Source organism: Mirounga leonina, unplaced genomic scaffold (assembly GCF_011800145.1).
Source record: "Mirounga leonina isolate KUSES-001 unplaced genomic scaffold, KU_Mleo_1.0 Mir_200, whole genome shotgun sequence".
In the NCBI taxonomy this organism is placed as follows: domain Eukaryota; kingdom Metazoa; phylum Chordata; class Mammalia; order Carnivora; family Phocidae; genus Mirounga; species Mirounga leonina.
Genome location: NW_023270503.1, coordinates 6640343 through 6757259, shown reverse-complemented (window position 1 = coordinate 6757259; position 116917 = coordinate 6640343). Strand labels below are relative to the sequence as shown.

Here is a 116917-nt window from a genome sequence, read left to right as displayed (position 1 = left end):
ATAAATAAAATCTTTAAAAAAAAAAAAGAACATTTAGTAAATCCAGGGGCGCCTGGGTGGCTCAGTTGGTTAAAGGACTGCCTTCGACTCAGGTCATGATCCTGGAACCCCAGGATCAAGTTCCACGTCTGGGCTCCCTGCTCAGCGTGGGGAGTCTGCTTCTCCCTCTGACCCTCTCCCCTCTCATGTGCTCTCTCTCATTCTCTCTCAAATAAATAAATAAATAAAATCTTAAAAAAAAAAAGAACACTTAGTAAATCATTTTTTTACTGACTCAATCTGTGCCTAAACCCTCCTATTTCCTTGGACTATTTGACTATCTTTTCCTCTGCTTTACTGTCAAAACCTCTGTAAAGGTCAACATCCTAATTCAAGCCTCTATCATATCATAGCTGGACTAATGCCCATGGTTGTTCCTTATTTACCACTCCATCCAGCTATCCCATGTATTTTCATTTCACTGAACAAATATTTATTGAGAACTTACTATTGCCAACCCCTACTTTATTTTTAAGATTTTATTTATTTATTTGAGAGAGAGAGTGTGTGTGTGTGGGTAGGGGGAGCAGCAGAGGGAGAGGGACAAGCAGACTCCGTGCTGGGCATGGAGCCCATGTGAGGCTTGATCTCAAGACCCTGAGATCATGACCTGAGTGGAAACCAAGAGTCGGATGCTTAACCGACTGAGCCACCCAGGCACCCGTTTCCCTACTTTATCTTTAGACACACCAAAGTGTCATGCCTATCATTTATCTTCCTAAAACATTGCTTTGCAAATGTCACTGCACTTGCAAAAACCTTTAGTGTCTACTCATTAAAGTCAAAACTTCTTAACCTGAACTCCATGGCCCTTATTCTTCCTCAACTTCATCTCTCAGAATATTATTCAGTTCCACCTCTCCGAGTGGTTCTTTCTTTCTTTTTTTTTTTTTTTAAAGATTTTATTTATTTATTTGAGACAGAGAGAATGAGAGAGACAGAGAGCACATGAGAGGGGGGAGGGTCAGAGGGAGAAGCAGGCTCCCCGCCGAGCAGGGAGCCCGATGCGGGACTCGGGGACTCGAGCCACCCAGGCGTCCTTGAGTGGTTCTTTCTTAAAGAACCACTTACATTCCTACTTCCAAGACCTATCCCTTTCCTTAGTTTTGTCCTACCTAGGGTGCATTTCCACAGCCCTTTTGTTTAGCTAATACCTAGATTTATTCTACAGGTATTTGTTGAGTATTTACTAAGTGCCCAGCTACCTTACCTTCAAGATAAGCTAATTTCCCATTTTCTCCAGTAGGGCTTCCCTTTTCTAAATTTCTCCAGGTCCAAGTGTCATTTACTTAGCACAAAACAGGGTGGTCAAGATAGCTTTATTCCAGCCCAGGAAAACTGCAATCTAGCTTTTATTACAGACTGGTTGTGTAACCTTTAGCAAAACATGTTCCCTCTGCTTCCTGGCAGAGGCTACTTTCAGCTCTAATATCCTTGGCCAGGAGTCAGGAAACTACCACCCAAGCCAAATCTGACCCACCACCTATTTTTTTTTTTTTTAAGATTTTATTTATTAGAGAGAGAGCTAGAGAGACAGCACAAGTGGCGGGAGGGACAGAGGAAGTGAAAGAGGGAATCTCAAACGGACTCCCACTGAGCGCCCCTTGCAGGGCTCCATCTAATGATCATTACCTGAGCTGAAATCAAGAGTCTGGCGCTTGCTTAGCCGACTAAGCCACCCAGGAGCCCCAGACTCACCACCTATTTCTGAATGGCCCTTCAGGGAAGAACGATTTTTATTTTCATTTATTTATTTCTTTTAGAGAGGGAGAGAGAGCGCGCGCGCGCAGAGGAGGGAAGGGGTAGAGGAAGAGGGAGAGAGAAAATCTTAAGCAGGCTCCACGCTCAGCCCAAGGAGGACACCGGCCTGGATCTCACCACCTTGAGATCTTGACCAGAGCGAAATCAAGAGTCAGCCGCTTAACTGACTGGGCCACCCAGGCACCCAGATTTTTTATTTTTAAATAGCTTTAAAAGGATGCAAAGAACATTTTGTAACAGGTGAAAATTATGTGAAGTTCAAATCTGTAAACATAAGGTTTATTTGCACACGGTCACGCCCATTTACCTCCGACGTTGCAACTGAGACTTGATGGCCCACCAAGCTCCCAAGTTTTACTGCTTGCCCCTTACAGAGAAAGCTTGCTAACACCCACCTTGGACTTCTGCCTAGATTGCTGTACCTACCGCAGGTCATTGTCCTGGCTCCCTCATTAGACTGCGAGCTTCTGAGTGGTGTGCTCTCGTCTGACCCTCTGAGCGTGGTGCCTGCTTCACAGTAACCTTTTGAAACGCCTGCCGCAGCGGGGATTCTCCTTTGCTAGGGAGGTGGGACAGTGACGATTTAAGAGCCATCTGGGTTGAAATACCGACGGCTTGAGAAAGTTGATTCCCCTCTCTGCCCGTTTCCTCCTCCGTGAAATGGAACAGCAAGGGAGGCCGGTAGTGAGGCCCGAATGAGCAAGATGGGGGAAGCACTCCGCAAGGTGTAGTTACTAATCTTTCCCCGACCCCACGCGTCTCTGGAAGAAGCACTGAGATCGGGCGCTGCGCGGAAACCGGGCCACCGCCGCGTGGACGTGGGGGCGGGCGGCGCTGGGATCCGGAGGCGGGTCGTACCGGGTGCCGGTGCGGCTGTCAATCAAGGCGGCGTAGGGCGGGGCGGGGCGGTGCTTCCGCCTGCGCGTGGTCGAACCGGGCCGCTCGCCGGCGCCCGGGACTGTGGGGAAACCGCGCCCGCAGCCGCCGGCCGTGCGGCCGGACGAGAGGGCGATGGAGCTGGAGCCCGAGCTGCTGCTGCAGGAGGCCCGGGAGAACGTGGAGGCGGCGCAGAGCTACCGGCGGGAGCTGGGCCAGAGGCTGCAGGGGCTGCGGGAGGCGCGGAGGCAGGTCGGAGGGCCGCGCCCGCAGGGGCGCTGAGGGCCCCGGGGAGGGCGCGGGGTGCCCGGCGGGTGGGTGGAGGGCTCCGAGGGCTGCGAGGGGCGGAAGAAGGGAGGAGGCTCTGAAGGTGCAGGGAGACCCAGCAGGGTCTGGGAACTAAGGAGGTGGGTGCTGGCTGGGGGGAGTGGGGGTGGAGAGGTCTTAAGGCGAAGAGACAAGTTTGGGGGATCGAGGGAGAGTGTGAGGGGGCGTTCCCTAAACTGTGTGGGGCGGTGATCGGGATTGGGGTGGAGGTTGGGGAGAGCGAGCGAACAGAGCAAAAACCGAGGGCGTCGTCACAGAGGGCACTGAGGACTGGGGAGAGTTGGGGGAGGTGGAGATTCTTTGGGAAAACCTGCCTTGGGGATGGAGACTGATTTTAGAGAGCCTGAATGGGATATTGGAAGGGGAGGGCTAAAGAGACAGAGACAGGGTAATTGAGAAGCAATAGAGTTAACACTAAATGAATGGGATTAATGCCTGAGAGTAGTATTTAATATCTCATATAATCTTGAATGCATTAAAAAAAAACCATTTAACATAACCCTATTCTAGATGGCTTAGAATTTTTAAGGTGGAGTTGTGTTGGAAGGGCAAAAGAAGGAAATTGAAATACTTGAGGGATAGGATACAAAAGTGTGAGGAAATGGAAAAAGATTTAAAGAAAGGAGTGCTGAAAGGAAAAGCTAACTATACTTTCAAATGACAGCATTATCTGTCCTATGGGGACATGGTTATCAAAGATATAGGAACACCCTGGAACATATACAGAAAAAAGATATAACCCACTGCCAGTGTGTAATGGGACAGATAATCCTCAAGCAGTTATTAACACAGGATCTTCATAAATGCTTTTTGAGCGAGTTTGGTTTCGTCTGACTGGAATCATTGGAGTGAGTGGGATTTTTCTATATCACACTTAATCTTTTTTTTTTTTTAGATTTTATTTTTATGTAATCTCTATACCCAGTGTAGGGTTGGAACTCATGACACCGAGATCAAGAGTTGCATGCTCTTCCAACTGAGCCAGCCAAGCACCCACACTTGATAGTAATCTATATTGTCGTTCTAGTAACTCCCATGCAGCACAGAATCTGAAAATGTACAACTGGTAGAATAGTGCTGTGAAAACAGTACCTTTGGATATTTTCACCATTAAGAATACTTGACGGGCACCTCGGTGGCTCAGTTGGTTAAGCGACTGCCTTCGGCTCAGTTCATGATCCCAGAGACCTGGGATTGAGTCCCACATGGGGCTCCCAGCTCAGCGGGGAGCCTGCTTCTCCCTCTGACCCTCTCCCCTCTCATGCTGTTTCTCTCTCTCTCTCTCTCTCTCTCTCTCGCTCTCTTGCTCTTTAATAAATAAATATATAACATCTTAAAAAAAAAAAAAGAATACTTGGCATGCTCTGAGTTTTCTATATTTTGAAAACCTTGTAGAGCTCCTGTAGGCCAGGCATTATTCTGTAGTCTAGTAGCAAAACTGGGAGCAAAATCTAGATATGGTTATCCAGTTTGATGAATGCTTTTCATGGCCTTCCAATGCATTCATCTTGATTTCAATTTGAAAACCTCTGCATTATTCCTTCTGCTGTTTTGAAATAGAAGTTCTAAATCTAGGACATTGTTTCGAAAGAGATTAAACTATCTCTTATTATATGATTAATGTTTCAGCCAGTTAAGATATCTTCCATATGAGCAGGTTTATTTAACTGCATCTGCAACTAAGAAACAAAGTTGACACTAAATGAATGAGTTTAGCACCTGAGAGTAGTACTTACTAATTTCTTGTGTTAATTTTGAATTCACTTAACAAATTTAGTATGATTGCATTCTGAATGGCTTAGAATTCAGTTTCTAGACCTGTATTTTAAATTTTATATCCAATAATGTAAATACAGGACATACTTTCCTATAAGTTAGTGTAATTCAGTATGGGTTTTTGTTTTGCTTTTGAGGCCCATTGTCTCAGGCTTGAGACAGAAAACACCAAGAGAACATCCATCACAGTTAGGTCCCTGATGACATTGCCTTCTGATTAGACTAATAGCGTAGTTCTCTTTTGTGAACTGGATTGTGTTTTGTGCCAGTTACAAGGCGTCTCTCCTCAAAGCTAATTCTAGTGGATTTTATACATTTGGGTTTGTAGAATAAGTCCTCTGTCAGCTTGGATGCTAAGGAAGGTCCATGTTACAAGAATGTTATCAAAATAAGCAGCTGCTTTTGTTTGGTGGTTAGGATATTTTTAGGGTTCCAGTCATTTTCAGAATAACTACTATTTGGCTTTTTAGTCAAAGATTTTGCATGGGGGAAGGATGAGCAGAGAGGAGAGATGCTCCCCTTTGTGTATATTTTTTACTCGCTGATTTTATTTCCTTTTGGCATATGATTTTTTTATTGATATATAATTTACATACCATAAAATTCATGCCTTAAAATGTGCAATTCAGCATTTTTTAGTATATTCCTTTTTTTTAAGATTTTATTTATTTATTTGATAGAGAGAGACACAGTGAGAGAGGGGACACAGAAGTGGGAGAGGGAGAAGCAGGCTTCCCACTGAGCAGGGAGCCCGATGCGGGGCTCGATCCCAGAACCCTGGGATCATGACCTGAGCCGAAGGCAGATGCTTAACGACTGAGCCACCCAGGTGCCCCATATTTCAGTATATTCACAAAGTTGTGCAACCATCACTACTACCTAATTCCAGAACATTTCATCACCCCAAAAAGAAATCCCATACCGACAACCACTAAACTACTTTCTCTATTTGGATTTGTCTATTCTGGACATTTTGTATAAATAGAATCATATAATATGTGGTCCCTTGTGACTGGCTTCTTCGACTTAGCATGTTTTCAAGATTCATCCATGTGGTAGCATGTATCAGCACTTCAATTCTTTTTATGGCTGAGTAATATTTGTTGCATGGATATACCACATTTAATTTATACATTCATCAATTGATAGACACTTGGATTACTTTCATTTTTTGGCTCTTATAAATAATGTTGCTGTGAACATTCATTTACAAGTTTTTATGTGGATATGTTGTCAGTTCTTTTAGTATATACTTAGGAATTGCTGGGTTGTATGGAAACTGTTTAACTCTTTCAAGCACTTGGCATCCTTTTAGTCTTTGCTTTTGCTTCTTACACTTTAAAAGTCTCTCACGAAATTTGTCTCATGTTAAGAAACCATGCCTATGAAAATCTAGAAGGGAGAAGAGTAAAAATACTTTGTTATTCTGTCAAAAACAACTGCCATCATGTGGCAGTTTCTCTTCTTGTGGTTAAGTTTAGGCCCTACCCTCTGTCTTTACAGAAAAGGAAGTGCTGTGCAGGAATGCATGGGTAGTCTCTAACTCCAACTGTTTAAATAAGTTAAAGGCTAGAGAGATATGTTCATTGTCTTCAGGAAATCAGATCATGTTTACAGCCAGCCTGGCCTAAATGTTGTTGAAATAATTAAGAATAGCTCTCTCTAGTTCCCTGGAATCCTTGGTACTAAGATGTAAATACCAAAGAAATTAACACCCACTCTCCTTAAATACTCATTTGTTCATTCACCCAGTAAATATTTATTGGGTGGGTCAGAGATGCTTCTAGGTCTTAGAAATACCATGGTGAGGGAAATAGACTAGTGCTCTCATGGATTTATTCTTCCCTTGTTGGTGGGTCATTGGAGTATTGCTCTTAAAAACAAAACAAATAGGAAAAACCTAAATTCTTGTGTCCTCATTTTTAGATTTCACTTCCATTGTGTTTTCATTACTTGTTTATTTGTACGGGGTTGGCTTTCCGGCTCGTTGTAAGTAGAGATAGCTGATCGAGATGTCACATGGTGATGTCAGCTGGCCAGTCAGGTGCGCCTCATAGAGTGATACTGCCTGGATGATATTGCCATTGTCTGGGGCCTAATCCTTAAGCTTTGCAGGTCCAGAAACCCCATCTTTGTACATTATCAAAGGGGGATTAGTTTGAGGCACTGGAGGTGCCTACAATGAGAAATACCCATGTTCTAGTCTGTATACAGTTATAATTCATGCTCAAAAATGAACATGTTGGCCTTCATGTGCCTTTTAGTGTGATTCGGTGTCTCTCAGGGCATTGATGAGATCAAGCAAGTCTCTGCTCTTTCAGAGTAAAGGGCCAGATCCTGTTACCTAATTAAGATACTATTTGGTGAGGAGCCTGCCTAGCTCTGGCAGTAGTGTCCCTTTGATCCTTGCTACCACAAATGTGATCCATCACCTGAGAGCTTGCGAAGAATGCAAGAATCAGGCCAGACCTACTAAATCATAATCTGCACTTGAATAGGATTGTCAGGTGTGATATGTATGCACATTAAAAATTGAGGCACACTGTCTTAGAGTATACCGTTACCAATTTGTCAGTTCTCTACTGATTTCTGTAGTTTAATCTAACCATAAGTGTGTTGTTATAAATTGCCATTGTTTATCCTCAAGATTAAAACCTGGCTGGCTCAGTTGGTAGGGCTTGCAATCTTAATGTTGGGGTCATGAGTTTAAGCCCTGCATTGGGCATAGAGCCTCCTTTATTTATTTATTTTTTTAGAGCCTCCTTTAAACAAAACAAAATGTCATTTGAAATATCATAGGTTTGTTAGATAATTATACAGTGATATACAAGTGAATAATTGACATAAGCTAGCACTTGTTCTAGCATGTCTTAACATCTGTAATATGACCCTTTGTCTTCATAGTATTTTTTCAATTTTTAATAGTTGATTTCAGACAATTTTTTGAAGATTCAACTAGCAGTCTTGATATTCTTAATGTATAATACCATGTCTTCTATAGATCATTATTCCCACGGGGTTTGAAAACACATAGCATACTAGTTAAAGACTGGGACAGATCTAGAAGTCAGCAGGGGAAAAAAAATTATTTCAGAAAACCAAGGCAGGAAGTCTTAGTAGCTCAGCAAAGAAAAGAACGCTATTATTGCTTCTTTTATCTCCCACTTCCCCTTCTGCTACCCATTTTCAAAACAGTCCAAAAATCTGTCTGAAAATGATGTTACTGTAATAGTACTTATCATAGTGTCCTAAGGAAAGGTTAAATCTAGAGCTGGGAAAAACCAAGAACAGATGAAATAATTTTAAAATAACCTATAATTCTACTACTTACTGACAACCACTGTTAACATTTTGGTGTATCCTTCTAGACATATTATTTTGCAAAATTAAGGGACTACTATATATGCAACTTTGTATCCATTTTTTTTCTTTTGGTTAGTATTATATGGAGCATTTAGTAACTTATGGAGCATTTGTTGGCGGTAGGCTGAGATGTATTGACTTAGGTATGCCAAAATACTAGAAGCAATGCTCTAGAAGCAAAACTAAATAATCAACAGCCACGGGTGGGGAGAAAAAGCTGAACACATATTTGTGTGCAGAAGACCACATGTTTACATTGGCTTTTCAGTCATCTTTTCTCAAATAAGTCTTTTCACAAACATCTTTAAACATGGCACTCTGAAAGCTGCTTATTGAGTCCAACACTCACTTGAAATAGAGAAGGATATAGATGAGAATTAAAACATGTATTCTGAATCAATAATGTTAAAATCTGTGATGTTAGTTAAAAAGTGTGTGAATGTCACAGAGGTGCCCAGGTTTTCTCTGTGTAGATATTTTTTTCAATGTAATTGTAGTATAGATATGATTTTGATAGAGAAAGGGGCGCCTGGGTGGCTCAGTTGGTTAAGCCTCCAACTCTTGGTTTCGGCTCAGGTCATGATCTCAGGACTGTGAGATCCAGCCCCGTGTAGGGCTCTGTGCTCAGCACGGAGTCTGATAGAGATTCTATCCCTCTCCTTCCCCCTTGCCCCTCCTCTCTCTCTCCTCTCTCTCTCCCTCTCTCTCTCTCTTGCTCTCTCTAATAAAAATAAATAAAATCTTTAAAAAATTTTGATGGAGAAAAACTATTATCACTCTACATCTGATAAATAATGTGGCTAATTTATGATCTAAAAAGCCAAATGGACCACTTATGTTTTCAGTTATTTTACTTTGTTAGCATTTGCTCCTATTAGCCATGAGATCTTGAGAAACTTATCTTTTTTTGATCCTCAGCTTGCCTTATCTGTACAGTGAGGATAAGGATAGTACCTGCTTTGCTTGGCCAATGTGGGAATTAAGATGAGGAATATATTTAAATGCCTGGGACATACAAAGTGCTGAATAAATATTACCAATAATAATAATACCAATAAATATTGTTATTCAAAGTGACATCCCCTCCCCTACTTCTCCAAATGGTAACTTACTCTTTAAATGTCTTTCCCAGCAGAATGCCCTTTTTGAGCTCAGATGGCAGTTTGTGGCTCTCCCACTTAATGTAAGAACTTAATACATTTTATTGTAGTTACATGTGCATGCAACTAGCTCCTTTACCAGAATGACAGTTTTTTTGAGGTTAGGCCCATGCTTTATTCATCTTTATAACCCCAGCTCCTGGCATATACTAGATCTCAATAAATATTGAATGAATGCCGTTATGAATGTTGTGGGTGTAATTTTGCAGACATTCTTTTTAGATTGTCCGTGGTCTTGATTATATGTACCCTATTCATTAATGCAGATAATCAAGAATTAAACTTTTGTTTTATCATATGGTTTGGTTATTTGCTGCTACATAATAAACTGTACCAAAGCGTAACGGCTTAAAAAGCAATCTTATTTGCTTACTTTGCTGGGGATCGACTGGGGCTTGGTTGGGCAGTTCTTCTGATTTTGCTGGCAGCACTCATGTAATTGCAGTCAGATGGCAGCCAAGGCTGGAATGTTCAAGAAAGAACATTCACTTATCTGTTTGGAGACTTAGTGGCTGCAGGACTCCATTGGAATGCTGGCATGGCTGGACCTGGATGCCAGTCTTCTTCCCTTCCTCCCACCTTTCCCACTCGTCTACTCCTTGCACTCTCCAGAAAGGTAGCCAGACGTCTTACATGGTGGATCAGGACCCTCAAAAGTGCAAGAGTGGTGGTTGCCAGGCTGCTAGACCTAGAGCTGGCACAGCCTCCATTCCACTCTGAGCGATGCACTTAGGCCTGCAAGTACTCATCACAGCCCCGCTGTTTTCTCAGGGAGAGGACTGCACAATGATAGAGTATTAGGATGTGTGCTTCGTGGTTCACTGGGGGCCACTAACATAACAGACTGCCAAATCATATAATAAGGATTTTCTTTCTGAATGTTTTCAAATAGGCATTAAAAAAAAAAAAAAAGGCAAGATGGAAATGTGGCAGCACTTATGAGTCCATAAGGGTGTCATACAATTCAAATTCTCTGTCACTTTACTAGCTTTCTGATGTGGGCATGTTTATCTCTCTGACTCCAGTATGTTACTCATCTACAGATGCTTTCTTCATAGGGTTGTGGTAGCATTTAAATGAGACCATGGGTGTAAGTAGCTGGCACACAGTAGGTGTTCAGTAGATGATAGCTGTTGCTGTATTATTATTGCCATCGTCATCATTATCTATTATTTTTAGTGACTAATGTCTTAGTGTCAGTGTGAAGACAAGTAGCTAATGTAGTATATGTCACATGAACTGAGAAGAAACATTTTGGTTAGCTTTTTCAATTTCAGTTGACTATTTTATATGTTTACTTTGACTTTTATTTTTGATTATTATATTCTTGTTAGCTAAGTGTTTAAAGCCAGTGTCTAATTTTAAAATAGTTTTGGGGTGCCTGGCTGGCTCAGTGGGTGGAACATATGACTGTTGATCTCAGGATTGTGAGTTTGAGCCCCAAATGTTGGGTGTTGGGTGTAGAAATTACTTAAAAATAAAATCGTAAAAATAAAATGAAATCGTTTTAGTTTCCTATTACCAAATGGGAAAATAAATTCTTAAACTTGAAGGATAAAAATTATTTTCTTCTATAAAGTCATAAAAATGCATGTTTTAGAGGAGATTGTGGTTACTTAATTTTCTAAAATACGCTGTTATATTTATTGTATTATATTGATATAGCAACTTTATATTGCCACTGAAGACCACAGATGTTTTAAGTCAAATTCTACATAGGTTTTATGACTTTGTTAGTAGCTAAACTCTGGAGGAAAATATGTCAGTCACTGTTGTCTTGGAGGGCTATGAAGTATGTATTTACTAGACTTTTGCAAGCCTTAGTATTGATGTGTAAACTTGATGACTTTTTGGCATTTTGTGAACTCATCCTCATGTTAAAACTTCAAAATACAGTTGCTTAGGGATTAGATTAAACTGCAGTAAAGGTAACTTATTTTTTAAAAAGATTTATTTATTAGAGAGAGTGTGCGTGCGTGTGAGCGAGTGTGCGTGCATGCATGCGCTCAGGGGGAGGGGCCAAGGGAGAGGGAGGGAGAGTCCCAAACAGACTGCACAAAGTGCAGAGCCTGATGCAGGACTCGATCCCATGACCCTGAGATCATGACCTGAGCCTAAATAAGAGTCAGACGGTCAACTGACTGTGCCACCTAGGTGCCCCAGTAAGTAAGTTTTAATGGTCCATTACAGTAGACGCTTTAGTGGAAAATTGGTTTGAATATTATTAATCAGCATAAACAGTGTATATGACAGTTTCCTTTTTAAGACCTTGAGTTGTGTATCATTTGTATTCTACTTAAATCTGCTTTGTTACTATCTGTAGCAGTTGTTTTGCCCTAGAATGGCTAGATAGCATTTGGGGCTGTGTGGTTGTCTACCACATGATTCTTGATGCAAGGATAAGAAATACAAGTTACAGCAGGAAGTGTTTGCAGTCAGTACATAATTTCTAGGTTTTCCTGGGAACTCCTGAAAATGGGAAAAGTGGAAAGGCCATGGGCCTTGGAGTCAGACTATTTCTGGCACTGTGAAGCCTTGGGAAAGTTATTGACTTCTTCAAGCTTCACCCTCTTCAATGTAGACAGTAGAGACCACCTCTCAGAGTCATTGTGAAGTTAATGAGCTGACAGGGCACACATGGACCGTGGTACCACATCAAATAAGAAGAAACCACTCAGCAGTGAAGTCCGAGGTTTAGTTTCATCAAGCAAAGCAAATGAAACAGCAATGGTTGGTATTCTATGAACGAAAGGGACTACGTTTATAATGGAAGTGTAGGAGGTGCATTTGGAAATGGAGTCTCCCCTGCCCAGTCCTCTCACTGCTTTATGTGCACATACTTCCTCTTTTTCTTTCCTCTGAGGTTCTGAAACAAAAACAAAACATAGTTGAGCTCTGAAACTGTTGGAGCTTTTGAATTCTTTCTAAAGAGGAAATTGACTTTACCTAACCAATGCGCTTCCTGTGTATGCCGTATCCGTTAAAGAGTGAGACGGGACTTCATTGGTATACTTCTCAACTGCAGAATTGCCTCTTGGTGGTGGGGGTGTGAACTGTATTACGGTGCTTCAACATGTCTTCATTTATTTTGTTATCTGTAAGGTCTATCGTGATTCACCTGGGGATCTTGTTTAAAATGTAGATTCTGATTCAGTAGTTCTGGGTGCGGCCTAACAGTCTGCATTTCTAACAATATCCCAGGTGATGTATCAAAATCATAAAGCATGTAGGGGCACCTGGGTGGCTCTCATTAAGTGTCTGCCTTCAGCTCAGGTGATGGTCCCAGGGTCCTAGGATGGAGCCCCGCATCAGGCTCCCTGCTCTGCGGGAAGCCTACTTCTCCCTCTCCCACTCCCTCTGCTTGTGTTCCCTCTCTCTCTGTGTCTCTCTCTGTCAAATAAATAAATAAAATCTTTAAAAAAAAATCATAAGTCATGCTCTCCCTGGTTCTTTAAAAAGGTCTTAAACATGTACATGGTTAACTTCATTTTTATTCAACATTTATTTGCCAGGTGCTATGTATGTTAGGGCCTGAGTCTTAAGGACCCCACAGGTAAGTAATGAACCTGAAAGTTTTGAGTATGGCCCCCTCCCTTTTCTTTTTTAAATTTTGGTTTGGATTTATTTCATAGACGCTCCATAGTACAGAGACTAGTTAACAATTAAACTTATATTAGGGTCTCTCTGTTTCTTTCTTTCTTTTTTTTAAAGATTTTATTTATTTATTTGACAGAGAGAGACACAGTGAGAGAAGGAATACAAGCAGGGGGAGTGGGAGAGGGAGAAGCAGGCTTCCTGTGGAGCACTGAGCCCAATGCGGGGCTCGATCCTCATACCCCAGGATCAGGACCTGAGCCAAAGGCAGATGCCCAACGACTGAGCCACCCAGACGCCCCGGGTCTCTCTGTTTCTTTATGATTTAAGGAATTCCTCCATTTACTGCACACACACTATTGTAAGTTACATCACTGTCAAAAGGAGAACAAGTTATTTCCATGATCCATTTCAGCCAATCAAACTGTTCCTTTTTTTTTCCCCTGTATTTTTTTGTACTCCTTGAGCATTGACATCTTTTGTTTTTACATGGTTGTGACACAATCTCTGGATTCTGCTTTTTAAATTTAGTATTAGAGAATAGATGGAAAACTCTCTAAATTTCTCTATTAACTGTGGAAATCCTGTGCTTTGTGGATTTTCTTGGACTTCAAACACTCTTGGAAAGATAAAGTTAGCAAAAGGGTTAGAGTAGTAAATGTAATAATGTCATTATGAAACTAATATGATAAATATCTGCAAAGTAAAGTATGTGTTTGCTTTGATTCAGCTATTTGGCTTTTAGAATTTTCCTGTTAAGTGAGAGTGAATTGTGTTGTCTGTATCTTTAAAAATAAAAAAAAAAAGTGTTGTATCTGTGTAGACAGCTGGTTTGTTTCCAAAATAAGTGTGAGCTGTAAAGATTTCCCTGTCCTGTCTCCCAAAACAGCAGCTCTTAATCTGAGCTCTGTGGACCTGATGGCAGCGTTTCTCAAAGTGTGGGCTGCAGAATCACAGGTGTGCTTGTGAAACTCGAGAACTCCATCCATACACTCCAGCCCTCCTTGAAGGTTCTGGATCAGTATGTCTAGGATGGAGCCCTGCAATCTAAATTATATCAGGCAGTCTACATGATTCTTCTGCAAACCAAGTTTCAGAATTACTGCTGCAGGCAAGCCATGGTTGAGATTTGAGGGAATTTGTAAGTTCTGAAATTGAATTAATTTCTTTAGGGTATGGAGTATTCATTTTATTGGGAAGAGAGGGTCTGTAAACCTTTCATTGAGATTTGCAAAGAGGAACATGACTCAAAAAAGATTAAAGTATTGTCCCAGAGATGTGTTTTCATGAACACTTCTCTGCCTTCTATGAGCCTCTTTGAATTTTAAATAAATTCTTAGCTGTCTCCTAGTATAATGAGGGCATCTTATCCATTAGGTGATTTTTTTTTTTTTAGTATCATGGCTTTCTTTTATTTATTATTTATTTATTTATTTATTTTAGAGGGAAGCGTGGAGGAGTGGAGGGAGGAGGGGCAGGGGGAGAGGGAGAAGGAGAGACTCCACACTTAGCATGAGTATGACATGGGGATCAATCTCATAACCCTGAGATCATGACCCGATCTGAAACCAAGAGTCAGGCACTCAACTGACTGAGCCACCCAGGTGCCCCTATACTATGGCTTTCTTTTTTTTTTTTTTTTAAGATTTTATTTATTTATTTGACAGAGAGACACACAGCGAGAGAGGGAACACAAGCAGGGGGAGTGGGAGAGAGAGAAGCAGGCTCCCCGCTGAGGAGGGAGCCCGATGCGGGACTCGATCCCACGACCCTGGGATCATGACCTGAGCCGAAGGCAGACGCTTAACAACTGAGCCTCCCAGGCGCTCCTATACTATGGCTTTCTGATTTACCATTTATTTACTACTTTTCAGTAAAATGAATTTTAATCCCCTCCTAATTTAAATTTTTTTGTACTGAAACATACTGTTGCCAAGAATAACTTTGTGCGGATAATGATACTTTCTAATATTTTTTCATTGGGAACTACAATGTGCCAGTTATTTTACCAAGTATAATACAGATTATTTAATCCTATTAACAGCAATTCCATGAAGTAAGCATTATATTCATTTGACAAATAAGGAAATTGAGGTGTGGAGTGCTTAATTAACATGACCAAATTGACGTAGTTTGTGAATGGTGGAACCACGGTTTGAGCCCATTCTGTCTTCCCTGAAGGCCAGTACTATGCATTTCTGCTGGTTTATGCAAATGAATCACATTCGATTTGTCAACAAAATGGAAGATGACCACTGTGTAGTGCCTTGGGATTAGGGGTCATGCCTGTGGATTAGCCTTTTCTGGAGATTCTGATTCTGTGTTTTTATGTTCTTCCTTTTCAGATCAAAGAGAGTGCATCACAGACAAGAGATGTCCTCAAACAGCATTTTAATGATTTAAAGGGAACCCTTGGGAAGCTCCTGGATGAGCGATTGGTGACCCTTTTGCAAGAGGTGGACACGATTGAACAGGAAACTATTAAACCTCTAGATGACTGCCAGAAGCTCATAGAGCATGGAGTTAATACTGCAGAGGACTTAGTCCAAGAAGGTGGGAGTCCAGGGGGCCTGTGAAGTGGGGCACATTCAGATTGGCCCTTTGCTGATTTCTCAGGGTGCCAGCAGGCTTCTTGCCATCTGTGGGGCGCTTAGAATGTTCCTACTTCAGGATAGTTTGTAATATAGGATGACAGATACACAGTGAGGTATCCCAGGGTGAGTGCAGTTGAAGTGTTAATTATAATCATTTACAAAACGAGGCGTAAATGTTTTTTCTCAAATGGTTTTATGATAGTATCTTATTTACTGTTAACACTGTGACTTTAAAGTCCTTTTGAGTCTGTTCAGATATTTTTCAGAGTGTTCATAGAATTTAATTCCATTGTTAGTTTTAGAAGGTTAAAAATTATGATTGGTGTTTACTCCTGAAATCATAGTGATTATATACCTATGTGCAGCCAATTACTGTGCTTAAAGCATGCCCAGATCTTGCCTTGCTATCTTCCTGTCTTCACATCCACCTTCCTCCTTTCACACAGATCTTTGTCAAGTACATTAAATCAAAAGGTAACGGTTCTGCCCTTTGGGGTTCACAGCGCAGAGAGACGTATGTGCCGAGAGAGATCTAAGACTTACAAAGAAGGGAAAGCGCTTAGCTGTGGGAGAGTGTAGGATAGCTTTCTGTGGGAGGAGTTCCACAGAGGCTCGAAAGAATTCATTAAGTGGACAACGGAAGAAAAGAGGTAACAGCACGATTGGAAGCAGAAGTAACATCATGAGTGAAGTGAATGGCATATCAGGGCTCTATTGAAGTATTTTAGGCAGTGGAGTTACACAATCGGATTTGCATTTAAAAAAAAAATGATGCTGGGGCGCCTGGGTGGCTCAGTCATTAAGCATCTGCCTTCGGCTCAGGTCATGATCCCAGGATCCTGGGATCAAGCCCTATATCGGGCTCCCTGCTCAGTGGGAAGCCTGCTTCTCCCTCTCCCACTCCCCCTGCTTGTGTTCCTTCTCTCGCTGTGTCTCTCTGTCAAATAAATAAATAAAATCTTTTAAAAAAATAAAAATTAAAAAAATGATGCTGCTCACAGTTTGGAGACTGTAGTAGAGGTCCTAATACTGGAGGTCAGAGAGGCCAATTGGGAAGATATAGCACTAATCCAGACAGGAAATGATGAAGGCAGTGAGCTTCATCGTGGTGGAGATGAAGTGGAGCTGATTTTAAGACTTTTCAGAGAGGGGCGCCTGGGTGGCTCAGTCGTTAAGCGTCTGCCTTTGGCTCAGGTCATGATCTCAGGGTCCTGGGATCGAGCCCCGCATTGGGCTCCCTGCTCTGCGGGAAGCCTGCTTCTCCCACTCCCACTCCCCTTGCTTGTGTTCCCTCTCTCGCTGTGTCTCTCTCTGTCAAATAAATAAATAAATAAATCTTAAAAAAAAAAAAAAAAGACTTTTCAGAGAGAAAATTATTGACAATTTTACCTCTATCAGTGAGTGTTGATTATTGGTGATTGCCTGGAGATAGGTTGGAGAATAAAGGGAAGGATTTAGGATGACCAAAACCAGCCAGATTTTGGATGACCAGTTTGAATTGTGCTGTTTACTGACATAGGAAATAAACGAGAAGGGTGGGCTTCAGTGGGTAATAAGGCATTCAGTTTGGGTCTTTTGAGTTTGAGGTGCTGCAGATGCCCAGAAGGTAGTTGGGCATGTGGCATGTGGCTTAGGAGAGAGATCAGTATGGCAAGATGGCAATTGATGGTGTGTACATCAAGTCTGGATCCATGGGAGTAAGTAAATCTTCCAAAGCTGGTGTATGATATGAGAAGAGAGGGTGGCAGAGGCCGCCAGCATTGAAAGGATGACTGAGGAAAAAGGAGCCAGAGACTGAATACCGCCCATCCCACACTGCGTGCCGATGGTGGCATGGGGTGAAGAGGGTGCATGGCTCACAAGGCTGTCACTCTGACTGGAAATTCATCCCCTTTTAGTCCCATTTAGAATGTGGCACTGCTGTTATCTTTACATGCTAATGACATTTTGTCTCATCTTCAGTGAGAACTGCTTATCTGCCACTAACCGTAACAGTGCCTTCGAGAGAATTCTTTTTAGTGGGGCTACAGAGTGTCTTTCCCGGGAGACTTTGCATTTGGAAACAAACCCAGAAGCAGTTCACAGGGCAGAAGTGTACACCCATCACCCTGAGGACTGAGAAATGTTTTTATTTTAGAAAATAAATCCTTTGAGGCACAAACTTGTTTGTTACAGCATCTGATGCTTAAATGTTTTTATACTTCAGAAATATTCTGAATTTCAGTCTCTTTCCTCCCTCCCAAGGGATAAAAACTTATTTATGGAATTTTGAGGACTTTGAGGCAGTGTTCAATATGCCCTGTTTTCCTTTTGGTGATGGAGAATGTCATGTCATGTGGTCCCAAAAAACTTAAGTCACTCCAGGGCACATTCAGATGGAAAAGAGTTCTGGTAGTATTTCTTTGGGGCTGTGGAAGGACATAGAAGTTGGTCATTTTTTTTAATGTCTTTAGATAGCTTTTCCTTTTTATTTTTCTGTGGAATAATTTCTAATATGTGATATTCTTTTAGGAAAACAGCTGTATCATTTGACTTTATAAGACCCCTTGCCCATGGGGCGCCTGGGTGGCTCAGTCAGTTAAATGTCTACCTTAGGCTCAGGTCATGATCCCTGGGTCCTGGGATCAAGCCCTGCATCGGGCTCCCTGCTCAGCGGGGAGTCTGCCTCTCCCTCTCCCCCTCCCCCCTATTTTCTGTCTCTCTCAAAGAAATTAAAAAAAAAAAAAAAAAGACCCCGTGCCCTATTTTTCTATCAGGGTAACTCCTGTTGGAGTTCTGTAAATGAAGATTCTGTAGGAGCGATGGAAAAAAGGACCTGGACCTTCTCCTTTGTATAAAATTGGTCGACAAACCAGATTTCTTTGTGTAGAGCAGAATCTTCCATCTCTGGTAAAATGTTACCATTGTGTACCCCTTTTCTTTGTGAGCTTCACCTTAGAGTCACTTCTAAAATAGTTTCTACTTTTACTTTTTGGGAACTTGACTGTGGAATCACTTAAGAATTATTTGTGAGAAAACCAGAGACCCACCTAGACATGGGCTATAGTGATTACTTTATAATGTGACCGTTTTTTTGCTGTATTTATTCTCTCATTCTTGATTGTAGGGGAGATTGCCATTCTTGGTGGCGTAGGAGAACAGAATGAAAAACTGTGGAACTTTACCAAAAAGGCCTCACACATTCAGTTGGACAGGTAAAGGAGTTGGTGCCGTTCAGGCTTAGTTTTATGCATTTAAACTGCCTGCTTTTTTTTCCCCCCTTATTAAAGATTCTGAGTAAATGAGATAGAGAATATATATATCAAGGTTCATTGCCCAATACCAGTATTAGTGGTATGAAACAGTAGCGATTGTGAGTTTTGGCATAGTATTACTGTAGATTTTCTTCAATTCTAGTGTGTAAGAGAATTACTAAATTTTAGAAATTCTGAGCATACTGAAACTGATTTTTTGGTATAAACTTGACAGTGGTGATCCTACCAATTTTCTCTTTTCTTGCTTATATTTATTTGGGAAGAGAATCTGTCTTCCAAAGCCCCTACTGCCATTAGCATTATTTCCTGAGGGCTTTAGCATCTTTATGTCATATGTGACTGATCTAAACTATGATTCATATTTTTAATCCTCAGTTAAGAGCCTCATAAACACATAAGCTTTGTTTCCTCAGCTTACCAGAAGTGCCTTTACTGGTTGATGTGCCTTGTTTGTCTGCTCAGTTGGATGATTCAGTTCTGAACATAGTGAAAGACCACATTTTCAAGCATGGAACAGTAGCATCTCGCCCACCAGTACAGATCGAAGAGCTAATAGAGAAACCGGGAGGCATCATTGTTCGATGGTGTAAGGTGTGTAATTAAGACTTGTAGATGTGACTTCAGCGTTATGGATTTGAGGTCTGAGGGTCTTTTAGGTTTTTTTATTAACTACCTTTGAACGTTTTCTTCTCTTCACAAACAAAAGTCCCTTTTGCTTTACAATTAAAGTCACAGGGAACTTGAAAGCAGGTAGCTCTTCAGTTTGAGGTAAATAGTTGTGAAGGTACCTTTAAGAATCTCTGTATCACAGCAGTGTTTTCCATCACAGATTTCCCAAACTTAACCCTTAGTAAGTTGAAGATCTCTCCCATTTCTGTTGATTACAAAAGCCAAAAGATGATAACGAATATTGGGTCCCTGATATTTTCTGTTCCACACTGAACTAATGCTTCTGAAGTAAAATCCTAGGGACGCTTGGATGGCTCAGTCAGTTGAGCATCTGTCTTCGGCTCAGGTCATGATCCCAGAGTCCTGGGATGGAGCCCTGCATGGGGCTCCCTGCTCAGTGGGGAGCCTGCTTCTCCCTCTCCCTCTGCTCCTCCACCTGTTTGTGCTCTCTCTCTCTCACTCTCTCACTTTCTCAAATAAATAAATAAAATCTTTAAATTTTTTTTTTAAGGTTTTATTTATTTATTTGAGAGAGAGAGAGAATGAGAGACAGATAGCAAGAGAGGGAAGAGGGTCAGAGGGAGAAGCAAACCCCGCGCCGAGCAGGGAGCCCAACATGGGACTCGATCCCAGGACTCCAGGATCATCCTGAGCCAAAGGCAGTCACTCAACCAACTGAGCCACCCAGGCGCCCTAAATAAAATCTTAAAAAAAAAAAATCCTAAAATGTGGTTTCGTCACATTCTCAGCATTGCTGGGAATTTTCTGTATTAAATCATGTTATGTATATGAGTTACCATATTGTAGATAGAAACCATGTCCAAATGAATCATAAGTGTCTTGGCTGTTGACAAATACATCATTCAGAATGGGTGCTCAGCTTCTGGAAATGATTGATTTTTCTTAAATGGATTTTTTTTTAAAGATTGTATTTATTTATTTGAGAGAGATCATGAGCAGGGGGAGGGGCAGAGGGAGAAGGACAAGCACTCCCCACTGAGCAGCGAGCCCAACACAGGACTCGATCCCAGGACCCTGAGATCATGACCTGAGCCTAAGGCGGACATTTAACCAACTGAGCCACCCAAGTGCCCCTAAATGGATTTCTTCTTAAAGATTTATTTATTTCCTTGAGAGAGAGAAAAGGGGAGAGGGGCAGAAGGAGAGGGAGAGAGAAACTCAAGCAGACCCCCTGCCAAGCAGGGGAGAGGGGCCCAACATGGGGCTGCATCTCACCACCTTGAGATCAGACCTGAGCCGAAACCGAGAGTCGGAAGCTTAACCAACTGAGCCACCCAGGCACCCCTTAAATGGATTTTTTTGCTGAGGCCTTGTTATAGAAGAAAAAAATAGAGATTTTTTTTGTTGGTTTAAAACAAACACTCTTATTTCATTTTTATTCTTTTCCCTGTCAATGGATCTAGAGTTTCCTTTTTTTTTTGCTATAAACATTAGTATTCATGTTCCCTTGTGTACATGTATAAGAATTTTTCCTCAAGTATATATCCAGTAAAATTATGAGGTCCTAGAGTACTGGATCTATACTCTACTAGAAATACCAAATTTCGGGGGTGCCTGGGTGGCTTAGTCATTAAGCATCTGCCTTTGGCTCAGGTCATGATCCCAGAGTCCTGGGATCGAGCCCCGCATCGGGTTCCCTGCTCAGCGGAAAGCCTGCTTCTCCCTCTCCCACTCTCCCTGCTTGTGTTCCCTCTCTTGCTGTGTCTCTCTCTGTCAAATAAATAAATAAAATCTTAAAAAAAAAAAAAAATTCTCCACTCTAAAAAAAAAAAGGAAAGAAATACCAAATTATTTTCAATGTTTCCTTCTACCAGCAGTGTTCCCGGCACTCTGCATCCTGACCAAAACTTGGTATTGTCACACTTTACATTTTTGCCAGTATGGTATCTCATTCTGGTTTCAGATTGCATTGTCCATATTACAAATTTGGTTAAATACTTTTATGTATTTTTGGTTACGTATATTTCTAATTCCATGTTTATTTGTGCCTTTTGTACATTCTCTTATTGGGTGGTTCCTCCCCTATTAAGTTTTAAAGGAGTCCTATATATATTCTGGGTATTAATTATCTTGGTTTTGTGAATGATGTAGTTGTGGGATTCTTTTTTTTGTTTTCTAAAGATTTTATTTATTTATTTGACAGAGAGACAGTGAGAGAGGGAACACAAGCAGGGGAGCGGGAGAGGGAGAAGTGCTGAGAAGTGCTGAGCAGGGAGCCCGATGCGGGGCTTGATCCCAGGACCCTGGGATCATGACCTGAGCTGAAGGCAGACGCTTAACAACTGAGCCACCCAGGCACCCCAGTTGTGGGATTCTTATCTTTGAGTTTCCAATATTTTATCTTTGGCATTATGGTGTAGAAAACATGCCATTTCGGAGTGCTAGGGTGGCTCAGTCGGTTAAGTGGGCAGCTCTTGATTTTGGCTTAGGTTGTGATCTCAGGGTCCTGGGATCGAGCCCTGCAACAGGCTCCACACTCAGTGGGGACTCTTTTTGGGGATTTTCTCTCTGTCCTTCGCCCTCCGCCCCTCCCTGCTTGTGCTCGCTCCTCTCTTTTAGAATGAATAAATAAATCTTTAAAAAGAAAGAAAAAGAGAACATGCCATTTCTTCAAAGGAAGCCGAGTTCTGCAAATCAGACTGGGGGTATATAACACATGGTTCAATAAAGAAAAGGGCAGTAATGTTGACATATTTCCTATGACCTTCCTGAGAGTAGCCCAAATTCAGCACGTGGGCTTCTGTGCTCGGCCCCAGAATTCTTAAACCATGATGCTGAGAGAAACTGTTCCCTGATTTTTTTTTTTTTAAGATTTTATTTATTTATTTGAGACAGAGAGAATGAGAGAGAGAGAGAGCACATGAGAAGGGGGAGGGTCAGAGGGAGAAGCAGGCTCCCTGCTGAGCAGAGAGCCCGATGCGGGACTCGATCCAGGGACTCCAGGATCATGACCTGAGCCGAAAGCAGTCGCTTAACCAACTGAGCCACCCAGGCGCCCCTGATTTTTTTTTTTAAAGATTTTATTTTTTGATAGAGCAAGAGAGGGAACACAAGCAGGGGAGTTGTTCCCTGATTTTTATCTAACACAAAGCCTTTCTCCTTAGGTGGATGATGACTTTACAGCCCAGGATTACAGGCTCCAGTTCCGCAAATGCACTTCAAATCATTTTGAGGACGTATACGTAGGCTCTGAAACTGAGTTCATAGTGTTGCACATAGACCCCAACGTTGATTATCAGTTCAGAGTGTGTGCCCGAGGAGATGGCCGACAGGAGTGGAGTCCTTGGAGCGTCCCCCAAATGGGTCACTCCACGTTGGTGCCTCATGGTATGTTGCTTTCTCACTCCGAAGCCTAACGATGTCTCGGGACGCTGGTGCCTGCGCTCAAGTTCGCACACTGACAGCTGGGTTTTCTCTCGGTAAAACCTGCGTCGGTGAGAACAACATGAAACATCTTCTGTTCAAATTACTTCACGTGAATCTTGAGACATTTTCATCGGTTCTTATCTCGAGTCCAAAAATAGTGTCAGGCAGGATTGTTAGCATCCCCTAAATCCAAAGATTTTAAGTGTTGCAACAGGATACTGATTAAAAAAAAAAAAAAATGGGTACTGATTTTTCCAAACCTTCAATTACTTTCTGGATGGAGGTCTTATGATTTGAATTTGGTCTGTCCTGTATTACTATTTTAAAATATTCAGACTCATTTGTTAATTAGCTGTTAATCAGGTTGGAGTAAGCTCAAACAATTATGCTTTACCCTGATTTCATTAGACAGGAGATAATACTCATTGATCTTCCATCTATTCCTGCCAGAATTATGCAGGAATAGACTAACACATTTTTTGTGATTTTTAGGATTAACCAGGATACCCTGTCACTGAATCTCTTCTTTTATGGGACTTGTCCGTGACCCCTAAGAGTAGCCTCTTCTGCTTCCAAGTTTTATTTAATGTATCTGTGTTGAAGATATACCTCAAAAGGTTTTAATAATTTTCGATATCTTTGCTTCCTAAAAAGAGTGGACAGCTGGCTTTGAGGGGTACAGCCTGAGTAGTCGAAGAAATATAGCCCTCCGGAATGATTCTGAATCCTCGGGTGTGCTCTACTCCAGCGCTCCAACTTATTTCTGTGGGCAGACATTGACATTCAGGCAAGTAGATCTTACAGTATGTTTGTCATGGCTTAGGCAGTAAAGTGACGTGCATAGAACACATGTGAGCTTTGGATTCAAAGTAGACTTGAGTTTATTTCATCATTTATAGGCAGTGTTACTTTGGGGAGAGTTCCTCATTTCTCTTTGCTTTGGTTTTCTCAGATGTGTTCATAGAGCTATTATGAAAATGAACTGAGATAAAGTATATAAGATGTCTTGCTTATGCCTGATACATAGCACGTACTTATTATGTTTGTGTCTCTTTTCTTCTTGGGAGATAGAGGTAAGTAGACTACCTCTCAGAAGTCAGTCATAAAAAATCAGAGGCCAAGAATTTTTTTCCTTTGTGAATCAATGTGAGCAGGTGTCTGTGAGAGACAACCTGTCAGTGTAAACGTACTGAGAATTACATACATAATGTATATAATTCTCTATAAAATATATGTGTACATACATATATATATGTATGTAATTCTCTGTAAAATAAAACTGAAGGGCGCCTGGGTGGCTCAGTTGGTTAAGCAACTGCCTTCGGCTCAGGTCATGATCCTGGAGTCCCGGGATCGAGTCCCGCATCGGGCTCCCTGCTCGGCGGGGAGTCTGCTTCTCCCTCTGACCCTCCTCCCTCTCATGTTCTCTGTCTCTCATTCTCTCTGTCTCAAATAAATAAATAAAATCTTTAAAAAAAAAAAATAAAAAAATAAAAAAAAATAAAACTGAAAGCAAGCGCTCCTACCACCAATCAGTTTTCTATTTCTTTATCCATTTCTTCTTGTATTAGAATAATTTCCTTGTTTTCATGTTCTGAGATGGTCCTATTTCTGAATAGCTCTTCCTAGAAAGCAAAGCCCAGTTTTGTTTTTTCTGTTTTGTGTTGTTTTAAATATTTTATTTATTTGAGAGAGAGAGGAAGAGCACAGAGGGAGAATGAAAGGGAGAAACAGACTCCCCACTGAGCAGGGAGCCTGATGTGGGACTCGATCCCAGGACCCTGAGATCATGACCTGAGCTGAAGGCAGATGCTCACCCTACTGAGTACTCAGGCACCCACAAAGCCCAGTTTTGATGTGGAAAATCAGGGAAGCAAACTGTCCTCTAATTTTTAGGTCTTGAGATCATGAGGTTTTATGGTGAACGCTTGCTCCAAGTTCCTGTTGTTGTTCTCATCTCAGTCCCTTGTCATATGAAGCATGGAGAGTAACTGAAAGCTTTATGTAAGCTAATGTGGCCGTGTTCTCCACCAGCCAAGTCATTTGAACTGTCAACAGTTCTCAGAATGCACTAGTTTACACTTTGTCTCATTTTGACATCTCCTCTCACCCCTTATATTATGAAGAATGACTCAATGACCAGAAAAATACCAACAAAGAGAGGGAGAAATAAAGAGTCTAGTACCTGAAGTCCACTTAGTTATTCCCCAAAGGGGAATTCTTGAGTTTTGTATGCTGACAAACGCTTTTTCTGCTTATGTCCTTTGTTTATATACTGCCATTAGTGAGTCTCCTGAGAACAGTGTGCTCCCATGTGATGATAGGGCTTCCTGAGTTGATACATTCAGGTCAGATATCTCAGACAATAAGAATAGCAATCATAGTAATAATAATTGCAGTTAATAATTAAATAGCATTTATTACGCATGAGGTACTGTTTTAAGCACTTTACTTATATCAACTCATTTGATTCTTACAGTAGCCCAATGAAATAACCCATTTTAGGGATGAGGATACTGAGGCGCACAGAAGTTAAGTCACTTACCCAAAGTCACATAACTGGTAAATGGCAAAGCTACTCTATATCTTTTCATTTTGTCTTCTTCATGGGAGAGTAAATGTGATTCTGGTTGGTGTTGGAATCTACAGTTTCTCTACGTCAGTATCCTTTAGCTCTTTTCCTTTTCCCTCCTCTATGACCTTCCCCCCAGCTGGTGATGGCCTGATGCTCTCCTGCTTTTAAATCCTTCCTCTGTGAACATGGGAAGGTCTGATGGATGGCATACTTAGGTTTGTTTTTTCCTATTATTCAATAAATATTTAAGACATTGGAAATTACCCAAATTGATGTAAATCCACTTCCTATCCGTGGACCATGGTGTGACATTTAGTAGGCCTCAATAAACCTTTAGTTCTTCCTCTTCTCCCAGAGATGTCTGGCCGGGCCCCACTTGGGGTGATTAACAGAAACTTCGTTTGACTCACTATTATTGTAGCCAGACCTTTGCATTTTTGTCATTTTTCTTTTGAACGTGGAATGAAAACGTCTTCTGTCCCTGTTGGAAGGAATTGCAGGCATCAGCAATGAATTCAGAAGATTGGGGGGTGGAGGGCGGCCTGTATGGGGGAGGGGGCAGATGGGTCTACTTGAGTAAATGTAAACTTTATTCAGTTTTTTGGCGTGTCTGAAGGCCTCACAGTTAGAAAGAAGATTATGCTTCTGAAGGCAGTGCCCTGTTGCTCAGCCCAGTCTATTCCTGCTGAAGTTGCTGGAATGCTGAAGTTGCTGGAATGGGTAGAGCTGTGGAAACCAAGTAACCTGTTACTGGCAGGCTCTATCAGTCTCTAGAGCCCACTTTCATTTGGTAGCCAGGTCTGCTAAGCAACCCCCTCCTGCTAGGCCTCTCCTTGATTTTCTGTCTGAACATTCCTACTTTCCCTTTCCTTGCTTCCAAGATTTGCTGATCTTACCATTTTTTTTTTAAACCAAACTTTTACTTTCTCTTCTCTACCACCTCCTTTCTTTAAAACAGCATCCTTTCAAATAGCCTGCTTTAATCCTCATAGCCTAGGAGGTTATTGTCTTCCTTTTACATAGGAAGAAAAAGAAGCACAGGGACCATGGGACTTGCCAGTATTTGAATCCTGCCAGTCTAGCCCTGAAAGTCTGTGCTCTTAACCCTGTGCTGCCTGCCTCCCACAGGTCACCTGAGGTGGTAAATCAAAGGCCAATAGGCTATTTTTTATTAATAAACTTTTTCTTTAAAAGAACATAAAAAATTAATGTTACAGTTAAACATTTTTTTTTTTTAAGATTTTATTTATTTATTTGACAGAGACACAGCGAGAGAGGGAACACAAGGAGCGGGGAGTGGGAGAGGGAGAAGCGGGCTCCCTGCCGAGCAGGGCGCCCGATGTGGGGCTCTATCCCAGGGCCCTGGGATCATGACCTGAGCTGAAGGCAGTCGCTTAACCAACTGAGCCACCCAGGCGCCACACAGTTAAACAGTTATTGATTGCTGTGTAACAAACCACCCCAAAACTCAGATGCTTAAAACAATAGTCATTTATTTTGCTCAAGAAACTGCAGTTTGGGGCGCCTGGGTGGCTCAGTAGTTAAGTGTCTGCCTTCGGCTCGGGTCATGACCCCAGGGTCCTGGGATTGAGCCCCACATCGGGCTCCCTGCTCGGCGGGAAGCCTGCTTCTCCCTCTCCCTCTCCCCCTGCTTGTGTTCCCACTCTCCCTGTCTCTCTCTGTCAAATAAATAAACAAAATCTTTAAGAAAAAAAAAAAAGGAAACTGTAGTTTGCAGAGCTTGGCAAGGACAGCTCATCTCTTCTTCTGTGTCAGTAGCTGGAGTGGATCTACTTTCAAAATGGCCCACTCACATGGCTGGCAAATGGATTCTGGTTCTAGTTGTCTCTCGGTGTAGGCATCTCTGTGGGCTGCTTGGGCTTCCTCACAGCATGGTGGCTGGGTGCCAAGATTGAGCATCCGAAGAGATAGGAAGTGGAAGCTGCAGAAGCCGCCAGTTTTTTAAGGCCTGGGCCTAGAAAATGACATAATATCACTTCTACCACATTTTACCCTTCATTCAGAGCCTAGATCCCAGAGAAGGGACATAGGCCCCACTTTTTGATGGCAGAAGTGTCAAAGAATTGGGGGGCTTTATTTTAGAAATGCTATGATTGATAGCTGTTAGAAAGGGGTCACTTGGTTTAATGCTCACCTTTGTTTGGTTAAGTGTTAGCATGACCTTTTCTGAATACGTTTAAGCTTGAGGAGATCTTTCTTTTTCTGTATAAGACTGGTCTCTGTCATCACCAGGTATATCTTCAATTCTGTTAGCTCCTTATATTAAAAAAAAAAATCTTACTAATTAATCATTCCTGGGAAGATTAGGAATAGGGCATAGTCCCTACTAGGATTAAGAAGTTAATTTGTTTTGGGGTACCTGTCTGGCTCATTCAAAGGAGCATGCAACTCTTGACCCAGGATCATGAGTTCGAGCCCCACATTGGGTATAGAGATTACATCAATAAATAAACTTAAAAAAAAAAAAGTTAACTTAGGGTCTTTGAAATCTTGTTGGTTTCTCCTTATATTAAGACAGAATGCATTGTCCTGGGGAGAATCCAGCTTTGCTGGGTTTTACTTTTTGCCAAAGTTGTCCCCTCTAGAAATAGGGTATTAGTCCTTTAGGTTAGAGTTTGGCTCTTATGACAGACATGGGAATGCCAGACAGCAGAATTTTCCCCACAGACTCTTGATTATATAGACTTGGGTGAGGTAAGACAGCTGGTTTCCTAAGTAGATCTCCTTTCAGATTCTATACCCTAGCTTTTAGTTTGTCTGTGGATGGGGGGTTCCATGGTATCATGAAGGTGTATCTGCTTTAAAGTGGTCACATATAACAGTTCTTCCAAATAATCTAAGGAATGTTTCTTAGGCCTTTTTCCCATCCATACTTTATCTGTCTTAAACTACTTATTTTTAAATGTAAGGACAGATCTGATCAACTCCAGTCTCATTACGCTAATCATTTCATTCAACCTTTACTCCGTTCAGATGGTATCTATAGTATTTGGTATTGCCAGGAATGTGAAGTTTAAGAAAAAGAAAACAAAAACAAAAACAAAAACAGAATCTTTGACTCAATATAGAGTAGGACATTTATAAATTAGTATAAGAAAGATCCAGGGGCAGTGCCTGGGTGGCTCAGTGGATTAACTGCTGATTTCAGCTCAGGTCATGATCTCAGGGTCATGAGATTGAGCCCCGAGTCAGGCTCGGAGCTCAGCATGGAATCTGCTTATCCCTCTCCCTCTGTTCCTTCCCCTACTCGCATGTTCTCTCTCTCTCTCACACAAATAAGTGAATAAATAAAATCTTAAAAAAAAACATCCAGATGCTGTGCAATATGGAGGAAGGAAAAGTTACTTCTATTTTATTTTTTTTTTAAGATTTTATTTGAGAGAGAGAGCATGAGAGAGGGGGGTAGAGGGAGAAGTAGACTCCCTGCTGAGCAGGGAGCCCAGTGCGGGGCTTGATCCCAGGACTCTGGGATCATGGCCTGAGCTGAAGGCAGATGCTTAACCAACTGAGCCATCCAGGCGTCCCTGAATCTGGATATATTTTAAAGGAAGGACTGACAGGATTTACTGGTGGATTGTTTGTGGTAAGTGAGTCAAGTGTGACTGCAGGGTTTTTGGTGTAAGTAACAGTTGGGACAGAATTGTCATTTACTGAGGTCTATAAGACTGTAGGAGGAGCATATTTCTGGGTGAATAATCAGTTTGTTCTTTCACAAATTAAATTTGAGTCCCTTGTTGGACCTACAAATGAAGATGTGGAGTAGACAGTTGGATACACAAATCTGGAGTTCAGTGGAGAGAGCCAGGCTGGAGATACTAATTTGAGAGTTTTTAGATGAAAACATTTAGATTAAATGAATATCTAGGATTGTGATTTCTGGGTCATACTGTGTTTGTTTATCTGTCTAAGGAACTGTCAAACTATGTTCCAGAGTGACTGTGCCATTTTACATTCCCCCCAGCATGTATGAGATTTTCAGTTGTTCTTCATCCCTGCTCACATCTAGTATTGTCAGTTGTTTAGTTTTCACTTTTTTAAAAATTTATTTTATTTTATTTTATTTTTATAAGTAGTCTTTGCACCCAACGCGGGGCTTGAACTCACGAGCCAGCAAGGCCCCCTTGTTTTTGCTTTTTTTTAAAAAAGATTTTATTTATTTATTTGACAGAGAGGGACACAGTGAGAGAGGGAACACAAGCAGAGGGAGAGGGAGAGGGAGAAGCAGGCTTCCCGCGGAGCAGGGAGCCCGATGTGGGGCTCGATCCCAGGACCCTGGGATCATGACCTGAGCTGAAGGCAGATGCTTAACGACTGAGCCATCCAGGCGCCCCTTGTTTTTGCTTTTAATTTCAGCTATTCTATATACATGTAATTGTACCTTATCGTGGTTTTAATTTTCTTTTTAATAGCCAAAGATAGTATCTTTTCCTGTGCTCACTTATGGGCCATTTGTATGTCTTCGTTGGTGAAGTGTCTTTTCAAATCTATTGCCTATTTAAAGCAATTTTTTTATTATTGAAATTTGATTAATATAAGTCTGTTGTTAAGTATGTGTTTTGAAAGTGTTTTGTTTTGTTTTGTTTTTTTACCAGTCTGAGGCTTGTCTTTTCATTTTCTTAGCAATGTTTTTTGTAGAGTAGAGTTGTTAATTTTGACGAAATACAATTTATCCATTCATCCAGTGCTTTTGGTGTTGTATCTGAGAAATCTTTGCCCTAATGCAGGGTCACGAGATTTTTTCCTATGTTTTCTTCTAGATGCTTTATGTTTTTAAATTTTACATTCAGATCTATAAGCCATTTTGAGTTACTTTTATTTTATTTATTTATTTTTAAAAGATTTTATTTATTTATTTAACTGACAGAGGGAGACAGACAGCTAGAGAAAGAACATAAGCAGGGGGAGTGGGAGAGGGAGAAGCAGGCTTCCCGCCAAGCAGAGAGCCCGATGTGGGGCTCGATCCCAGGACCCTGGGATCATGACCTGAGCTGAAGGCAGCCGCTTAACCAACTGAGCCACCCAGGTGCCCCTTGACTTACTTTTAGTATAACATGTAAGATATGGGTTGAATAGGGCTTCGGTTAGGATCTGGTCCAATAGGCCTGCACTATTTGTTGAAAAGACTGTCCTCTCTCCATTGAATTGCCTTTTCACCTTTGTCAAAAATCAACTGACCGTATCTGTGGTGATCTGTTTCTGGACTCTGTTTCATTGATCTATGTGTTTCTCCTTTCCCAGAACTATAATCTTGATTGTAGCTTTATAGTAAATCTTGGTATCAAGTAGTAGGATTCTTCCAACTTATTCTCTTTTTGTTTTAGTTATCCTAGTTCCTCTTTCTTTCTATTTAACTTTAGATTCAGCTTGTCCATTTCTAAGAAAAGTTTTTTTACTGGGATTTTGATTGAGATTGACTTGAAGCTCTAGATCAATTTGGGAATAATTGGTATTTTAATATTTTGATTGTTCCAATCTGTGGATATGGTATATTTCTTAATTTAGTTTTTAAAAAAATGTCTCTCATCATTGTTTTGTCATTTCTCTTTTTCTTGTCTCATTACACTGGCTAAAGAAGTATGATTCTGAATAACAGTGTTGAAAGCTGACATGCTTATTCCACATCTTAGCAGGAAAGCATTCAGTCTTTCACATTAAGTATGATGCTAGCTGTAGGGTTTTTTTGTTTGTTTTATTTTCTTAAGGGTTTTACTTTTAAGTAATCTCTGCACCCAGTGTGGGGCTCGAACTTATAACCCTGAGATCAAACATCACATTCTCTACTGACTGAGCCAACCAGGCGCCCTAGCTGTAGGTTTTTTGTAGATACCTTCTATCAGGTTAAGAAAGTGCCCTTCTAGGGGTGCTTGGGTGGCTCAGTGGTTGGGCGTCTGCCTTCGGCTCAGGTCATGATCCTGGAGTCCCTGGATCAAGTCCCACATCAGGCTCCCTGCTCAATGGGGAGTCTCTTTCTCCCTCTCCCTCTGCTCCTCCCCCGACTGTGCACTCTCTCACTCACTCTCTCTCTCAAATAAATAAAATTTAAAAAGAAAGAAAGAAAGGAAGTTCCCTTCTAATTGTGCTTTGCTGAGAGTTTTATCCATAAGTGAATGTTTAATTTTGTCTCATCATTTTTATACATCTGTTAACATAATCATACTGTTTTTCTTCTGTTAATATGGTGAATTACAATGATAGATTTTTGAACATTGAACCAGCTTTGCATTCCCGAGAGAACCTCCACTTTGTCATATATTATCTTTATATATATTGCTAAATTTGGTTTTTAATCTTTTGTTGGGGATTTTTATATCTCTTCATGAGAGAGATATTTATCTTTTTTCTTATGATGTTTTCGGTTTTGGTTTTGACCAGCCTTACAAAGTGAGGCAGGAAATGTTTCTTCCTCTTTTGTTTCCAGAACTGTTGGTGTAAATTTAGTATTATTTCTTCCTTAAATATTTGGTAGAATTCACCAATCAATTTGCCATCCTAGAATTTTCTTTGTTGGAAGATTTCCAATTTCTGTAGTAGAGGACTATTCAAGTTATCAGGTTTGTTTTGAGAGAGGGTAACAGCTATTTTAGGATTTGTATAGTGAGCAATATATTTCTGTTTCAGATATATTTCAGAAATCCTCCTTTCCAATGACTTGACAAGGCAGCCCTTCTTTTTCTTATTCCTGACATGTCAAGATGTGCCATGACCTCTTTGTTGATATATGGCTCATTCTCTATTCTTTGGGCTAGTGTTCCTATTAGTGACACACAGACTAGCTGGCTGTGTTCCTGGAAGCACTTTGCAATCTTTCCAGCAGTGTGAGGGTACTGACGTCACTGCATCCTTGTCAGTATTAAGTATTGCTGTTTTTAATCAATCTGTAGCTGCTAGGCTAAAATAAAATTTTCATTTTATTTCTTGTATTTATCATAAAGTTGGATATTTTTCATATATTTATTAGCTAAGCAACTGAATTTTTGAATTTTGCTCCAAGCATTCCCTGCGAAGAAAAACATTACAGATCGTGTAAGAAAGAGGATGTGTCACTTAAATACAATCAGAGTTAGCCAAAGTGCAGAGTAATAGGGATAACAGATTAGCCCTCTTGTTGCCATCGAAATTGCTCCTGTTTTGGGCCATGTTCTCTCTCATAACAGTTTACCTTTGAGAAAAATTATTACCCAGGACGTTCTACTCCTTTACTCTGCACAGTGTATGTATTTCTAGTAGCTTGTCCATAAATTAATTTTTTATTAATTGTATTTCAGTTGTACATGCATTAGAGGAAGTCACTGTACCCTACCATAAATTATCTTGTATAGCATTTTTCTTTTTTATATAGTTTCTTAAAAACTGGTTTTATGTGAGAGAACAACTACAATAGTGTCTGAGTATATACTGTCCTGACTACTTGTCTTACAACTTAAAAATTCAGTGATTTTAAACCTCCATTCTATTTCTTAGTGAACTATGAAAATAATTCTATGTCTCATTTATTAGCGCTTTAGTTTCCTGGTTCATTCCATGTTCAGAGCAACTTTTGTAAACTTTTTATGTCGTGCTTATCTTTATTACATGCTGTTTTCGTGAAAGATGCTTTTAGGAATTACTTTGTAATTTATTCAGATTAGGAGTTTTTTTCTTTTTTCTCACTGCATTGAGGGCCTTTTCTGTTTTATTGCTATTTATTTATTTATTTGAGAGATAGCAGGGGGAGGGACAGAGGGAAAGGGAGAGGAACAAGCAGACTCCCCACTGAGTGCAGAGCCCAACACGGGGCTTGATCTTACGACCCTGAGATCATGACCTGAGCTGGAATCAAAAGTCTGACACTTAACCGACTGAACCACCCAGATGCCCGCACTCATAGTCTTATGTGAACTTCCTAGTACATGATGAGTCACTTTTCTTTAGTGCTGCTTTAAAAGTCTCAGTCTTTGAGTTTGGACAATTTGATTATAATATGTTTCAGTGTGATTTCTTGGGTTTATCCCAGTTGGTGTCCATTAGGCTTCTTGAATCTAGATGTCCATTCCCTGCTCCATATTTGGGAAGTTTTCAGCCATTATTTGCTTAAATGAACATTCTGCCCCTTTCTCTCTTCTCCATAAGTCTCTTAGACTTTCTTCATTCTTTTTTCTTTTGTCCCTGCTGTTGGATAATTTCAAATGACCTCTCTTCTAATTTGATGTTAATTTCTTCTGCTTGATTGTGTGATGTTGCACTTCTCTTGTGAATTTTTCAGTTATTATTGTATTCTTCAGCTCCAAAATACTGTCTAGGTTTTTTGGGTTTTTTTTTTTATATTTTTTGTTTCTTTGTTGGTATTCTTTTTACTCATGTCTTATATTTTTGACCTCGTAGAGCATCTTTATGATGCTTGTTTTGAATTGTTTGTCAGATAATTCATGTCTCCATTTCATTAGGATAATTTTAAAAAAGATTTAGTTATTGATTTGAGAGAGAGAGCGCACGTGAGCTCGAGTTGGGAAAGGGAGAGGGAAGAATCACCAGTAGACTCTGTGGTGAGTGTAGAGCCCAACGTGGGGCTTGATCTCACGACCCCGAGATCAGGACCTGAACTGAAATCAAGAGTTGGACGCTCAACCAACTGAGCCACCCAGTGCCCCCATTAGGGTAATTTTTTGAGATCTATTTTAGTTTTTTGTTTGTCCCATGTTTTCCTGTTTCTCCAAATGTGTTATAATTTTGTGTTGGGATCTATACATATGAGAAAACAGCCACCTCTCCCAGTTTTTATGACCTGGTTTCGTGCAGGAAAAGACCCTCACAAATGAACTCAGCTAGAGATGCTGGGAGCCTCTGAAACCTTTTTTGGGAGGATGAGACTTCCCTGGGCTTGTGTGTGCAATTTCTCAACTAGAGAGCTTTGTGGGTCTTTCAGGAGGTCCTAATCTCTTGCTCCCTCTGGTGCCTGTTTGTGGCACTGCCTGTTTTCTGATGTTAACAGCAGCAAATAGCCCTGTTCTCTCTTGTACTCAGTGGCCACCAGGCATCCAGAGTTTGCCAGCTCCCCATCGGTGCCCACATCAAGTGAGACAGGTACCGTTCCCTTGAGCAGCCCTGTAAAAAGCTGGTGCAGAAGCACATTCCGTTCTTCTCTCTTCCTCTGAGAGAGAGGAGCCTCAAGTTATGCACCTGCTCCCAGTCACACCCAGTTGTACTGGCTCTTGGATGCCACCCCTCACATTTCTTTGGTCTTAGCAGCATTCAGGCAACCATACTATGGTTGTTCTGTCAGTGCTGTAAAGGAGGCACAACAGATATCAGTCCTTCAGGCAACCTTCCAAAGAGTTGGAACGTTGGATGCACACTCCACTCCTCTCTTTCCCCGTCCCAAGGGAAGAGTCCGAAGCCGGGGTGTTCTTACCAGGCACTGATCTGTGGAGCTTGGGAGAGGCCCTGACTTGGGGAAGTGAAATTTCTCTTCTCACCCATTTCAGTGCAGCTGTTTTCAGCTTGTACTCCCTGGAGGTACTGCAGCTTCTTAACTGGATTCTGGAAACCTCATAAAGGTATTTTGGTCTGTATATCATTGTTAAAGTAGTGTCTCTGTGGTAGAAGCAGGACTAGGGCTTATGAATCTGCCATCTTGCTGACATCACTCTCCTCTTCCCCTTACTTCTTAAGACCACTGGTTTAGGGGCGCCTGGGTGGCTCAGCCGGTTAAGCGTCTGTCTGACTTTGGCTCAGGTCATGATCCCGGAATCCTGGGATCGAGTCCCGCATCGGGCTCCCTGCTCCTCGGGGAGCCTGCTTCTCCCTCTGCTGCTCCCCCTCCTTGTGCTCTCTCTCTCTCTGATCAATAAATAAAAAATCTTAAAAAAAAAAAATACTGCTGGTTTAGAAGTGAAAGGACTTCAGAAACCCACCCACATATTTATTTTGATCCTGCCTGTTTGGCACTTTGTAACAAAAGACATTTTGAGGCCATACCAAGTATAAATACATCTTCCCTTGGTACAGCTACATTCTATTGCTTACTAATTTTTCTTTTTCTGTCCTTCAAAGTCTGACTTTCTGGAACGGAGGGAAAGATGCATCTGGTGGTAGAAATATAGGTTGACTTTATATGTAAGTTCCCTGTTTCTAGAGTGCATGATGATGTATTTTGAGACTAAAACACAAAAAGACCTTCCACATATGAATTTCTCCAACCAAAATATGTTAATAACTATATTATCTATTTTTTTAAAGATTATAATGTCTATTTTTAAAGGCTTTAAATACTTGATAAACAGTAAGCAAACCATTGCATAGACTCTCACGTTGAAGCTTTAGGTGATGGCAGGAACAGTCACATTTCTTATAATGGCAAGTGTGACAAGTTTCCTCTGTGTCTAGAATCAGAACATAAAATGGGAATGCATTGTCATAGCTGTAAATAGTTCACATAGAGCCTACAGTCAGAATGCCTGAATTCCTATCATGGGTCCAGCACTCAGCCAGGTGATCAGGGTCAAGTTATTTAGCCTCTTTTTAATCTTGTTTTTTCTCATGTATAAAATGGGTACAGTAATCATAGCACCTACCTTATGGGTTGTTAGGTGAATTCAATGAGATGATTGATATAGATAGATATAAAATTTTTAGATCAGTGCCTGGAATTTAGGAAGTATGGAATCATTTTTAGCTATTATTAAGAGCAGCTATGATGAGATTGCTCTTTTTAACCTTAGTAACTGTTAGATAACATGTTAAAAAAAAAAAAAGAGGGGCGCCTGGGTGGCTCAGTTGTTGCGCAACTGCCTTCGGCTCAGGTCATGGTCCCAGGGTCCTGGGATCGAGTCCCACATCAGGCTCCCTGCTCGGCGGGAAGCCTGCTTCTCCCTTTTCCACTCCCCCTGCTTGTGTTCCCTCTCTCATTGTGTCTCTCTGTCAAATAAATAAAATCTAAAAAAAAAAAAAAAAAGATTAATGACCTTTCTACCTCATTTACAGAGTTGAGACTGTGGGACAACCAGACAGAAGAGACAGTATAGGAGTGTGTGCAGAAAAACAGAATGGATACGACTCTCTGCAGCGCGATCAAGCAGTGTGCATCAGTACAAACGGTAAGAGATACATAACTGCTGTTTCTTTGAAATATGTGAATTAGTGTAGTAAGATACAAATCTGCCCCAACATCACACATGTGTAGCAGGAGATGAGCAAGTTTAAGTCTTTATGACATATCTGTATGGCTACTATGTACCAGGCATTATTCTATTCCCTTTACAAATAAATCATTTAATCCTTTTAACAGCTTGTTGAGGTGGGAAGTAGTATTACACCCATTTTATAGATGATGAAAACCGAGCCACAGGGAGGTTGAGTGACCGGCTTAAACTCCCATAGCTTAGAGGTGATTGAGTTGGGATTTGCACCAGGCAGTCTATCCCTGGATTCCGTGTGCGTAGGTCATCTAAATTCAACATCGGTTGGTGAACCGAGGAGAGAGTTTACTTAATTTTTTATATCTCCCTAGCGTTCTTTGGCCCCTTACTCTGCAGTAATCACACTTTTATATATATTTTTAAATTTTATTTTTAATTTCATTTTTTAAAAGATTTTATTTATTTATTAGAGAGAGAACGAGAAGGGAACGGGGAGAGGCAGAGGAAGAGGGAGAAGCAGACTCCTTTCTGAGCAGGATCCCAGCGTGGGGCTTGATCCCAGGACCCAGAGATCATGACCTGAGCCGAAGGCAGACGCTTAACCAACAGAGCCACCCAGGCGCCCCTATAGTAATCACACTTTTAAAATCCCCTCTCAAGATGTGTTAATATGTTGTGGTATGGGTCAAACAGTAGATAGAACAACATTCTTGTTTATTTCATGTGCAACAATGTTGCTGTTCCACAGGATGTAATCTTGTAATGGAGTCAAGTTTCTTTTATGCCATCCCTGTGGGAAACTCAGTCTCCACTCTGAAAGAGTAGAACCGGGGCGCCTGGGTGGCTCAGCCGGTTAAGCGTCTGCCTTCGGCTCAGGTCATGATCCCAGGGTCCTGGAATGGAGCCCCGCATCGGGCTCCCTGCTCCGTGGGAGGCCTGCTTCTCCCTCTCCCACTCTCCCTGCTCGTGTTCCCTCTCTCACTGTGTCTCTCTCTCTCAAATAAATAAATAAAATCTTTAAAAAAAAAAAAAAAAGTAGAACCCTGGACCAGAACTCGAAAATGTGATTAAAGCTTTAACTTTTTCTCCTGCCTTAATATTGGAATGCATTCTCTTTGACTAGTTGGCATAACATAATGTTTTCTTGATGTGAGTTGGGAAATTACCTGTGTTACCAGTAATCTAGAATCCGTTTCAGTTCTACATTGTTGCTCACATGTAAATGACTCTTTACCTTAACATTTTAGGTGCGGTTTTTGTAAATGGAAAAGAAATGACTAATCAGTTGCCAGCAGTTACTTCTGGGTCCACTGTCACATTTGACATTGAAGCTGTGACTCTAGGATCCACCAATAATAACGAAGGAGGAAACTTCAAGCTTCGAGTAACTATTAGCTCAAATAACAGAGAAGTGGTTTTTGATTGGTTACTTGAGCAGTCTTGTGGTTCTCTTTATTTTGGTTGCTCATTTTTCTATCCTGGATGGAAAGTGTTGGTATTCTAGATTTTTGGATGATTGGCTTTGGTTTTGCGGGGTTTTAAACATAGCTGTCCTCAGCTCAGTTTAGTTGTAATTGGTTAAAAAAAAATTGTTAGATTCATCTCTCAGTTAAGCCATTGGAAATGGAAATTGTTTACTGGATTTATTTTGGAATATTTTAGCAATAAGAGATTTGACTGTTGTGGACAAAACTGTAGTGCAGTCAGTCTTACTTGTAGCATAGTGTTAATTGAAATATCAGCATCACGATAAAAATGAAATTGGCTTTTAACGTATGAGGAGATACAGAAAGCCCTATACCTTTCCACTGTGTACTTCTTGAAAAGTTAATTATTAGAACAGAAAAACTTAATGTAACATTATCTTATTAAATTTCTATCTTTTAAGGATCCCAGGCCATGTAAAACTTTAGAATCAAAACAGTAGGAATAGACCAGCTAGAAGACGGAGTTCTGTAACATACATTCAGTTGTGTGCTCTCCGCATGAGTGGTGAATATGCTCTCCATATTCAGGTATTTGTAAGCAGTATTGAATTTTATCTCATGTTCAGTAATCTTTAATGTCCCCAAAACGTGATAATATTTGCGTTGTTAAAAATTACTGAGCAAATGTCTACACTAGGCAGAGTATTTTCTTTTTTTTTTCTGTGCAGTTCGATTCATGATAGACTAGAGGATTTTTACAGGGTAAAACTACTCATGAAAGTAGTATGTACAGCAGTAGCTGTTCACATATATGTAATATGCACACGTGCATAGCCAGCCTCAGCGGTGTGTATGTTAACTGCTCATAGGGTATGAGCTACGGTCCAGTTTAATGTCAGTTTTATAAACGGTCTTTTAGTGGACCAAACAAATATAAGGTAAATACTTGACCTATTTTTTGAAAAACTTAAATTTGTTTAAGATATTTATTTGAAGGACTTACTTAGTGTGTAAAAATGATTATCTTAACTTGCTATACCAGCCTACAGATTTTTTTTTAATGTGAATTTTTTTCCTTCATTTTTAACAGTAGAAATGTGGAAAAGCAAGTTTGATATTTTTGTAAGATAATTTATTTGGGGATTCAAATTCCCTGTTAGACAATCATGACCTTTTCCCCTTGCGTTTTTATATATAAGTAAGCTGTCTTTCATTTGTTTAGTGATTGCTAAGATGTGCTAGAATGTAGATGCCTCGTCCAGCTGTCTGAAACAAAATAAAAAACTAAAAGTTAAATGTGTGTATTTTTTCTTCTGTGAGATTTGATGAATCCAATTTTAATTTTTTAAGTAGAGGGAAAAAAGGATTTCTTGTGTCTTTGGTTTGTTTTTGTTTTTTTTCTTTAAAGATTTTATTCATTTATCTGAGAGAGAACACAAACTGGGGGAGGGGCAGAGGGAGAGGGAGAAGCAGACTCCCCGCTGAGCGCAGAACCTGACATAGGGCTCGATCCCAGGACCCTGAGATCATGACCTTAAGTCAGACGCTTAACCAACTGAGCCACCCAGGCGCCCTTTTGTCTCCGGTCATTTTAATACAAATAACGTTGTAACTTGTGACAAGTTACTTATACTTTCTTATATTCTGTGCATCTGACACTGAGCACAGTGCCTGACACGTGTACAGTAAATGTTGGGTTGAATGAATATGGATAGGTTATTTTCTCTAGAACATCTTCATCTTGTTCCCTTCATTTGTCAAATATTTATTGAACATCTTTTTTTCTTATCCTCCATAGGAGAGTCACATCTTAAATTTATACCTATAGAATCTGCCTTTTCACAGAAATGACTAAAACCTAACCTAATTCTAGATCAGCATGGATTGTAATATTTTGACCTCTGAAGCTAATTTAAATATTGCTTTCTTTTCTTTTTTCTTTTCTTTTCTTTTTTTATTTTATTTTTTTGAAGATTTTATTTATTTATTTGAGACAGAGAGAATGAGAGAGACAGAGAGCACATGAGAGTGGGGAGGGTCAGAGGGAGAAGCAGACTCCCCGCCGAGCAGGGAGCCCGATGCGGGACTCGATCCAGGGACTCCAGGATCATGATCTGAGCCGAAGGCAGTCGCTTAACCAACTGAGCCACCCAGGCGCCCTCTTCTTTTCTTTTTAAAGATTTTATTTTTAAGCAATCTCTACACCCAACATGGGGCTCGAACCCACAACCTCCAAGATCAAGAATCTCGTGCTCCACTGACTGAGCCAGCGAGGCACCCCTGCTTTTTTTCTCCTTAAACTGTGAATTTAACATTTTGTTCAAACCCAACTCATTCTGTTTAAACAGATGAAGGAGCCCAGTGGGGCACCTGGGTGGCTCAGTCGTTAAGCGTCTGCCTTCGGCTCAGGACATGATCCCATGGGATCCAGCCCCACATCGGGCTCCCCGCTCTGCGGGAGGCCTGCTTCTCCCTCTCCCACTTCCCCTGCTTGTGTTCCCTCTCACGCTGTGTCTCTCTCTGTCAAAGAAATAAATAAAATTTAAAAAATAAAAATAAAGGAGCCCAGTATTCCAAACCTGTTTCTGTGCTTGCAGGGACGAGAGAGTTTGGGTGATGATAATTATAACAACTATAAGAATTGATATTTACTGAGCCCCTACTATGTGCTGGGCACCATGCTAAATTTTCAAAATACATTTATTATCTCATTTAATCCACATAATGCTACTTACTATACTGTTATTACTGTTATTCCACTTTACAGACAATAAAACTTAGGCTCAAGAGATGTGAACTAATTTGTCCAAGGTCAGGACTAGTAACTAGTCTAGTCGGGATCCTAGCCCAGACCTGATCCACTCTGGAGCTCCCGCTCGTAACTGTTGTGCTCTCAGGAAGAGTGGACACTAAGGAGAAAGTCTCAGGGGTAGATAAGAATCAACCACGGGATCAAGGGTAGCAGTTCCTGGAGTAGCACTGAGAAAGGAAGGGCTGACCATCTCTGCCTGAAGATCTCAGGGAGCAAAGTCAATCTTAAAAGGGTAGTGGAGGGGTGCCTGGGTGGCTCAGTCGTTAAGCGTCTGCCTTCGGCTCAGGTCATGATCCCAGGGTCCTGGGATCGAGCCCCGCATCGGGCTCCCTGCTCCGCCGGGAAGCCTGCTTCTCCCTCTCTCACTCCTCCTGCTTGTGTTCCCTCTCTCGCTGTGTCTCTCTCTGTCAAATAAATAAAAAAAATCTTTAAAAAAAAAAAAAGGGTAGTGGAGATTTGCAAAGCCCAGAACTGGCATCTGAAGCAAAAGGAAAAACACTTGTAGTCCTGTTGGAGGTGAGAACAGCATGTGTCACGGCCATGGGACTGGTACGTGAGGCCGCAGTGAAGGGCTGACGGGTGCAGAGAAGTCGCATGTGGTGTGTTTGTTTTGAAACTACCATACCCATTTCCAGAGGGGCTAAGCCATTTTCACATGCCCACCCACCAGCAACATATTCTCTGAAATCCTCCCAGGATTAGTTGTCACTGCTTTTTATTTTAGCCATTCTGATAAATGGGTGGTGATCTCTCACTGTGTTTTCAGTCTGCATTCCCCTAATGGCTAATGAGGTCGAGCATCTCCTCATGTGCTTATTTGCCATCTTTAAATTCTCTTTGGTAAAATGTCTCTTATCCATTTTTCTATTTGGATTGCTTATTTACTGTTAAGTTTTAAAAGTTCTTTAGACTTCAAGCTGCTAGTGCCTTGTTGGACATATGGTCTGCAAATACCTTGTCTCCAGCTTGTCTTCTCATCCTTGGACCAGGGTCTTTTCCAGAGTAAAAGTTTCTGATGTTGATGAAATTGAGTTTATTAATTTTTCCTTTTATGGATTGTGCTTTTGGTGTCAAGTCGGAGGACTCTTTGCCTAGCCCTAAATCCCAAATAGTTTCTCCTGTGTTTTTTCCTACAAGTTTTATAGCTTCACATATTACATTTAAGTCTGTGATCCATTTTGATTTTATTTTTTATAAGGTTAAGTTTCATTTGGGAACGTATCTGTTCATACAGATGTTAAGTCACTTCAGTGTCGTTTGTAGCAAAGGCTGTCTTTCCTCCATTGCATTGCTGTCACACCTTTGTCAAAATTTGTTGGACATATTTGTGTGAGTCTCTTTCTAGGTTCTCTGTTCCTTTGATCGATGGGTCTGTCCCTCTGTCAGTACCACAGATTACTGTAGCTATATAAGGTTTTAAAATCCGGTAGGCTGATTTCTCTTTTATTCATCCTCTAAGAAATTGTTTTAATGGGGCACCTGGCTGACTCCGTTGATAGAGCATCCAACTCTTGATCTTGGGGTTGTGAGTTTGAGTCTCATGATGGGTGTAGAAATTAAAGACTAATACCTACCTACATACATACATAAATGCATAGTAAAAAAAAAAAAAAGTTGTTTTAGCTATTCCAGTTTCTTCACTTTCTCATGTAGATTTTAGAATAATGTTGTTTTTATCTATAAAAAGTCTTGCTGGGATTTCAATAGGAATTGTGTTAAACCTATCAATTTGGGAAGAGTTAACATCCTTACCATGTTGAGTCTTCCAATCCATGAACAGAGTATGTCTCTCCATCTATTTCGGTCTTTGATTTCTTTTATCTGCATTTTTTTTTTTAAGATTTTTATTTATTTATTTGACAGAGAGAGACACAGTGAGAGAGGGAACACAAGCAGGGGGAGTGGGAGAGGGAGAAGCAGGCTTCCTGCCAAGCAGGGAGCCCGATATGGGGCTCGATTCCAGGACCCTGGGACCACGGCCTGAGCTGAAGGCAGATGCTTAATGACTGAGCCACCCAGGCGCCCCTTTTATCTGCATTTTGTAGTCTCTAGCATACAAGTTCTACAAGTTTTGTTACAGTAACACCTAAGTGTTTTGTCTTAGTGATTGTAAATGGTCTTGTATTTTTAATTTTGGTTTCCACATGCTCATTCATAATCTATAGAATGTCTTTGTATGTTTGTCTTGTATCCTGCAGAATTGATAAACTCTTGTCTTTTCCCCCCCTCAAGATTTCCCATTCAACTCATGGATTTCCTAGAAATGTGTTGTTTAGTTTCTGAGTGTTGGGAGATTTTCCTGTTATCTTTCTGTTATTGACTTCTGGTTTGATTATATTGTGTTTGGAGAACAGTCTGTATGATTTCCATTCTTTTACATTTGTTAATTTATATCCCAGGATATGGTCAATTTTGGTATATGTTCTATGGACACTTAAAAAGACGCATTTTCTACTGTTAATGGGTAGAATGTTTTGATCTTGTAGAGTTCTACATCTTTGCTGATTTTCTGTTTGGTTGCTCTATCAGTTCTTGAGAGGGGAGTATCAAAGTCACCAATTGTAATTGTAGATTTGTCTATTTCTCCTTTTCTATCATTTTTTGACTTACATCCTTTGTAGCTCTTTTGTCTTATGAATACACACTTAGGATTGCTGTATCTTTTTGGTGGATTGACCATTTTATCATAATGTCCCTCCCTGCCTCTGGTAATTTTCTTTCCTCCAAAGTCCACTTCATCTGATATAAATCTAGCCTCTCCTTTCCTCTGATTAATGTTTGCATGATATGTATTTTCTCTCCTGTGCTTGTAACTTTTCTATATTAATATATTTGGAGTTAGTTTCTTGTAGATAGCATACAGCTGAATCATGTTTTTTTGGTTTGTTTGTTTTTAATTTACTCTATCAGTCTCTGAGTTTTATTTGGTCTATTTAGACCATTTACATTTACTTTTATTATTGATATGTTAGGGCTTAAGTTTGCCATTTTTCTTTTTGTTTTCTCTGGTTTTCTTTTTTCTGCATTCTTGTGGGTTGCTTCAACATATTTTAGAATTCCATTTTGATTTATTTATAGTGTTTTTGAGTGTCTCTTTGTGTAGCTTCTTTAGTAATTGTTCTAGGTATTAAAAATATACGTATAGGACTTCCATTCGTGTGTGAGGCAAGCGGAGCCGGAGTCGAAACCAGAGGCCGAACTCGGGATCTGACAATATGGCCGGGCTGCCCCACAGGATTATCAAGGAAACCCAGCGTTTGCTGGCAGAACCAGTTGCTGGCATTAAAGCAGAACCAGATGAGAGCAACGCCCGTTATTTTCATGTGGTCATTGCTGGTCCCCAGGATTCCCCCTTTGAGGGAGGGACTTTTAAGCTTGAACTATTCCTACCAGAAGAATACCCGATGGCAGCCCCTAAAGTACGTTTCATGACCAAAATTTATCATCCTAATGTAGACAAGTTGGGAAGAATATGTTTAGATATTTTGAAAGATAAGTGGTCCCCAGCACTGCAGATCCACACAGTTCTGCTATCAATTCAGGCTTTGTTAAGTGCTCCCAATCCAGATGATCCATTAGCAAATGATGTAGCGGAGCAGTGGAAGACCAACGAAGCCCAAGCCATAGAAACAGCTAGAGCATGGACTAGACTATATGCCATGAATAATATTTAAAATCAGTCTGATCATCAAGTGTGCATCACTTCTCCTGTTCTGCCAAGACTTCTTCCTTTTTTGTTTGCATTTAATAGACACAGTCTTAGAAACATTACAGAAGGGGCGCCTGGGTGGCTCAGTTGGTTGAGCGACTGCCTTCGGCTCAGGTCATGATCCTGGAGTCCCTGGATCAAGTCCCGCATCGGGCTCCCTGCTCGGCGGGGAGTCTGCTTCTCCCTCTGATCCTCCCCCTGCTTGTGTTCCCTCTCTTGCTGTCTATCAAATAAATAAATAAAATCTTTTTTTTTTTAAGATTTTATTTATTTATTTGACACAGAGAGAGTGAGAGAGAGAGAGAGCATAAGCAGGGGGAGTGGCAGGCAGGCAGAGGGAGAGGCAGGCTCTGTGCTGAGCAAGGAGCCCGATGTGGGACTTGATCCCAGGACCCCAGGATCATGACCTGAGCCGAAGGCAGATGCTTAACGACTGAGCCACCCAGGCGCCCTTGGTGTCATCTTTTTTTTTTTTTTTAAAGATTTTATTTATTTGACAGAGACACAGCGAGAAAGGGAACACAAGCAGGGAGAGTGGGAAAGGGAGAAGCAGGCCTCCCGCAGAGCAGGGAGCCCGATGCGGTGCTCGATCCCAGGACCCTGGGATCATGACCTGAGCCGAAGGCAGACGCTTAACGACTGAGCCACCCAGGCGCCCCTGGTGTCATCATTTTATCAGTTCAAGTGAAATAATCCTTATATCTCTTTATCCTTCCCCATTTACAGCATAATCTTGTTTCTTAAATATTTTTTCTATATACATTTAGAACTATCAGTGTTGCCTTAACTGTAAAAAAATATTTCAGAAAACTCAAGAAAAGAAATGCCTATTGTATTTATCTATATTTCTGTGTTATGTTCCCTGTACATTTGTGTTCTTTTTTCCTTCATGATGTTCCAAGTTTCCTTCTGTTACCATTTCCTTTCGGTTTCAAGAACTTCCTTTAGCCATTCTTTTATGATAAGTCTGCTGGTGAAAAATTCTCTTTGATTTCTTCTGTATAAGAATGTTTTGATTTGGGGCGCCTGGGTGGCTCAGTTGGTTAAGCGACTGCCTTCGGCTCAGGTCATGATCCTGGAGTCCTGGGATCGAGTCCCGCATCGGGCTCCCTGCTCGGCAGGGAGTCTGCTTCTCCCTCTGACCCTCCCCCGCTCATGCTCTCTCTATCTCATTCTCTCTCTCAAATAAATAAATAAAATCTTTAAAAAAAAAAAAAGAAGAATGTTTTGATTTGGGGCACCTGGGTGGCTCAGTCGTTGGGCTTCTGCCTTCGGCTCGGGTCATGATCTCAGGGTCCTGGGATCGAGCCCCGCATCAGGCTCCCTGCTCCGCGAGAAGCCTGCTTCTCCCTCTCCCACTCCCCCTGCTTGTGTTCCCTCTCTTGCTGTCTATCAAATAAATAAATAAAATCTTTAAAAAAAAATGTTTTGGGCGCCTGGGTGGCTCAGTTGGTTGGGCGGCTGCCTTCGGCTCAGGTCATGATCCTGGAGTCCCTGGATCGAGTCCCACATCGGGCTCCCTGCTCGGCAGGGAGTCTGCTTCTCCCTCTGACCCTCCCCCCTTTCATGCTCTCTCTCTCTCAGTCTCTCTCTCTCAAATAAATAAATAAAATCTTTAAAAAAATAAAATAAAATGTTTTGATTTTCCCTTTATTCCTGGAGGATATTTCACTGAGTATAGGATTCAAAATTCTTTGCAGTGGGGGGCGGCGGGGCTTGAACTCATGACCCTGAGATCCTGACCTGAGCTGATAGCAAGAGTCGGACGCTTAACTGATGGAGCCACCCAGCTGCCCCAACAATTCTTTTCTTTCAATACTTGAAAAATATTATGCCACCCCGCATGGCCTCTGATGAAAAATCTGCTGTCATTTCATTGTTTTTCCTTGTAGATAAAGTGTCACTTTTCTGTAGTTGCTTTCAATATATATATTTTTGTCTTTAGTTTTTAGAAGTTTAATTATGATGTGTCCTTGCATGGGTTTCTTTGGGGTTATCCTGTTTGGGTTCCTCAGCTTCTTGAATTGTTAGGTTTATGTAACATGCCACCTTTGGAAAGTTTTCAGCCATTATTTGAAGTACTTTTTTCAGCCTTGTCCTCTTTCTCCTTTCCTTCTAGGACCCCAGTTACACATATTTTACATCTTTTATGTATTCCCACTGATTCCTGAGGTTTTGTTTGTTTGAAGTTGGTTTTCTCTCTGTCGTTCAGATTAGCTAATTCCTGTCATTCTACTTCCAGTCTACCAAGTCTGGCCTCTGTCACGTCCCTTCTACTGTTGGGCCCATCCACTGAGCTTTTCATTATTTATCTTGGTTATTGTATTTTTCAGTTCTAAAACGTCCATTTGGATCATCTTCGTACCTTCTATTTCTGGGCCAGACTCTTTATATTCTTTGCTGAGGCCGTTCATTTTTCATCTGTTTCAAGTGTGTTCGTAAGTGCTTGTTGAAACATTTTATTTATTTATTTATTCATTCATTCATTCGTTCATTTATTTTTAAGATTTTATTTATTTATTTGATAGAGACATAATGAGAGCAGGAACACAAGCATGGGGAGGGGGGAGGGAGAAGCAGGCTTCCCACTGAGCAGGGAGCCTGATGCAGGGCTTGATCCCAGGACCCTGGGACCATGACCTGAGCCGAAGGCAGACACTTAACAACTGAGCCACCCAGGAGCCCCTTATTGAAACATTTTAATCATGGCTTTGGTGATGGGGAGTCTTTTGTGTCCGTTCCACTGGGCCAAGGGATGTTCAGATAGCTCATTAAAACATTATTTTGGTTGTTCAGTGAGGATGTTTCTGGAGAAGATTAGCATCTGAATTGATGGACTGAGGAGAGCAGGTGGCTCTTCCTAATGTGTTGGGCCTCATCCAATCTGTTGATGCCTTAAATAGAACAAAAAGGCAGAAGAAGGTTGAATTTGCTGTCTATTGAGCTAGGACATGGATCACCTGCCCTCAGTGCTCCTGGTTCTGGGGCCTTCATATCTGGACTGGAATCTACACTTTTGGCTCTCAGATCTTTGAACTATATCACTTGCTCTCCTGGGTCCCCAGCGTGCGGACAGCAGATCTTGGGACTTCTCAGCTTCTATAATCATCTACTGGTTCTGTTTTTCTGGAGAATTCTAATACAGTGCTTTTAAATCTTTGTCAGATAATTCAGATATCTTGATCAGCCTGGTGTCAGCATCTGTTGTCTTTCTTTATTCAGTTTGAGATCTTTCTGGTTCTTGGGATGACAAGTGATTTTCTACTGAAACATGGGCATTTTGTGTTATGTTCTGAGACTTGGGATCTTATTTAAACCTTCTCTTTCAGCTGGCTTTTTGACGCCAGTCCAACAGGAAAAGATTGAGGGGCATTGCCTCATTACCCCCACTTGGAGATGGAAGGGTAGCTTCCCCTTGACCTGCATTGACAGCCAAGTGGAGAGCCCTTGTTATTGGTTGCGTGAGCATGGGAGTTCCAGTTCCTTGTGTGATCTCCATGGACGCTGCGGTGGGGGTGGCCTCGTTACTCTAGGCAGTGGTAAAAGTCTGGAGTCTCCACTGGTTTCCTCTGAGCCTTCAGAGAGAGGGAGAGTGATTCTGTTACTGCTGGTGGGGGTGGAGGTCCAGGCTCCTCTCTCACCACGGAGGTGGGTGGCTTCATCGCTGCCCAGTGGGTGACACCATTTCGCAGTGCTGTTGGGGTGTCTCGTTACAGCCTCATGAGTGTGGAAGTCTGGGCTCCCCACCTGGCCTTTGCCGGCATGGGCCAGGGGCAGGACACAGTCTTTTCTGTAGTTGTAGTTTCCTAGGGCTTCCATCACAAATTTCCACACTCTGGGTGGCTTAAACAGACAAATTGATTCTCACAGTTCTGGAGGCCAAGGTCTGAAATCCCCGTGTTGGCAAGACCGGGCTCCCTCCCAGGGGTCTAGGGAGAAGACTTCCCTGCCTCTGCTGGCTTCTGGAGGCTTCAGGGCTTCCTTCACTTGCCGCCACCTAACTGCAGTCTCTGCTTCTTACAAGGAAAGCTGTCTGGATTTAGGACCCGCCCAGGTAATCCACAATGATCTTATCTCAAGATCCTTAGCTTATTTATATCTGCAAAGATTCTTTTTCCAAATGAGGCCACATCACAGGTTCCAAGATGTGGACATGTCCTTTTGTGGGCTACCATTCAACCCCGTACAGTGGTGTTTGGTTTGAAGAGAGCTGTGGTGGGCGACAAGTTTTCTGTTTTACGAGCTGCCCCTTCTGTGGTCCTTTGGCAAGAGACCAGGCGTGGAGCCCAATGCGGGGCTCGAACCCAGGACCCCGAGATCATGACCTGAGCTGAAACCAAGAGTCAGATGCTCAACCGACTGAGCCACCCAGGCTCTCCATTTTCTCAGAGAAGCTACATATTTTAATATCAAAACATAAAAATGGAATAGTAAGTACAGACAAACAGTAAAGACAGCCTTTATGAGGGATTTCCCTGTAGAGAGGTAAAAAGTAAGCATCTGAGGGCCTCTGTTATATATGAAGGATTAGGGCAAGAACAAGAAGTGAAACAGGGGCGCCTGGGAGGTAGTTAAGCGACTGCTTTCGGCTCGGGTCATGATCCCAGAGTCCTGGGATCAAGCCCCGCATCCGGCTCCCTGCTCAGTGGGAAGCCTTCTTCTCCCTCTGCCTCTGTCTCTCCGCCCTGCTCGTGCTCTCTCCATTTCCTGGAGAGCTTTTATTTTTTTTTTATTTATTTTTATTAAAGATTTTTATTTATTTATTTGACAGAGAGAGACACAGCAAGAGAGGGAACACAAGCAGGGGGAGTGGGAGAGGGAGAAGCAGGCTTCCCGCTGAGCAGGGAGCCCGATGTGGGGCCCGATCCCAGGACCCTGGGATCCTGACCTGAGCCGAAGGCAGACACTTAACGACTGAGCCACTCAGGCGCCCTGGTGACTCATAAATTTTAGTGTCAAAATATAAAAAGCTTTTCTTCTGATACCTTTATAACTTCACCCTTTCTCTAGTTACAAGCAATGAATCTACTAAAGAAATAGATGCTTATTCAGGGACAGAAGGAAGAAGAAAAGTGACTCTGGTTTTGACCCATGAAGCCCGGGAGAATCCTTGAAACAGGTTCTGAGTCTTATTCAACATTTCATTCCCTGCTTGGGACAAGCGTTGGCATACATTTAATAGATGAATGAAAGAATGGCTGCTAGTGGCCGCATGCTAGAAAGGCAGGTAGAAGCTCTTTGGGTTCTGAAAAAGGATGGAGTAGCTTGGACACAAATATGATGGTGCACCTGCACGTGGCCCCTGGTTGAAGCTTTGCCATGTGGATAGCTATGATAGTAGTCAAAAACGGGAAAATAGATAAAATACAGTAGTCCAGGAGGTATCAACCCTGCTGTCTAGAACCAGCTTTATAGAGTGATCCCATGTGATGTTAAAGTAACAATCTTACCATTTGTCTCAGAACGTACTTGAGTAAATTTTTATTCCTATGTAAAAATGGACCATACCCTCATAGGAACTAGTACATAGGAACAGAAGATGGTCCAGGAATTGGATCATAGACTACATACTGAGAACACCAGAGTGCATGTATGTACTTAAATTCTGCTGTGCCTTGGGACTCCACTTGGTTGGAGGGGGGACTGCATACCTGAGATAAGACTGGAGAGATAAATGCAGTCAGGTCAGAAAGAGTACGATTTTTATTGACAACAACCCAGGAACCATTAATGGTAAGATGTCTGCTTTAATATGGTACTTGGCATAATTAACAGAACCTCACATATTTCCACTTTTCTAGGAGGGGCATACTATTTGTTACTTTAACAAAATATAAATTGAATTTTTAGAAACTATTTTTGACAATGAACTTCCTGTTTTACTTACTAGAAATTTACTGTGTTCTAAGCTGTGTACTAGACACTTAGCATTCTGCCTTTTTCCCAATGAGAACATCATCCTTCTTGAACTCTGTTTTCTATTTTCTGGATTAAAATTTTTTTAGAGGGGGGCGCCTGGGTGGCTCAGTTGGTTGGGCGACTGCCTTCGGCTCTGGTCGTGATCCCGGAGTCCTGGGATCGAGCCCTGCGTCGGGCTCCCGGCTCGGCGGGGAGCCTGCTTCTCCCTGTGACCCTATCCCCTCTCATGCTGTTTCTCTCTGTCAAATAAATAAAAAATAAACAAAATCTTTAAAAAAACAAAATTTTAAAAAAATTAAAAAATAAAAATTTTTTAGAGGGGCGCCTGGGTGGCTCAGTTGGTTAAGCGTCTGCCTTCGGCTCGGGTCATGATCCCAGGGTCCTGGGATCGAGCCCTGCATCGGGCTCCCTGCTCAGCGGGAAGCCTGCTTCTCCCTGTCCCTCTGCCCCTGCTTGTACGCTCACTCTCTCTAATAAATAAAATCTTTAAAAAATTTTTTAAAAATTTAAACATAACTATAAAATTTTTAAAAAATGGGTAGTAAATTGAGATGTCTCAAAAATGGCAGAGTGAAAAGCCTGCCTCTCATCTGTTCTTTTCTCCAGATTATCTTCCCTAAAAGCAGCTGTTTCTATGTATCCTTTAGACATGCTATAACCCAAACAAATGGGCACATTATTAACTTTTCAATTAAAGAATTTGGAGCACACTAGAAACTGTTCTGTACCTTTTATCTTGGCAGTTGTTTCACACACAAAAAACCCAGACCCTTCTTAACCCTTTTTTTTATTACTGCATAGTATTTCACTTACGAGGCTTGTATAATGTAGCCAGTTCCCTACTGATGACTTGTGTCTAATCGGTTTTCAACAGTGGTAACAATTTGTAATTTTACATGTGTTCTAGTTTACCTGTAGGGTAACTACCTAAAGATGGAATTGTTAGAGCAAAGGATGAATGCATTGTGATTTTTAGAAGATTTTTGAGAGTGAAAGTGAGAGAGATCACAGAGGGAGGAGAAGCAGGCTCCCAGTGAGTAGGTAGGGAGCCCGATGCGGGGCTCGATCCCAGGACTCTGAGATCATGACCTGAGCCGAAGGCAGACGCTTAACCCTGCCGCCACCCAGGCGTCCTGCATTGTGATTTTAATAAAGTACCAGATTGCTTGCTCTCTCTCATCGTACCTATTTTACCACCAGAATGGTCTTGAGTGCTTGTTAATATGCCAGTAGTGAAACCACTTTCTATTGACAGCAAACTGAATCCATCTGTGTTCTTGCTCTCATTCCTTCCTTTTTCTGGTAACTTCTGTCTTTGGCTTCTGTATGAGTCTGCAATCCTGCTCAACCCTCCCATCCACTCTCCCCAGAATTCTTAATTTTGCGTCTGTATGGTATGGCCCCATTTTCACATACTCTTCATGTGTGAAGCCTCTCCATCTCATTTCCCATGTACTAGACACTTTAAACCTGTTTCCTACATGTCACTACCCTGAAGTTGCCATCTTACTCATTTTCTGTGCTGCAGGACTGCTGCTTCCTCTGAAACCTTCTTGGCTTCATCGCCCCTCTGCCCTGCAACAGCACTGACCGAGGACTTCTCAGGCATTTACTTCGGGACAGGGAGTGTTCTAGTAGTTGAGTATTTCACCTGGGCTACTACTAAATAGCATCCTAGTGGTGGATTCTTCCTGTGCAGATCTTCTCCCTTCTCCAATTCTTAGAGCCACGGCTCACCAAAAACACAGGTTGATTTGTGTTGTGCTGTAAATCTCCAAATACTTCCTACTGCCTGAAATCCAAACTCAGCACAGCTTGTAAAACCCTCAGTTCAGGTCACCAAATAAATATCTGAGCACCAACTAAAACCATTAGGCAGTACTAAGGTAAGTGAGGTGGACCTTGCAATGTAATGAGAAAACAAGTGTTTAGAAGAAACACCTAGGGCCGCCTGGGTGGCTCAGTTGGTTGAGCGGCTGCCTTCGGCTCAGGTCATGATCCTGGAGTCCCGGGATCGAGTCCCGCATCGGGCTCCCTGCTCAGCGGGGAGTCTGCTTCTCCCTCTGACCCTCCTCCCTCTCGTGCTCTCTGTCTCTCATTCGCTCTCTCTCAAAAAAAAAGAAGAAGAAACACCTAAAGCGAGCGTTGGAAGTACAGAGGGGCACTCAGCTCAAACACACAGCAAGTGTACAAGTGACATGCTATTACTAGTAAATAAAGTCAGAAGAGCTCAAACTGTCAGCTCCTCTGTAAAGTTTCCCCTAACTCTTCCAGAGGTAGCTTCAACTAATCTCACAGAATGTTGTATATGACTTTATTATACAATATATCATTTTACTTTATAATGCTCATTTGTATCCCACTCTATGAACTTTCTGAAGGCCAAGATAAATTTTTTCATTAAAAAGAAAGAGAAAATCTACAACCAAAGATGGAGAGCTGTTAGGTTAGCTAACATTGACATTACTCAGAACTTATTATAAAAAAATTTTTAAGTATTACCATAAATAACATGCCAGCTGCAACTCATGTTACTAGAACTGAATGTAGGATTTTGCACTGATTTTTTTTTCTTAATTTCTTATTAATGACCGATGGGTGTTACTTTTTCTGGATCCTTACTATCCTAGCCAAACAAAAATCTTAGTACACACATTAACAATGCATCATAATAATGAAAACCAAAACCAAAACAGAATACAGCTTTTATATTATTGAACTTTATGTACAAAATCATTTGATTTCAAATAAACATTTAATGTAAAAACAAACGTTCTTTTAAACTGAATTTTTTTTTTTTACATCTACTGTACCATTCAAATGCTTTATCATCTTACATGATTTCTTCAAAATCTCTTATCAAGGGTACATATAGAAAAGCATTTTTTTTTATAAATAGAAACAAAGGGATTTTTTCAGCTTTTATTATAAGATGACATAAAAAGTTTACTCAACAGAAGTAATTTCATTACTATTTGGGGGAGGGAATCACCAACTTTTTGTGCAAACAATGCTAGCCTTCTTTTAAGCATTAAGAGCATAACTGCTTAAGAAATGACATAAGCAATAATTCTACACCTACATCTCCCCTAAAATAATCTATTTTTTTTTACATATGTGCACAGCTTTAGCAAATTAAAGCCCGAGAGAAATGCTCGAGATTCACTATCCAGAGGCATGACCAGAGTTTACTGTAACTCATTTAGAGAGCTTACCAATCAAGGAGTCTGTAATGAAAGCTGCAGTTTCCCTCTTTCCTATTTTTCTTAACACAAAAATCAATGACTAAGAACTTAATACTGGATGACAAATCACATCCACACTATTAGTTAAATAGCCTCACAGTTAAACACATCTTAAAAGACCAATCAAATCAGTATTTACATTTTATAAATTTCTGAAGACACCATTAGAAAGCTTATATATCCCTTCATTAAACAAAATAGGGAACTGCATCTGATGGTGGTGGAATGAAATTAAAAAATTAAAAATACCTGTATTTACAGCAGCATTGATCCTTTATAAATAAAGAATATGAAAATGCAATTATCTTTAAGGATAATAAAAAATTGAGGTGATGTTACTCAACCACAGTGCTTGGAGTTGGAATAAAAATCTATTGGTGCTTGTTAATGTGCCAGTAGTGAAACCACTTTCTGTTGGAGAAAATCCAACTGCAAATATGTGCATAAAAACACATACATCACAGGGCAAAATTGCTCACAACAATTCAAGTCAGCTTATCTGTATTGGATATTCTAATCATGAAATACATTACAAAGACATCCTTGCAAAGAAAAAAAGTTATAACATTTTCTGGTTCATTTTTATAGAACATTTACTTCCTCGAAAGTGGCATCTTAAAAATCCCAAACTCATTCTTCCCTTGGTTTATAATGAAAAGATGTGGACAGCTGAATTTTCAATGTGATTACCATACTGAAAACAACAACAACAACAACCCACAAATCCAAAACAGCAAATGTTCAAGTTTAAAAAAATATACTGGGTGAGCAATGCAGTAAAAATATCCACATGAAAACAAAATGGTCAGTAACCTTGTAAGCCAACACGACATTTCACGGTCAACAATGTGAAAAATTGACATTTTCTCAAACAGGCATAAGATGAAGAAGTGCTATTTTAAAATTGTAAAATGAACTTCTGTAAAGAATCTTACATTGTAATTTCTCATTCCAAATTGATAAATGATCTCAAAATCAAGGATCAAGGTTTGATTACAAATAATAATGCAACGTAATTTCCAAAAATCTTCAATTTCTAAAAAGGAATCACACTCCAATTTTCCCTCCCCAAAAAAGGTTTCACAATTACAAAGTAGAAAAATGGCCAGTCACAAATGCAAAAAACATTGTAATTTAAATATATGAAATAATTTCTAGATTATCAATTCAATATATTTCATAAGACAATTGCTGAAGTTAAAAATACGTTCTTTGAACTATTGCTTTTCATGCTCAAACCAGATTGTTGTAATGACATCAATGAAAGGGACATACATGTAATGCCACATGATCAAGTGAAGTTGAGCCCTGACACAAATACCCTTGTTGAAATCATTTACTTCATCTAACAGTGCCTGTTTGAAACCTATGATTACAAACGAAAACAAAACTCTTCCTAGAGGCTGAATTCCCTAGAATGCAATTTCAGTGTTTGTCTGTAACATGGGGTTAGGTTTCTTCTTTTCAGAGTTTTTGTTTTTTGCTCTGTTTTGAAACCCCTGAGACACCATCTGCTTCCAAAGCTTTCTCTTTTGAGTTAATTTCACTAAATCCATTTGCTGTCCCATTTTGTTCTTCAGTGATTTCTTCATTTGCAGGGGAAGCAGATTCTCCTTTTTCTAATTTTTGCTGCATTTCACGGAGCTTGGTAACAGCTTTATCTATTGACATTATGCTAATAAGATTAAAGTCATGCATGCTGACTAGATGAAGCATGAAGTTTCGACATAAATTCTTCTTAATTATTTTCTGTCCATAGTTTTCTACAAACAGCATACAGGCATGATTCATTTGATTGTCAGCAATAAACCTATTTAATAAAAATAACACAAACATCAATAGTGATATAAAGCATTTTTGTCAAATGCAACATGGTAACTATGACAGAACAGTAAGTGATTTAACAATCAGTAAAACTACAGTGAATCTGAGATTCAGTGACCTGAATGGACTTACCATTTTAGAAATTTAAAGAGATTTAATTTAACCAGAACTTCAACAGATGTCATTTCTGTTTGTCCTAATGAAATGGCATACAGCAGTATTAAAAGTAGAGAGCATTTTCTCTTGCCAACACCACTTTCATTAACTCTCTACATACACACTAACTGTCCCCTTTAGTCTCTTTCTTGACTTTGACGTACTTTCCTAGTTCAGAAGCAGTGTTTCTCTGCATTTTCACTTCATGGAAAACCTTTAAAGAAATGAAGATGCCACATTTGTGACAATACGGATATACCTTGAAAGCATCACGCTAAGCCAGACAGAAAGACAAACACCGTATGCTCTCACTTATATGTGGAATCTGGAAAAACAGAGGTGCCTGGCTGGCTCAGTTGGTGAAGCACGTGACTCTTGATCTCTGGGTCGTGAGTTTGAGCCCCATGATGGGTGTAGAGATTACTTAAAAAATAAATTTGAAAATAACAAAACTCATAGAAAAAGAGATCAAACTTGTGGGTACCAGAGGCAGAAAGTGGGAGGAGGGCAGATTGGAGGAAGGTGTTCAAAAGGTACAAACTTCCAGTTACCAAATAAATAAAGTACTAGGATAAATAAATAAATAAAGTACTAGGAATATAACGTACAACATGATGACAACAGCTAACACTGTTGTATGATATACAGGAAAGTTGTTAAAAGAGTAAACTAAGAGTTCTCAACACGAGAAAAGAATTTTTTCTTTATTCTTCTTTTTCTTTTTATTGTTATCTATATGAGAAGAGGGATGTTAGCTGAATCTATTGTTATCATTTCACAATAAATGTAAATCAAACCATCATACAGTATGTCTTCAACTTACAGTGATGTATGCCAATTATTTTTCGATATAACAGGGGAAAAAAGCCACATTAAAAAAAAATTTGAAGGTGTCACAACAAATGTGGTTACAGTGTGGCTGTGTTGACAGAAAGGAAGTAGGGTGCCCCCACAATGAATAAAATTTGAAAAAATCAAATTAAACCAAACAGGGGAATGGCTGCTGTTACCCACTGAAACTGAGTGTCCAACAAAGTCTGTAAGGCCTGCCTGCAGGGGTGCCTGGGTGGCTCAGTTGGTTAAGCGGCTGCCTTCAGCTCAGGTCATGTTCCCAGGGGTCCTGAGATCAAACCCACATTGGGCTCCCTGCTCAGTGGGGAGGCTGCTTCTCCCTCTCCTCCCTCTCCTTCTGCCACTCCCCTCCTTGCACTCTCTCAAATAAATAAATAAAATCTTAAAAAAAAAAAAGGCCTGCCCGCAGATATTTTAAAATCTAAAGTTTACCCAGCTACTTGCCACTTTATAATGCTAGTATAGCATGAACCCCAATAGCTGTTATACTAACAGAGTTAGATCAAGGAATGAAAATGGAACCCAATAAAGTAATAGTAGGACTAAAATTCCATCTTGAAACTGACATATCAGGACAAAAGAAAAAAGAGACTTAACCTAAGTTTCGAAATACAGAAATTATTCATAACTGAGTTTTAATGACTACACCAAGGACCAGACAAACATTTTCTGTAAAAGGCTAGATGAGTAAACATTTTAAGCTTTGTAAGCCATATGCGATCTGTTGCCTTTTTTTTTTCCCCCCCAACCCACTAAAAATGTGAAGATTATTCTTAGCTTAAGGCAGTGTACAAAAAAAAGGCTATGGCCCATGCACGCCAGACATCTGGGCTGGAACTATGTACCAATTCCTTTTTACTCCCTAAGAGTAAAGAAACAAAAGTGCCCCTTACCATTTATTTCATTATAAATGAAAAAACTCTGGCTGCTTATGCTATAGAAGAAAGCCTTAAATGAGGATCTAGTAATAATAAAGGTACAGAAAAAAAATATGTGTATTGACAGGCAAATAGTTCATATACAGGGAAGGAGGGCGATCTGCAGGAAAAGCAACGCTCTGGAAGATAACTTTTAGCCACAGTGGCACAAGAAATAAGTACTGTTCTACCCTGACCATTATGCAATGGTAGTAAGAAATCAGAAAAGCTACTTATATTTTATTCTCCAGAATTAAGCAATTTTAAAAAACTGTAGTAATAGTGTGATAAGCAATTTTCAGATTTCTAGGTATGTAGCAAGGGACATACTATTTTTAAATCCTTGGCAATAAAATAAATGAAAATTGGGTCATTTAAAAAAAGGGACATAATAAAAATGAAAACTGCTGTTAGATGGAGCTAACACCTTTCTTACATAAAACCATTTTTCTTTCTGCAGTTATAATACTTTGGATTAGGGTAAGATTTAGGGCACACTGTATCTAATTTTACTAATATTTTTTAGAGGAGGGAGAGGGGAAACGGAGAATCTTAAGCAGGCTTCGCACTGAGTGCAGAGCCCAATACAAGGTTTGATCACACGATCCTGAGATCATGACCTGAGCCAAAATCAATAGTTGGACGCTTAACCAACTGAGCCACCCAGGCGCCCCTAAGCCAACTGAATTTTAAGTAAGATTCAAACATAAAATTTACAGAATGTGAAGCAGCAAGAAGAGCATAAAGGAAATGGAATATTTAAATTTAGAAATACCATACCCATGTTTCATGACATGGAGATTCCACAGTTTCATCACTTCTTTCTCTCCTTCGTTAACATCAGAAAATTCCTCGATTTGCTAAAAAAAAGAAAGAAAGAATACCTATTAAATACAGAAAAAACAAAATTGGTATTTCTAAGAAAAAATTATGAGACTATCATAAACAGAATTTTTTTAACAATACCACAACTCATTTATACAGCAAAGTGGCAACATTTGTTAACAGAACTTTTATTTAAGTAATTTTAAAAGGGAAACCCTAAGTTATAAAGTAGTTACCTACTTCAAAAAGACCAAAAACATGATACAAAATCACAAGAAGAAAATCTTTGTATGTCCTTCAGTTGGTAACTGTTTAAATGACACAATTATAAAAATTGTGGATTCCTGAATTCCTTTTAGAAAAGGGTTCTTTACACTAAGTTAAGAGTTAATCCATATTAAACAACTAATAGTTTTTAAACATGAATCACTTCATCATAAGATTCTAAAATCACGGTCAATGGTGATAACAGTAATACTCACTGTAATGGTTTTTTCTCTTAGCCATTCAGGATCTTTTTCATCTTCACTATCTACTTCCATTTCTTGTGGACGGAGAGGTAAACAAGTATCACTATGGAAATATAGACGATTGTGTCCACTACTATATGTTCGCTGCTGTTCTACTTCTCCATCTTCAGATTCAAGAAATTCAGACATGCTTGCTTTTGTTCGTTTTGGTCTGATGAAAAGAAATGTTGATGTAACATTAAATGACAGGGATAGGATTCTTTCTATTTTACACCTCTCAAATAGAGTACATTCCTCTGGTACAGGTTCCTTTCTAGGTATGCACACAGTAACTTCCACTGGGAGAATTCTTTAATCCCTCTAATCACTGTAGCAGTAGTGACATTAACATTTAAGACATAGGAAAAAGTTCTAAAGAGGAAGTGAGAAAATCACTACAGGGGCTGGGGAGGGTTATAAAGCAGTATACCACCTCAGACACTTAGCTAATAATCTGAAATAATGACTCCCACCCTAAACAGTAGCTCTGTCTAGCTCTCCCTTGTGCCTCCACCATCACCAATAAGTCAGAGAATGAGTTTTGTTCTATGACCTTTTTACCTACCTGCACACAAGAATATGTGTGATAGGTGTTCTCTTTACTGGCCCATTGCGACTAAAAGCAAATCCAGGTTGGCGATGAATATCCTGAGGATTTCCTGCATAGGAGCCATCATAACACTCGTTGATAGAAACATCTATTCTAGCACCCTTTGGATGATACTGTAACAAGAATGGCAAGATGCTTAGAATAAGGAAATACTAATTATCTCTACCCTACATACCTATCACTTTAATTAATTAAAAAGTACTTGTGGCTCTTAATGTTTTGAAAACTAAAATGAGCCACACATACAAAAATGGTGAAAGGGAAATAAGAAGACCTGGAGTCAAGAAGATCTGTTAAAATCCTGGCTGTGACATTTATTGGCTTGGTAACTTTGTACAAATTATTTGAGTAAGAATAAAAAAATCACCACTTAATTCAAAGAGCCAATGTGAGGATTATAGAAGTCAACATAGGTGCACTATGCAAATATACGTAAACTGAATCACTGTAATTCATGCATATGGCAATCCATCAAATACAAAGATTTTGGCATTTTGTGCAGAACAATTTATTTATTTATTTATTTTTTAAAGATTTTATTGGGCACCTGGGTGGCTCAGTCATTAAGCATCTGCCTTCGGCTCAGGTTATGATCCCAGAGTCCTGGGGATCAAGCCCCGCATCGGGCTCCCTGCTCAGCAGGAAGCCTGCTTCACCCTCTCCCACTCCCCCTGCCTGTGTTCCCTCTCTCGCTGTGTCTCTCTCTGTCAAATAAATAAAATCTTTAAAAAAATAAATAAAAGATTTTATTTATTTGAGAGCGAGAAGGGGAGAGAGAAAGAGATTGAGAGAAAGAACATGAGCGGGGGGTGGGGCAGAGGGAGAGGGAGAGAGAAGCAGGCTTCCCTGCTCAGCAGGGAGCCTGATGTGGGGCTAGATTCCAGGACCCTGGGACCGTGACCTGAGCGGAAGGCAGACGCTTAACTAACTGAGCCACCCAGGTGCCCCAAGAAGCACAGGTTTTCAAAGTCAGATTGTCTTATGTATTATTGGAAAGAAAAACAAGAAAAGTTACTTACAACATAATTGAAGATAAATCTGCTATGGCAGAGTTTAAGATGCTTGAGTAAACTATAAAGTTTGCGACAGTTCAGAGTACACCACGGGCAATGTAGGTCATCTCTTGCTTCAGTTTGTTGTCTTGTATTGTTGTTATAAAGGAACTTTAAAATAACAAAAAACAAAAAACAGCAAATCTTCAACTTAAACATCCAAGGTATTTTGTTTCAACATCACCTTTAAAATACTTAAAACAATTTGCAAAGAAAACCAAATTAGAGACATTCTTTTCATTTAAATATGCCAAAATATTTCAGAGGTAACATGCAAAACAAAGGCATTTCATGATTACTTAAAAAAGAAGGGCAAGTTATGTTTACCTGATAAAATATTCTTAATTTTTGTCGGTTTTCATTTGAAGTATCTTTTTCTTTTCTTGTTTGTAGGTCTGTATTCAATGATTCTTTAACAGCTGAAAATATATACTTTTATATTTAATACAAATACGTGCTTATAAAAAGTGAAATAATATATCTTGTAAAACTAAACATTAAAGTTTTCAATTCTACCTACAGTACTTAACAAAATTTTTTTAAATTTTATTTTTTTAAGATTTCTTTATTTGAGGGGCGCCTGGGTGGCTCAGGTCATGATCCCAGGGTCCTGGGATCGAGCCCCGCATCAGGCTCCCTGCCCGGAGGGAAGCCTGCTTCTCCCTCTCCCACTCCCCCTGCTTGTGTTCCCTCTCTGGCTGTCTTTCTCTCTGTCAAATAAATAAAACCTTAAAAAAAAAAAAAAAAGATTTCTTTATTGGAGAGAGAGTGCACACACAAACAGGAGAGGGAGAGAGTATCTGAAGCAGACTCCACGCTGAGTGAGGAGCCCTATGCGGGGCTCGATCTCACAACCTTGAGATCATGACCCGAGCCGAAACCAAGAGTGGGACGCTTAACCAACTGAGCCACCCAGGTGCCCCACTTAACACAAGTTTTGTTCTCATCCTCAAGTTATTAAGGTCTTTACTGGCAGGACCCATTTTTTCCCTTTAAAAGTCCATCTCTCTCCCTCTCCATCCCCCCCAAAATAATAGTAATTAAAAAAACCCACCTCTTATATTCTAAACCATTATGAAAGTAACCCCAAGTAATTATATGTAGTCGCTATAATATTTTTTTTTTTAAAGATTTTATTTATTTATATGACAGAGAGACACAGCGAGAGAGGGAACACAAGCAGGGGGAGCGGGAGAGGGAGAAGCAGGCTTCCCGCGGAGCAGGGAGCCCGATGCGGGGCTCGATCCCAGGACCCTGGATGACCTGAGCCGAAGGCAGACGCGTAACGACTGAGCCACCCAGGCGCCCCAAGTCACTATAATATTTTAAAAGCACTCTGAGATCAGAGGTGGTTTTGATTGGTCTTTGTATTCTCAGTGCACAACAGTGAGCAGATATCCACCAAGTGTTGATTTAACAAAAATTAAAAATGACTGTATTAGTATCACCCCAAATCCAAAAGATAATGGATTAATAATTTTGGTATATTTCTTTACAGACTTAAAATGTTTTTCTTTTCCCTGACATAACTAACCATTTCATATGTACAATTTTGTATAAAACTTTCTTTCTCAGTTTCTTTGAAACACTTACCTATTAGACTGGCCACAGAGTACTTTAAGAAGTGCCCAGACCACAATTTACTTGGGAAATCTTTGCTCTGACACAGGCCATTTCTTACATCTCTTTGACTCATTAACGGTAACTTACAATGAGTGGACATGAGTGGTCAATGTCAAAGACAGCGGTCTTAAGCCTTCTGTCTTCTTTAAATAGAGTTAGATAAAAACATATAGATGCTCTCAATTGAGGACAGTGTTCCTATTAGGCAGATACAAGATGACAGAACACTACACTGCACCTGAGCCTTAACTCAGCAGAGTTAACTCCATTTGTAAGTCTTTTTCCTCTAAAAATTTCCTGCAAAATTTAACCTGGTAAAATTCAAGTTATGATGATCCTCTTCCAGCCCTAAAACTGCAAAAACACTCTGAAATACTGAATTCAGTTCTACAACATATACAAATCTTTACATGAATTATAAAAAGCATACAGTTCCAAAACCCTTTATATAGCTGCAGTTCCAAAATCTAAAAAGGTATGAAAACCAACTGTTTTTCTCATGAGCTTCAGAGAAATTTATTTGGTGGAAAAACTTGTCCTAAATTGACATGAGGCTATCTATAGATGGTGTTATATAACATATGGCATATATATATATATATATATATATATACACACATATACTATATATACACTATATATTTCATCATGCTTTTAAAGCTTTTTAAAAAAAATTCCCAGATACATCTGTCACAAAACATAAAGAACTGCTGATATTTCCCAAAGAATAATTATTAGAGCAAATGGCAAACAAATTAATCTGAAGCCAAGTGCTAACTCTACAAAACATTACTATTATTTTAAGTTTATTTTTTTTGGTAACCTCTACACCCAATGTGGGGCTCAAACTCACAATCCCGAGATCAAGAGTTATTCCGAGCCAGCCAGGCACCCTTGCAAAGTACTATTTTGACAGTAATGTTTTCTTACCTATAGTCTGAGTAGGTTTAACTGAACCAGGCTTGTTTTCTTGATGAAGACTCTCTGAATTTCTAGTGGCAAGAGGCTTGGCAATAGGAGCTGTAGATTTGTCACTGGTTTCTCCTGTCCAACGAAGAGTGAACTGCAATGTAGGTCCCTGAGAAAATGTTTCAAATGGAGGCAGCCTCTAAAAAAGAAAACATATGAAAAGAGTGAAGGTTCCACATAATGAATTGAAAGAAATCATAGGAACAAAAAAAACCTCCTGATACCTATTATGATAAATTAATGTGGATTTGAAAACCTAAAATGCCAACAGAGATGGCCAGGCAAGTAAAGCACATATATGGCGCAGTACAGACTGAAGTACCAGAGGGCTCAGGTTGCCTGAAGAGGCAGCCACTTAACAGCAATGGATGAATTGTTGCCATGTGCAAACAGAGCCCCAGCACAGCCAGATTTTCAGATCTTTTCAAAAGAAGTCAGAAATCCAAGTTCTCATGGGAAATCTTCCTATTCTTACATGTTGGTAGTCAATGAAAAATGGTTTTAAAAACAGAAAAACTGTGGTAACCAAAGCTTGCCGGTTTGCCACCTGTTAGATGACCAACTACTTTCTTTTTGTAAATTGAACGCTTACAGAGATTAGTAATTTTCCCTGACTTCTTCAGCTTCAACGACAGCTGCCCTTGTTTCTCCTGTTTGGGTTTTGGGACTCTGAACTCTCTTGGCTTTCCTCCTCAACCTCTAATCACTTATAAGATGACTCTTCTCCTGGTCTCCTTAATTCCTAGCTAATATTTAGCCATTTGCCCTAATCTCTCACCTGTCCTTAAGGATTTACTTAAGGCTGATGATCCCAAATTGATTCTCCATTCTTTATACTGGAGGTCCAAAACTGTGTATCTCAACTGCCTCGTGGACACTGCCATTTGGATGACATCAATGTCACCTTGAACTAAAAATATATTTAGACATGATTCTATTTTCTTTCCTTCCCAGGTATAATTAGTTTTGTTCCTAGCATTATCATTCTACCAGGAACCTTAACCTAAAAACTTCAGAATTACATTTGACTCCTATTTTTTTTTATTTATTTTTTTATTCTATATTTGACTCCTATTTTTCTTTTGTTTCTCTTACATAATCACCAAGTATAGATCCTTACTACCTTATTACTACAGTATCTCAGCTGCTCTCCTCCTTCTAATTTTTACTTCTCAATTCATAGATAGAAGACCAAATAATCTTCTGAAAGACTGCTTTCATGCTCTTCCATAGAAACCTGTTTAATGGGACACCTGGGTGACTCAATCAGTTAAGCAGCTGCCTTTGGCTCAGGTCATGATCCCAGGGTCCTGGAATGGAGCCCTACATCGGGCTCCCTATTCAGCGGGGAGTCTGCTTCTCCCTCTCCCTCTGCCCATTCCCTCTCTCAAATAAATGAATAAAATCTTAAAAAAAAAAAGAAAGAAAAGAAACCTGTTTCTTTTACTGCCATACAAGCCTAAACTCCTACATCTTTATTACAAATAATCCTCTTAAAACTATTAATTTTGGACAGGAATGAAGTAAAAGTGTGCTTTCATAAACCAGTTTTGAAAAAGTAAGTCTCCCCATATCTAGGTATTTATCTCATAAAAATATTTGCAATGCATAAAGATATATATATACTAGTATATTCACATTTGTGAAAAGGTAAAAAAAATTAATATAATTGAATTATCCATTAAAATAGCATTGGTTTAGTAAATTATGAGACATTTATTTAAAAGAATACCACAAAGCTTTTAAAAAGAACCATATCTAAATGCTCTGACTTTAAAGGGATGCCCTATTGTTTCAATTTCTTGGGAAAAACCAACAACTCATGTAATTCTTATTTTCTTGTGAATAAAAATTTAAACTTTAAAAGAAATTTAAAACATAATGAACAACTGCATGAAATTCAAACACTGTAGATAAGCATAAAAAATAAAAATTTAAAATCCCATCACTTAGAGGTAACCACCATTAATTTTAGAAAAAGTAGGAATATGTATATTATTAAGTAAAAATGAAATACCATGGAAATCTTGTCAAAGTACTGTTCTTTTTAAACTATCTTTTTAGATTTAAGGTATTTCCAACTTCTCACTACTTAAAAATTTTTGACAGCATCTGTCAAAATAAAATAACTAATGAAAGTGAATCATTTCTCCACTGTAAAAATCTACATCTTTTCAGTTAACCAGTTACTATACCTTGTGACAAAACTGAGGAACTGGGCTTAATTGTTAATGCCTATAAACACAATTTAAAATGTCATCCATATTGCCAGTCTGCCCTCCAGTAAGGCTGTCCCCAGTTATTCTCACATTGAAGCATTATGTGAGAATACATGTCCTCACATCTCAAACTAGACACTGTCAATCTTTCTGTCAAATTAGTGAAGTATTATCTCTGATTTTGTTTACACGTCTTTGAATACTAAGAAGGTTGAATCTTTTTAAAAGCTTGCTAGCTAGTCATCTATACTTGTTGCCGTAAGAATCGCCTGATTGTCCTTTAACCATTTTTCTAATTAGATTGCTTATTTTTCTTATTGATTTATAAAATTACACATTCATATTAGCTTTTTGTATGTTACTTTTTCCCTGGCCTATCACTTGTTTTTAACTTTAGATTTTTAGTGGAGAAATGATTCACTTTCATTAGTTATTTTATGCTTTCTAACTTTTGCATCATACTTGTAAGAGCTTTCTTCATATTAAGATTATATTAATATTCATCTCCATTTTTTTCTGAAGTTATGTAATGTTAATTTTTACATGAGTCTTCCGGAATTTATGAGGTCTAAGTTTATTTTCAGATGGCTAGAGACCAGTTCTGTCACAATGAATGAATGATCTTTTCCACACAGATCTAATACCAATTTTATCACAGGCTGAAGTCCAAATGCACATGGAACTATTTTAAAACAATGCTTCAGTGATCCACTCATCTATTCCTATGTTTATTATACCATACAATTTAAGGTTTTTTGGTTTTTTTTTTTACCTGTATAGTATGTTCTACTATCCGTTAAGTAAATGTTCTTAGAAAACTTCCACAATATTCCTTACTATTATTACATATTGTCCTAGGTTAACTTGAGACTAATTTTAAGGCTTAAAAAAATCCTAGGATTTTGTTTGTGACGGCACACTGACATAACATATTTGGAAATAAGTGACTAATTTATTCCGTTGCGTCTGCCTACCCAAGAAATATATTTATTCTTTTAAGTCTCAGAAAAGTTACTTTAAGTATGATTTATCTAAGTTCTGCAGATTTCTTGACAAATGCATTATTGGTCATCATATGTTGCCTGCTGTTACTATGAGCAGGATTTACAACAGTTTGTTGTTGCTGTTGTTTTTAATTCAAGTTAGCTAACACATAGTGTAGTACTGGTTGCAGGTATAATAGTAGTTAACATTTATTGAGCACTTATTTTATGCCAGGCACGATGCTAAGCATATTTATTTCATTTAATCCATCAATTCTATGCCTCGTTTTCTAGATGAGAAAACTGACACACAAAAGCTTAAATAACTTGCCAGAATGCCACACAGCTAGGTGTGGAGATTTGAACCTAGTACTCTGGCTCCAAGGACAGTGCTTTCCATTGAATACTTTGACTAGGTAATCTTTACTTGTATATTTCAAAGTATAAACACAAAGGACCCTACTTCCAACATGAATTTGCATCTGGGAAAGAAAACATCAATCAAAAATGGGAGTTCATGACTATAATGTGCTCCACCTTCTAAGCAGTCCATACCTTCCCATCAAGAATAGTCTCCCATGTTGCTCTTTTCTTGCTTATTGGACATTCTTCCATTTCCTGCATGGCTACTTCATATTCCCCATCTAAAAGCTGTAAGCGCCTGTTAGACAAACACATACACTTTAAAGTAACCTGTGTATTATTGTAAGTACACAAATTCTACATCTTCAGATTTATACTAAAGAGCATTTATTAAATTTATAAACTAGCTTACATACCCAACGAAATTTTGAAATATACCTACTCTCCATTCCTGACAAAAGCAATTTTGATTTGCACTAATAACTATTACTACTAGAGAATTATTTCGTTACTGTGGCTAGTCAGATACAACTTATTATACTAACATATAATATATGCCTAAATTCTCAAAACTTGGTAAATTTTAAACATTAAGTATAAAGCACAAGTGTAGGCTTTATACTTTAAGAAAATGGGATAACAACAGTGTTACAATACTTGCGTTAGGTAACCACTAAGAATTATGCCTCTGTCATTTCTGACTATTGAAAAAATTTGAACTAGAATTCTTGAATTTCATTCATGACCAGTAAACTTGATGATTATGACTCTAGTAACTCTAAGATCCTGGGGGCACCTGGCACATATAGGTGCTCAATAAACATTTCATGGATGAATAAATGAATGAAATACCAGTTGAATCAAAGAATTATGCCCATACTCACAGTATAGTTTTAACGTATGTGTGCATATATGTGTGTGTACATACAGTTTGTATTATTTTTTTTCATACCTTTTAACACTGGTAACACTACTACCCTAAACACCATTCTTCAACCATGCTCAATGATTAATTGTATGTCACAGGAATCTGGTTTCTCTTCATCAGTCTTGGAATAGTTCTGTTAGGACAGCTAACATTTATTGAGTGCTTACTATGTGCCAGGCATTATTTGGAAGACTTTACATGTTTCACTTAATTTTCCCAACTCTATGAAGTAGATTACTCCACTCTTCAGAAGAAGAAACTGATGCAAAAGGATTAAGTAGCTTGACTTAAGGTGACAAAGTAGGCAGCGCTAGCAACTGAATCTGGGTAGCCTATCTCTAAGTCTGATCTTAATACCAAATGATTTTGAGACTTAAGAATTTTTGTCTTTATGCTGTGCGCCTTGAATTTATTCTACTTCAACAGTGTAGTAGTAAAGCTATTCAACTTAACATTTTAAAAAGCTATTTTTATGTATTTGTATAGGTAATAATACATTCATATACTTCTAAACTGAAACGAAGCTTCCCTCATGCATTTACATGGCTACATAATATTCTATTTTATAGTTGTACATTTGATAGCTACAATCCAATTTACTCTCCTACCTGTAATGCATGAGGAGGCCCTTTTTTTCCCACAGCCTCATCAACAGTGCTTTATCAGTTTTTTGATCTCTGCCAAACTGGTAAGTGAAAAAATGACATCTCAGTGTACTTTTATATTCAGATGTCTTATCTTTTAAATGTTTAAGAACCACAAATATTTTCCTTTTTTGTAAACATTTTTATCTCTAGCTCATTCTTCTACTGGGCTGTGGTATTTTAATGAGTATGATCTTATTACATTAAAGAAATGAGACATCAATCTACAGCAGGAGTTGAAGTTAATTCTCCCTTGTCATCATTGTCATTTTATTTTTGATTTAGTTTAAGAGGACTTCTTTGTTTTCAGAATAAGTTTTTAATTTTGCTTAATATTTCATACTTTCTCTATATGGTTTTTGAATTGTGGTCATTCTTTAAGGAGACCTTAACTTCTTTGAGATTATAAAAAGAACTTTTTACACATCTAACTCCTCAGATCTTGGCTTGCAAATACTTTTCCTCCATTAAAAGGAATCAAGACTAGGAGCGCCTGACTGGCTCAGTCAGAAGAACCTGTAACTCTTGATCCTGGGGTTGTGAGTTCAAGCCCCATGCTGGGTATAGACATTACTTTAAAAAATAAAAAATATTTTTTTGGGCTCCACAGTGTGGAGCCCACTTAAAAAAAAAAAAAAAAGGCAAGGGGGTGGGGGACACCTGGGTGGCTCAGTCAGTTAAGCATCTGACTCTTGGTTTTGGCTCAGGTCATGATCTCAGGGTCATGAGATCAAGCCCAACCCCCATGTCGGGCTCTGCACTAAGCAAAGCCTGCTTGAGATCCTCTCCCTCCCCCTCTGACACTCCCCTCGTTCACACTAGTGCATGCTTGCTCTCTCTCAAATAAAATCTTTAAAAGGAAAAAAAAGGGAATCAAGACTGAAGAAATGGCCAATTCCAGAGCAGAAGTAGGAGAGGGAGAATGTAAGCCTGGGCTATCTTATTATTCAGAAAGTAAGGAAAAACAACAAAAAATTAAGTAAAAAAGACATATTGGACCCTGTTTAGAGGGGCTCCTCCTGACTAAATTTGGGACAACCTGAGCATTAAAATGAATACAACATGAGTAGATTAAAGCAGAATGAATAAAAATGGAATTTGTTACTGATTAAGAAGAAATAGATTAAAAAATTGATAAAAATAAGTTGAGAGGAATGCTCTTCTATTTTATAGGAAAAAATGCCTATAAACATGGAAGAAATGACAGAATGTTAACATTTTGGCAGCTGCCATAGGAATAATTTTTTCAAGCAAGAATCACTGATGGATGCTAAACTTTTGGGTGGAAGGTTTTTGGGCAGAAAATGCACATTTACCCAGTTGAAACTGAGATTACCATAGAAATTATGTATTAATTAATTAAAGGGAAAAGATACCGTTACAATGGAGAAATACTGTGACCACCACCATAACCAAGTGATCAAACCTAATTTTACCTGCATCTGTGATGTACACAAAGAACACATTACTGTTCAGGGTATCCTGCCCAAAATGTTTAACCTGAATCTAATCATAAACTGAGAGACATTTTGCAGAACTACAGGCCTGTACTTTAACTTTTTTAAATTTTATTATGTTATGTTAATCACCATACATCATTTAGTTTTTGATGTAGTGTTCCATGATTGTCTGCATATAACACCCAGTGCTCCATTCAATACATGCCCTCTTTAATACCCATCACCAGGCTCCCATCCCCCCACCCCCCCAGGCCTGTACTTTAAAAAAGTGTCACAAATAACAACGAAAAGAGAAAGACAGACTCATAAATACAGAAAACAAACTAGTGGTTGCCAGAGGGGAGGAGTGTGGGGGAAAAGCAAAATAGGTGAAGGGGATTAGGAGGTAAAAACTTCCAGTTATAAAATAAATAAGTCACAGGGATGAGAAGTATGAGATACGGAATACAGTCAATCATACTGTAATAACTTTCTATGGTGACTACACTTATCGTGGTGAGCACCACAAAATGTATGCAACTGTTGGAATCACTATGTTGTACACCTGAAAGGAGTATCACGTAAAAAAGGCAATATTCAAATTATAATTAACAATAAAAAGTTTCACAAAAGGCAAAAACAAAAGAGAAAACAAAGGGTTGGAGAACTATCCCAACTGGAAGGAGACTGAATAGATATGGCAACTTGCTACAGATCACAACCCATGGGGTGGGGGTGGAGATGGGACAGCTACGAGGGGCATTATTGTGGTCAACTGGGGATAGTATTTGTTGTGTTATGTTAAAGTTCCTGAGTATGACAGGTGTATTGGTTACACCAGTGGTTATGAAGGAAACTGTCCTTGTTTTTAGGAAATACATACTGAAATGTTCAGGAGTGAGGAATGAAGTAGTATGTCACATTCTAACTTTAAAATGGTTAAGCACAAGATTAAATACACACTCACAAATAAAGCAAATGTGGTAAAATGTTAATGACTGATGAATCTAGGTAAAGGGTATGTGGGTATTAATGATCTATCTATATTGTTCAACTTTTTTATAGTTTAGAAATTTTCAAAATTATCGGGGGAAAATTCTCCCATGGTTTCTACTTGGTACTTTTAGTCATTAAATAGAAAGCAGCATTTCATACATACAAGGAATATGTTAATACATGTGTAAGGCAGAAAGAATTTTAAAAAGCACACAATACCCACCCCCATGCTGCCTAAAACAGAATACTGACCAACATCAATGAAGCCCACTGTGTCACATCCCAGTTGCTTCTCCCATAAACTTTAACTATGATCTCCTAAAACATGTTTCTATTGTTTCCCATTTAAATCTCTAACCTACAAATTTCTGACTTTAAGAAGACACTATAATGGTTTAATATAAAGTGATATATTCTAATAGTAATATTAAGTGATTTATTCTAACACAATACAGCAATACAGTAGCCAACATTTATGGCATTATCCTAACCATCTTTGCTTTCCTATTAAAAGACTTGTAACTTTCCTCACCTGGTGGCTAATAAGCGACAGTACTTTTTAAAGAGTAGGAGGAATGTACTAATTGCTTTACTTGCCTGTTTCCCCTATGCCTAACTAACAGTGAACTGTGTTAACTACCAGCAAGCAGACAAAAACAAGAACTCATGGCACATTACAGGTTCCCCAATCCTGTCAAAAAAGAATGCTGCCTTTGCCTCCTAGATATTCTTTTACTGGCACTAAGATGCTTCACTCCCCCAAAACTGGAGATGGTGACAAATCCAGGTGTTCTTTGCTACCCTGTGCCAAATACACAGAGCCACACGATGACAACACACAGATTTCTTCCTTAATTTGATAATACATAACCTCAAGATTTGCACATGGCCCATTTCATTCAGGTCTCTTTCAAATATTACCTTCTCCTAGACCTTTCTCTATAAAACAACCATTTATTCTATTTTTCTTCACAGCACTCACCAATAGTGAGTTACTGTAATTTCTGGGTGGTGGTGTCTGTTTCTTCCACTAGAAGTTAAGTCCCACGAAGGCAGGGATTTTGTTGCCTTTTCACTGCCTAGAACAGTGTCTGACAAAGAGTAGACACTCAGAAGTGACATGCCTAATAAACAATCTTAACTGAGCCATTCAAATAGCAACTCATCTATGTTTATTGCTTTCTATGTGACAAAGAGAAAAATTCAGTATTTACAAACTTGTTTTATCATTTATAAGAATAAAGAGAAACAAAGGCAAAGAAATATCACCACTATATTATTCTTCAGAATAACAACATTTCTAGAACATTAAGGGAACCTCACTTGTCCATCAACATTACCTGTTTTTATCAAATACGGTCATTTGTGCAACAAATGTCTTTTCCCCATCTTCACGATTTCGTTTTCTTCTAGCTGGAAGTTCTTCATTGACATCTGAATTTCACAAACATTTCTTATAAGTCAAATATTCAAACACAAAGGTCTTTTTTTTTATATGATCCCTTATCCCAAATTAGGTACAAATTACAATTAATTTGTGATATAATGTCCAGACTTACACTTTTCAATTTTATGTTTTACCGTATGTGTATGTCCTTACTAGGCAAGGAGAAAAAAATCCTCACTTATGGTTACTTTTCAACTCCAAAGGCTACTTCAAGACTCAAAGATTATTTCCCCAATGGTGCCTCTCCACTGAACTTCACATATACCTCTATTATACCATTCAACATCATTTTGCTACAATTACTTATATCTATCTCTGCACTCTAGGTCAGCTTTTGTGAGTTTCTGGAGGATAGGACTGAATGTTTTAATGATCTTGGTATTTCCAGCACTTATATGTTGGTTGAATGATTACCTCAAATGTGGATTCAGAACTGTTGGGAAGACAGAAGGACAGATATTGATAAGCAAATATAATAAAATCTTAATTATAGAATCTAAGTGCTGGGTAGACAATGTTCACTATATAAAACTCTTTGGACAGTCACATATGTATGAAATTTTTCACAATAAAATGTGGGGGGGGGGATGAATTCATTGTTTTGTTTGCTGAGAGACTAATTTGAAATACCAGTCTTCTCCATCCAGTGTTCAACGTACTTTTTTTACTACATGAAATATGTTTCATCATGTAAAAATGAGAACTTTACAGATTAAATACCTAGTACAGCACAACAGCCAACCGTTTAAGCTCTAGGGTAATCTACCATAAAATTAATTATCTCATCAGACTGTAAAATATCTGCAAATAGAGGTCATTTCATGCCTTTAGAATGCATGCAATTTACTTCTAGTTCTGCACTATTTTCTTCCTTGGAAAAGCAAAGTTTAAAATAAAACTATTAAAATAAAAATTACCAATATTTTCATTGGTTTCTCCATTAATCATTCCATTAAACTCTCTTCTTCCTGGACGAGTCACTCTAAATAGCAATGAGTAAGACTTCACCATATGGCTGTTACTAGGTTCAAATTCATTACTGGAAACTGCAAGGGACGGGAAATTTCCAGGTTTTGTTTGATTGAGATCAGGATTCAAAGGCACCTGCTTTTTACCTGTAGGAACTTGCCTTATTGGACAACTTACATCCTGCAAAGGCAAAATTATGAAATTATACTTATTTATGCATGTGCAATTCTTGTAAGAATTATAATAAAACTTATAATCACAGATATAGGAAACATCATTACCAAATGGCATGCTAAAATTCTAACCATACTTCTGAAAATTGTGATGAAGCAAAAAGAAAATTTGGAACAGCTATATCCCAAATACTATTGAGGATTTCTTCAATATAATGAAAATGATACAGTATATCCAATATTTAGCTGATGGTCATCTGAAATAGTTTTAAATTAGAAATATGGATAAAAAATAAATTGGAAATATGGAATTAAAACCAAGCTTAAAATGTTAAGCTCATATAAATTAGTAATCTTTCCCCTTAAATTTTCTATTTTATTTTTTTTATAGATTTTTTTTTAAAGATTTTATTTACTTATTCATGAGAGACAGAGAGAGAGAGAGAGAGGCGCAGAGGGAGAAGCAGGCTCCCAAGGAGCAGGGAGCCCGATGCGGGACTCGATCCCAGGACCCTGGGATCATGACCTGAACCGAAGGCAGACGCTTAACCATCTGAGCCACCCAGGCACCCCTATTTTATTTTATTTTTTTAAAGATTTTATTTATTTGTTTGACAGAGAGAGAGAGAAAGTAAGAGAGGGAACACAAGCAGGGGGAGTGGGAGAGGGAGAAGCAGGCTTCCTGCTGAGCAGGGAGCCTGATGCGGGGCTCGATCCCAGGACGGATCATGACCTGAGCCGAAGGCAGACGCTTAACGGACTGAGCCACTCAGGCGCCCCTTAAATTTTCTATTTTAACAAAATAATTGATAGGACCATTAGAAATGAAAAAAGATGATTATAAAAACATCACTGTCAACGTTATGAAATAGTAAATCCATGTATTTAAATGTTGCTTAATAGAAGCAATATTGTTCATCTTATGAATAATATTTTGTAATTATATAACTGGAATTATGCTTAGTTGAAAAACTGGAAGATGTGGAAGACCTTTATAACAAGATAGTGGCTTCTTTTTGAAAACAGAATACATTCTTATTAAAAAAAAATTCCACTCTACAAAGAAGTATAAAATGAGAAATACGTAAGTTACCCCCACCTCCCCCAGGTCCTAGAACTCCAGAGATGACTAGTAATGGCAGTTGGTTATGTATATCCTTCTTTTTTTTTTTTTTTTTTTAAAGATTTTATTTATTTGACAGAGACACAGTAAGAGAGGGAACACAAACAGGGGGAGTGGGAGAGGAAGAAGCAGGCTTTCTGTTGAGTGGGGAAGCCCGATGCGGGGCTCGATCCAAGGACCCTGGGATCATGACCTAAGCCGAAGGCAGATGCTTAATGACTGAGCCACCCAGGCGCCCCTATGTATATCCTTCTAAACAAATGTTTACACCTATTATTTTTTTGAAACACAAGAAGGACACTATAATTATATTCACATTTTTTTTTGCCTGAATTTTTAAGAATGTTCACATCATTGCTTATCATGCATATGGAGATTGCATGGGAGTGGGGAATGATATTTCTTAAGTTAAAGTTTTGAATATATACTTACACTGTTGTCTCCTATCATCTTAGTCCACTCCATACCAGTGCTTTAGTAGTGCTCAAGCCCTGTGTCACCATACTATGATTTTGGAAGAACATCAACAATAGGAACCTCTATATAGGTCATTCCTAATCTTAAAATACCCAAGATCTTAAAGCTACTAAACGTGTATCTGTTGGCTTTAGTGGGTTGCTGAGAAAATTTAACTATCATAACATGTTTCTGTGGTGAAAAGATGTGACCTTATAAATAAAAACTTGAGGCAATGTATTAATAGGTCAATGGCTAATAACACTGGCAACAGAATTTCTTTGCCCGAGAGTAGTGTTACAAGAGGTAATCCTTTTGGGAAAAACTCTTGCAGCCGTTATTTAAATTTCAATTGGTACAAATTGCTAAAAAGCTGAGAGATCGAAGTGGTAGGGAAGCATCTGAATTTATGTCCTAAAGTGCTAAAAGATAGCTTCTTCCCTTCAACGTAAAACTCCTATAGCAGAAAGTTTTATGCAGATACCTCAGCCAGCCCAGAAAAAACAAGATCTGGACAGTTGGCAAAAAAGGTTATCAGTTTTTTAATTCAGCCATCACCATATTTAAAAGCTTTCAAGGTTTGGGGTACCTCAGTGGCACAGTCGGTTGGGCGTCCAACTTGGTTTCAGCTCAGAGTGTGATCTTGGGGCTGTGGGATTGAGCCCCTCCTTGGGCTCCGTGCTCTGTGCTTGTTGCAGAGTCGGCTTGGGACTCTCCTGCACCCTCTCCCTCTGCCCCTCCCCCCAACATGCGCTCGCTCTCTCTCTCTCTCTCTCTCTCTCAAAAAAAAAAAAGAAAAAGCTTTCAAGGTTTAAAAGCACAATATATATGCATGAACATACTCAATTAAAAAATTATTCCTCAATCTACCAATATTGTGTTATATGTTACCTTTCTTTTTTTGTGGCAAACCTTCACAAGCAGGACTTCCAAGGTAACAGAATTTTGTTCATTTTCTGAGTTTTGTGATGGTTTATCTAAATAGAAAATCAAAACTTTAAAAATGTTTTTGTTTAAAAATATAAGTATTGTACTCATTTTCCTAAGAAGTCTGGGAATTTCCAAAAAAAAGACTTCCTATAATAAAGACTTCTCATAAGTTTACTCATTTTTTCCCCCAAAACCAGTTCCAATTTGCAACACTCTTTAAAAGCCTTTATATATAGTCATTTAAATAAACCTTTCACAATACAATTATAATTACCTTCCTACAATACTGTGATTTCCTTTTGATTCAAATAAGATGTTCAATTATTTTAATTAATACTAAAAACATTTACTGATTATATGGCTATAAAGATTTAACATTTATGATAATAAGAATATAATAAACTACTAGTCGAAAAGTGTTTTTGACAAATACAGTTAAAGCTTCTTGGCAGAAAACACAAATGAGACAGTCAAGACAGACAGCCACACACAAAATAAACATTTAAAATTTTTTTCCTTCTCCCAAAATCTATTATTAGAAAAATTACTTAGTTTAAGATACACTTAAATTGAACTAGTTAGTTACTATTATATATTTTTTATTTTGAATGCACAGCAATATCAAACCAAAAAGTTCTTTGATTTGACTAGGACTTGTGATCAAAGGAATTAAAATAATGGATTTCATATGTAAAAGTTATATAAACAACTATATTATCATTTCAAAAGAAAGATAGTTTTTTACCTTTTCCCTAGAATTTCTCTAAAGCCTGAACAGGATAGCTAAATTTAGGATATTATTTACTACCTAGGGGAATCTCTCTTGGTTTACAAAGTTTAGGGATTTTAATTTTAAATAATATTATGTCTATATTCTCTGTTATCAATTAACTGACAAAGGCTTTTACAAATTAAGGTTCTAAAGTACTTCTCTATAACTTGTCTTTAATCCCAGAGGCATTATTAATAGTTCAAACTATTTAATCAATCATCACTAGGTTTCAATAATATACAGAACTACTATAACAGCTGAATCTATAAACAAACAAAAATAATTTTCCTTCTGAGATTTTGGACAACACTTTTTTCTACTTAAAAACATTCTTCTTATATAGGGTGTGTGCATAAAATACAATCAGTCTCTTTGAAAGTTGTATTCAGGCAGGAAATAAAAAATTCAGTGTTTAAAATGCAGTAACAAAAATGCTCTCCAAACCATACTCACCATGAAAATAGTACCCTAATAATCTTTGTGTATTCATTCTAAGCAGTTTCAAATAGTAATATATAAACAAAAGTCTTCATTTAAAAACAAAAGGAAAAATAATCAGATTTTAGGGATCTTGATGTTGGTTTTCTATCTTGATTTCTTAAAAATATTATTTCTTAAAAAAAAAAAAACTACAAATATACCTTGATTAGACAAGAGAGGCAATATAGCTGCTTCTTCCCAACTTCCACTAATTTTCAAAGTTATAATGGGAAATTATTTTCTGGAAACAGAAGTACCAACAGAGTTTACTTTCTCATTTACCTCTAACATCAGAAAAAATAAAAACTTCAAGTGAATTTGAGCAATTTTGAACTCTATGTATTTTGTCATGTAGACAGGAAAAAAGTTTAATCAGACTACTCTCCAATTAATTTCAACTAATTCAAGTAAAATTGATTCAACTTAAATATTAATCAAGTAACAATATTAATTAGTAAATATTCAATTAACATCCATCATCAATTTCAGTTATGGATAACTTACATATGTTTTACGTATGTCCCTGGGAACAAAGGGCTAATGAACCTATAAAATTCAAACCATAAACTTTAAAGTATTAGAGTCCATGTACTTTAAAAGTACGACAGAAAACCAAGTATAAAGAATGATTAGAAATAAGGACCCTATAAGATGATTATAAGTAATTTAGGAAAAAACATAAAAATGCTCCTCAGTTTACTTCTATATAAAAATGGACCAGATCTAAGGCAAAACCAGAAGTTACATTAGCTAATAGAGATATGACCAGATTTCAAATTCTTACATAAAAAACCTGACTAGTTATCAAACTGTTCTAATATAACCATATTATTATTAAACTTTATTTCTTACTAAACAATACCAAGGATGATCACCTTGACATGTTTTCTTAAAAAGATTTCATTCCATTACACGGTAATAAAGATGGATTAAGTCAAGCAGCATTTTATCCATTTTGAAACCAACTGAAACTTCACCTAACATGCTTTTTTACCTCTTTTAATGAAGTAACAATTAAGACTATATACTTTTCCTTGTAAAATATCTAACATATTGATATATCCCACTGGTAGCAGTAGTTGTTTCTATTTTATTATTACTGTATTAAAAAAAAATATGATGCAATACCATCAACTAAAAATGCTCATGCAGAAAGGATTCTACTCAGGGGACTCTTCACCTATTTCAGGTTCTAAGACCATTTAAAGTCCAAAAAATATTGGAAATAAAAAATGGCAAAATCTAAGAAATTTAATTGTATTGAAAAGATTTTCCCATTATTTTCTAGTTATAACCTCTGGAAAGATGATGACTCTGAGTAGGGTAAGATAATGTTATGTAGCTTTTTTTTTTATCAACAATTAGTGTCCTAAAAAGTATGGTTTATTAGAGATAAGAGTTGGAATTTCATACAGCAAACATTTACCTTCAAGAATGATCACACACAACACTGAATAATTTTAACAATTTCAAAATCTTAAAACTTAAATGGCTAGCAGGAAAGCAATAAGGAAACCAGGCTATGAACAGGATTTTATATATATGGTCCACCTACAAAAGCTTTTAAGCCAGTTTCTTAAAATTTGTTCCTCAAACAACCTATTTCTGAATTATCTTGGTGCTTTATTAAAACACAGACTCCTAAGCTGTATCGAAACCCTACTAGATCCGAGTCTTTGTCCAGCTATACATATTTTAAACAAACTGCCAAAATATTTCTATACACACAAAATTTAAGAACCTCTACTTTTAAAGTTTAAACAGGTATGAACTACATCTCCCACATCCCATCATCAACCACAGAAAGTAGTAACTGAAACTGTTGGAGAAGTCAACTAAAGAGAAACTGAATTACCACAATCGACATTTTTTCCACCAAGTATAATTTTATAAATTTACACACATACACAAAATAATTTCTTTTTTTACATTTACAGAGGCGTTTTATTGTTAGAATGCCAATATATTTAAGTACATACCATTTTTGTGGAAGAAACCAGTAAATGTAAGCTGCAGATGGGCTGACAAGCTAAAAAAAAAACAAAACACAAAAAACTTATCACTTTAATGCTCTATAATAAAAATAGCCCTAAACTTTAAAAAAAAACACTGAAATCAAAGTTACTTCAGCTCATTTATAAATGTTTGATTTTCTTATTCTTAACTTTGTGCAAGCCCATGACTCTACATGTATACACTCTCTATATACATAAAAACAAAACAACCCAATACACAAATACACCAAAGGAGTAAGTCAGAAAAAAAAAAAGATTACCAAATGAGGGGCAAGATTATTTACTGTTTTAGTACTCTACCTATAAAGTGTGGACACATTTCCCCTCCCACCCCTCAAAAGAAAATTTTGATAAGGATAGCAGAGTTCATGCGAAAGTGTCTATTTTATTTTAAATAAAATAAATTTTAATTATTTTAAAGCTATGGAAATTCAATCTCGTAACAAATGATACAGAACCATCACTTTCTTCTTCCATTAGGGGTGAAATATACAATTACAGATCTGCTATAGATTTGTAATTTATTGTCTCAACATGTCATTTTCATTTAGTTTTAGAAGCAATGGAAAAGGAAAAATAAATTAAATGGATCCTTTTGAAAATTATCCAATAACAAGAGAAAAACTATTAAGATGAGAGAGAATAAACAGAAACATTCATAGGCTTTTGTAGTTCCTTTAAACTGCAAAAGAGAGCAATCAGTTAATTAGAAACCATTCATAACTTTCTAGAACAGTTTTTGTCGTGTGATACAGACAGACACCAGATTATAAAGGACTAGACAGAACAGATGTTGGGGGAATGGAAGCAACTGATTCCTTACTCAAAAAATGTACTAGTGTAAAAGGCAATAAGGTGACAATCTAGTCATTCTTATAATCAGAGGGAAAGAGTTATATAAAGACATTGAGGCAAGAGAGTTTTAAGGAGCAAGTAATGATTGAAAATAAGAACATATTATAAAGAAGTTAGCTTTGTAACTCTGCCCAGGATTCCTCTCGTTCTTAAAGAGGACAGTGATCCTTCAGAAGATGTGAGGATGCCTCTATCTTCTTACCGAGGTAAGCCATGAAACTGTATGCTAATAAACTACAGGGTGGGGGGTCTCACAGGCCATTTCCAGAACACTACTAAGAAAAGTATGCTAGGATATCAGTAAAGGACAAAATGACTACGGAAGAGTAGAAATGGAAGGGTCCAAGCAGAGTTTTGAAAGCATAAATATGAGAGAAAATGAAGAATAACAACTATAACTTAAGTATCAACAAAATAAAAATGGTACACAATGGGATTCTTGAAAACAGGTAATTCGTGTGTATTACTTTCTGACATGAATCAGATAATATTTTTAAAACACATAAGGAGTGGGAAGAGGAGGGCTGACCATAAAAGGGGCATGAGGAAATTTTTAGGAATCTTTATCTTGATAGTGGTGGTTGTTACCTATGTACAGCTGTCCAAATTTAGAACTATACACCAAAGAGACTGAATCTAACTGCATGTAATTCACACCTCAAAAAAAGTACATTAAGGGGAGATACTGTAGAGGCCCAAAGGAATTTTTCAAGATGATGGAAACATTCTATATCTTGATTGTGGATATGTATTCTTAACTTGTATACATTTGTCAAAACTAACTATATACTTAAGGTGGGTGTATTTTACTGAATGTTAGTTATACCCAAAGAGGATTTTCAAAAGTATTATCTGCCATCTACAAGATCTATATGCCATTTTACTAAAAGATAACCTATAAAAATAGTTCCATAAATGTCACCTTACAAAGCAGAATTAGCAAAACTCCAAAACATAACTGAAGACAAAGGGGGATATTCTATAATTTCCACACGTTAGAAGACAATCCATTAGCCACAACCAAATCTATCCTATTCTTAATTGCTTGAGTTAAACCTACACACCAAGGCCAGGTTAATTTTCTTAAAACCCCATTCTGAATATATCATTCCTCTCTCCAAATTTTCCAATGAATCCCTAAATGCCAAATCTTTTGTCTAATTGCTGTCTGTAATATGGCACCCTTTTCTTTTTATCTCCATTAAAGCCCTATGTAGAAATAAACAGGTCAGAATGGTAAAACAAACAGAAAAATCCAAGTTTAAATTCTAGCTCCAGTTATTAGCTGTGACCTGGTATCTATAAAACGAGGAAATGACCTAAAATTGTGAGGCTTACATAAAGTATCCATCAAAGTACTCGCTCCCTCTTCTATAATGGCCCCATTCCCAACCATCCCAGAGCTTAATGATCATAGCTTAATCTCAAGTACTTGTATTTACCACTTTTTTGTCACTTTTTTCACACACATACTACCTTTCGAGACAATCTTTTTATTACATCAGTGTCCCTCGCACCTAGCAGTGTCTTACAGAAAGGCACTCAACATACTTTTCAGAAGAATAGCAATGTCCTCCTAGAGTAAGATTTTTTTTGTTTTTAAATTAAACTCTATGTCCAACATGGGGCTCAAACTCACGACCCAGAGATCAAGAGTCCCATGCTCTACCGATTGAGCCAGCCAGGCGCCTCCAGAGTAAGAGATTTTTAAGGCCAGGGATCATGACCCATTACATTGTAGTGCTTACAGTATTATTTACATTGTTTTTATAGAAAATGTGGTTCTAAGTTCCAACTCTGAAATACCAGAAACATCTTGCATTGATCTACCCCAGAAAATATTTTAAATTAGTGCTACTCAACATATGGTCTGCAAACTGAGGTCACTAGGAAAACCTGTTACCATTCCACAAGGTAAGAAACTGAGAGTAAGACATGAACACTTTTATAGAAATTTAACATTGCCATAACATCCTTCAAGTTTGTGATCAGTAAGTATATTTACAAAAACATCGATCTATGCAAGACTGAAAATTAAACACAAGTAGGTCTTTCACCACAGGTGGTTTGAGGTACAGTTTTAAATGGTACGTTTTAAGTTAAATAAGATAGGAAGCACATTCAGCTATCATTCTAACATTGTTTCTTTAGGAAAAGGAACTCCAAATTTCTTTTTTTTTTTTTTTAAGATTTTATTTATTTATTCATGAGAGACAGAGAGAGAGAGAGAGAGAGAGGCAGAGGGAGAAGCAGGCTCCCAAGGAGCAGGGAGCCCGATGTGGGACTCGATCCCAGGACCCTGGGATCATGACCTGAGCCGAAGGCAGACGCTTAACCATCTGAGCCACCCAGGCGCCCAGGAACTCCAAATTTCAATTAACCAACTTAAAAAATAACTTTGTGAATGTGATTTGCTATGTACAATTTCCCCTCTAACTCCCCCTCCTGAAAGTAAACACTCTAATATACACCTAGAATAAAATATAACAATGAGGCCTAGTTTCTCTCTTCCATAGATGCTTCATAAAAGAAAAAAGGGCAATTTTCTTTCCCTTCCTGATTTACCGTACCTCTTCCCTCTCTTGTGGCTGTATCCACATCTTAATTGTTAAACTAAATCAGAATGCAAGGCAAAGAAACATGTAGGAATGGTCAGGCCTATTTGGTTTTAGGCTGCATGTGATCTAACTTAATCAGGATTAGCTACCAGGATAAGGATTTGGTTCATCTTTGTGATACGTTCCCTATCCATATCTTCTGAAGAAGCAAGCAAAGGGACAACAGGAAACCAGGTGAGGAATTTGAAATTCTGAGGTAAGATTTCAAGCATAAACATCTAACAATTCTAAAGCTGTCTGCAGAACGAAATTAAATAAATTTAAATTCGTAAGGAACTAACATTCTGAGATGCCATTCATGTAGAAAACTCAAATTTTAAGAATAGCCAGATCTCACTGAAGGACCAAGATTTTATGCTGGAAAGAGACCAAAATTAGTGCCTCTAATTTGTACACATTAATCTAGTAGTGGCAGATGTAAGGCTTCATTTCTAGAGTTACTACCTCATAACAAGATGATAAGCTATTTGGCATCTACACTGTTAGAAGTTAGTTAACCAACTTCTCTTATACATGTATAAAACTGAGAAACTGGTGACTACATCAAGCCCATTATTCTGGGAATCCAGGGTCTCTTCTGAGGTTCAGACACAAGGATGGGAACACTTTGTAATGAGAAGATAAAGCTGAATGAGGGGAGGGAGTCCTTTACAAATAAATAAATCCCCTTCTAGAAGTACAGTAGACAAAACATAAAGGAATTATTGTTAACTCAACGATTATACAAGGAGAAACATCTTAAAAATTTGTTCTTAAACACTTAGATTTTAAGAATCAGATACGCACTGAGCAACTGATAAGGCACTTTCAGGTTAAGTATGTAAAAAGAATCTATGGCCCAGGTTCTGAAAGAGGAACAACTAAAACTCAAACATGAAAAGATTCTGATTTAAAAATAACTTCAAAACTTGTAGCCAAGGGGCGCCTGGGTGGCTCAGTCGTTAAGCATCTGCCTTCAGCTCAGGTCATGATCCCAGCATCCTGGGATCGAGCCACCCGTCCCTGCTCAGCGGGAAGCCTGCTTCTCCCTCTCCTACTCCCCCTGCTTGTGTTCCCTCTCTCGCTGTGTCTCTCTGTCAAATAAATAAATAAAATCTTTAAAAAAGAGAGAGAAAAGGGGGAAACACATCAGATCTTAATGGTGGAAAAGACATAACAATTGAGCTAAGAAGCAGACTTAAGTTTTAAAAATGCAGCTAAATTGGGCGCCTGGGTGGCTCAGTTGGTTAAGCAACTGCCTTCGGCTCAGGTCATGATCCTGGAGTCCCTGGATCGAGTCCCGCATCGGGCTCCCTGCTCGGCAGGGAGTCTGCTTCTCCCTCTGACCCTCCCCCCTTTATGTACTCTCTCTCATTCTCGCTCTCTAAAATAAATAAATAAATCTTTAAAAAAAAAAATGCAGCTAAATCTACAAAAGAGAAGGGTAGGGAAATGCCATTAATTCAATATATCTATTTAAAGTATTTTATGGCTTTCTTGGGATAAAGACCAACATCCTTCAATAGCCTCCAAGGATCTGCATTATCTGGCCATGGTCATCTGCTCTAGCCTTAGACACTCTCCTTACTCTTTCTAGTCAACTACTCTGGCCTCAGATGACATATCTGTAATATTCCCTTTATTTAGAATCACCTATCTGTTCACCCTCTCAGTCCCCATTTTACTCTTATATCCATCTTTCATATCTCAGCTCATTTTTTTAAGGAAGCCCTCCCTGACCATCAATCACTATTCCCAAATCCAAGATCTCAAACAAGAGCTGGAACACCTGCTTCAAACATTCAGTTTCCCTGTATTTTTCTTTCCTAGCAATTATTTTACAATTGTACATATTATACAATTATATCTTTTTCCTCCATAAAGGCAAGGTCTTCACCTGTTTTGCTTACCATTATATCCCCTAGGACTAGTATAGAGTTTTGGACCTGGTACACTAAGAAAACTGGAATCTCAAAAAAAAAAAAAAAAAAAAGATCTAGACTTTTTTATACAAAAGATGCTTAGAGAAGAAAGATTACGAATTCAAAAGCTTAGGTGGTAACAAATAAGTGATGATATGCAATTTATGTTATCTACTAAAACACTGGCTTGAAATGTTCCTAGTGAAAGTTCTAGTTCCGGTATCTTTGGAGGGGATTTCTCTAGCTGCTAACAGAGGACCAGGAATGGATGATGATTAAGGGGAAGAGAGAGGAGACATTTTGCTTTTCATTTGACCCAAATACTTTTGCAAGCAACTCCAATTTGGAAGTCCCTTCATGATACCTTTCAGCCAGTGGACATGCTCTTAAGAAGTCAAAGGAGTTAGGATTACAGAATTCCAAAACGGGTAGTACTAATAGCACAAAAGACTCCTGGGATCCTGTAGGATAGAAAACTAAAGACTAGAGATTTATTCCAGTAAGCCATAGTACTTGGTCAAAACCCAAAATAAATTCAAAACCCACAATAAATTGGAGTGCCAGAAATAAGAACTGAAGAAGACAGACTATAAGGAATTATGTCAGACATTCTAAAAAGAAAATAAACATTTTAAATATACTCCATTACACCAAAAAAGCGAGAAACAGCAGAAAAAACTTACAAGACTAAAGGTATAACCACTATGAATTTCTGAAATCTGCTAATTAGTATGGAGTTTTCAGAAGCCATTCTTCAAGAAAAGAAACAATTTTTTTTAAAAGATTTTATTTATTTGTCAGAGAGAAAGGGAGAGCGAGGAAGAATAAGCAAGGGGTGCGGCAGGCAGAGGGAGAAGCAGGCTCCCTGCTGAGCAAAGAGCCCGATGGAGGACTCAATCCCAGCACCCTGGGATCATGACCTGAGCCAAAGGCAGACACTTAACTGACTGAGCCACCCAGGCATCCCAAGAAAAGAAACAATCTTCAAGGATGGTAGGGTTTATTACTGAAGTAGGGTTACAAATGTCAAATATGGCCTATTGCCATGAGTTGACTGACATCTTCAAGAAGTAAAAACCATGAAATGTCCTTTTTTTTTTCCTATCAACCACTTCCCCTAATATGTTCTGCCAATATCTGTGACTAGTAAACACAACCGTAGATCTAGAATATAAAATAATAAAAGATCCTCAAACACCAACTTCATTTTGCACAGATAATGCTGGGAATTTGCTTTGGTTTATAACTTACTACAAATGACATATATAAGTCAGGCAGTTGATTGTTCTAACTTTGAGGTTGTAATACTACAATATTTGTGTATCTTGATATTCCCCCGAACTCTAGAGAATGAAATACATGGGGATTTGGGAGTAGAAATATTATAACTTTGGAAGTGCTGAAAGAACATGAGTTCCAATGGAAGACTCCCAGACTACCACTGTTGAACAAATCCAGGCTCCAACTAAACTGATTAAGATCTGTCTGAGATGGTACAGAATAAAAAATATAAAGGGAAGACAGATACGTTTTTGTATATGATTTAACTTCTACTAATTAATGTCAGGGAAAAACAAAGATTAATTTTGTTCTCTTATAAGAGAGTTTGACCACAGATTTTACAAAGTTTTATAGTGCTGGCGTGACATATTGGTGTCTAGGGAATTTCTTACAATGCTATGTGATATGTTTAATGGAACAACAGGATCATGCCTAATTTGAGATGAGAAATACATTGAAGTAATTTAATAATACTGAGCCTTGAGGATAAACTTAAAGCAATATCCCAATTTAGTTTAGTGTCTCTGGGAGTGACACTGAAACATTCATAAAGATCTTGGGGGCGGCGGGGGGGGGGGGGATGCTGAATCACTTAGCACAGTAACTCAACACCTCTGGGGCCTAAAGTGCCTTGTTGGGTATTAAGGTCCAACATAGTTAGGTCTGTTATTTATTTATTTTTTAAGATTTATTCATTTATTTGACAGAGAGAGAAAGCAAGCGCACAAGCAGGGGGAGCAGCAGAGGGAAAAGCAGGCTCCCCACTGAGCAGGAACCCCCCCACTCCTCTGAGCGGGACTCAATCCCAGGACTCTGGGATCATGACCTAAGCTGAAGGCAGCCGCCCAACCAACTGAGCCACTCAGGTGCTCCCTAGGTCTGTTATTTAAAAAATAAATAAATAAAAATAAGGGAGAGAGCAAGAAAGAGGGAGAGGGAGATTGATCAGTCTTGGGGGATTGAAATGGCCAATTCACTAGTCCCACCGGATCCTAAAGATTGAAAAAGTTGTTTTTCAAAATTACAGGAAGGAATTCTTGCAACCCTCTGATACTTCTGTGAGTGAGTTAAAAACACCTCTGTTACAGTACTGGCCTAGCTGTTGAACCCACCAAGTCAAAAGGAACAAAATTATTGGGTGAGTGATTATTCAGAAACAACTGACTAGTATTACCTATCTCCCTCACAACACACATTCTAAGGGAAGCTCTGTAGTATTTGTCAAAGCCAATGTCACAATGAGATAGTAGTAGGTTTAGCAGTGATAAAGACAGAAGCTTGATGGGAAAGATAAAGAAAAGGGTCAAGTTTTCTTCTTGGTTCATTCTTCCTTCCCATACAAACCCTGAAAGACCTGGAAGGCAAACTATTAAAATGTTCAGGAAAGAACCAGGAAAGCTCAAAGACGAGGTTCTGACTACAGCTTATACTTTTAAGTAAAAAAGGCCCTGAGGATCCCAAGAGCTCTGTCTAGGGTAGGTGACCAGACAAGGATCTGGAATAGAAATTCAAGCAACAGAGTTTATATGTACTGAGAATATCCTCAGTCCTATTTTATGAGGTACTCCTTGGGCAGTAATAGACAGATTAGGTAAAGATTTGGAATCTCAGCTTCTAGAATGGACTATCACAGTTTATTCACAAGTCAAAATTGCCTAGATTTGGAAATATAAATTATAGTTCAGTCCTACAAAAGTGTAAGACATATAATTAAAAATGTGATTTTACAATTCAAGTAACAAAATAACCTAATTCAAAAGCCAAACTTAAAATATAAGCAACTGCAAAAATGACATCCTATACCAGTTACTAAAATGAGAAATCATAAATGAAGTATCGGGCGCCTGGGTGGCTCAGTCGTTAAGCGTCTGCCTTCAGCTCAGGTCATGATCCCGGGGTCCTGGGATCAAGCCCCACATCGGGCTCCCTGCTCAGCAGGAGCCTGCTTCTCCCTCTCCCACTCCCTCTGCTTGTGTTCCTTCTCTCGCTGTGTCTGTCTCTGTCAAATAAATAAATAAAATTTAAAAAAAAAAAGCCACTATTTAAAAAATAATAATAATAAATTAAGTATCATTAAGTCAGTGTACATCTTATCTAAATCGATAAGGTATGATTTAAAATTTCAAGAAACAGGGGCGCCTGGGTGGCTCAGTTGGTTAAGCGACTGCCTTTGGCTCAGGTCATGATCCTGGAGTCCCGGGATCAAGTCCCGCATCGGGCTCCCTGCTCGGCAGGGAGTCTGCTTCTCCCTCTGACCCTCCCCCCTCTCATGTGCTCTCTCTCTCTCTCTCTCTCTGTCATTCTCTCTCTCAAATAAATAAATAAAATCTTTTAAAAAAAAATTTCAAGAAACAATCTATTGTGGCAATTTTACCAGCTTCATTTTTAAAAAATCTAACATTTTTAGTTTTGTATTCCCCCTGAAAGTAGTCAATGAATAAACAACTACCACCCAAGTTCCTGTGTCTCTTTAGAATGATACTCAACTTTCTTTAGTTTACATATCAAAGAAAAAAATGGAAGCACACTGTCTAGCTTAGGCAAATATTAGGCTAGTCAGAATTTTTAGGGATTAATTCTAGGTATTACATTTGAAAACATACAATAAATAGATTCTGTCCAAAGGGTTAAGTTTCTGAAACTCTTATGTGATATACATATTTCAAATATAAAGTTAGGAATACTCTGATTGAAAGGTGTAAATATGGGGAAGGACAAGATGGAAAGAGAGCCTCTTTCAGATTTGAAGACAATAATTTAGGAGAAATGTGATGTTCTGAAGCACCTAACATACCATCCAGTATAGAGTTAAGTATACCATAAATATGAATGTCCATCCCTCCTTATGTGAGGTAGTAGGATTAATATCAACTGCAGAAGTTACAGAAACTTTGAGTCAAAACCCAAGAAACTGGTAAATTAACAATAGTGAACACAACTGCCTTAGAAAACAGCGAGTCCCCAGACTGGAGATATTCAAGATGAGGCTTAAAAGTTCTCTGCCACGAATGCTATAGAATTAGCCATTCCTGATTTACATACGAGTTTGGACCAACTGACCTTTAAGGTTTCTTCTAACTCCTTACAATATTGGGGTGATCACTAGAGAAATGATCACTATAATTTTTTCTTCTTTCCTCAAGTATGTCACTTAACGTAAACTGATAGGTTATCTTACCTATGAGATTCTTGCTCTCCTTTCATTTTCTCTACTTTTGATAACATATCATCAACTTTAAATGTTTTCCTGAAAGAAACAGATAAACAAAATAATCACTTCTCAACTGGGAAAAAAAAAAAAACCAGATTACACTTCATTGTCACTATAATAGGCAAGTTGGAAATCTGATTTTGATTATTTTTAGTAAGATAAATTGTGTATGGTTAGCCATAACAATGAATACTATATTGAAACAGTGTATGTTATATACAACAGACAACCCTTCAAGTTCCATCTCAAATGCTACCTTTTCCATGAAACCTTTTGTAATTATTCCCAAACCAGAGTGATTTCCCCTTACCTATGACACTTGGCTTATATTTATTTTGACATTTAGTCTCATAAATGTGAACTTGCATAAATATTTTATTTTTTCTCCTAGACTATAAGCTCCTGAAGGGCAGAGATTATTTTTCTTCAAGGAAAGCTACATCATGGTACCTTACATTTGAAAGGTATTCAAGCATCTGTTGGACTGAACCAAACAAATGCAAATCATGTATTTTGAAACATTCATCTACTTCTATTAAGTAACCTGACAAATATGTGGTTGTACTATTACATAGAAATAAATATTTTATAAAAAATAACTGAAGTTAACAAAACATCCTCAAAGATTATTAGCAATGGCTAAAGTTAAATGATATGTCATATTAAAGAGATGGTTATCAACCACCATGGAAAAATTCTGGAAGTTTAGGGGACATACCCATCAAATCATAATAATAAAATTATTAGCTTTTAACTTTAGAAGTTTAAGAGAAAAAAAGTACTTTTTCCACAAAATAGAAACTTAAGAATAACCCCCACATACTCCCAAGCAATTTAAGAATGAATGGACTCTAAAACAAGCCTTATCTTAGTTCTTAAGGTGGTCTATTATTTTTGTCCTATAGACAGAAGCTAAAAATCTAGACCCACATATGTTAACTGGAAATGAATATTTCTTTTTATACTCATATATTTTTTTAAAACTTAAGACATGAAAAACTTAATGTATTCCACATAAATTACTTTGTAAAGCTTGAATTCATACACTAGAAATTACTAATACACTCATTCCTCAAAAACAGCTATTGTACTCAACTACTATAAAAACTATCAGTAGAGAAATGTTAATGTAAATGTATTACAGTAAAATACTAATAAGGAAGAGCAGAACTGATGCAAACCATAGTTCAGGTGAAAAAACAGCCTCCATTAACAAAAGATCTTTTAAAAAAAAACTTCTCTCTTTACCTTTAGAGTTACTGAAAACTTCCAATATTAATGTTTCATCCAATAGAGCATAAAAGGAAGTACTTTAGGAAGGATGGCAATACATTTTCAATCTCCACAGATAAGAGAGAAGAAAGAAGAAAAATGTAGGATTATTTTAGGCTAGTTACAAAGAACTTTCCAGTATAAATACTGAAATGTACTACTAAGGAAGGTTGTAAAGTTACTGGAAGCTTTTAAGAATAGTAAGTTTATCTTTATGCAATGATTAAGAAGAAATCCTGTCTGTAGAAAGAAAAGTTAAGACTGTAAGTCACAAGGTTCATTTCTTCCAACATTATGGAGGTGTGCATAGGAGAAGTGCATAGGAAAGTTGAATATTAACAACCATATGAAATAGGTAAGATCATAAAGGCAATCCAGCCTTCCTTAGGAAAAAAACAAAACAAACCACATAAGCAACTATATGAAAGCAGCCTCACTCCCAGCACCAAGTATGTCTGTTCTTTAGAAAGGTACTGCTACAGTAGCTCAGATTTAACAAGGGAAATAGTTATCAAAAGATCACCAAAAAGGAGAATATTTTTAAAATTCAAGAAATTCTAGGAAACTTTCTTAGGAGGATCCAGAAACAACTTACATGAAATCTAGTAAAATGGATTCAATAAAAGAAGCCCTTTTCCTCACAAATATTTCTACTGAATGAGTGTTGTGTTAGTCTATAGAATTTGAATATCTCTATGAAGTGAAACTAAAGTACAAGGTGAGTTTAACAAACACCAGAATTAATATCACAACTGAGTGTATGATTTCAAAGGGAATGATATATTTATTCCAACAATGGATATTATGCTGTTATAAATAGTAAAAAAAAGAGTTCCAAAAACATTGAGCGAAAGGATCGTATTAAAAGCAATTTTATAAAAGGAGTCCCACAAACATTTTTAACAAAGACCACAATCACTAGGCTAAATTCACCACCTTCTAAAGTCACCAACTACTTTGAAAAGAACAGCACTCATTTGAGGATATAAGCTGTATTAATTTGTTAAAAATTAGTTTTAATGTCTTTTATAAGCTAGGCATATAACAAAAGCATTAAGTGATTCCTAATGCATTTTTGCATGGAAATAAACTATGGGATTTATATGTTTCTTGCCTGGTAAACTGCTGCAAAACTCCCCCAAAAGACAATTTTTTGCCTAAAGAGCAATAAATTAAAAGTAACTTCTTCTACCAAGCTTTTAAAAGTATCTCCACCTATTAGCAGACAACAGAAACGTATCCCACAATGAGACAAACAATCCAATAAACAAACATGACAAGAAAATAATGAACTTAAGATTTTAAACATATTTTTTATCTATTTATGGATTAACTCATTATTTTGAAAAAAACTTAATCACTTAAAAAAAAATGGTTAAGTAACCTCTACACCCACATGGGCCTCAAACTTATAACCCCGAGATCAAGAGTCTCATGCTCTACCGACAGCCAGCCAGGCACCCCCAAAAAACTTAATCACTTTTAAATTAAAATCAGGCAGCATTCTAAATGACAACTCAAATGATCTTCCACATTAAAAATACTAGAGAAAAAAGTTAACTACTACTTAATAAAAATCTAGTTTTATAGAATAAATCAGCACACTACAGACCATAGGCCAAATCCCGCCTACTGCCTGTACCTAGACCACAAGCTAAGAATGATTTTTATGGATAAATATTTGCGACTGACTTGATATAGAACACTAACTCTAAACCCCAATTAAGGTAAATGTCATCTCTTCCCACCCCACAAAAATAAAAGTCTCACACTTCTCACTAGTAGGCATATTCTACAAAACACTATACTCAATTATTATATTTTAAATTTCATCAATAAAAAATTTGTGGACATTTGTTTTCTCTCTTTTTGTGTAAGTATCTACCTACAATCTCACTAATAATCTTAATTCTGCCTCCTGGACCACAAAGCCTAAAATATTTACTATCTGGGCCTTCACAGAAAAAGTCTGTTGAACCCTGGCATAGATCAAATAATGGCACAGATAGGCAAAGAACTGACAAATTTAATTCTGTTGCCTAATCCAACACCTTCTTCCTAGTTATTTAGGCTCTTGGCAAGCTTCCCCTATTAAATGTAATGCACACAAGCACACAATCGCTCACATACTCTCTCTGTTCAGAAAGATTACTAGAAGACAAATAGTTTTAACATTTCAATCCTTCAAAGTACACCTACGTATATCTACAAAGCTAAACCAAGTCTTGCTATATAGAAACATGATGCTTACTTAGTAATCAGTAGGAGCCTCCAAAAGAGTTTGGTTTCAAAGTCTATTGGATGGCTTAATGGTTTTAGTGAGTCAATACTAACAATACCAAATGCTTAATACGAGTTCTCTCCTTTGAACTTAAAATTGTTCATTTGATATACTCAATAATCTTGCATGTAGGATAAGAAACTAGCATTCCATAATTACATATGGTTAAATATTACATGTTTTAAACAAAAATAAGCTCTGACTGACAAGTCCAAACTCCACTTGAAGACTAGGTAATTAAGACTTCTTGTTTTTTAAGGACATTCAATCTACGGACTTCAAAAATATTTCCTCTTCTAGAAAGACCACCACCAAAGATATAAAACAACACTTTCTGAACCTATCATTATGGAAGCAAATTCTTTATTGTTAGAACATATAAGAAATATTTAAAAATTAACCTAAATTTATGTATTGAAGACAGTTCCCCGAGCCCTTTAATATTTAAATCCTCAGCTTCTACCAAACTTGAAAATACTCATAGCACAAAGTAAAAATATTATTCAGTAAAATTACTTCACTCCACTACTACATCATTTCTACTAGGAAAAAAAATTGGTAATAAACTGGGATTTATAAAAATGATACTATTAAAACACCTAGCAACCAATTCAACCAGTCACTTTCTCACCTCAGTTTTCATATTTAATCTTTAATTAGAAATAGTACTTTAAAACTTTAACATTGTTTGATCAACTCAAAATTAAGATTCATAAGATGTACCTTTTGATGTTTGTTCTGGAGTTTCGATGAGACATGTAAGTAAGAGTCCTGTGCAAAAATATTGGCTATAAAAAAAGTTTTAAAAATATTAAAATTAAATAGGTAATATTCTAAGAAAAAATAATATTCATTAATTTTATTGACTACTTACAGCTATAAGATTTCGAGTTCGAAGAAATCTATAGATCTGCGTTGGTTCTAGGTAACAGGAAACAAAAGGATTACTTAAGTTCTCAAGAAAAAAACCAATCCAGCCAGTATTATAACCAACGTAAACCAATCACCTATATGAAAATCATGTACCGAATACTGACATCAAGAAAATTAGCATGCACAGTAACATCAAAAGACATTCATTCAGTCTATGGCATATATTCACAAAACTCATCTACATTTATTTTAAATTTAAGGTTCTCTACAATCTTGTGCTTAAGTTTTGCATTTCTAAGGTAGCTACTTTTTAAACTAGTCTGTATGCAGAACTGAAGAGTAATTACACTGATTTAATTTTGCTAATTTAAACTATAACCCATCTCCTCCCCAAAAAGTAGCTGAAATGAGGTAGCTGGATTCAGCAAAAGAACTTATTGATGCTAAATAACAAAATAAAATTTTCACTTTTTAACTGGTCTTTTAAAAAATTTGTAGTAAGCCAAAACAGAGTAAAACGGTTTCCTAGATGTCCTAATGCAGATATGAAAGTCAGTCAATACTTAAAGAAATGAAACACAAACTATAGCTAAAATTTCCAATGAATATTTAGTTTTAATTAAAGTTTTTATCTATTTTGTTCAATGTAAATATTATCCCAATATGTAATACTACTTCAACACATATTTTTAAATTAATCAACAGATTTCTAGGCTTTTTAATGCTCTTTAGTTAAAATTCATTTGCCTTTATAGATAAAAAATATATTTTATATACAAACAATAACAGTTCCCTTAATGATTTAGTATCACATTTCTTTAAAGGCGTATCAAAATGAACTAAAGATAACTGACTATATCAATAAAAATATCAAAGCATTTTAACTTCTCAGAAATTAAAATCAATATTAGAGAAGAATCAAGTTGTTTTGTGATAAAATCTAGCACTTAATGACAGTTTACTCCTACAAGGTAGACTAATCAGAAAGCAAAATAGCTTCAAAATAGTTTAAGCTTTCTTGGCAGATTTGTCTTCTCATAACATTTAGAAAGAAATGTTTAAATTTCCACTTAATCTTCAGTTAGTTTAGTTTTAGTGTCAAATAAACGAAAAGGAGAGGAGATAATTTAGAAGGGGTACAAACATGTATGTTTATTGTCATCACTGCCCTTCAGTTCTCCACCATTTTTCCAATTTAAAGCACTCCAGATTTTTCAAAGTAGATTAAGCAAAAGTAAGACTGTGAATCTCTCTCAAGCAGGTTCAATATTCGTTTCAATAAAAACTGAAATTCCAATTAGAATTTCATGAAGCACTAATCAGAGAATGAAAGAAGGGTATTAAACAATGTAATACGTCTTTTCAAGCACAGCTGATACCATGCCTTTAACATATGCCACGGTAAAATTGTAAATAAAGACATGAGGCGGTAAAGCCGAGTTCATTCAAGTTTCTGTTATTTAGCCATTAGTGATCATCCAAATTATAAAATGTACACAAAAGCAAAAATGAAAACAATCATGATATAATACTCTTTAAAGGACAGTTGAGATTATTTAGTCATATTTTTAATAAATTCTATTGTTTGTTTCCAGACACCTTGCCTTCCTCTCCAAATCAAGTCATAGTTTTGCCCCTTAAGACCTTAAAAGCCGAAGCTGACATAAGAAAATGTTCTGGAATTAAGACAAGTACAACGGGCAAAATTCCGAGGTCATCTCAAGATAAGATACTTAAGGACTACCTGACTCAGTTTACGTACCCATGGAATGGGTGGATAGATCTGAAAGGTTTAAAGCATCAAAAGGTGCCATGTTAACATGCAGCACCAAGTTAGTGCGAAAGCATTTCAGGCAAATGACAATTTGGTCGATTTCACTGCACTCATCTCTTCACAGGCTTAATTTTGCTCCTCAAAACCTACAACCGAAACCCCTGTACTTCTAGAGTAAGAAAAGACATCAAAGAAAGCAAAAACTAGTCTTGGGATCTGACTGCATCCTCAGTCCAACTGTTACCTCCTCATCTAAAAGCCTGCTCTTAACGTGGGGCCCCACTGCCCAACCTCTCCTGTAAATCTTCAGGGAGTCAAGAACCTCACCTGCACCCCCAGTTCCACCTCCCCAAAGGCCCTACCTAGACTTCGGGCCCCCTGGACCGTAATCTCTAAAGTGGGAACAGCCCCCTCAATTTCTTCCTTCACTCCCAAATCAAGTCGAGTCCCGGCGAGGAAGAGGGGCCCAGCACGAGTGTCCCGGCCCCCTAATGCTGCAAGAGGGGGTATTCCTGCTCTCAAAGCCTCAAACACACTCACTCTCAAAGGCCTGGAGGAAAAGCTCGTGGTCAGCCTGGACGTGCTCCATTTTCGGCTTCTTCACCGGTAACACCGCGGCTCCCGCCGCTGCCACCGCGGAGGAGGAGGAGGAGGCCGAGTAACTGCCGCCGCCTCCACAGCCCCCGCCGCCGGATTTGCCGCCCGACGCCGTCGCCGCCGCAACCGCCGCCGAACCCCCGAAGCCGCCTCCCCCGGACCCCGCGCTGGGCCCCGAGCCGCCCCCTCCCCCACCGCCGTGCTTCTGAGGCGCCATCGCGGTTCCTGCCTCCTCCCCCCGCCAGCTACCCGCCGGGCGGCCCCGGAGAGTAAGCGCCTGCAATACCAACCGCTCGCCCCAGCAGGCTCCGGCGGACCGAGGGGGGAAGGAGGAGAGAGGGGAGGAGAGGGGAAGGGAAGGGAGGAGGAGAGGAGGGAAGGAGGGAGGAAAAAAAAAGTGTCTCCTCCTGAGAGCCCCGCTCCGCTCCGGAGGCCGCTCACCCTAGCCTGGCCTCGCTCCGCCCACTTCCCCCGCCCGGCGTCCTGATTGGCCGGCGGGAGCGCGCGCCGCCCGGCCGCCCAGCCCGTTGGCCCGCGGATTCTCCCGTCAGTCACGCGGAGGCGCTTCTCTCGGAGGCGCGGCTTGGTTGGCCCGTGCGCGCTGCCGATCGCGAGCCCGGCCGCCTCTTTGAACTGAATTCGCGGGAAAATTAGGGGTCGGAGCGGCCTTCCTGCTGGCCCCGGTGCATTGTGGGGAGAGAGGGACCCGGCGAGCGGCTTAGGGAGCCGTTTCTCGCCTTCAGAGCGTTGTCAGTCACCGCCCCCAGGGGGATACAAGACCCCTGAAGAGAGGCGGGCCTCTGAGGAAGTGGGGTGCGGGGCCTGTTAAATGAACTGAGATCCATTACGGATCTTCGAGTCTCTAACTTAGCAGGAAGGGGCCTGACTGGGAGTTGGGTGGGTCGTTTCTCGGTAGAGGAACGCCCGAGGCGGGGATCGCGTCCCCTGTCCCCTCGCCACCACGTGCCCCAGCCACCCCTGGCCGAATCCCACCCCTCAAAGCCCTTGAGAGGATGGGGGCTTTCCGGGGGCTGCGGCTGCCGCTGTCGGACGCGACCGGGCTCCACCAAAGGGAGCGGTTTATATGTAACAGGAATCACCTATAAAATGAGGAAAACTATTTTTGGTAGGTGATTTGAAGCTTCAGGATCGTTAACTGAGAAAGTCGTGTCTTCTCAACATGCTGGAAGCAAAACCTACATACTTGATCCCCCCTCAGCCCGCCAGGCACCATAGGAGTGGTCAGAGGGGTAAACTGAACGATTTCTTGGAAGTACGTACAACCTTGAGAACCTATTCATTTTGCGCTCAAAAACTTGAGAGGGAATCCGTTGTTTTGCCTGTCCTGCTTAAGAAGATAGATACATAGGCCCAATTTAGTGTCCTCGTACAGACAGGTTTGGAGTTGAGCTAATACTCTTATTAAAGATTTGAATTTCAATTTGGACAAGGTGATCTCTAAGATGTTCTAGCCAATTCAAATACTGTGATCTTATATTACGTTAAAATGAAACATTATCTTCCAAAATCCCAATCTATAAACCCAGAACCATTTCATATTTTCAATAACATTTTTCAAATGTCTGCTTTGGGACCTTTATAAAAGTTAACTGCAAACACTGTTTGCAAAACAAGTATCTTCGGAATGGCTATTCAAGCGGTTTCCAAAACTAGTGTCTTTGGAACAGTTATTCAGACATCTGAAGTACTGCTTTTAATCAAAGCATTTGCTACTTAAGAAATGAGCTCTAGGGGCGCCTGGGTGGCTCAGATGGTTAAGCGTCTGCCTTCGGCTCAGGTCATGATCCCAGGGTCCTGGGATCAAGTCCCACATCGGGCTCCCTGCTCCTTGGGAGCCTGCTTCTCCCTCTGCCTCTCTCTCTCTCTCTCTCTCTCTCTCTCTCTCATGAATAAATAAATAAAATCTTAAAAAAAAAAAAAGAAATGAGCTCTACAAATGACGTGTTTAATATAAAATTTGGCATTTCAGGAACACATCTGAAATGAGGTATACCTGTTGCTGGTTTTAAGTACAGCCTATATTTTCAGTAAGATAAAAAGTTCAGAATGCTCTCATTTGTTCTACTATTCTGTACTCTCTACTTCAAAAAAAAGAGGGTTTTTTTCTTTTTTAGATTTCTGAAATAAACCTTTTCTGATTAATGCCACCCCACAGACGTTTGTGCGGTTTTAGATCTTGGCAAACTGCTCACCTTTAGCTTTGCAGGGTTAGAAAATAAGGTTTCATCATTTGGTCGGGGTCTGGAGAATTAAATCACACTAGACAAATCACAAAATATCATTATAAATGAGAATGCTAATTTATTAACAGTAAATATGAATGACCAGCAAATGATCCATCATTTATACAGGATTTTCCCTTTGTGGGGGAGTGGGGGGGAAAGGTACAATCCAGGAAAAAGCAAGTCACAGATTATTACCAGTCTTTGAAGAACAGAGAAATGGAGGTAAGGGAGTTGGGATGTTCTTAAAGGGTATTTCCCATAAGAACTCCATGTTAGCAATCTTGACTTCAGCATGGGCATGGTTTTTTTTTTTTTTAAAGATTTTATTTATTTATTTGACAGAGACAGAGATAGCGAGAGCAGGAACACAAGCAGCAGGAGTGGGAGAGGGAGAGCAGGCTTCCCACCGAGGAGGGAACCCGATGTGGGACTCGATCCCAGGACCCTGGGATCATGACCTGAGCCGAAGGCAGATGCTTAATGACTGAGCCACCCAGGCGCCCGGGCATGGTTTTGATGTACAGTAGTTAACCAGTACTGGCCATGAGAATCCAAGCCAACCATGCTGTGGGAGAGGCATAGTATCAAATTCTCACTTTCTGTATTCTTTGTGTTGAATGTATGTAGAACACTGAGAATTCCATATTACCTGGGACAAGGTAGAGTTAATTGATGAGTTATCTTTTTGTCCCATAGGTAAAACATTTAAAGGTCATCCCATGGTTGGTTGTTTCTGTGGCCAGCTAATTTATTTTGTGTTGTTATTTCTTAAGTTTGGGGTGGCAACTGTTTTTTAAACTTGTGCCAATTCACCATCAATGACATATATATGTTTAGTCTCCTTCATATGGAGTTTGAATTGCTTTCCAGGGTTTTGTTTGTTTTAGCCTTCATGCCATATCTGGAATTGAACTGTAAACTCCTAAAAAAGCAAAGGCCATTGTCCTTTATATATATATATATGATAGACTATATATATGTATGTATATATATATATATATATATATATATATATATATATATATATTTCCTAGCACAGGATTAGATATGTGAACAAGGAAAGAATAGCAACTGTTTTAACCTTTATAGTTATCAATATACTTTTATATGTATTATCTCACTTTTTCATAATGATCCTATGAAGCTGGCATTATTTTCATTTTACAGATGAGAAAATAGGCTCAGAGAAATTAAATGTTCATTTAGTGGCAAGGCTGTGACTTGAACACAGGTTTTTTAAACTCCAATTCCTATGCACCTTCGCAATCAGAAGAAAGTTATTCTTAGTACCTCAAAAGTTGACTGGTTTTTTTTTAAAGTTTGTTTTTAAAATGAGGCCCACCTACCTTCTCTTACAAAACAGAATTGTTTTATACTCCTCCCTATTGTGCACTCTTTCATTAGTGCCCCCACTTTTCCTTACACAGACTTCTTCTGTGCTGGGATTTTTAACCTTTCTTATGCCATGGACCCCTTTGGCTGTCTGATGAAGCCTATGGACCCCTTCTTTTAAAAATGTACAAATATGGGGTGCCTGGGTTGCTCAGTCGATTAAGCATCTGCCTTTGGCTCAGGTCATAATCCTGGGGTCCTGGGTTCAGAGCCCCAAGTGGGGGCGGGTGTCCCTCCTCAGCAGGGAGTCTGCGTCTCCCTCTGCCCCTCCTCCACCACTGGCAAGAGCATGGGCACTCACACTCTTTCTCTCTCATATTTAAATAAAATCTTTAAAAAATAAAAATGCATAAATAACCTATCAGATTATAAAGAAAATCAATTACAAACAAACCAAAATAGTAAAACATCAAGTTGTGATGTAGGTGCTTCTTTTTTTTTTTTTAAATAAGCATTATGGCCAATGTGGGGCTCCAACCCACAGTGCCGAGATCAAGAATTGCATGCTCTCCTGACTGAGCCAGCCGGGTACCCCAGTAGGTGCTTCTTTTTGAAGGCACTAAATAAAATCTAGAACCAGATCCAATCTAATAACTATCATTATTTAAAGTAATGATGAGGGCAAATAATATTTTGAGATACCTGCAAGAACTGTAATTTGATATGGAAATATCTGTAATTTCTCCTGGAAACAAAGCCACAGGCACTGCTAACACTACTGTGATTTATCACTGATATTAGTAGTTGAAGAAAATACTAATTTCAGGGGCGCCTGGGTGGCTCAGTTGTTAAGTGTCTGCCTTCGGCTCAGGTCATGATCCCGGGGTCCTGGGATCGAGCCCCACATGGGCTCCCTGCTCTGTGGGGGGCCTGCTTCTCCCTCTCTCACTCCCCCTGCTTGTGTTCCCCCTCTCGCTGTGTCTCTCTCTGTCAAATAAATAAAATCTTTAGAAAACAACAACAACAACAAAAACAAAGAACTTGTAGCTAATACAAGATTGTTAAAAAAAAAGAGAAAGGGGGGGCGCCTGGGTGGCTCAGTTGTTAAGCGTCTGCCTTTGGCTCAGGTCATGATCCCAGGGTCCTGGGATCGAGCCCCGCGTCGGGCTCCCCGCTCTGTGGGAAACCTGCTTCTCCCTCTCCCACTCCCCCTGCTTGTGTTCCCTCTCTCGCTGTGTCTCTGTCAAATAAATAAAATCTTAAAAAAAAGAAAATATTAATTTCAGTTAGAGACTCCTTGAATCCGATTCAAGTTAACCCCTGTGGTTTTTTTTTTTTTTTTTTTTGAAGATTTTATTTATTTATTTGAGAAAGAGCAAGTGAGAGAAAGAGAGCACGAGCTGGGGGGGGGGGCGGTGGGAAAGGGAGAAGCAGACTCTCCACTGAACGGGGAGCCTGATTTGGGGCTTGATTCCAGGACCCCCGGATCATGACCTGAGCCAAAGGCAGCCGCTTAACCGACTGAGCCACCCAGGAGCCCCAAGCCCTGTGTTTTAGCACCAAATCTTTTCCTTTCTACTTTGCTCTAAGCTCTTGGGTGCAGGGATGATGGGCGATTTGTCTTAATAACTGAGGTGTCTACCACTGTGCCTGGCATTGAATAGGGGCTCATCCAATGAGTTTTGATGAATAAGGACAGACAAATATAGACAGTGCGCAAATATAAATAACAATAATAATGATTGAGTGCTTACCATGTGCCACGCAGTCTTGTACGTTTTTTTTTTTAAAGATTTTATTTTTAAGTTATCTCTATAACCAACATAGGACTTGAACTCACAACCCCGAGATCAAGAGTCTCATGCTCTTCCAACTGAATCAGCCAGGCACCCCAGTTGTTTTTTTTTTTTTAAAGATTTTATTTATTTATTTGAGAGAGAAAGAATGAGAGACAGAGAGCATGAGAGGGGAGAGGATCAGAGGGAGAAGCAGACTCCCCACTGAGCAGGGAGCCTGATGCGGGACTCGATCCTGGGACTCTAGGATCATGACCTGAGCTGAAGGCAGTCGCTTAACCAACTGAGCCACCCAAGCGCCCCCAGGCACCCCAGTTTTTGACATTTTTAACACATCAATCCTCACACCAACTCTCTGAGGTAGGCAATTGTTATTATCTCCATTTCACAGATGAGGAAACAATGGCAAGATTTCTAAAATAACTTGCCCAAGATAAGTAATGGAGCTAGTATTCTAACCTAGACAGCCTGTCTCCAGAGCCTTCACTCTTGACCATCATGCTACGAAACTAGAGTTTTAGAGATATAAGATACCACACATGTCATTTCTAGGTCAAGAAAAATCAGTAAATATTACCTCTGATCTGCTGAGATAAATAATCATCAGTATTAAATGCATTTGCTGAAAAATAACCTAGATATCATTTTTCCTTTTTAAATGGTACAGTGTCTTTCTATCCTCAATCCATGCCCATCAATTTAAGATTAGGTGCTGAAACTATTAAAATAAGCCAATAAATGCTATGTCAGAAAAAAAATATGTATAAATCTTGCCTTAAGGAAACTAAACAGTTATATTTGCTAATAAGTCCTTAGAGAAAGGAGTGCCTGGGTGGCTCAGTTGGTTAAGCGTCTGCCTTTGCCTCAGGGTGTGATCCCAGGGTCCTGGGATCAAGCCCTGAGTTGGCTCCCTGCTCAGCACGGAGCCTGCTTCTCCATCTGCCACTCCCCCTGCTCCTCCTCTCTCTCTCTCTCTCTCTCATCTCTCGCTCAGATAAATAAATAAAATCTTTTTAAAAAGTTCTTAGAGAAATATAACAAATTTGACTTTAACAAAGGAATGGCCTCCCCAGTAAAAATAGCAATAGCCTTCCTTTTTTTTTTAACTCTTTGAGAATAATTTTTTAAATTTATTTATTTTTAAAGATTTAATTTATTCATTTGAGAGAGAGAGAGCAAGAGCAGGAGGGGGAAGAGGCAGATGGAGAGGGAGAAGCAGACTCCCCACTGATCAGGGAGCCCCCACGCAACGCTGGGATCCATCCCTGAGATCAGGACCTGAGCCGAAGGTGGATGCTTAACTGTCTGAGCCTCCCAGGCGCCCCTATTTTTTAAATTAAAATTCAAGTTAGTTAACATATAGTGTAGTATTGGGGCGCCTGGGTAACTCAGTCGTTAAGCGTCTGCCTTCAGCTCAGGTCATCCCAGCATCCTGGGATTGAGCCCCGCATCGGGCTCCCTGCTCCGCGGGAAGCCTGCTTCTCCCTCTCACACTCCCCCCACTTGTGTTCCCTCTCTCACTGTGTTTTCTCTGTCAAATAAATAAATGAAATCTTTAAAAAGAAAAAAATATATAGTGTAGTACTGGTTTCAGGAGTGGAATTTAGTGATTCATCACTTACATAGAACACCCAGTGCTCATCCTAACAAGTGCCCTCAATCCCCATCACCCATTTAGCCCATCCCCCCACTGATCTCCCCTCCAGCAACCCTCAGTTTGTTCTCTATATTTAAGAGTCTCTTATGGTTTGCCTCCTTCTCCATTTTTATCTTATTTTATTTTTCCTTCCTTTCCCCTATGTTCATCTGTTTTGTTTCTTAAATTCCACATATGAGTGAAATCATATATTTGTCTTTCTCTGACTGACTTATTTTGCTTAGCATAGCACACTCTAGTTCCATTCATGTTGCTGCAAATGGATTAATAGCCTTCCTAATAAAAGTTAGTGTAAAGGGATAATTTTAACAGTTCTATTTGAAATTTAAAGTCAAAAGTTAATTTGTTTTTGTTTCTTTTATCTAGAAAAGGAAAACATGAGAACCGTGGAACGTTCACTGTATACTATGGAGTTTTTGTAACAAACTGCTGATTTATATGTGTGTTAATCTGAAGTTAACTAGATATAATAAGGATGGTAGTAGGCCATAGTTAGAACCCCTGGGACAAGAAGAAACTTGACACTAATAACCTGAGGGAGGAAAATCCACCTGAGACAAATTGGAAATATCTAAATCTGAATTTTGGGAGGCCTACATCTGGAGACAGCTATTATGCCCATTCTTTTTTAAAGTGTGGGATAAACTGTTTTATGTTTAATTTCAAACAAAAGCAGAAGCGAACTGATATTTATTGAGCATCCTATCCATACAACAATCATAAGCAGCAATGTTAGCTGCTATCTTTGACCTCATATATGTGTAACTGAATCTCAAAGAGATTAACTCATCATCCCATAGCTTGTAAGGGGGTCAGCTGAGATTTAAACACAGTTACAGGGGACTCAAAACCCCATGTGTTTTCCAGTACAACAAAGGTATCCGGGAACCCCAGAGTTTCAAGAAGCTACCCCAGGGAAAAGGCAAAGCTGCAATATGGTGGGCTAACCCCCAGTCAGCTACTCAGCTTTTATCTGTTTTAAAATTTGTTTGACGATAATGGTTATAGTTGCTAATTTTTTTTTTTTTTTAAACACCACATTGCATTATGCTGCCTTTCCAAGTCTGGTAATGAGAAAGAATGAGTTAAAGTGGCACTAATAATGTATTCTGGGCTATACTCACCTCAAAATTTAATAGCATTAAAACAAACCTATGATGGGGTGCCTGGGTGGCTCAGTCATTAAGCTCCTGCCTTCCGCTCAGGTCATGAACCCAGGGTCCTGGGATCAAGCCCTGCATCCAGCTCCCTGCTCGGCGGGAAGCCTGCTTCTCCCTCCCCCACTCCCCCTGCTTTTGTTCCCTCTCTCGCTGTGTCTCTCTCTGTCAAATAAATAAATAAAATCTTTAAAACAAACAAACAAAAAAACCCCAAACCTATGATAAGAATAATGACGATCATTTCAAAGTAATGAAATATAGGTGAGGGCGCCTGGGTGGCTCAGTTGGTTAAGCGACTGCCTTCAGCTCAGGTCATGATCCTGGAGTCCCAGGATCGAGTCCCGCATCGGGCTCCCTGCTCGGCAGGGAGTCTGCTTCTCCCTCTGACCCTCCTCCCTCTCATGCTCTCTGTCTCTCATCCTCTCTCTCTCAAATAAATAAATAAAATCTTAAAAAAAAAAAAAAAGAAATATAGGTGAAAAAAAAATCAGTCTGTGTACATCTTATGCGTGCTCTGCCCAGAAAAAAAAAAAAAATTAGTCCTGCTGTTGTTACCTCTAATCTGCATGTAAGCTTATTGTTTCCAAAATAAATGTTTTTTTTTTTAATTTTCTGAGGAATAAAGAGCATTACTATGTAGGTGTCCTCCATAAATCATGTCAGTATAACTAGGTATTATAACCACTTCCATAATACTACTGTAGTCTGCATTTCCATTTAAAGTATACATTCATCTTCATTTCACTATTACTAATTACTATTGTTAATCAGAACAACTTCAGAGATGAGGGGGACCTTTATTTTTTAGCTAGTTATTATTACAAATACCATTCTTGGGGGCACCTGGGTGGCTCAGTCAGTTGGGCGTCTGCCTTCGGCTCAGGTCATGATCCCAGGGTCCTGAGATCGAGTCCCACGTCATGCTCCCTGCTCAGCTGGGAGTCTGCTTCTCCCTCCCCCTTCACCTCTCTCCCCAGCTTGTGCTCTCTCTCTCAAATAAATAAATAAAATCTTAAAAAAAAATACCGTTCTTATTTCCATGATGTGATTTTTGTTTGAAGGATATATTTAGCAATTACTGTTTAGAAATTAATTTGATATATGGAGACACATTTATAGCTAGAGAAAACTTAGATAGTATCTAGTTTAAGCCTCTTCATACACTTGAAGAAATGGAATCCCAGAATTTAAAGTAATTTGCCAAGGGGCCCCTGGGTGGCTCAGTTGGTTAAGCGACTGCCTTCGGCTCAGGTCATGATCCTGGAGTCCCTGGATCGAGTCCCGCATCGGGCTCCCTGCTCGGCAGGGAGTCTGCTTCTCCCTCTGACCCTCCCCCCTCTCATGTGCTCTCTCTCATTCTCTCTCTCTTAAATAAATAAATAAAATCTTAAAGTAATTTGCCAAGAACACACCAAAGGTTACATACATGTTGAGAGAGTATCTGTTTGTGGAAGGGTTGTGTCCTAGCTTAGAAATTCAGTGTTGAGATGTTTCATGTACCTCATACAAAAAAATACCTTCACCCATCTTACTCTACTCAGGATTTTATTTCTGCTTACACACTATTCAGTGGAACTAGTTCCTGGGGAAATGTTGCTGTTATTCCTGCTCAAACTACTATTTTTTTCTTCATACTCATGGATTCCTATCTCTTAATTTTAATCTGTAGGAAGATCTTTCCCTGGACCCTATAGCAATTTGAAATTTGCTGTGAATCCATTGAAAAGCATTGTCATTCCATATTGCCTGCACTTACTAGCACTCGAACTTAATTTTTAGCATGGAAGATTCTAACAACTTATTCATGTGACTAGTTTTAGAAAGTTGCCATCTTCATGACTGAGCTGAATAAGGGGTGTACTGAAGAGACCACAGAATGATTTAGCAGCTGTTTTTGATAGAAGGACAAGGGCTTATATGTTGTCACTAGGATAGTTTGTACTCTATGTGCCTGGAAGAAATTCCTTGAGATTACAAAAGCATTCAACAATTGAACTCAGAATTCTGTAACCATTTTCTATCACAGAGGCACTGTAAAGAGAACGATTGGAGGAGTAGGACTTTACATCAAGATAAATTAAGTTTCTAAAGTAACTTTCAGTGGATCAGGATCAAATTCACACACAGAGGCCAAGGAATTTTTTTTTGGTTGGGCTTTCTTCAGAGAGAAAGAGAGTTCTCTTTGAAGAGAGTTCTCTTAATAAGAGAGAAATGCTTCTGGCTCTATTTCTATTTTTAAAATCTATTTTTTCCTCAAGTTCTACTTTGCCGCATACTTAGGAGAAAGAATGTTATATTGTACTGTAAATCAAGAGTTGATTTAATCACTAATTCACAGTGAATTAGAGAAAGTTATTTAACTTCTCTGGTCTCAGTTTTCTCAAATATAAAATGAAGGTTTGATTTATTTAGATCAGTGATTTTTGACCATACCAGAATCCCTGGAAGTTGAGGATGGGTCATGGGTAATTTAGAAAATCATATTCAACATTATAATTTTCTTTTGGGCAAGCAAAAACTAAGTCATCTATTGTTTTTACACTATGAGCACTGAAAACGGAATTCTTCATTAGTGGATGTTTGGATAGATATTGTTCTTAAGATACATCCTTCTAGAGACTTAGACATGAATTTCAGGGGTAGGGGAATAAGAATTTTTAAAAAATCAAATTAGGGGCGCCTGGGTGGCTCAGCTGGTTGAGCGTCCGACTCTTGATTTCAGCTCAGGTCTTGATCTCAGGGTTGAGAGTTCAAGCCCCGCGTTCCCAGTGTGGAGCCCACTCAAAATAAATAAATACAAACATACAGAAAGACAGACATAATCAAATTAGACATTGAGAAAAAAACCAAGAAACAATGATTTGGCTTATTGTTAAAATTATCACAGTTCTTTAATTCTAAGAAAGTCATAGAAATTTCATTGTGCTATACCAAAGTTAAATTTATATTAATGTTCCTTTTCTATAAAATTATATAGCTTGGGTTCCATTTTTGGTTCCTGAATTATGAATAAGCAAAGGGCAAATAGTATTATCTCTTCTCCAATGTAACAAAAAGTCAGCTCAAAAAGTGTCAAATGATGTTGAAGAGTGCCCAGTGAGAAGTGAACTGCACAATATTTAGAATGGGAAATAAAAAGGAAAGTTTATATTGCACCTATTATGCAAGAATCTAAAAATCCTCTTTCACAAATCAAGACAAAAATATCTGAAAAATACTGAGAGTACAAAAAAAAGATACGAGCAATCTGAGTTACCCACAGATAGATGCATTAAAAAATAGAGTTGTTAGGTCTTTTTTTTTTTAAAGATTTTATTTATTTATTTGACAGAGAGATAGGGAGAGAGGGAACACAAGCAGGGGGAGTGGAAGAGGGAGAAGCAGGCCTCCCGCGGAGCAGGGAGCCCAATGCGGGGCTCGATCCCAGGACCCCGGGATCATGACCTGAGCCGAAGGCAGACGCTTAACGACTGAGCCACCCAGGCGCCCCAGGTCTTTTCTTTTTTTAATGTTCCATAATTTCTTCAACCAATCTCTTATCAATCCTGTGTTGCACAGTAGTAAGGAAAAAAAGGCCTGTATAATTTCTGTTTTTGAGAATTTGTTGAATTTTTTTTTCAGGGCCTGAAATGGTCAATTACTTTAAATATTTCATTTAGTCAATCATTTATTTGTCTCCGTATGAATTCTTGGATATTTATTTGATACTTTGGGCTATATCTAATACTACATTATTTATTTTGTTGTTCAAATTGTTCCTTCTTTGGCCATTAGGAGATCTTTTAGTTGGTTCCTCTGTCCTTTGACATGGCCCCATCACTGTGGTATTTTTTTTCTTTTAGCAATTCCTTACTCTTTTGTACTATGAGAAGTACCAGTCTCATCTTGTATATTCCCTACCCAAGCTCTAGATCAGCCATTTCTCCAAGGAGCCCTGGTTCCTTTTATTATGATAATATGATACAGAAACCAAGATGTGGGTGCTAAATGTGCTCATTGCCTCTGGGGTGTCATTGTTTTTAGGCCCTCTCAGTGGACAGAGCTAGGAAATATGTGTATGTACATTAACACATATATGCATACACATCTATAATTATTTCTGTATCTATCCATATCTATCTGTCTTAAGCTAAACATGAGTTCATACTGGTGTCTCTGACTCTAATCCTTTTTTGTTTCTTTGTTTTTAATGAGAAGAGTCCTATTGTTTTCACTCTCTTTCCTGAGCACTTATTCTGAGGAGCCCTAGTTGGTGTTAATACAATTACATATAAGTTTAACAAGCATCACCATATTTTAGTGAGAAAAAACTGATTTCATTTCCCCAGGAAACTTGAAATGTTAGGGAGGAGATATATGACAACCAAATTCTTGATTTAAAGCATACACAGCACTAAAAAAAAAAAAAAAGAACATACACAGCACTGCTCCTAGCCCTTCCCAGCAATTGCTGGTGAGGGAGAGAAAATGGGGGTAAAAAATGAGTTAAAGGTCTACTTAAAAGTGATGCCTCCTCCTCACTGGCAGAGCTCACTCTTTAGATTGGGAACTTCCTTTTTACTTAAACAAGAGTCCCCACCATAAGGGACATGTTTCAGGTTTCTCACTTTAAGGGGCCCTGGAAAATTGTATTATCAACTATATTTTTATGATTGTAATTATGTTGCTTATATATTCGATTAAAGCAGAGTTCCTTTTTTTCTCGTTAGAAGCTACTTTTCATTGCTTAGAAATCTTAAAATTTTACTGAAGTGTCTGAGAAGAAGGCATAACAATACAACATGAACAGAGAGAATGAGTTCACCATAAAACTCCCAAACAGAGTTGGGGAACTTATTTTATTCTGGGCTAAATGTTTCCTGACACTGAATTCAGAAGTATTTCAGAAGGAGGTACAGCATATAACAAGTAGTTTAGAAAGCCATGAGTCTTGAAGACTTTTCTTTTTTTTTTAAGATTTTATTTATTTCTTTGACAGAGGTGGGGGGGAGGGAGAGAACACAAGCCACGGGGAGAGGCAGACGGAGAAGCAGGCTCCTCGCTGAGCTGAGCAGGGAGCCCGATGTGGGACTCAATCCCAAGACCCTGGGATCATGACCTGAGCCGAAGGCAGACGCCCAACTGACTGAGCCCCCCAGGCCCCACTTGAAGACTTTTTTGAATGCCTAAGCTACTGATTCCTGACTCAATATCATGATAGAGGCTTTTGCATAGTGAATCAATACCCTTAATTTCTCAGGTAAAGGCCTTGCAAATCAGAGTCCTTCCTACCATCTTATCTCATTTCTCTTTCTTCTTGACCATACTGTCAGTCTGGGTTCAGCATTATTCCATGAACATTTATTTCTACACCTACTTAATATGCTTGGAATGCCTTCCCCCATTTGCTCGCCAGAATTCTACACATTCATCACTGTAACTCAGATGTCATTTCTGGCATGAAAATATCCCCCAATATTCCCTGGTAGAATAAATTACCCACACTGCATATGTGCTTGTCTACCCTATTAGCTAATGTCTAATTCATCTGTGCATCTCTATGGCCTATTGTAGGACAGGCACCCAATAAATGTTTGTTGAACTACTCAACAAAGGAATGAACACATGGACATAAAGTTGTTTCCCTACTGCTTGGTGGACATCAGAGCTTGCCCCTAGGTAAATACTTGAAGTATTTTGAGGAAAAAATACACTGTAGTGTGAGCCAGGACACCTTGGTCCTCTAATCCTAGCTCAGCCAACATCTATGTAGCCTTAGAAAAGTCACTTCAACATTTTGGGCCTATTTCTCTACATAACTCAAAGATTCTACTAGATCCTTTATTCTCACTGTGGAATGGGCTCACAGCCTAAAATATTTTGGGTCAGAAAAATCTTTGTGATCTTCTGATGATTACAAATCCTATGATATCCTATATACATGATTTCTGGGAAGCTTATGGTTCAGTTATATCTTTCTCTTTTTTTTTAAGATTTTATTTATTTGAGAAACAGAGAGAGAGAGAGCACAAGCAGGGGAGGGGCAGAGGGAGAGGGAGAAGCAGGCTCCCCACTGATGAAGGAGCCTAATGTGGGGCTCAATCCCAAGACCCCGGATCATGACCTGAGCCGAAGGCAGATGCTCAACTGACTGAGCTACTCAGGCACCACTCAGTTACATCCTTCAAGTATGTTTTTCCACTGCCATATACTCTTATACTTCTCTTTATTAAGATTTTATTTATTTGTTTGAGAGAAAGAGACAGAGATAACAAGAGAGAGCAAGAGGGGAGAGGAGAGGGAGAAGCAGGTTCCCCACTGAGCAGGGAGCCTGACACGGGCTTGATCCTAGGACTCTGGGATCATAACCTGAGCCGAAGGCAGATGCTCAACTGACAGAACCACCCAGGTGCCGCACTTCTATTTTTCACATGATTTCCATGACACCTCTTCTATTCATATTTGTCAATATTCCAGAAACTTAGCAGTACCTACTTTAATAATCCTACCTTTCCCATACATTGATAGATTTAAAAAATCCTTTGTTAGTTCAGTCTAAAATTCTGAATAAGCAGTTTATTCTGAGTACATCTGTCACTTAAAAAAAAAAAAGGGAGAGATTAGCAGTCTTCAAAATAAAAACTACACTTTCCCTTTCGGGCTTGTGATGAGAAAGTATATAATGCTTAATTAAACAAAAATCCCAACCTACTAGTAGACCTAAAAGACAAGGAAAGACAAGCTGAGTTTTTCCTTGGCATATCCTCCAGGCTGAATTAGTCATTTGTTAGGCATTCCTATAGTACTTGTGCATACTGTTTTTTATGGTACTTATCATGTTCAATAGTATGTATTTTTCTTCTCTTCCCCTGGGAGTGAGAGTATCTCAAAGAAAGGAAATATATATTATTCATCTTTATATACTCAGTCTCTTGCTTAAGACCTTGCTTATAGCAGATACCTAATCAATGTTTGTTCAATGTGGGGCGCCTGCGTGACTCAGTCAAATGTCTGCCTTCTGCTCAGGTCATGATCCCAAGGTCTCCTTCTCCTCTCTGCTTGTGCTCTCTCTCCCAATCTCTGTCTCTCTCTCTCTCAAATAAATAAATAAAATCTTTAAAAATATATTTGTTCTATGGGCAAGTAAGAAAGGTGGAATGTGAATTGAAGCTTGCCTGTTGAGGGTTTCAGTAAGCAGAGAAGCAATAAAAAGTTTCACTCAGGAGAGTAACGTGATCAGAACTGTGTTTACTCTGATTTAATTTTATTATTAGAGACCGTGATTTTTTATTTTGAAGGAATTGTTTGTAGGAACTGGTTCATACCAGCTTGCAAGAACCAAGTGTTGAATTTTCAGGAATCTTGCAAGCCATTTGTTAAACACAGTCATTATTAAAAGTTAGATTATATAAAACTACAATTAAATATATTAAAAACAAAAGTAACAAATACTCAAAACTCATCACTTCCACATTACTTTCCTACATATATTATTATCTATGTTCTTGAGATTATTTATCTATTGTGTCTATATTGTAGAAACACTAATATAATAATATACTACTGTATATTATTCCAACTCTGCATTCAGTGATATCATTTGGTAGCTAGAAATCCGCCATGGTGGAAATATTTACACTATGGAAATGGGCAAACACTACCAATGAAGCCTTTTTCCTTCTCTTCAAAGAGTTGGTTGTTAGACATTTACTAGCACACCATTATGTAGAAGGCAAAGTGGAAAATGGAAAATGAAAAGTTTCGAAAATGGAGTTGAGGAAATTTGCAGACAATAAGAAAAAAAGAGAAAGGAGAAATGGAAGAAAAAAGGTGAGAAGATTAGAATTATTTGCAGATTCCAATATACAAAAAATAGGAATTTGAGAAAGTAAGAACAGAGAAGATGGGGCAGAGTATAGGCGTGTAGAGGGGGGAGAACTAATGAGCAATGCAAAAGAAAAATAAAGTGGTGCAAGAAATTTTCCAGAACTGGGGTGCCTGGGTGGCTCAGTCGTTAAGCGTCTGCCTTCGGCTCAGGTCATGATCCCGGGGTCCTGGGATCGAGCCCGGCATGGGGCTCCCTGCTCAGCGGGAGGCCTGCTTCTCCCTCTCCCACTCCCCCTGCTTGTGTTCCCTCTCTCGCTGTGTCTCTCTCTGTCAAATAAATAAATAAAATCTTAAAAAAACAAAATAAAATAAAAGGGCCCTTGAGTGTCTAGCAGAATGAATGAAAATATGCATATCAAGGCATATCATTGTGCATTTTTAAAACATCAAAGATAGAAGATGATCAAAGCTTCCAAAAATAGTAATAACAATAGGGTAATACACATAGGTATATGGGTCATGTACAAATGTAAGAATTTCATTAGAATTCTCAGCAGTAAGATTGGAAGGTAGAAAATTCACAGTTCTAAGAAAAATGAATTCCGACTTAGAATAATATACCCAAACAAATTATCACATCAGTCAAGTGAGGAGGTCAAATAAAGATATTCAGGGGCAGCTGGCTGGCTCAGTCAGAAGAGCATGTGACTCTTGATCTCCGGGTTGTGAGTTCCAGCTCCATGTTGGGTGTAGAGATTACTAAAAAAAAAATTAAAAAAAATAATAACTTTTTAAAAAAAGGTATTTTCAGACTTGCAAGGTCTCAAAATAAAATTACCTCCTTTACACCCTTTCTCAGGAAGCTACTCGTGGATGTGCTGTACCAAAATGACGGAGAAAAACAAAACACGGAATCCAAGGACACAGGGAGTCCCAAAATGAAGGAAGGAAAATTCTCAGGATGATGATGAAGGGAAATCCCAGAACAACAGCTGTGCAGTTGGCCTAGTGAGCAACACTTAAGATTGGAATGGGAGGAATAGTTACAGGGGATAAATAAATAAATAAATAAATAAATAAATAAATAAATAAATAAAACCAGACGAGACGAACCATGAGAGACGATGGACTCTGAAAAACAAACTGAAGGTTCTAGAGGGGAGGGGGGTGGGGGATGGGTTAGCCTGGTGATGGGTATTAAGGAGGGCACGTTCTGCATGGAGCACTGGGTGTTATACACAAACAATGAATCATGGAACACTACATCAAAAACTAATGATGTAATATATGATGATTAACATAACAATAAAAAACCCCAGACGTATTACCTGATGAGATTGAATGAATGGAAATTTACAGTTTCGGTAAACCATTGGGAAAAAAAATTAATGATAGATACATAGAAAACAAAGAATGGAGACAATGATTAACTGCACGCAAAAGAAAAAAAAGCCTGTTGGGAGAGGAGATATAATCGTAGTATATTACCTAGACACTGTGAAAAATATTTTCAAATTCATACTAACGTAAATTAAAAATTATTTAACCCACATTCGTGATGACGGTTTGGGGAGGACAGAGGAGGGTAAGTGTGTGTAGGGGAGGGCAGTTGACGAAAGACCAATAAAAATATACCGCACTTAGTCGAATCAGACATTACCCCCCCACACACACACACACCCATAAACAAAGGCAATCTCCCTCCGAAACTGCTCAAGTCTTGGACCCCCTCGGCCTGATAAAGGACTTAAACAGGGGGTCAGAGGGAAAGTTGGAAGGGATTGGTGGAGCGACTTCCTTGGAGCAAGGCTGCGGTACTGCAGACCCCGCCCCCGACCTTGGAGGCAGGGGCAGGAGGTGCTCCCCGGGGCTCTCAGATCCAGCTGCGGGAGCCGGGAAAGCTGAAGCTGCGGTGCCCGCCCCACGCCGAAGGCCGGAGGCGCCTGCGACCCGGCCCGCCTCCCACAGGTTATGGGTCGCCGGGAGAAGCCCACTGCTGGCTTGGCGCAGAGGCTGTCGCGTTGGGCTGGGGCTGCGGGCGCCGAGTGGCCGCGGGGACGAGGAGGGAGCGGAGGTGGGCGCCCTCTGCCCGCGAGTGCGGCCGCCCTGTCGAGGGACCGCAGCAAACTTCCAAGGGGCCGCGGCGGCCGCGGCTGCGAAGCGCCCCCTGCGCTCCGCTAAACCCGGACGGCCTGACGCCCCCCAACCCCCCACCCGCCTCAACCGCCGCCGCGACCCCGGCGCTCGAGCCCCGAGCCCGGACCGGCACCCGCGCTCCCGCCCGGACCCCACTTCTCCCCTCACGACCCCCGCTCCTCCCGGGGACCCCGCCCCTCGCCCCACGACCCCGACTCCTCGGCCCTCGGCCCACCACCCCGACCCCTGCCTCGAGCCCTGGCCCTCTCCCCTAAGTCTGGCCCTCGCCCTCCTGACCCCAGTTCTTGCCCCACGCCCCTCATCCCAGACCCCGCCTCGGCTCTAGCCCCCTCGCTCCGACCCCCACTGGCCCCCAACTCCGACCTTCGTCCCCTCCCTCCCGGTCTTCGCCTCCGATTCTTTTTTTTTTTTAAAGATTTTATTTATTTATTTGACAGAGAGAGACAGCGAGAGCAGGAACACAAGCAGGGGGAGTGGGAGAGGGAGAAGCAGGCTTCCTGCCGAGCAGGGAGCTCGATGCGGGGCTCTATCCCAGGACCCTGGGATCATGACCTGAGCCGAAGGCAGACGCTTAACGACTGAGCCACCCAGGCGCCCTCGCCTCCGATTCTGACCCTTGACCCTCGAACCCGGACCCTGGCCCTCGCCCTCGGACCCAAGCCCTTGCCTGCAACGAGGGCCCTAGCCTCAGACGCTCCCTCACACCCCAACCCCGGCCCTCACTCCCCTACTCTTGTCCCCCAACCCTGGCTGTCAGCCCCCCTGGACTCCCGATTCTTGCGTGCGGCACGGCCCTCGCCCCGCAATGCCAGCCCTCGCCTCTGGACCCTTGCCTCCTGAGCCCGAGTCTCGCCATCGCCCTATCCTCGCTCTCAGACCCTGACGGCCGCCCGGGCCCCGCCCGGCAACCCGAGAAGGGTCTGGGCCGAGGGCCGGGAACCGAGGCCGGCTGGGCCGGGGGAGGGTGGCTTCTCAGCCCCTGCCAGGCTAGTTACCGCGAGGGTCGTGCTGAAGACTCAAAGTGAGGGAAGAGAGGGGACCCGACCGAGTTTTCAACCTGAGCAGGGAGGGTGACCCGGTGAATGAAGTATAAAGGGACGGGGGGGGGGGGGGGTGGGGGTGGTGGTGGTTTGACGGTGGAGTGGTGTTTTGGTGATATCATGGTTAAGTCTGTGCAACACACGGCTCATCCGTTTAGAAATACAGGGCGGTGGACTAGGAGACATAGCTTAAAACGTTCCATGTGGTTGCATAGGAGAGTTATAATAGGAGGGAGAGGACCAATGGGGTGGGAGAATGCTGTTTTTCTTTACAAGTTTTATAGCATTATTTTTTCTTTTAAAAACTAGTTAACTAGGGGTGCCTGGGTGGCTCAGTCATTAAGCGTCTGCCTTCAGCTTGGGTCATGATCCCAGAGTCCTTGGATCGAGGCCCGCATGGGGCTTCCTGCTCAGCAGGGAGCCTGCTTCTCCCTCTCCCACTCCCCCTGCTTGAGTTCCCTCTCTCATTGTGTCTCTCTCTGTCAAATAAATAAATAAAATCTAAAAAAAAACAAACCCAAAAAGAGTTAACTAAAAAAAGAAAAAAAGAACCGTTCGTGACCTTTGGTAACTCCAAAGCCTAGATTTCCCAGCAGGCTCCCCCTCCTACTAGCTGTGTGATCTTGGGCAAGTCACTCTACCTTTGGAACTTTGGTTTGCTCATCTGTTAAATGAAACTTCATCCACTCACAGAGTTGCTGTGAGGATTAGTGACAAGGTAGGCAAAAGTGCTTTGTCAGAGCCTGTGATGGGCACAAACTAGTTGTTCAATGAACCTTATGAATGAAGTTATTTTAGAATGAATAAAGGAGTTTGTAGCCAAAAGCGGCCTCTCGCCCACAATACCTGGGTGCTGAAGGGCTGGAGTGGATGTGATCCAATTTGAATGTGGGTTTTTGAGCAGACCAAGGCTGTAAAGGAGAGAGCAATAATAGAGCTGCTTGTGTGAACAACTTGAGGTCTTTTTAAATGTTAATTTGTACCTGGACAGCTCCCAGGTTGTGGAGGCTTGGGGTGAGATGGGGAGAAAAGGGAGCAGGATTTGCAAAAGAGACAGAATATGCCCTCTTTATTACCAGTATCTTATTAGCAAACAGAGAAGTTAGGGAGGGAAATCACCCACCTTACAAAATGTGTTCCTCACATGTAAAACAGATCACAAATCCCTTAAGGCAGAATCTTCTCTGGCATTTAAAAACAATAATGTATAAACAAAAGCTGAGATATTTCAAGCAATTGCTGTGAAGTGTCGATCTGAAATTAAGATAAAGCAAATTTTCATTTTAATATCCCAAGTAACTCTAAAAAGATGATGGAGCTGGGATTTGAACCAGAATTTGATTCTGAAGACTCTTTCATTTTTCTTTTTTGTTAAAACATTTTATTTAAATAGAAATGACAAAAATAATATGCCTTTATTATATTACTCAATAATATACCAAGGTATAAATTCCCCATACCACTTCTCAAAGGTAACCAATGTGTGAATGGTTTGGTGGGCAATCCTCCAACCTTTTTTTTTGCTCCTAACACGCATACACATACATTTAAAATGGATTATACAATAACTACTGTCCTGCAACTTGCCATTTTAGATTTAACAATGTATAATTAATCTTTTTTCATATACACACTCCTCATTTTCTTTAATAGTTGCATAATATACCTGGGTATGGATGCACTATAACTTAACCATGTGCCTGATAGACAATTTAGGATTTTCCCAATGTTTTGCTGTTACAAATATTGCTTCAGTTGCCTTCCTTATGCATATGTTTGTGTGCTTTTGTTAGTATTTCTGTAGGATAGATTTGTAGACGTCGGAAATGCTGAGCCTTAAGACATGTATGTTTAAAATGTTGGTAGAACTTGCCAAAATGTACTCAAAATAAAGCTGATGGTCTTAACCGTTATGCCCCACTGCCCCTCGAGCTAAGTAGCGAGTGCATTTTGAAATAGCTGGCTTTCTCTTTGGTAGTGGCAGCTGTGTGGATCCATAGGGGAGGGCTACTAATGGAGAAGGAAAGAGAAAAATTGTGACCAAGTCTTTGAAGCAGAAAGCCCTTTTCCTTAGGTGCTTTGTGTTTACCCAAGCTAATGGTATTCACTGAAACGTAGCAGGGAGCTTTACGTTTGTGGCTCTCTTTTGGTCCATAAACCCTCA

At 39.2% G+C, this 116917-nt stretch overlaps 3 protein-coding genes across 5 annotated transcripts; 2 read left to right on the top strand and 1 right to left on the bottom strand.

The window, feature by feature from the left end:
- Window positions 1-2726: 2726 nt before the first annotated feature.
- CRLF3 (cytokine receptor like factor 3) lies at window positions 2727-39237 on the top strand. The gene is made up of 8 exons (XM_035027777.1): window positions 2727-2928; window positions 15242-15449; window positions 18597-18684; window positions 19158-19335; window positions 22539-22761; window positions 23455-23587; window positions 36356-36468; window positions 37758-39237. Exons 1-8 carry the CDS (start codon window positions 2812-2814, stop codon window positions 38012-38014), a joined length of 1317 nt encoding a protein of 438 aa, XP_034883668.1. The 5' UTR covers window positions 2727-2811; the 3' UTR covers window positions 38015-39237.
- A 3490-nt stretch (window positions 39238-42727) lies between these two features.
- LOC118025013 (ubiquitin-conjugating enzyme E2 N-like) lies at window positions 42728-44540 on the top strand. Its single transcript, XM_035027346.1, has one exon. The coding sequence runs from the start codon at window positions 43965-43967 to the stop codon at window positions 44421-44423; it is 459 nt and encodes a 152-aa protein (XP_034883237.1). The 5' UTR covers window positions 42728-43964; the 3' UTR covers window positions 44424-44540.
- Window positions 44541-53068: 8528 nt separating this feature from the next.
- On the bottom strand, window positions 53069-95985 carry SUZ12 (SUZ12 polycomb repressive complex 2 subunit). Of its 3 annotated transcripts, none has more exons than XM_035027776.1 (16): window positions 95503-95985; window positions 93190-93236; window positions 93039-93103; window positions 88730-88798; window positions 78861-78910; window positions 75591-75676; window positions 72896-73127; window positions 71872-71965; window positions 66717-66822; window positions 62921-63098; window positions 60695-60786; window positions 60335-60478; window positions 59271-59428; window positions 58679-58877; window positions 58152-58231; window positions 53069-55432 (listed from the first exon to the last, which is right to left on the bottom strand). In XM_035027776.1, exons 1-16 carry the CDS (start codon window positions 95774-95776, stop codon window positions 55087-55089), a joined length of 2220 nt encoding a protein of 739 aa, XP_034883667.1. In that variant the 5' UTR covers window positions 95777-95985; the 3' UTR covers window positions 53069-55086. The 3 variants fall into 3 exon arrangements, with proteins under 3 accessions (XP_034883667.1, XP_034883666.1, XP_034883664.1); XM_035027775.1 differs by lacking the exon at window positions 88730-88798 and having other exon boundaries at window positions 95503-95589; window positions 95850-95975; XM_035027773.1 differs by lacking the exon at window positions 88730-88798 and having other exon boundaries at window positions 95503-95984.
- Window positions 95986-116917: the final 20932 nt, after the last annotated feature.

Coding starts and splice junctions, on each gene's coding strand:
- CRLF3 (XM_035027777.1), top strand. CDS start 2,812: ATGGAGCTGGAGCCCGAGCTGCTGCTGCAGGAGGCCCGGGAGAACGTG. Junction 15,450..18,596: donor AGAGGACTTAGTCCAAGAAG/GTGGGAGTCCAG, acceptor TCTTGATTGTAG/GGGAGATTGCCATTCTTGGT. Junction 18,685..19,157: donor TCACACATTCAGTTGGACAG/GTAAAGGAGTTG, acceptor TTGTTTCCTCAG/CTTACCAGAAGTGCCTTTAC.
- LOC118025013 (XM_035027346.1), top strand. CDS start 43,965: ATGGCCGGGCTGCCCCACAGGATTATCAAGGAAACCCAGCGTTTGCTG.
- SUZ12 (XM_035027776.1), bottom strand. CDS start 95,776: ATGGCGCCTCAGAAGCACGGCGGTGGGGGAGGGGGCGGCTCGGGGCCC. Junction 78,911..88,729: donor GGAGAGCAAGAATCTCATAG/GTAAGATAACCT, acceptor TTTTTTTTTTAG/CTTGTCAGCCCATCTGCAGC. Junction 55,433..58,151: donor CTCCATGTCATGAAACATGG/GTATGGTATTTC, acceptor TTTATTAAATAG/GTTTATTGCTGACAATCAAA.